This window comes from Uloborus diversus, chromosome 5, assembly GCF_026930045.1.
Source record: "Uloborus diversus isolate 005 chromosome 5, Udiv.v.3.1, whole genome shotgun sequence".
NCBI lineage: Eukaryota > Metazoa > Arthropoda > Arachnida > Araneae > Uloboridae > Uloborus > Uloborus diversus.
The window spans coordinates 83316400-83460578 of record NC_072735.1 but is presented as its reverse complement, the minus strand read 5'-3'; the positions used below and the strand labels follow the sequence as shown (position 1 = coordinate 83460578).

The 144179-nt window shown below is 33.8% G+C and overlaps 1 protein-coding gene across 1 annotated transcript; it reads left to right on the top strand.

Annotated features, from left to right (window-relative positions):
- Window positions 1-66305: 66305 nt before the first annotated feature.
- Window positions 66306-137032, top strand: LOC129223388 (LIM/homeobox protein Lhx9-like). Its single transcript, XM_054857979.1, has 4 exons — window positions 66306-66688; window positions 123274-123662; window positions 131252-131499; window positions 136622-137032. Exons 1-4 carry the CDS (start codon window positions 66441-66443, stop codon window positions 136958-136960), a joined length of 1224 nt encoding a protein of 407 aa, XP_054713954.1. The 5' UTR covers window positions 66306-66440; the 3' UTR covers window positions 136961-137032.
- Window positions 137033-144179: the final 7147 nt, after the last annotated feature.

The following is a 144179-nucleotide window of genomic DNA, read 5'->3' as shown; positions in this document are numbered from 1 at the left end:
GACCGAAATGTCCTACATGTCCTACTACATAGTTAAAATATCACCAGATAGGTTACGCTAAAAGTAGAGTAAATATTCCACCATTTCACTTTGCCCCACATTCTCCTGCCGTAATATCTCCTTTTTTCTATTCCTTTTTTCTTTTTTGTTTCTAGTGCTGGAAACTATTCATACAGTTCTCATTTTTATAAGAGAACTGATGTACTTTCATTCTATAATTGATCATCATTATTTTTTTTTAAATATTTTCATGGTTTATGACTCTTTATACAAAAGTATGAAATATAGCAAAGATATAAGCATGTTTTTGCCCCTTTTTGAAAACATTCTGATACCGGTATTCCGGTATCACATTTAAAACAATTCCGAATACCGGAAATAAATTTTTGATCCGGTATTACAATCACTACTTTTGACCGAACGCAAGCGAATGAAAACAAGCAAGCTCTATAGAATTTTCTATTTGCATAGAATTTCCCTTAGTACAAAAAAGAAATCGAAAGATATTCCAAGCTTTTACGCATTTCTCCGCACCACCCAAGTTGTTTCCCGCCGCAACTAAACGGGACTTTTGAAACTTCGCATTCTCAAGCCGCACCTCCCGCTCACTGCAATAAAGAACGTTTTGTTCTGCAGAGAACGAAAAATGGAATGCAGAAATAAGAGAAGACGAATCCTTCTTTCATTCTCTCTCTCTCTCTCCTTCCAAATGTTTTCATTCGCTCTTTATTTGATACTTCCTTTTTCGCGTTATTTTTCTGTATTATAATGGAAAACAGAGAAGTGAAGGACCGAAGTAAACATTCCATAAAAAGTCGTTGGAATCAAAAATTTTCAAAAGTAATAACTCTGTAGAATTTTAAGAAATGGTGTCCCAATATATGTTTTTAAGATTTTAATGCAACTATTTCTATTTTTGACTTCAACTAGTAAACTATTAAAAAAGATTTCGATTGCGAAACTTCGTTAATGTATAACATCTCTTTTTCAGAACTTGTATAAGCGCACAGAAATAAAGTTTGCACGAAGCGAATTCGTCTGCGTAGTCAAGATTTATAAAGGATTCAAGTTTCACATTATAGACTAAAGATAAGATTATTATTATTTTTTAATTTTACCGTTTAAAAGTATGAAAGTGAACAAAAAAATTTTCAAATCAGAAAACGAAGCATGGGTGTAAGGTGTCTTACTTGGCTACAATTGTTTGAAAATATAATCGAACTCGCTTATAGAGAGTCCTGATTTAACGAGAACTCGGATTTAGTGAGGAAATCAGAAATACTTGGTTGGTAAAATGTTTAGTCTGTGGGAGAGTAACTTGCTTTTTACGAGCAAACCCTGCCTAAACCGAGCAATGTTTTTGTGATTCGCAAAATTTCCATTGGTTGTGAGCTCAGCTTATCCTTTTTCAGCAAATTTTCTTTAACGGTCCAAAGTCAACAAAGTTAGCGATAAACAAGTTAGCGTAAAACAAGCGATGACTGTTCTTTTTTCAATTTGGTGGAGTAAAGATTTTTTAAAAAGATTTCTATATGTGTATACGTGTATTCCTAAAATTAAAAAAAAAAAAAAAGACACAAGAACGAGACATTCAGACAGTTCAAAGCAAAGTAACCTAGGGTAACGGACATGCTTAAGACATCGCTCTTAGGTTAATTCAATTTTCTGAGCCATTTAATGTATTTAAACTTTTCAAACTTTTTTTTCTCATGCAACTAAATCTCATCTAACGTTGGGCTGCTACTGGATCCTTCGAATTAGCTAATTCTATTTTTATTTGCTCAATTTACAAAAAAGGTTTAACCTCCAGTAACAGACATCGACAATTTCGGTGATACCCAGTAACAGGGAGGATGAGGAAAGGATGGGTAATAGACAGAATTTCCTCTTTTCTCTTCAAATTGTGCAAAAGTTCTTTATTTTTATATCTAAAGCCTTATTAAATTCAAATGACCATGAAACACCTGCAGACCTCGTGGCGGCTGTTCATAACCTTCCACCACTGCCTTGCAAATACTAACTGGCTCATAAACTCACTTTGATAAACACTAGATGGTTGCACGTATTCATGGACCACAGCAACATCAGTTTTACCCGCCTAAAATTCTTATTGTTTAAATCCAAACTTATGACTGTCAGTTACTGGACCCTTGTCTGTTACTGGTACCGTTACCCTAACTTATTTGGTATTTTAAAGTGAAAGAACTTGAAAAAAAACAACATAGTTTTTTTACATTATTTTTCACGAACTCGCTTTTTACGACCACTAAGTTATAACGAGCAAATATCGCGGTCCCTTTACGCTCGTTATAAGCAAGTTTGACTGTACTCTGGCCTGTGAGTTAAAACTTTTTTGAAGTGAAATATACGATTTTATATAATGTCGATGCGCTGAGTCTGAATGTTCAATCCGTTTACTTCTATCACGTAAGGTTCTGTGGCGAAATCATTTTACACTGCATTGTATAACTACGCGAATTTCTAAAATTAATTATGGGTACAGTAAAATTAATTCAATACAGTAAAATCAGAAGATTTTCAGTAATTTGTTGAGAAGGCACAGGTAAAATAAATATTTATTTCTATGATAACTTCATTAAAAATCAATATTTTAAGAATCTGAAATTTTCAGTTTTTTTTTTTTTTTTGAAGAAATGAGTCGTTAACTGCAACTCTAATCGACTATCTGGAGGACAAATAAAAGTTTCATTTCAAACCCCTCATAACTTATCACTGGATCATCGAAAAGCAAAAAACCAAATAGTTAATATGTTTCTGTAGGTAACAACGTCGATTATTAATATTTTTTAAATTTTAACGTAATATTAATACAGCAAAATTTTTATATACTTATTTTTTTACGAGAAGCTAGTATTTTGACTTCAAAGTGCGAATGAAAAATGTACACCAAATGCTGCAGTTCGCGATTTCTTTCTTTTTTTTTTCCTTTAAAACACCAGCAATGACACCGTTTTCATTTTGTTTTTGTTTCCCTATTCACAAAGGAGTACCGTTTCACCTGACCGTTTTTAGTTAAAAGATAGTTGCTTCGTTCTTATTTAAAACGATTTAGCAGTGATTAAGAATGACTTCTTAATTACTCCTGTTGGTTGTGAACGCAAAGCAAATATAGAGCTGCATTAAGTTTTCTATTAGTAAATTTCAAATTTAAAAATTTATGAGCAATAAATTGTTAATTTATAACACACCAAGCATATGAAAATGCATCACATGTGATAAACTATATAATTACTTCAGATAAATGAGGCGAAAACAAAATTTTTACTATTTGAGAAAATTTATTTTAAACGTAAGGAAAAAAAACGAAAATTTACTAAAACTTCTACGCATTTTTTATGGGAATTTAGTGCTTCCAATAGCATTCTTTCTACGCTACGCATTATCGAAAATAGAAAAATGTTTAAAAAAAAAATAATTTGGCTAAAAACACCAAAAAGCATCATTTGGTCGAAACTTCAACGCTTTTGAGGCAGATTAAGAAATTGTACAAAAAAGCTCAAATTTTTGTTCTGCACTTTAGCACCAATGGCACTTTTTCCGCACTACCCATCATCGAAATAAGAAAAAAAAATGTTTTTCGGCCCACACTAATATGTGTGTGCATAAAACAGTTTAGATTTATTTTTTATTTTTTAAAACTCATTTTTAATTTTTTAACCTTTTTTTTTTTTTTTCAATATTTTTACTCTGACTCCTCCGACTTGTTTTTTCTTCTTCTTTTTCTTTTCGAACCTTAACGGAAAAGTAGACTAAAACAAAAGAAGAAGAAACGTGGCTTCATTTAAATTTTAACATTAGAGTCGAACTTGAATGCCAGGCTCCAAAAAAAAAGATATTTTTCTGTTTTTAAGAAATCTGGGTTTACAAATTGTTATTCAAATTCAGTTTTTTCTTTGTTTTCTATTTAAAAAAATCTTGTTTAAGAAGTGAATTATTATTTCGTTTTTAAAATACTTTACGATACATTCACAAAAGTAATTTCAAACCCTAAAATTTACTTATTATTTCTTTGAATGGCAAACAAATGATGCAAGCTGATTTTTGTAATTTTTTATTTTTGGAATAAAGTACACTTAAATGGAAATTAGTTTAAAACTTCATTTTTTAGTGTCGTACTTTCAGCAAAATAACTTCTTGGGAAATTTGAGAAAAGCTATGTACTTAAATTCTTTTATTGTAGCCTCGCATTAGATAAATATTAGAAAAGAAAATATTTCAAAAGAGAACGTTTCTATAAATCCCATTAAATTGCAGCTAAATTGAATGAGCGAAATTGTATACTCTTTTTTCAAAAGTCATGCTTTTTTGGAGTCATCCATATTGGAGGAGATGTATATTTCATTCAACTAGCTTTCAAATTCGTCGTAATCACATTTTTTTTCTCGAAATAAGAAAATACACGGTAAAGATTTTAAAAAAAAATCTGAGATTATTTTTTGAAGCATTATGCAGCTAAATGCTTATTACATTTAAACGAAATATTTTAATAGCTAAAGCCCTTAGATTTATGACAAACATTTTTTAGCATTCATGCCTGAACTCGGCAATTAAAAAACAGGACTTTAGAATGACAGAAAAAAATTCGTTTTTCCAACTTGTTGGCAATGTTTTTAAATGCAATGCTATGTAAAAGCTATTTCGAAAATTAAGGAGGACGAACTTTTTCATATCTTTTAAAATTAATCTTTATAGAAATACATACGAAAAGAAATCTGAACTGCAAAAATTCACGTGAAAGTACAGTCTATCTAATTTCATTTCCCGAATTAAAAGAATAATCATCTTCAAAAAAACATCGTCTTTCCGGTGATAATTTAAATAAATGATGCATTATTTATTTCACTTCAGTTTGATGAATATGAATTGAAGCGTTTCTTTACTTTTGCTTCTCTTTTTGAAGTTTTACGTGCAATTACTTTAGAAGAAGTACGCTCCGTTCTTTGCACTTAAAAAGGACTAACGAAATGCAAGGAACAAGATTTTTTATGCTTGTTAAAATTCGATCGATGGAATGCTTAATAAGAAGACGGAGAAAAGAAAAATTGAAGAATAAGTTAAAAAAAAAATCTGCCGGGAAATAATGAGAAAAAAGTCGAGACGGAAAAGAATCTGATTTTTAATTTGGGTATTGATAAATGTAATCAAATTCTGCGAAGAATGAAATCAATTCAACGTTGATTTAAGTCAAAATCGATTGAATTATCAAAAAAAAAAAAAAAAGTGAAGGGAGGGAAATTCCAGAAAAATCCCGAAATGTAGGTAGCAAGAAAGAAGGAAATAAACGTATGAGCAGGATAGTACACGAATTTTACTTTTTTTTTAAAGTTAAATTCTACGGCTTAGAGATTTCTTCAAATTCAAATTGCAACTGCACATATTTGAACGTTGAACAGATGATCGATTTATATCATTCTTTATTTCCTTTACGCAGCGAATTATTATCAGAAAACTATGATTTTTCGAAATTGTCCCTTTGGGCTTAACAGAATGACTGATAGAAAAATCTTATCTGCTATTTTCTTAAGACTTAATATATCGCAGGGATGCCCACTTGGGGGGGGGGGGAGGGGGTTATGGCGCAAACTGCGCCACATAAATTTTTAGTGGGGGTTTGTTTTGGTGGGTATTTTTATCATTTTTTGGAGACTCTTGCTTTTGGGGGAGGGGGGGTGCGCCAATGCTCTTGAGGGGGGAGAGAACCCCTGGATATCGTATCTGACATTTTCCTCAACACTTTTGATACTTTATCTGCTAATTTCCCTTAAGACTTTGTCTTATCTGCACTTATTTTGTCTTAGTTTTCTTAGGACTTTTGATATCTCATCTGCTAGTTCCCTTAAAGCTTTTGGTATCCTGCCAGCTAGTTTTCTTAAGACTTTTAATGTATGATCTGCTAGTTTCTTTGAGACCTTTCAAATCGCTTTTTTTTAAAAAAAACTATTGATAAGTTTATGTTTAAATTTATAAATATTATAAATATCATTATATAATATATAACAGGCTTCAATTAGAGGGAAAAAAATCTGTAAAATTTCCCGTCAAAATAATCGTTCTCAAAGAAAGAAAACGTCAAATGAAAAATTCCCGAATAAATTAAACGCAACCCTATAAATACACGACTAAAATCCTTAAAAAAGAGAGAAAGAAAATAAATCGCCAAATAATAACCAAAATGGGAAATTTTTTACCTCGAAAACTAACAAAATTTTATTTAGTCATTGTCTAGAAAAAAAAGTGGCAACCTTCTGAATGGTTTTATTCACGCTAATTTAAAATGAGATCGCCCAAACGATAATTTTCCTATGTGAAAATGAAGTTCCATTAGGCTTAAAAGTGCTTTAAAAAAAATTTCCCCGGTGATTTTACAGACTTCTTGTTTTGAAATTCGAAGGAGGTGGATGATCCATGTGGGATTTTTTAGCTGGCTTTCGAATGGGACCTGAATCAGAGAAATCGGATAATTATTTCGGGTAGAAAGAGCCATTTTCTGGTCCTAAAATTAAAGTTCGAACCGTAGGGTTCTTTTTTGGCGTTCGAAAGCCACCTACGTTTCCTTCTCGGGTGCCCTTTTACCTCCCTGCCAAATTTGGTTCAGATCCGACGAAAACTGTGGATGTGTATAGGGAACATAATACAGTGGCTCCCAAAAATGTTCGTACACCTACGACTTTCAATGAAACAGGCCCCTATGCATTGGTTAGAATTCATATCTCGGAATAGGTATTTAATTATAAGATCTATGATCTATTTTTAACAAAACTACACGAAAACTTTTAATAAAACATTAAAAACTTATTTTTTTAGAAATCAAAAAGTGCCGGAAATTTTATCTCACAAAAGTCTTCGTACACTTTGAAAAATGTCTATATATGTACGTATTATTGAATAATCACACCTACGACTTTCAATGAAATAGGCCCCTATGCATTGGTTAGAATTAATATCTCGGAGTAGGTATTTAATTATAAGATCTGTGATCTATTTTTAAACAAAACTACACGAAAATTTTTATAAAACATTAAAACTTATTTTTTTTTTAGAAATCAAAAATCAAGAAGTGCTGGAAATTTTATCTCACAAAAGTCTTCGTACACTTTGAAAAATGTCTATATATTATTGAATAATCTAACTTTTTATTAAGTTATTATTTAGTAGAATGTCATGCAGTATCAACAACACCTTTTAAACGTCTGGGAATAAATTTCATTATTTTTCTCTTTTTTTTTTTTTTTTTGCGTCATTTCTGAGTAAGTGTTCAACCACACTTCGAGTCTTACTGTTTCTAGTTCGCTTTTCGTTTCAATGGTGTATTTTCGTAATCTAGCCACCAGATATCTCTAAATATGTTCCATTAAGTTTAAATATGGCGATTGAGGATATATTTCTAAGCTTAAGGACAATTTTTGAGGCACCAAACGCAAACGTGTACTTCTTCCGATCTTGATAAAAAAAGAAACACAGTTGTTTCCGATAGCCAAATTTTGGACTAATAGTTTAAAATTGTTTTTTGAAATATTTAAATGAACAGCATGATTCATTATTTCATCAAAAAATTCCAAATTTCCAAGTCTTGATGCCGTTTTGCACCCTCACACAAAAACACCTTCACCGTCCTGATTAACTGATCCAGCTAAGTTCTTAAGATTAAATTCCTCATTTCTTCTTCTATTGACAATTATACAACAATTTAACCCAAAATATTGAATTTATTTTCATCTATAAGTAAGACATTGTTCCAAAACGTTTTGAGCTTATTTATCATTGATTTTACGACGGAAAGCGTAAGCTTACTGTTTTTCGCATGAATAAGAACATTTCTGCGGGAAGAGGTCCCCTTTATTCCAGCTAATCAGAGAACTTGGCGAACTATTTTAGGCGAAAATTAAAAGTAAAATGTTTCATTCAATTCTACTGAAACTTTTTCTGAGCGCAAATGTGTATTTTTCATATATTTTTTAATGTAAACCTCCGATCACGCTTTGTTAACTTTGCCAGTTGACCTTTTCTTACCTTGTTTTCGAACCTTGTCTTTAAAGCATTTTATCAAAAACTTCACTATAAGAATGATATAAAGTAACTAATTTAGAGACATTTCAAACCAATTTATGGCTACTGTGAGGTAAAAATATCAAATTTCGAATCGTGTTTGTTTTCTACTCATACCTGCCATTTAAAAATAATAAGCAGAATATTAGGGAATAAATAAACAAAAAATTAAAGGCAAATGACTTTACAGTGTCATTACAATGCAAAAATAATAAAAAAAACCACATATGATAATTTTAATCATGAATTTATTCGAAAATACTTCAGTGTACGATGACTTTTGTGGCGTATTTTTTCTCTGTCTCATTGTTTATTGACAAATTTCAAAAATACAATCTGGCCAATATTTTGAAAAATAATACTGGGTTTTATTCAGAATGGCTTAGGAATGGTATTAAAAAAATTGGACTTCATATTCGAATTCAGTTTTGCGTTATTTTGGTTTTACTACAAAATTTCAAGGTGTACGAACACTTTTGGGAGCCACTGTACTTATAAATATATTCTTTGTTTTATTTATATGCATTAATTTTATGATTACTTTTATTTTTTATTGCTTTTGGAAATAATTAAAAAGCGAATTTCGAGTATTGTTCAACTTTCTCGTTGTTTATAATCTATTTTCTTCATCAAATTATACAATTTTGTTGTGAATATGCATAAGTCAGGTGCAGAAAGAAAAAAATCATGGCGGGAGAGAAAACGGGCGGGTAAAGTGATAGTTCAGGACGTGAAAAAAAAAAAAAAAAAGACAAAAGTTGCCCTTCTATCGTGTGTTTTTACGACACACGATGGTTTTTTTTTTTTTTACTGTTTCAATACGAATTTGTAATTGATAAATTCATTTTAATGACAACAAAATATTGAATTTTCATATTAATTTTCAATATTTAAAGTTACACGTAACAAATTTTCAATCGAAGTTTAATTAATATGCCTTATTTGACATTTTCCTTTAACCTATCATAGTATACCCATGCTGCCGAAAGGGGGAAAAAAAGTCTCAAATTTCGTCTCTTGTGTACGAATAATTTATTACGTTGGTTTGCCCAGATAAGGGCTATAATGATACACTCAGGGAAAAGAACACCCCTGATTCTATCCATATGGAGACCCCCCTCGGCTCAATCACACGGCACGGCAATTCATTAGGCGGGAAATACACCCTTTACAAAGAGGGGGCTTGATATCTGACCCATCCTCTTTTATCCCCGATTTGAATATTCCGGAAACCCGAACGGTTTAGCCGGATGACGGAAGAGGGAAGGATGTTCCGTCAAACGGTCCGGCTGCAGCCATATGTCCGGCGCGTGCAGGCCCCCGTGGGGCAGCATATGCCTATCCCTGATGCGGGATCTGGCGCATAAACCGCTTTTATAAAATGATAGTGTCTCGTCGATAATTACTTTTAAGGAAAAGGAATTAGGAGTCTTTTATTGGAATATCGTGTTAAATGCATTTGTTTTTTTATTTATATCGCATTCAAGCAATGTGTCCTTAGCTTATTGTTTTGCAGAAACCTGTTAGTCCTTTTAGGGCCATAAGTTTTGCCATAGAGTATGGGCATTTTTATCATGAAATTATTGGTGAAATGGGTTCAATAAATGTGGCGTGAATAGATGGGATATATATGGTCTATTAAAGATACAAAATGCAGTAATTTACTGAAATTTTATTAATTAGATTAAATTTGATTTAATTCAGAATTATTTAGATGATTGAGGGCACTAGTATTTACATTTAATCGTCAATAGAATTGTAATCTAAAAACAGTAGACAGTATGAATGCGATATTTGTAATTGACGTATTTCATGCGCATTTTTTTTTTCAAAATAATATTACAGTGACTTTTTGAATATGCTAATGTGAGGGTCCTGATGTCCCAATAACATGGAAAATATCTAATTTATAAATCACTTGTATTTGATAATTTTGAGCTTTGAAAACGCATGTGACACATGTGATTTAAAGGTTTAATGAGAAAGCTTTCCGGATTTTACAGTTTTGCTTCAACAAGAGCTTAAATTATGCGTCGTGGTTATTGAATTTCATATGTATATTTTATTTGCATATCCATTGCAACGCGCGTTAAGAATTTAAATACAGCGCTGCAGTTGTCACACATTTCTTCCCTTGAATTTCAAAGCTACACATTCCTTTATTTTTAGTTTTTTGCAATTAAATTGTAAAATTATCAATATGAGTAGTTAATCGCGCATATTTTCGAGTAACCCCCAAAAGATTTCCGCCTTTTGAAAAGTATTGGGTGGAGGCATCAGGTTTCAAAAATTTTATACCTTTATCCTAACTTGGAAACAATAAAATAGCGTTATGATGAAAAAAGTCCAATTGTGGAAATTGAAAGTGTATAGTAAAACATGCTACTGGGCGCATAAATTATTTGCCTTCGTGTCCCCGTTGTAGAAATATTAAATCTTAAAATCTGCCAAATTTCAAGAAAAGTTGGCAAATGTCGCGAGTTTCGATGAACAGTGGAAGATATCTTTCACCCGCTTTGCAGACGGGATGTCCTGAAACATGCAGACGGCAAAATCTGGCACCTTCAATTATTTACCAGGTTATTTAATTTGGTGCTACAGTGCCCGCCGCTTATTAAAATCACATTTGTTCTGAGGACATTTGATTTTATAAAGCGGCTGATTTTATTAACCAGTTTACCTCTACATTCAAAAAAATGGAAGGTTTTGAAGTTTAAATACTCTAAAAATGAGCTGAATTACTTCATTTATTTCTGTTTTAAATATTTCAAAATACAGTTATCATTTTAACTAAACATGAGGTATACTTTTTGTTATTATTTGCACAAGGATATGAAAATATAGGCGTATTGTTGTTTGTGCTTAACATAATTGGGAGAGCAAAGATTCAATATCGTTTGAGAGTTTACAAAGTGTTTTGTAACGTTCAACTTTATATTTTCCTCTTTGATCTAAAGTGCATCGTACATTATCAAGAGTTTTCTTACATCTATTGAAGAGGCAAATTTGACTCTGAGAATTCTTCATCTTCTGAGAACGATTCCTTAACTTCTTGGTGCTTCTTTAACATTTTTTTACATATGATGTCCAAAAGTTTGATTTTATAAAACGGCGATAGTGATTTTATTAAAAGGTGGTTTTAACATGTTTTGGTATTGCAATGATTCTGTTCTTCCAGACTTGATTTTTAAAAGCGGCTGGTTTTATAATCCAGTGATTTTATTAGTGGCGGGTACTGTATTCTTAAAATTTCAGCTGACTTTAGGACCTTATATCTCGAAAACAGGGCTTTGCGTCAAAAAATGTCCCAAAGTGCTCTTTTGATTACTACCAAGTTAAAGGTTTTGTTACTACATGATAATCTAATAAGCACTAACGCAGTCAGAAATTTTGCCACCCAAGAGTCTCAAAACATTCTCTTTGCTAATTCATAATCATGAGTTGATTTCGGTACTTAAAGTAATTTAATAACATTTGTATAAATATTTAATTCTATTCATCATATTTAAAATAAAAATTGCGAAGTTAAAAAAATGATAGCAAACAAACATATTTTGCACGCCAATCTGAAAAACACTACCGCAATCAGAAATTTTGCTACACAAGAGTTTCAAAGCATTTTCTTTGCAAATTCATATTTATGAGTTGATTTTGGTTCTTAAAGTAGTTTAATAACATTTATATGAATATTCAATTCTATTCATCATATTTAAAATGAAAATGCGAAATTAAAAATATTCCAGCAATCAAACATATTTTTTCATCTGTTAATTTATTTATTTCTGGTTCTACAGAAAAAAAATCCCATTTATGACGAAGCTAAGGAAAGATATAATACACAACACAATTTTCTAACAATATTACTTTCTTTGCCATTTTGTGGCGAAAACAAGTTCACTCATTATAGATAATATAAAACTAAATCTATCTTCTGCCGCAGTCAATAGAATTAAATTTATTAAATTCAAGAAAGTAAAATTATTATGATTCCAGCGTCATTTGAATGCTGATTAATGAAGAAGTTCTTCAAACTTTCCTTTGTTGTTTCGCTTCTGTTCTTTTCAATGTCAGTGTTTTCTTGCTCATAATTTGATTCCTTCTATTAGTTTCAAGAAAAGTTTCCTTAAAAATATATTTTGGGGCAGAAAATCAAATTTAAACTTGATTAAAGTATTTTTGTATTTCGTTTATTTTAATGTTACACCAAAGAGCAAATCATATTTACCTTAATTGTTGTGCAAAAAATATTAGCAAGTCTCAATTCTTCATGGAAAATCGTTTAATAAGGACTTTTGTATTTAAAAAAAAAAAGAAATAAAGATAATTTTTTTAAGGATAATAAACTCAAATAAAGTTTAAATAGTGTACTTTAGGCATAAATTACTATTTTAATGAAATGCTTCAACGTCCCAAACATAATTTAATAATACTTATTTACTTATTTATTTTTGCAGCTACTGATATTTTACCTTAGTAAATACTTAGCAATGAATGAGAGAGACGAAAAGAGATACACGAAAATCAGAAATACGAACGAAACAAAAGTCAAGCGTTTTTTCATGCTTTGTCTTTTAAATAAAATACCATGATGATTGGGAAAATGCGACAATTGAAATTTAAAAAATATTATATTTGAATGATTTGTTATTTCTTACAATGCAAAATGTCAAGCATTAAATCTTAAAAACCAAAATAGTCGGGAAGAGTGCTTGGGACAATTTAATTTCTAAGAATCTTAACCTTTTTTAGCAGCCATGTTCTTTGTAATCTCTAATAGTAACCTTCACCACTAAATGACGCCACAGTAATAATCAGCATCAAAAGATGCCAATTGATGCTTTTGTGAGAAAAAGAAAATTTCATCACTCCAAAGTAAATATTTCCTTCATTTTTATTTCGTTTTCTGTCTTTGTAAAACTAATCAACTGAATTTTATTTTGTCATTAAAGAGAAGTACATTAAATATTTTGGTTATGAGAAAATAATGATAGTGCATCTAGATTGACCACCATTTTGCTTTTTCTTAAACCCCGTGGTGATTGTACCTTGAGACAGCCAAACGTATTGTACCTTAGGACACGTCCCAAGGTACAACATATGCATGATTCTTGATAGTTAAGATATGTTTAGGAGCATGGAAAAATATTCTAATATGTGGTAGACTTTTAAACGCATTTAATGTTAGATAATAATTCATTAATTCATTATTTATGATTCATAATTCATAGTTTAATGTATTACAATGATTTTTTTTTTTTTTTTTTTTTTGGTGCAAAATTGGTTCAAGAATGTATCGGTTTCTTGAATCATGAAGGGTGTCCCATGGTAAAACAGGGTGTGTTCCAAGGCACAATAGGAAGTTGTACCTTGAGGCAGTTTGGAACTCTTACTTTAAGTGGCTGACAATATTTTATTTTCAAACCGTCTGAATTTAAAAAAAATACATGTATATTGCAGAGAAATATGTTGGGGTATCTTAATGTGACTTTTAGATTTTAAATATGATTTAAAAAATTGACAATGAAAATTAAAATATGAAAAGTGTCCCAAGGACAACACTCTCCCCTGCACATTTCTTTCCTAGTTATCTTCCATGTCATGCTTAAAAATTACTATTTTTCAAAATGGAATTTATAACTCTTGTGGAATGGGTCCATGGGAAAGGGGTCCAATATAGGAAGTCTCACACTGCAAGTATTATTAAATAAGCATTTCTTAGTCTTTTCTATTTTTGAGCAATAAGAACGTCTTGCATTAAAAACAAAGGCGTTCATACAACATTTTTGTCTGCCACCTTATAACTCCTGAACGATGTCTAATGGGGAATGGATCCATGGGAAAGAGGTCCAAAGTAGGAAGTCTCACACTGCAACAGAGCTGAATTTAGTTCCATGCCGCCTCTAGGCATATTTGAAATCTGCCCCCCCCCCCCCCCCGCCCCTTAAAAAAAGAAGCAAAATTTCCTTGACTCAAAAAAAAAAAAAAAAAAACACACACAAAAAAAAAGTGCCTCCGAAATTTAAACTGTCAAGCTTATGAAGAAATGGTAACGTTTCACATTCAGAGACGCCCCGTTGGGAGGTCACAGTAATCTCCCCAAAAATATCTTATTATGAAAATTTTGCTGACGATTCGGAAAATTTGGGATATTATATTGCAACATAAAGCTTCTTTTTTCTCTTTAAAAAAATTTTTTTAATGATGCCTAACGTTTCTTTTCATTAGATGTTATGTACGTATATACTATGACATGCGTGTAAGCTCGCGTTTTATCCATTCTGTAAAATTAGAATTTTCCAACTCCTAAAAAATTTTAGTTCGATGCGACTGTGTTAATTTAATGTAATTAAATTAACATTATTAAGAATGTAAAGAAGAAAATAAACGTCAATCACTCAAGAAACCAGCAGGTACTGAATAAACGTTAGTATAGCACTAAAAATCTTAGTCAAACTCCAATCTTGTTGCGACTTCTGGCTAAACGTCAACGACACTTTCGTCAATCGACACCCGCTTTTCATTTTCACGCTTACTGTTTCACGCTGATCCCTGCTTGAGAAATATTTGATTTTCATGATATGTGCGAAAGTAATCATTATTAAACTGCAAGTAATGGTTGTTTCTATGGAAAAGGCAGGAATCTTAATCTTTCACTTTCACGAATAAAAAATTAATTTAGAAAATGTGTGGTTAAAGCGAAATTTGCCGCCTCCAAAAAATGTGCCGCTCTAGACAGCTGCCTACTCTGCCTATTGGAAAATTGGGCCCTGCACTCAGTAGCGCAAATAGGGGTTGGCAGGAGTGGCTCTCGCCAGGGGCGCAGCAGCCAGGGGGGGGGGCATTTCAACTGATTAAAAAACAAATTTAAGAGTTTTTTTTTTTTTTTTTTTTGTTATAAAGTTTGAAAAATGCTTCAAAAAAATGAAAAAAAAAAAGAAGAACTCGCAAGAAAAAAAGCTAACACATACATAACATATACTGAGAAGGAACATCGGGCATCATTAAAAACAATTCTAAAAAAAGAAAATAAGAAAAAAAATTACAATGCTGCCTCCTATTTGTCGAATCAACTAATCAAAATGTTCCAAAAAAAAATTTTTTTTTGGAGGACACAATGACCTTTGATGACTTTCTTCCCATGTGAGCGACCCAGGGGGGTGGGGGAGTGCGCAATTTCTTTAGTTCGCCAGGGGTGCTAGACCCCATAGTTACGCTACTGCCTGCACTGCCACTATTATTAACTAAGCATTTTTTAGCCTTTTCTCTGTTCGGGCAATAAGAACGCCTTGCATTAAGAACAAAAGCGTCCATACAGCATTTTTGTCTGCCACATTGAAAATCCCGAAAGATGTTTCAACGACACTTGCCTTGCAAGAGAAAAAATCTGTTCTGTGTTCGAAATCCTACAGAAAAGATCATTGAAGTGGCACTAAAAAAAAGGTAATGGAATTCGAAAAAGTGGACTGGAGGACTTCTACATACAGTTGGTAAGGTTTTCCACGATAGTTTAATTATTCGTGCTTTCGTCAAGACATTTATTCCACGATATTTCTGTTTCACAACTAAATCTATTGAAAGGAACTATTTTAAATTCATTTTATATTCCCCCCACATATAGACACACTGCACACAGAAATAGTTTTAACGTACCTACAAGCGTATTTCGGACATTGAAAACCGGATATACGTACGAATAAAATTCAAAAATTTAGGCAAACTTATGTTTAAGCTTTGTATTTGAAACACAAATTTAACATCCTGGATCATAAAGGGGGGGAAAACAATTGGAATTTATCGAAATATTACATTCGAATGTTTAGTTATTTTTAACGCAAAATTTCAAACAATCTGAACGCTAAACTAAAAACTAATTTTAAACATATCTTCATTCCCTACTACCTTCCATAAAGTTCTTAGAAAGATTGTTCTTGTTCTTTTTTTTAATGAAATTGATCCCTAATTTTACTCATGCGAAGAATGTCAAGAAATATTCTCATGGCTTGAAAAATATAACAGATCCTAAATGTATCCCTGACTGTCCCTGACTACTGAAAGCTTGAGTACATTTCTTTAAAATATCAAACATGTAATCAAGTTTTAATGTAAAAATTTAAGCAGATTTAAGGACAAAACGCAGATTAATTAAACAGCTTCAAATATTAAAGAAAAATGACATGACTCATTGAACAAATGATGTATAATGCATTGTGCTCAGGTTAAAAATGCATCTTCATTATGCATGCCTTTTGTTCCATGTATCTTCAAGAAAATTCCCAGGTACCTGTCAAGATTAAATACTCCCATGTGGGGAGCTTATCAGAAAGGGGAGAACAGAGACCACCAGCAACCTATTGACTTCCAATAACCCAGTGGCTACAATTCATGGGGTTCCCCCATTATTCCAAATAACACGACTAATTAAATCCCCTGCATGCTCCCCTCGCAACAGAGGTGTCTGGTTTCCAGGTCTCATTACTGGAGCTCGCGCTCTTTTGTCCGGACCTCCCTGACGCGCGTGCCGAACCTCCTTCGTTATTCCGCCTCGCAAGTCCGGGGTGATTCGAGTTTCTTTATGCCAGACTATAAATTTTATAGGAGACTGGGAGAAGCTGCAGAGATGGACTGGATATTCATGATCTAGAGCAGGTAAAGCCCAACCTACTGCCTGCAAACCTAACCTGTAGGGTGGATCAAAAAAACTTTTTTCAGCTCGAGTCAGGACCCCCTCCCCTCCCCCTTTTTTAAGACTGACTAATAGAATTATGTTGCAAAAGTTTTAGCTTCTTACTCAAATTTTAAGAGGGTGCTCAATGAGCCCTTAATTTAACATTAGCCGTAGCATAAAAAATGCCACAAATTTAGAAACATTTAATTTTTGCAGCTGTTTTTTTTTTTTTTTTTTTTTTTTTTGTGTGTGTAAATAATTATTTTATTGCAATGCATATGCATATTACTAGTGTATATTATAATATGCAGCATTGTTTTTTCAGTTCAATGTATTTTTAATCGCCCTTCCCATACTTATGAAGTTTGGGGGAGGGGGTTGAGTACCCTCTTTCAGTAGAAATTTGAAGCTAAAATTCTTTCAGTGTATTACTATCCACAAGTCTAAAAATATTGAGGGGGTGTCCTGTTATCAAGGAGAAACTTTTTTTTTATCATGTATTTTTGAACCACCCTACTGACCTGTGTCTTCAATGTTACGAATCGAAAAAGTCGTTTGCATATTATTTTTCCGTTTTAGTTTCCTAAACGTAGGCAAACCTGATTTACAAAAAAAAATGATAGAGCTCGGACTTGGGGCCGCCAAGATTGCAAACCATATAGAAAAAAAAATAAATAAATAAATAAAATTAGTAAAGAGACACGACAGAAGTGAAACTTTTTACTTTTTTTCTTTTAACGTTGAAAAATTTCACTTCATCCGCACGATTTCTCTCACCCCAAGCTTTTGTCCTTTCTTCGCCTGGCTTAGGTATATTTACAGTGAAATGGTATATTTTAATAAAAAAAATAGTTAATAAACAACGAGAAAACTAATCAATACATAAAATTGTTGCCAAAGACAATGAAAAATAATAGTTATTATAAAGTTAATGTGTTAATGAAAGTTAACAAACTGATCTCAAGTTTGAACTTAAGCAATGTGAAGTACACTTTTAAACTGATCACTTGACTTGAGTCAAAGAAATCTTCGAAAACCTGCATTGTTTGTGAAGTTATGACCAGAATTCTAGCGCAGTATAGCCTGCTCAGGCTCTTGTGCTAAAAAATAAAATCAAACCAATCAACCAAAATCCACAAATGTCTGCTGTTTAAAATCAATCTTGAAATTAATTTGTTAAATTTATTAGCAAAACTGATCTTATAATTATTTTTTTATTGTTTTGGTAACGATTAAAAAGCAGAAGTAATTTAACTTTACAATTACAATTATTTTTCATTGCTTTTAGCGACAGTTAAATACAAGTACGTCACTTCCGTCACACAAAAAGCTTACGGACTGAAATTTCAAATCTAGTGCATAAAAAGTTTCACTTCAAAAAAAGAAGAAGAAGAAGAAGAAGAATAGTCCTCTGAAATCAAAAGTAACTGTAAAAGTAACAATAATTTACGATCTTATAAATGAATTATTCTGTAAAAATAATAGCAATCAAATGTAAATTTAATAGTAATTATTGATCTTTATTTAAAAGGTTTTTCCATCATTGTCGTTTTTTATAGCAGAAATTGCAGAATTGTTTTTACAGTTGAAAAACTCCATAAAAAGAAATTAACAAGTTTTGTATGTAGACTTTTTCCTGCTACATACGTTCAAAATCTTGATTGCTTTTCTTTTCTGTAGTTTTTGAGCTACGAAAACAATGATTTCGTTTATGAAAAGCGACAATGATAGAAACAAACGCTTTGCATAAAAAACATAGACTACTGTGTGCATGTTTAAATGTTATTAATTTTATTGTACAGTGCAATGCCATCTCTGTATTTTAAAGCACTCTGTTGTAAGAAGAAAAGGAGTGCTTTTTCATTTCTTCAAAAACTTTTGGCAGGATTGAAAATTGAATCAAACAAACGGAAAGAGGGAAATTTTTAAGGTAGCCTGAAGCTGACAATGAAAAAAGAGAAAGAAAAAAGCTGATGTGTGCATCACATGACTTCCTTTTACACCAATTTAAAGTTATTTTTCCATTATTGGCAATTTTAATATGATTCAATAGTTAACTCTCTAATTATCACCAACAATGGCCAAATTGAAACCAGATTTTAAAAAAAAAATCGCCAAATTTATCGCCAAGTTGGCGACAAAACTTGGCTACCTAAAACTTGGCAATATATTGCCAAGAGTTTGCATAAATTATAACACCATTTGGGTTTACATTAAAATTAAGGCCGAAATTTGAGTGAAATTTTTTTCGCGAATACAATACTTCCTTTATCTTTTATTTTATTTTTATTTATTTTTTTATTTTTAATAATTGCCGCTTTGGCATTAAATAAAAAGTTCTGGTCCATATAGGTTGTAAACATGAGAAAGTAGTATCATAAAAATGAAAATATTACATTGTTATTTCACTGCAAATGTTTTTAACACTCAGCATCATCATTTTGCTGCTAAGATTTGTAGCACATTAAGTGTGAAATATTACACACTGTAGAATATTTCCCACGTAATACTGTAGAATGTACCGTGTGAAATCAATTATATCATAAATGTTAAAGTATAACTTTATACATACAAATATATATAAAATATATATAAATATATAAAATATATATAAATGCGTTGATTTGTATTTTGACCTTAAAGTTGTTTTATTTGGGAAATACTTATGACCACATGTGAAACAGTAATACTGAAGAGATATGGGACTGTGAAGCTTTATCAATGTGATTATCTCAGAGCTAACTCTGTACAGTACACCATATGGGCAGTATTTCACATTATTGCAAAGGGCAAGTTTTATTTATCCACTAGTGGTACCCGCACGGCTTTGCCCGTAATAGAAAAATTAAAAGGTCTTTTGGTTTGCCTGTATATTTACAAATAGTGTATGGTGAATTTTCTCGCCAATTGGCTTGTACCCATGTTTCGGTTCCACGTTATGATAATTACGTATCTCACCAATTGGCTTGAGCACATGTTACGGTTCCACGTTATGATAATTTCGTAATTTACTCGTTCATCTTATGATATTTTTGTTGTTAAAATTAGAATAGAAAAAGAACCACATCGAATTTTCGAAAAATAGCTTCGAGGTGCACACCCCCATGCTACAAATTAACTTTGTGCCAAATTTCATAAAAATCGGCCGAACGGTCTAGGCGCTATGCGCGTCACAAAGATCCAGACATCCAGACATCCTCCGGACAGAGAGACTTTCAGCTTTATTATTAGTAAAGATTGCATTAATAATTGATCATGTTAACCTTTTAAAATTCACATAAAAAACAATAAATATGTGCTGGTTAAACATTCCAAGTTTACTGAAAATAAAAAAAATTTACTTATAAAAAAAAATCAGTCATTTTTATGAGTGTAAGCAATCAGGCCCTGCTAATAGAATCCAAACTAAAACGGGCATTTTCTTGTGTTTCAAGCGATGTTGGCTATGTCTGTGTTATGATGAGTTTCCAAACGCTGATAAAAGTGCTTTCTTTCTTGACACTAACTCGCTCTGGGCTTCAATAAGTTTCACTTAGTTGTTCTTAATTTTAAATATACATTTCTTATATTTACTAATATTTTATCTTAAGGGGTCTAAGGACCTTTAACCTTCACAATTTTTGACTTTATGGAAAAAATATATGTCAAGCATAATTTAATTCTAAACACTTTGATACCTTACTTATTACCATACGCAAAAACCTTTTCAAGTTTTCGTAAAAATGCGTAAACTTTCCCCATTTCTTTTTCTTTCTTTCTTTCTTTTTTTTTTTGCGTGCATGATATCCCAGAAAGTTTCTAATATATTTCCGTAAAACTTTTCATGCATGTTTGTCTAGTTTATTTTTATGATCTAAACCTAAATTCTAACTAAAAATGAAAATAGTTTTTTTTTTTAAATATTTTCGCCCAAAATTTTGGAATTTTGATATTAACTTATAAACTTCTTCAAACATAAACAAATAAATTTTAAAAAATAAATAAATTTAGGTTCAGATTATAAAAATAAACCAGACAAGGATGCATTAAAAGTTTTATGGCAATTTATAAGAAACTTTCTCAAATATCATGCACGCAAAACGCGAGAAACCAGAGAAACCGGCACCTGAGAAAAAGAAGCTTAAACAGCTGCTGTTAACATAAATCTCTATAGGGAGAGGTGGTTACGCATTTGTACGATAACTTGAAAAGTTTTTTGTGTATGGTAATAAATAAGGTATCAAATTGTTCAGAATTAAATTATGCGTAACATATATTTTTTTCAAGAATTCGAAAATTTTGAAGGGGTTAAAGGTCCTTAGACCCCCCCTAACGAAGTAAGTTTCTGTACCTCTTCGATCAGGCTTAAATTTGAATTATATATTTAAAAAAAACTAGTTGAGTTATTTTTGAACTATGTGGCACCCTTCAGGCGTTCAGACTTGGGACACAGTCCAACAGGTGTCTTTTTCCCCCCACTCCTTCTCTCCTGCGCACGCCCCTGATCTTATACTAGAAAATCGATCTTCATACACGGGAAAGAGGGCAGTGAAGTAGTTCTAGACGAAACTTCATGTTTATATTAGTTGTCATTCACATAAGTGTTCAATTTGAGATTTTTCAGTAAAAAAACTATTTCTTTCTTTGAATTTCCTTTTACAAAGCATTGTGAAATATCTCTTTTCTTTGTCCCGTGTCTAAGTTTAAATGTAACTAAATATGATTCGATGATTTGTTTTAAAAGATTTTTTTTAGAAGATATTCTTGAGATGAAGAAATCATTTTCAGTTTTGATATTTTCTCATAGCAGGGCCCGACTAACTGAAAGTGAGGCAAAGTGAGGTCCAAGGCCCACAATGCTTTGGAGAACCCCTCTGTATTCTATCACTTTAAGTCAATGCAAAATAATGTTAAAATAATGTTTAGCAATATTTAAAAAAGGTATGTATGTCTTCAATGAATAAATCATTAATTTTTTCCCCCACAAAAATACATGATTTTTTTAATGCTATGCATAATTTTTTGAAAATTTTGGGACCCCTTAGGAAGATGGGACCTCAGGCCGAGGCCTAGTAGGCCTATGCGGTAATCAGGCTTTGCTTCGTAGAAACGATCCAAAATCTCAGCTTCAGCTCGTTGCTGCTTTGCCTTGCATAGAAATTCCCACTCCTCCCAATGAAATACGGCTTATGTGGGACAAGTCCCACGCTTCGAAAACATAAAATAGCCATAAAACCCCATAAAGTTAGATCCCTCAAAAAGCACGTGGTTTGCCTGAGCTCTTCAAAAGCGAGTTGCTTTTCGAGTGCGTTCGCTCGACACTAAATAGTCACTCCACTGCGGCGAAGCTACAAAGACGCATTCACAGGAGAAAGAAAAAAAAACATGATGTATAAACTATTGTATCAGAAACTTTCATTCTCTTTCAACCGACCGAAAAATCCGCCCCCTCTAAAAATTTCTTTTTATTTTTTTTTTCTTTACCAACCCCTGGTGAGGGGGGAGGGAGTTGAATAAGTCACGTTCTCTTCATACAAATCTCACTCCATCAAAACCTTCCTCCGTGGGACTTGAAAGCATTTGTTGTGGCGGGCTTTGTGTTCATTATTTTCCGCTCGGGTTGGCAGTTCGCACCTACACTGCATGAAGAGTATTTTGTCACAAAAGGATCGAGGAATCGGATTTGCGTAAAAATATCTATTTGTTGTTATTCACTTTGAAGTGGAATCAAGCTAGTTGACTGCCATAAGAAATCCGTGACGCCCGCAATGGAGAAGCTTACGATACAAAACTTGGATAAATGTTTTATGCAGAACTTGAGTGGCAACACTCAGAACAAACAGAAGATGTGACTCGTCAATGGCAAGTTAGAACAATGAAAATTTTCAAAGAACATTTGCTACTCCCTACTCCATATGTTTTTGTTGATACATACGTTTCTTGTGTTGTGTTGCGTAGTTGTATTAGTACAATAAACAGTTTAAACTTGAAACATTTAGAAATTTTGTTCTTTTGATTTACGAAAATAATACGTTGACACTTGGGAATATTTTCTTATTTCACGAGTTTACTTGTGGAGCGCACTACAACATAAAATTGCAAATCACAAGATTCCTTCCTTTTTACGCATCATGGGAAGTAATTATGAAAAGAACATGTAATTATTTCGCAAGACTTTTTCAATTGAAAAGTTGAGTTGGGAAGTTCTATTGCATTAACAAATGAGGTCTGCCTAATGGATATTACTCCCGGAGAACGGGTGCCCGTCATAAGGACCAAATGACCCTTCCTGAGATTTTTTCAAAAAGCATAAATCTGGCAAATAGGTCTATCCAATTAGTTTATTACTCAGTAACAATTAATAATTTCATCGAACCAATTACAATTTTTTTTAATTTTTACTTTTTATTATTTCTCTCTCCTCCCCTAAAATTTTTGATATTTGCAGATTTCGTAATTCATATCACGTTACTATATTCTACGAGATTCAATTTTTATTTACCGAAAGTAAACTGCTCAAACTTTTGACCTAAATTAAATTGTCATTCGGAAAATTTGGTAAAAAGGTTTTTTTTTACTTTGCATCCTCATATATATATATATATATATATATATATATATATATATATATATATATATATATATATATATATATATATATATATATATATATATATATAACAGCCAATGATCGAGTAACCCGCGAATTTCAACAATGAAACTCCGCGCCATGTCATGATAATATGTTTTGGTAATGTTTAACATTTAGAGAAAGGCTGCATCGTGACAAGGCTGAACTCGATTCGGTAGCTTAACTGTTTTACTGGTAAGACTGTGTCATTTCAAGGGAATGAAGAAACGAAAAAATGGTCAACAATGAACTCTTCCTTCTGGAGTTTAGGGTTGAGCCACTGGAGTTAGGTTTACAATTTCAACTATTAAAATATCACCAAACTGGCAATGGCTCCATTCAAATGTAGCAGCAATTTTCACCCGTCATACTTTGACGGACAATTTTCTAGTAGTTAATAAAAGATAAATATAGTCGCTGCTGTAGTTAGAAAAATAGAGCATATTTTTATAATTAATTGAAGCATATTTATGATCTTGTGGTTTGAAACATTTATATCAAATTTGCATTATTTTTACATGGACGAAACATTATGGGTAACAGCGATTCCCCAAACCTCAACTACAGCATTTAGTAAAAACTTTCTGTGCTCTAATTTGCATCCGGAAGTCGTTCCTATCAACAGTACTCTCGTTACTCATTAAAATTCCTCATGCTAGTTCAACAAGGATTTGCACACTCAGAAATCTCACATCAGAGCTGCTTCTTGATATGGATGCTACGCTGGAAATGTTCAGCAACTTTCATCAAACCTATTTGATTTCGGTTCACCGCTCCGATTAGAGAAACATCTTCCAACCACCCCTTATCAGATGACAGGAGCGGTCCACTTCAAAAGCCCAACCATGTAAGAACATGTCAAGAGGGGTAAGGGCAGTGGCTGCCACGTTTTACTCATTAGGACAAGCAGCCGAGTGGAATGGAGGAAAGAAGATCGAGATTAAAACAAACGGAATGAATCGGTAAGAAGTGTTTGAATATTCCTCCTTAGAAAGATTTAAAAGATAGTAAGCAGGAATTAAATTTTCAGAAACCCTTTACTGCTCTCTCTTCCGAACAAAAAGTAAATTCGAGAGAAACAAGTAGAAGGAAATTAAAAAGTCATAGCTACTGAAAGCTCACCTGTACTTTGAAGGACTACAGAACTGTAATCTGAAGACATCAGTCAACTAAAAGCATAAGATATAACTTACTTCTTATTTTAAGTTCCTTCTTCCTTTTCTCTAATATATTCAATAAATTTCATATAATAAACATTTTTTTACTTCTCATTAAATGCCTATGACGATGAATAAGGTAAACAAATGCAGACATCTAGTTTGAAAAGGATACCTATTATCTAATAGCATTGCAGGAACTGACAATATGCAACATTGCTGCAGCGGTGAACTGACCATAGACAGAAATAAAGAGATGGTGGACTTCTTAAAGACGTTATTTTTGAAAAATTAGAGAGTGGTTTTTTTTTTTTTTTTTTTTTCATTTGAAAATAAATACTTTGTGCTTACTATGTGTAACTAGTGTGCTCTTTTTAAGTAAAAATGAAGGTAAAAATCATGCAGAGTTTAAAGATTCTTTTACAGCCACCCAATTCACTGCGTACAGGGTAACTGTACGTTCTTCCTTTTGAGTAATCAGTTTATTATTATTATTATTATTTTGTATTTTTAAGCATTAAAGACATAAGGGCGTGGACGGTAAATCTTGGTGATAAACTATGAAAGACAATTTTTATTTCTCCGCAGCGAAAATCCAACCTCTGAGTTTCATTTCTCGAGGGGAGGGGGGGACCCCCAAGCTCATCAGAGGACTAGATAGACTTCGCTCCTGGTAAAGCACCTCCATGACGTCATTTACGTCCATCACAGCTGACACCACGAATGAACCGTAAACGCAGCATCCGGGGTCCACTTTGTTGTCGACCGCGAGACGCAGCGTTCACACGGTGCCCAGCGGCGCCCGATTTCTAAAAATTTCGGCAAGGCGCCGTCCTATGCAAGGGGGGGGGGGAGACGTCTAATTTATGAGCTGTGGCCCCCATCCCAACCCGCATTAAGAGATCTAATATACGATCCTGCTCGTGACATACCCCGAACACATAACTTTTCCTTCCCTGCTTCGGTATCGTTTTTTTTCCTCTTCTCTCTCTCTTTTCTGGCCTACTTGTCTGTGCTGCGGTTGACCAAAGAACAGTTCTCGCTTGATATCAATATGCTCTCAGAACATCGTCCAAACGTGGAAAATTCCTTGTTGCCAGTCAGTAGGGGGTAGATCTTTGTTGTGCCGACACTGCAGTGAAGATGGAGGGAGCTCATGCTGTGATCCTCATCAAACAGCAAGAGTATTGCTTTTGTTTTGCTTAGGAAAAAAAAGAAGAAGAAGAAGAAAAAGATTACGCAGATTTACAAATTTTCATCCAACCTGAACAAAAAGGGAAATGCACGGGGCCTGATTACAGCACATACACGTAAGATCTGAACCTAGGGCCCCCTCTTTCCTAAGGAGCCTCAAACAACTTAAAGAATTATGCATTACGAAAAAGCACGCATTTTTAAAATAATAGTTTTTAAAAAATAATTTGTTAATTAGGAAAAAAACTTTCTTAAATGAAAATTTTTATTCATTCTGCCAGCAGCGAATTTAAAATGTCAGAATAATTAAGAGAAATCCTGAAGGTGATTAATAAATGCACATGATAAATAGTTTAGATAATTCTGTAACAAACAAAGGGGCCCCCAAAAATGCATTCCAACGGGTCCCTAAACCTGTAAATCAACCACAGTATTCGCTATATAGCCTTCAGGGGGCTTCAAGTTATTGGGAGCCTAAGACCTCACTTTTTCTTAGTCGGGTCCTGGAAATGCACTAAGCATCAAGCATTTGTCGATTATCAAATGTTTTTAAAACGTCATAAAAAAAAGGAAAGAAGGAAATCCTTCACCGTGGTTTTTATCGTATTGTTTGTTTGCTCATCTGCATATTGATAAAAAAAAATTAAAAACATACTAAATTCAAATAATAAGAATGTAAAATGCAGTAACAAAAAACCTATCGCTCTTTCTAGAAAATATTGTAATCTGATTTTTTGATAACAGGAAAAATAGTTTTTTTTTTCAAAATTTCATTTTTATGCTCTTAAATGTGATTTACATTTATGAGTGCTATTTCGACTACTGTTGAAATACATTTTCTGATATGAAGTCACATTCAAAGTAATTTAAATTGTAATTCACGTATCACACGTGTCACAACTAAACATTACAGGTTATCAGAGCAATATGCTGTATGTGATTCACAGTTCAATAAATCCTTGAAGAAACATTTCAAGCTATCAGAAATTACCAGAAGAGAGCAAGTTATAAAAACCAGATTAAAAGTGCTTGCCGCCTTGTCTCATATCTGATTCGTAGATAATGCATGTCATGTTCAGCAGATGACGTTACTTTTTACGAACATAAAAATGTTGCCAGCTTAACAACATTAATAAAAAAAAAAGCGAAAAGAAAAGAAAATAACCAGCTTTCATCGTATTTAATTCATAGATAATGCATGTCATGTTCAGTAGCTCATATTGAGTGCTTAAAAATTACACCGAAGCGAGTTTTGCACAAAATTCGGCAATAAAACATAAACATCTTTTAAGAGAACGGTGAGCTGCATCTCCCATACAAATTGGTTCTATTTATTTCGTTAACTTTTGACTTTAATTCTGTATCCTGCAAGGCCCTTTAACATGTCACTAATTACTAACATTTGTAACTTCCTTTTAATAAAATGAAAAATTAGGATAACTGAGAACTTCAAGCTTGAAGAAACTTGAAAGTCTAATCAATCATACACTGTTAAAAATTTTCCGGAAAATTTACGGTAATTGTTACTGGCATCCATGTTGACAGTAACTATTACCGTAAAATTCAAATGTTACTGTAAAATTATACGGTTTCCTCGGTAGGTCACAGCAACCAATTGGAGGTGGGATTTCTCCGGTATAAATTACCGTAAAAATCAGCGCTGCTGTAAGTCCGCCATTTTTACAGCAACAATTACCAGAAAATCTTTCTGAATTTTTAACTGTGTGTAATATTGATACTAAGCCAATCAAGCAATTTAATGGTAAAATGCATGCGTAATGCATATTTCCTATCGCCATAAAATCAGCCGCCGGTTGGTCCTTCGCTGATTTTACAGAGAAAATTGAGTCAAAGCTAAACCTATTTTATCTGACCTTATTTGTATTTATTTACTAGCGGCACCTGCACGGCTTTGCCCGAAGAAGAAAATAAAAGGTCATTTGGTTCGCTTGTGTATTTAGAAATAATGGATGATTAATTTCTCGCCAATTTGCTATTTTTATTTGCTCGCCCATGTTATGATAATTTGCTCGTCCACGTTATGAAAATTTGCTCGTCCACGTTCTGATAATTTCCTCGATAAAATGTTCTTAAAATTGGAATAAAAAAAGAAAAAAATCGCATTGAGGTGCTCACCTCTATGCTACGAACTAATTGAGTGCCAAATTTCATCAAAATCGGCCAAACGATCTAGGCGCAATGCACGTAACAAACATCCAGACGGAGAGACAGAGATCCAGACTTTCAGCTTTATTATTAGTAAAGATAAGATTAGCTTCAGTATACTTTGTCCAACTTTGATATAACTTGTTGATGGTACGAATGTTATTGTAATAAGGTACGTTTGGAAAAGCATAACTTTTAGAGCGATCAATAAATGAGTTTTCACAACAACCAGTTGATGTTAGTGCTCCAGTTATTGACACAAAGTGTCCACCATAGCTAATAGCTGATCGGATCCAATCCAATCGGTATCAGTCTTGGGGATTCAGCTTTTGGTTTTGGAGGGTTTCATGAATGAAACATGAGAACACCAACTGGATGAGGGTAGGAAGATATGCAGTAAGTTACCGAATCAGACTGCTTTCTTAGAATGACATTTGCCTCCAGCTCAGTTTTTGACTATTCCAGACTGATAAGTCCTGATGAATCCAACGAGAAAGAAACTGCAGTTTCTTTCTCGTGCAGTGGATGGGATAGCCAGGCTATCGGTATATTTGCTTGTAGGAGGGAAGGAGCTCATGAGTATAACATTCGTGCTGTTCTAGGCAATGTCTAGGCGGTCTGAGGCTCCCCCCTGAAAACTTATTGCAATCTTTGGTTGTTTTAGATCATGACACCTTTGACCAGCTTCTTGAATCTGCGCTTTTCCCTCACTTTAGCAAGTAATCCTTTGGTTGTAGTCAAATATTTTACCTGTGCAATACACATTTTGATAATTACAGTAAAAATCCTCTAATGTAAATACTAACGGGACAAAATTTTTTTGTTCGCAATAGAGGGGTGTCTGCAAGATAGGGGTTTAATAAGGTTATTTGCCTTGGAATCGGGGAATTAAAAATTGTCTGCATAAGAGGGGTGCCCGCATTTGAGGAGTGTCCGTTAGGAGGGGTTTTACTGAATAATAGGAACAAAAAATATAGGATATTGTAATGAACTTCGGATAATGTGCGAATTTTTGAAGTAATCTCGGAACTAAAGGGGTTAAAAGAACACTACCCACTCTTACGTACGCCCCTTGTAATATTTTTGTTTTTGACAACCCTAGTATATGGGCTACTCTATTGCTTGAACAAGACTACTTCCTCACAGGGCCGACGAGAGGTCATGTCACTATCGTCGGAAACTAGAGGCCCAGCCCTTGAGGACCTGTCTCCGAAACGGAGTAGTATAATTTTTTTAGTTTTTTTTTTTTTTTTTGGATAAGTGGACCAACGGTACCAACAGGTCCAGTAACCAATGGACAGGGGACCCGCCTTAGCTCTCGGTGGCCCTGATCCCTAAAGATGTATCGGACCAGACAGGCACACATTCAAAAGGCAATACGTCAAACTTTCAGTTTTAAAATATTCAAAACATTCGAGATGCCCGAATCTGAACATCATCAATTTCCCGATCAACGCACTGGACATGTTTTCACGTACTTATCAGTCATCTCCTGTGGCACACACGGAAGAAAACCATCCAAGTCATCTCCTCTCCCTACTACCCCCGCGGTATCGAGTTACGCTTCTAAGACAAGATTACAACTGATAATAGCGATGCCGGTGGAGAGACAAAATTTCCAAGTCCATAAGCAAGCGTAGAGTAAAATATACCGATCGGAGCATTAATCAAAATATTGAGCTCATTGAATTAATTTAAGTTTCGTAGAATAAATTTGTGGAGGAGATACCTCAACAAAAGAAATAAATAAATAAACAAATAAATAAAACTAACGCCAAAGCAGTGCGGCTCTGGTAAGATTTACATTTACCTTGACAACGTTTGCCTCTTTTTGGGGTAAATGGAAAGTCATTGGCTCTGAATTGAGTTGGGTTACTTTCGTAGTATTTTTGCAAAAGTATTCCATTTCGAATCCTCGGAAATAACACGTTCACTTCTAAACTGAACTTTCCAGCAAGAGGTAAACATTGTCAAGGTCACAGTTCAACTAACCAGAGCCCCACTATACCATTCATCAATATTACATAATGATTCGTATATCAATACAGAATTACACACACTGAAATATTCATTTACAACATTATTTGCGAATATTTGTTATGTATTCCTTGTCATGATGACGTCTATTCAGTTCTTGCACGTTATACTGAAAATGTAATCCAGCATTTCATAAAAATATTACGCATCGACAAATTATTCTCAAGTTTCTTGTTTACATGTTTTAGTACAGGGGTTCTCAACCTAGGGGGTAATTAGGGACTGCAGAAGAATTTGAAGGGAAGAGTGAATGTGAAAAAAAAACTAAAATGTAAAAGTAAAACTATTTGCTCAATTTTTTGTGGTCACGTGTAAGTATTTTCGACATTATCACTTTTTTTTCTTATTTTCTTTTCTTTTTCTATTTTTGTTTTGTTTTGAGGTTTTTAGAGCTGTTTCCAATGACATATCTCTGTAAACTTAAATTTTCAGCATTAGCATACATGAAGTTAAAATTCCAAGCAAATCTAGACACTGAAAATGACCTGAGGTGTGGTTTGTCACATTTACAAGCTAATATCAAAAAAAAAAAAAAAAAAAGCAGTGGTAACCTTCCCATTGTAATTGTGAAAATGACTCTCATTACATGCCAACTTTGCCTGGGATACTAGACTACCTTAACTTAATTTGTGTTAAGTTCTTTGATCTCAGCCGCTCTAACAATAATATTTTCAAAATTAAGCTATGGGTAGAAAATTTAAACATTGTACACTGTTAAAACCAGAAGTGCCACGGGGGTAAAGAATTTCACCCTAGGGTGAAAAAACGGTGACTCAGGGTGCAACAGAGGCTAGGAAGTGTCGTTAAGGTGCTTTTGGTTCCTCAGTGGGTGAACAACGTTAACTCAAGTGCTAAAAGACCATTCAATAGGAGAGCGACTCGTTGCGCATGCGCCCTGACAACAACTCCAACGACAACTTCAGTTTGAATGGCGAACGAAGGAAGTTGCAACGAAATTTACTTTCACATTGAATGAAGCACAAAACTGAAAATTTCGTGGATTAATCTTCGAAACCTCGCGTAAGTAAAGGCATTTGATCATATTGTAGCTCTTAGAGCTTTCGAACATATTTAAAGTGTTTAAAGTATGTTGACAACTGCTTATTGTTCCGTTTACCTTATTAAATATTTAATATCTTGCTATTTATATCCTGCAAAACTGTTACCTAAATCTATCTATCAGTACTATCTTGAACAACAACAACATTAAAAATAAAAAGTTTAAATCAGCTGATAATTGAATTGCTAATTCCGGAATAAAAATGCATCGACGTGAGCAGCCAATATACCAATATCTATTTCTTCTCAATGAAATAACTACGTAGTAAAAACGAACAGAGCAGCAAAGGTGGAGGGGAAAAAAAAAACTGCGTAAAAAGAAATCTCTCTCACTCAGTGTGACTCATGAAATCACATCGTGTTTTGGTTAACATATCTTTCTTAGGCATTATTGCATGAAGCGAATGTAGTTATCTACTCGTTTTTATTTTTAATCTGACGAAAACTTGACATTGGAAAGAAGGGTTTTTAAATTAGTATTTATCTTGTACGCATAAGGATACTCAAATATTGAATCTTATAATAAATATTGATATGTTACGCTCGATTAAAATTTTAAGCGTTAATGAAACTCTTTTATTTTCCCATGATTCTAATCTAATGTTACCTAATATTTCTGGTTGTTCCGGCAAATGATTGATAAATACCTTCCCTGTTCATTTTCAGTACAGGATCATGCAATAAAAGTTGTCAACAACATATTAATTACTGAGCAGTCCAAGTGTGAATGCAAGAAAGTTAGTGCACGAACAGACAAATTAAAGTCATGAACACTTCTAAACTATGTTCGAAAGTTGAAATGTGATCAAATGCCTTCGTATATATAAATCAAAATAAATAAAACACAATTGTATTCAAAAACTCACACAACAGTGTGGGGGGGGGGATCTCTATAGGAAGCAATAAAGGTGCCATTTTTCTCACCTAGGGTACCATCTTTCACCTATGGTGCACGTTAGGTGAAGGGAGCCAGTTTTTCACCCTTGCTAAAGGTGCAATTTCGGCTCTCTTTCGGGTGCCGCTGGTGAACAAGCGTTTCACCCCTGAAAGATACCAAACGCAACCTGTAGTTTTAACAGTGTAAACAAACTTATGAACATATTTCCATTCAATAATCAATATCTGTTTCAAATTCCGATTTTCCTATTGTTCTATTTGCCCATATAGAGTAAAGGGGAGGGGGTTGATCTGACGGTAGTGTTCAAAGGGAGGAGCAGAGTCTAAAAGATTGAGAACTACTTTTTAGTATGTCACTAGTATGTTTAGTATGTGTAATGCTTAGTTTCAAACGAAATCGTGGAAGGCGTAAAACTGCAGTCAGCTGGGAAGTCTATAACATCAGTTTCTATTTTTTACCTTCACTAAATAAATTGACAAAACTGTAACTGCTAAAACTAATAACCCTGTAGTGACTGCTTGGAAGCCACTATTGAATTTCAAGGGGAATTCAATAGTATGTCGAATATAATAATAATGTCGAAATCTCTCGCACTCTAAAGTGTAATATTCTATCTAATATCATAAATTATAAAAACATTGTGATGCTGTGAAATAAAATTAAAAGTTTTTCAGCATTTAAAATTTTTATTTTTCTAGTTCAAAGTTGCTTCTTAAAAAATATTTTATTTTACATCTCCCTTTTCACGTGGTTCAAAATTGCCTTAAATGGCAGGATAACTTTGAAGCAGGTTGACAATTGATTTTCAAGCGTTTTTATAAATATTATTTTTAATTTGGAAAGCCACATAATACTTTTAAAAAATTCTTTAGTTTTATGCCAGTAGTTGCATAACCTCAGTTAAAATTTCAGTAGTTAATTTAAAAATGGAGAAATCAAGGATCAAAGTTAACCGATTGCACTTGCAAAAAGGACCAAGAGCTCATTCCGAGCTTTTGATTACATTAGACTGAAAAATCCAGAAAATAGAACTAGTGGTGCACATACAAATATAAAATGACGAGCAGCGACAACTTCTGGAAGCAATAAGGCTGGTAAAGTCAATTTATCATTCCTCAATGTAGATCAAGAGCCCTCTAAAAACTATTTACTCCATTGCAAGTTACGGTTACTTTCGGTAAACTACTCAAAATGCCTACGACTATGTTGAAGTAGTAATTTTTCCTAATTTCAAGATTAGCTTGAGGTTTGAAAAGCTTGGTTTTGCCATCTGTGCGGAGATTTAGTCCATGAATATCTTCCATTTTAATAATTTTAATTAACTGGATCATATCCCTCTTGCTTCAGACTATACATATTAAGCATTCTAAGCATGGAATCATGATCTATAAAGCCAATTTACTATCCTCTTAGCCCTCCTTGAACCCTATATAATAAATTAATGTTTTTCTTTAGATAAAGAGGCCAAAACTGAACAGAATGCTACAAATGAGGTCTTACGAAGTACCTCTATAAAGGTAAAACTTCCTGGAAATTTCGTGAAATAGACCTATCAGCAACTCTCCTATATTTATTGGTTCACTGATTACAAATGCAAACATAATTTTCTGCTGTTCCGAAGTAGAATGGGAGAGAAAAAAATCCTTCAGGATGTTGGCAACACAAAAGCATTTATGTTTAAGTTGTCACATTCTCTATAGAGAGTAGCGTCCTTTCCCACAAAACGTGCAACAGGAAGAGTCACAAAACTTGTCAACGTTTTGATGGATGGTGTGACTCAATATCGTAACGCCGTCACTTTCTTTAACTTCCCACTCTCGCATTTTACTTTGCCTCTTTCAGTCACACATGATCACATGATCTATATGCGCTGAGCACGGAAGAACTCGAGTATTTTCCAAAAGCTTGCATTATCGCATTTAATTTTTTTTTTTTTTTTTTATAAAAAGAAGCTTTTTCACGTTTCCCCTGATATTGTGCTCAAAAAGAGAAAAATAAAAGTGAAAAAAGGTGATAGTATATATAAAATTGGGAGGTAAGGTGGCGTAGCTTTAGGAATAGTACAAAGTCAAAAATTTGAATTCCAAAGAACTAAACTACCCAAGTGTATCCAAACATATTTTCCCCCTTCATTTTAAAAAATCTGGCCCAAAAATAGGAAAGGTAAAGTATGTAAATATAGCAGCTCATGAAATTTAGGAGTAGGTGTATGTGATGTGGTTTTAGTTATTGTACAGGGCTGTTTCCCATGAAGTTTTGCTCAAAAAGCGGAAAATAAAAGTGAAAAAAAAAGAGGTAGTATATGAAATTGGGGAAAGGAGGTTGGGTAGCTTTCGTTGTAGCACGAAGTCAAAAATTCGAATTCCAAAGAATTAAACTACCCAAGAATTCAAATATATCTTCACCTTCATTTTTTTAATCTGGCCCCAAAAAGAAAAAGAAGTACATAAATATGGTAGTTAGTGAAATTTAGAGGTAAAGGTTACTAATGTTAAGGTTAGTTATTGTACAGTACCAACATTTTGAACTCCAACTAACTGAACTGCATAATTATCCCGAACATACTTTCTCTATTTTTTTTTCCAGCAAAATCTAAAACATTCCTCTGAATAAAATCTTGGAAAAGGGCATGAAATCCCGGCCAAAACAACAGAATTCTTACAGCCAAACTTCCACCCTGGATGAAGTGTGAAAGAAAATTACGCTCACACAGTATTTTTAAAACTTACCTATTCATTGCTAAATTTGACTGAAAAATAAATTTTTCGCGTCAAATATTTGTTTCAGCAGTGGTCATACAGCCAAAAGCATATCTGTAGCTGCATATCTGATTATCCGAACTTTTACTGATTCGAACTAAGGCAGGTCCCGACAGGTTTGGATATTCTGTGCACTACTACTGCAATTTATCACTTCACGTCATAGCCAAAACGGTGGAAATTCAAATATGTTTGCTAGAGCTAGTGGTGTATTATAAAACTTCCGGAAATTTTGAACTGGTGCAAAAAAAAAAAAAAACGGTGTATTATTTATAAAAAATGTTTAATACAACTTCTGCTAAAGTTTGATAATTAGCTCATTTCGTAGTGAATTTTTAAAGGTATACAAAGCTGGTATACTCGCTGAAGAAAAACGAGCTGATCACACATGACTGACATCACATGACTTCCTTTTACTCCAATTTAATGTCATTTCGCCATTACTGGCAATATTAATGTGATTCAATTGTTTACTCTCTAAATATCACCAACAGTGGCAAATTGAAACAGATTTAAAAACAAAATCGCCAAATTTGTCGCCAAGTTGACGAAAAAAACTTGGCGACCAAAAGACTGGCGATATACTGCCACAAGAATCCACCCGAATGCAACCAAAAAGGGAGGTGCACAACTAGAGCCCACTAGTAGTCTACGTACCAAATTTCAACATTCTAGGACTTACCGTTCTTGAGTTTGTGCGAAATACATACGCACATAAGCACGTACGCATATACGCACACACATACTTACACTGTAAAAAATCTCGGAAAACTCTCTGAATATATAAAAAAGTTTTCCGTAATACACAGATTCGTACGCCCTCCGCAGTTTTCTGCTATAATCAAAAACGTTTCCCGTATAGCAAGAAAGTAAGAGTCGACGCATGCGCAGCTCACAATTTTATAGTCCAGCAGCAAATCTAAACTGAAACTTTCGAAAGCACGCAATGAAAACAAGTGCTGACTCATGTATGCGAAGTAACACTCATCAAGGGGATTAGTAGAAGTTTTGTTCCTCGCATGAATTCACTGAAGATAATGTTAAAGTCTTATATTTTCTTGCTTATGTATCGTCATGAGATTGAATTTGAAGCTATGTCACTTATTTTTAAGTACGAAGTGCAAATTCTCGACGCATGCTCGCGGAAGGAATACAAACTGAAATTAAAAACCAAATAATTGCCGAGAGGACGCCATGTAACTTCATTGCGTCGCATAACTTGTGTAGGTAATTTTTCTTGGATACTTTTCTTCTTTCTACCAAATGGGTAATTTTTGTTGGCAGAATTTTATTCTGTCATAAAAATCACCTTTTTGGTGACCAAAGCCTGCAAAAGACCACCACCGACGAATAGGTAAGTCGCTTTGCAACTCTATTACTTTAAAGAGATTTAGTTCATATAAATCTCGTTAAAAAAAACTATTTTCTTCAGTATTATTTTTTCGTTGTGAACTATTGCAATTTGAAAATATTTTACATTACATAGAACACATATTTAAAGTGCAAGTGTGTCTAGTTTTATTCTGTAAAATTTATGAATTGAAGATTATAAAAAAATTTAAATATGTGTTATTGTATACTTTGTTTTTATGTGTCAATCTCAGTTAATATTTGGCTATGTATCAAGCATTATGAATTAAATGTTATAATATGCAAATTGTCAGGTTTGATAGTTCGTCTTTAAGGTTACATGTTTTCATTCTCTTGTAAACAGTGTAGCTAGATTGTATGAAGTAAAAAAAAAAAAACTATCTCTTGTAATTAGGAACATAGTGCTTCAGTATTATCTAAATGACGATATCTCTTTAAATATTTGCATAAGCGAAACGCTTTAAATTAGTTAAATGTGTATTAATTTATTTAACAAATAGATACATATATGTATTTAAAAGTGTCTTCATTTTTTTCGTTTTACGAGCCTCAATTTTACCAAAAGCAAAAAAAGAAAAAAGAAAAAAAAAAGACTTAATAAAATAATTTTGTATTTTTACACCATATTAAAGTATTTGACTTATAATTTATATGATACTTTGATTTATAATGTATGTGATACTTTGATTTATAATGTATATGATGTTGCTTTTTCAAGGGGGGGGGCGCTTCATAGCATTTTATGGGTGCACCATCACTTTTATGGTGGGGGAGGGGTTATTCTCGTACATATGAAATGGAATAATCATGTAATAGAGTTCAATGTTTTAATAAATAAAATATATAATGCATTTTGCGCACACTGTAAAAATAAAATCAGTAACCTATTTTGAATAAGTATTTATATTTGTGGTGAGCTGGAAAAGGGCAAGAACAGAAGAATCAACCCGAATGGTTCCAGCAGGGGGACTTGGTGTCATATTTAAATTCATCAATTTCTCTGTTGGTACTTTTCGGTACACTTTGTTCGTCAGAGAAATTGACTTGAGGTGAACGAATTCCGGAACGCGAAGGGTAGGTAAGTCTTGTCAAATTTTATCCGAAGATAAAAGCTATCAAGTTTGATACAAGATATGTTTTTAAGTTCTGCATTAAAAATACAATATGTTGATAGTTTTGTCTTGAAAATATTGAGAGAAAAACTGAAGTTTAAGATTGTTTAACAAACAATCCCCACTTTTCAGAAGGTACCCCCACTCCAATTCCCCGACGATTTTGTGATTAGGAATGAAACTACTAGATTATTTCATAATTTTTCAAAAATTTATAACTGTGCATATGTTATGCTGTTAACCATGCTATTTGTCATTAGAAATTCCAAAAAAAAAAAAAAAAAATCCACGAATAATTCTAAAATTGCTTGTATTATTGCTCTTAGATATGAAAGAATTGAAACTGATATGGTATGCAATACTATAATAAAGAATTATGTTTTAGAAAAAATCACGGAAAAAGGATTCCGAAATTCTCGGAAACGTTTTTGAAAATTGTTTGGAGAATTCCGAAATACTCGGAAACGTTTTCGAAACTTTCATGAACCACAGCTGCACAGAATACTCAGAAACGTTTCTGAAAATTACAGAAAGAGGATTCCGAAATACTCAGACACGTTTCTGGACATTACAGAAAGAGGATTCCGAAATACTCAGACACGTTTCTGGACATTACAGAAAGAGGATTCCGAAATACTCAGAAACGTTTTTGAAACTTTCATGAACCACAGCTGCACGATATACTCAGAAACGTTTCCGGATTTTTTTTACAGTGTACGTACATACAGACGTCACGAGAAAATTCGTTGTAATTAACTCAGGAATCGTCATTATGGATATTTTGCGTGTCTATACGTTCTTAGGCACTTATCCACGTGTGGTCGAGTCGAAAAAAAAAACTCAGTCTTCATTCGGGGGTGAGTAAAATGGAAATTCAGGTCGATTTTTAAGTGAAATTTTTTTCTCGAATACAATACTTTCTATTTTGTAAAAGGAAGTAAAAAAAAAAAAAAAAACTGTATACATTCTAAGAGAACATGTGCAGTTGCGTAAGGCTGAATTTTTAATAGAGAGCGTTACCATATATTTTAACACCCACCTACAGAGGGATAGAAAAATAAATAGATAGCTTTAAATACATAGATATCAATAAATAGATACATAGACAGATATCGACAGATAAATGCATATATCGATATAAATAGGCAGAAATAAGTAGATTGGTGAAAATCGATACATACAGATATACAGATATCAATATACAGAAATGAATAGATGGAAATGAATAAGTATAAATATACAGATATAAATAGATAGATTTAAATCGATATACAGGATGTTCCCTTTTTCCCTGCAAGACCTTTATTTTCGCAACCGTTAGTCCTAGATGTATAATTCCAATTGCAAAAATGTTCAAAATCAGATGCAGAGTTAAGATATTGAAATTTTGAAGTAAAAAAAAAAAATAAGTCAAAAAATACAAAATTTAACTTTTTATACGGGCCCCATGTCCCCTAACTTATATTTAGGGAAATAATCTCCATTGAAAAACGATTTCAACACAAAACGTTTAAAATTAGTACGACCAATATTCACCGAGATATAAAACGCAGTGTTTTGTGACTTACACCACTTTTCACTCGCTGTCAATAACGCCTTTTGGGGGAAAATATAGCAGTTAACATGTGTTTGAAATTATAGGTGTGCGTAGAGTGTGGTTTTCAAATTGTTCAAATTCGTCGTGTGTTTTTGCGTATCACAAAATAACATTTGCATTTATTTTTGAACTGCAATGAAAAATATATATGCCTTGTTTTTCTTACTTTGACGAGCTGTCATTCTTCTGAAAGGGCGGTAAGTTCCAATCTGATCTTTTGTATGGTCCCTTAAAACGTTAAACTGGAATATCTCCCTGAGTTTTAGTGGCACAAATGTCAGGTTTTTGTGTTAGTAATATCTTTCAATGGAGATTCTTTCCCTAAATATAAGTGAAAGGACCTGGGGTCCGTGTAAAAAGTTAAATTTTGTCTTTTATGACTCATTTTTATTTTTGCTTCAAATTTTCAATATCTTAAATCTGTATCTGATTTTGAACATTTTTGCAATTGGAAGTGTACACCTAGGACTAACGGTTGCAAAAATAAAGGTCTTGCAGGTTAAAACGGAACACCCTGTATATATACACATACAGACACATATACATCGACAAAAAATATATACCTATAGAAATAGATAAATCTAAATAGATGTATAGATATAGTTGATTAAATGATTGATAAATACAGATTCATAGTGGTAGATACAGATTGAAATAGAATTTTTATTCTGTGTGTTATAAATTTTGTTCCTTCATGGAAGGGTAACAGCCCCCGCACCCCCCCTCCCCCCCCGCTTCCTTACACCACTTAGCATGTGAGGCATGCACATTGCTAAAGTGTCACTGTTTTTTCATAACAGTATCAAGTTTGATTCCTGATAGAATTTGCGCAGCTGTTAAAAATGATAGCTACCAGCTCTGAATGAAGATGACCCCTCTTGTAGCACCAAACTAACAAATTTGACAGTGAGGAGAAAAACCAAAGTCCCCTTAATCCAAATGTCGCTTCTGCCCTGATCCGGGCATATGTCCTGTCAGGGAGGCTAGGGGGTGACGCAGACGGATTGCGCGGGTGACAGCTCCCGGGCGCAATCCATCAGGATTTGCATCTCTTTAATAAAGGACACGGCGATGTTTGTTCGGTGTTTAGCTCCTGGGATCCGGTGCCAAATAGTTTGCGAACGCCCAAACTGAGGAAACACGATTTAAAGACAGTTCATATAGATAGCTGGTAATTAGTCATTGAGGGTAAATTTTGTCCACAATTTCTCAACTTTTAAAGGCCCCGCTTAAATTTGTATTGTGTTATTGCATCCACATTGGTATAAAACGGCAGAGAAACTCCTGAAGAGTTGTAATGGTAATGCAAATTTAAGGAATCTTCAGATATACATATATAATATCCAATGATCGAGTAACGCTGACGACATTCAAAGAAACTCGCGCCCACGGCATGATAATTTGACACAATTTTTTGGAAATATTTAACATGCATGGAAAGGCTTTGTTTTGACAGGGCTCAGCTGGATGTGACAACTTGTTGTTACTTACAACTTGTTGTTACTTGTTGTTACTTATCTCGAATTTGTCTAGCAGGGCTAGACAATCTCCATAAATTTAAATATCTCTAATAAGTCTATGAAAAATTGTGGGTTGCAAAGGACCTCCTCCTTTGCAAATGATATCATGAAGAAACTTACCGTAAAATGGTGCAACTTTGTGCCAAGGGGGCAACAATGGGCCACTGTTGCCATGGTGATGATACTGATCTCTAGTGACCTATTTTTCGAACTTACGAGCACCAAAAAAAAAAAAAAAACACCAGGTAGTGTAACCATTTAGATAGTTAAAGTCACTTTATCAGAGATTGCCATTGTTTTTATATACCTTACATAAAATAGTCTTTCGTAGCGCGTGATTCGACTCACTCGTGGAAGAGCTATAAGTCTCCTTTGGGCAGACCGCTTATACTGTTTTCTAAGATCTGATAAGTTCAGATTTGCTTTACTATTTTGTCAGTTATGAATTAAGCCGTTTGTTCACTTAAAATGTTTCATAGTTTTCACAAGCTGTCAACATTTATCGAAAATGGGAAGTTTGGGGTGCAACAATGGGCCACCTATTTTTCACGGTTTTTAGTGACTTGGAGCTTCATTTTATTCTCTGTAGGGACGCTTTCGTCATATTTTCTGTCATTTATTGCAAATAATGGCAAGAAAAGACAAAAGAAAGCTTGGGGGTCTCCCTATCGCCCGTTATCATAGGAGTTTTTGAAGAAGGTGCTGACTAAAATCCGGGCCAAATACAAATTGAGATAGTTTTTAAAAATTATTTGTTTTGCTGAGATTTGGAATAAAAAATGTGATTTCGCATTTCAGTTTTCAATTTTTTTTTTTTTTGATCTCGTTTAAAATGTGTCAGACCTACGTATTTTCTGAGACCAAAGTATAGATACCTAGACTTTAGTTGGTGAGATTTTTCTAGTTTTGTTTTTTTCAAATATTTCTGTGTCAAAACTTAGTCAGATAACAAAGAACGTTACCTACATTTACCATGTTGAACTTTTTTAATCGCTCGAGACGACAAGTGATGATTAAGTTTTAAAAAATTGGAAAAAAAAAAAGGTAAATGATGGATTATTTTTTTTTTTTTTTAATACTGTTTCAAGCAGAGGACAACTTGTAGTCTCACACAACAATAGGTCAGATCAAGTTTTGAATGAGTTTTCTAGGTTACAATGAGGTGGCTCATAGTTGTACTCCGCAGGGGTACAACTATGGACCACGAGGGAAAAAAATTACCCTTCCTCTTCTTTACAACTTAGATTTTTTTAAAAAAACATTTCATTAGAAAGATAAGATGTATAGCTAAAATTGCAAAAGTTTTCAAATTTCTAAATCAAAGGTGTACACGGAATTTTCATTGAAAACATCGAAAAGTGGCCCATAGTTGTACCCTTTTACGGTAATGAATGAAGAAACTTTAAAATGGTCAACAATGAAAGCTAACTACTGGAGTTTAGTGTTCATCAACTGGAGTTAGGGTTAAAATTTCAACTATCAAAATATCACTAAACAGGCAATGGCTGCGTTCAAATGTAGAAGCAATTTTACCCGTCATATCTTGACGGGTGATTTTATAGTAATAAATATTAAAACCATTTAGGGCTGTCCGAAAAGGTGGTCGCCCTGGACTCTCAGACATGAGAGGGCGTCTCGTGTTGAATTTTAACTACCTAACTTTTTCTTTCCATGTTATTCCTTTTCAAAAAGTTTTTTTTAAAAAAATGGTAAACGCATTAAAAATATTAATAATAGATTCATTTTTTGTTTTTATATGTTCAGAGCTGAACTTCCGAATGGTCCCATAGACTGACCTGAAATGTTCTTTACCTTTCTTTTACTAAAAAAATGAAGCTAACCTACCTCGAAAATCAAGCTAAATCCTCCAAATGGAGTACTTGGAACCTACATGTGTTAAGACGGCCCTCAAACCATTTACGATGAGTTATTAACCTGGTTCAAGTGGTCCTGCTACTGATGAAGTCTTCGAACCATCCGAGAAATATGGTTTAAAATAAATCCTCATTTATATAATAGCCAATTTACTGATCGAGTAACGATCATAAGTAACAAGTGTCATTTCAAGGGAATGAAGAAACGAAAAAGTGGTCAACAATGAACGCTATCTGCTAGAGTTTAGGGTTAATCCACTGGAGTTAGGGTTAAAATTTCAACTATCAAGATATTACCAAACAGGCAATTGCTTCCTCCAAATGAAGAAGCAATTTTCACCCGTCATACCTTGACGGGAGATCTTCTATCTATTTTAATAAAACCAGTGACACTTTGAAATATAAAAATAAAATTTGTATGTATTTAAAAAAAATTTCATTTTTATTTCATAACTTCACATGATTTCTATATTTTAGTGTATTACATTCATAAAATATTACAACGCAGAATGAGATTTATAATCAGTACCGTTTAAAGGACTAGAAAGCTCGTTCCTGTAAAAGGATAATCTTGCGCAGCCTTCAGTATACAATCAAGCCTTAAACCTCATGGCAGCTTACAGGAACCCAGTTCCTGCATTACTTTACATTTTTATGTAGTGTTTTTACGTATTAAACTTAGTTTAAAAAAACGCACACACACACAAACACAGCTGTCTTTAGAGCCCAATAAAACCGGTTCAACTACAAATAGTGGTAGACACGGAGGACCCTGCAGTGGTATATGATTTGATATCAACTTTCAACCTCAATTGAAACTTTTTGCATGTGGAAATAAATTCTCAAGAATATATAGGAATTTGTTGTTTGAAACTAATTTAGTGATGTTGTAACACATTGTGTTAAAAGCGGTGTCAATATTCACGAGTTCGAGTATTTTTTTTTTTTCTCTTCCTCTCTCTCTTTCTCTATCCATGGCTAACTGCGATCTTCGGGTAGCCATCATGCTCTGTCACTCTTTATGTTTATGATACAGATTTTCGAAACAATAGAAGGAACTTTGAAGACAAAATTCTAGAAATACAAGGCAAACGAAGATTAGTCTGAAACCCAACCCCTTTTATAAATGAAAGATTAAATTTGATTTTTTTAAAAATGATATTCAAGCTTAAATATACACTTGATCAAAAAAATTTCTTTTAGCATCCAGCAAACGTTGACTTTATAGCCAAATGATATGGAACTTTTAAAAAGCATGTTAAAACTAGAAAGCATTAAACGGCAAGACGATGTGACTGACATCAGAAGTTAGAACTTATTGAACATTTTCTGCAGAATATGTTTTACAAGTTAGATACCATAAAAAAACGTAAATGTCGAACTCATATTCCTAATTTTCAAAACATTAAAACTCTTATTACATAAAGTACAAAGTGAATAAAAATCAATGTTCTTAAAAAAAAAAAAAAAAAAAAACACTATGTATAGAAAGTTTAGTAACACTAAATTAACATCCCAAAATCCGAACGCCAAGAAAAAACGTAAAGCGTTTAACTTAGTTGCATAAAAGTAATTAAAGGAGCAGAGATTAACAGAGATTTTTACATAGCGGTCTTTGGGGAAAATGAATTTTAAATTAAACACTTCACGAATCAGCAGAGCATGTGAGGTTTTCTCTCGCGACTTGTTTCTTTATTTAGTCTGGCTGAAGAGAGATAATTAAAATATATTTAAAAAAAAAGTTACAGCATTATTCTTTTTGATAGTCTATGTGACAAAAAAAAAGAGGATTATTTTTTTCTTCTGCCCATAAAGCATTGCACTTTTTTTTTTTTTTTTTTTTGAGGGAGTTTGTCACGCGGTGTGATTTTTTTTATTTTTATTTTCATAAAAATGCTTTGCTGAAAATTACTTCGGTTTCTTTCAGAAAATAATCTTTTTAATTAAAATTTGGGTTTAATGAAATTTTATAAGGAAAAAAAATGGGTAAGTAATGTACATTTTCTTAGCCTTTTTTTAAGAAAGATTGAAATGTTTTATTTCTATACGTTCAAAACATCTTTTTATTTGATTGTATTGTACTTTCTCTGCCTTTGATGGATGGGACAAGTTTTTTAATCATTGCCAAAAACAAAAAGGAATAAAGCAATTATAGAGTTAATCTTTACTAATAATAAAGCTGAAAGTCTGTCTCTGGATGTCTGGATTTCTGGATGTCTGTGTCTCTGGATGTCTGTATGTCTGTTACGCGCATAGCGCCGAAGTTGCGCCTAGTTCGGTCGATTTTCATGAAATTTGACACAGAATTAGTTCGTAGCATAGGGTTGAGCACCTCTAATCGATTTTTCGAAAATTCGATTTTGTTCTTTTTCTATTCCAATTTTAAGAATATTTTACCGAGCAAATTATCATATCGTGGACGAGTAAATTACCAAATTGTCATAACGTGAAACCGTAACATGGGCGAACAAATGAACACTGCAAATTGACGAGAAATTCATCATCCATCATTTGTAAATGTAAAGGGAACCAAATGACTTTTTCATTTTTCTACTACAGGCAAAGCCGTGCGGGTACCACTAGTTTTGTTAATAGAGTTAAAAAATGAATTTCAAGGCTGAACTTAAGCTAACATAGATTTGTGGGTTTGGACTTATAAAACTTTTAATTTGATACAGGTTCGTTAAAAGAGCGCGCGTCTCATCTTTTGCTTGCGTCAGACAAAAGTTTTTTCCCTCTCCTTTGAAGTTGCGATTATGTGACTTACGTTGTTTGCTCTGAGGTACAGAAATCTGCCCAACTTGCCTAAAGAAGTTTTCGCTTCAAAAAACTTTTCATTTTGATCCTTATCACAAGACGTTTATTTCATAACATGGATACACTTTTGCGTGGGCACCTTTCGTTGTTCTGAGAAAAATTAGATGATTTTCAACTTTGTGCCAGAATCAAACGCCGCTAGAGTTTATTTTTCTGTGGTGGTTGGTGAGGGATTGGTCATAACAGGCCTTATGTGGACATAAACTCTCATATTGGAATTGATGATGCGTATGAAGTCAAAGGTTGGTTGGTTGGGGTTCCCCTCAAAACCTCCCTCTTTGCACCTCTAGGAGTAAAAAATAAGGATCAAAATAGAAATAAATAATTATGTAAATAAATCCAAAAAAGTTTTTACTAAAATTAATTTTCCTTGTCCAGTGCAAGAATTTTTAAACACCCTGAAAACCAGTGAGTTAACAGGCAATTAAATTGAGAATGTTTTTGATTTAATGAGTAAGAATTCCAAATAGCTTACGATGTTAATATTTTTTTCTTAAATTAATTTTCTTTGTTAGTGCAAGACTTTTTAAACACCCTGAGTTAACAGGTAATTAAATCGAGAAAGTTTCTGATTTAATAAATAAGGAAGCCAGAATGCCAAATATCTTACAATGGCATATTAAATAGTTTTTTCTTAAATTACTTTTCTTTGTCAATGCAAGATTTTTTAAACACCCTGTATGATCAATGAGTTAAACAGGTAATTAAATTGAGAAAGTTTTTGATTTAATAAATACGAAGGTCGAATAGCTTTCAATTGCATGTTTCAATTAACTTTTAGACATTCAATCCTATAATTTATCACAATAAACAGTTTTCAGAATTCTAAATGCATCAAAAATTTCATTTCGTTGGATTTCAACGTCATCACTTCTAATTTTATCGCCTCATATGATCAACAAATATTTCATTTTTCAAGACGGACCGCGAACATTCCAGCGAATGTTTTTGTTCTTCCGGAATAAAAGAACAAAAACATTCTCCTCAATTCGAAGTCGACCAGAAAAGAATTCCGACATTTTCTGTTCATAAAAGTCGAGAAAAAGCTACACTGCCGCAGAACACGTGTGGCTGGGAAGCCCAAATGCGCACAAGGAAATCTAAACAATGAAATCAAAAGTAAAAGAGAAAATGCCTCGACTTTTGTTCTGCCGGGAGAAACACCCCCCGCAGAACTAAATGAATTTCTCAGCACCACGGGCCGATTTCCTGCCGCCTGTTGAATTCAATCGCCTCTCCCCCAACTTGCGGCAGGAGGTTTGTGGAATTGCCGTCCGAAGAATAGAACATTCCGTTTAATATTCTGCCTCAAAACGGACCACTTTCTGCAAAAGTGCGCCATTTACATGAAAATCTGAAGTTGTGAACTGGCCAGTTTTTCACACCGCTGGGCGACTTTTAGAGCTGTATGCTTATCAGACTGCGTACTGTTATTGCATTCATGAATATGTAAATCTGAAAGTCAATCTTCCATGCGTAAATAGTGTTTTGGTGGGATTTTATTTTGCACAACTTAAGTATTTCGGTAACGGCTACTGTTGTTGCCACATTTGAAATCATCTGTAAGACCCAAGTTCCGACTACCGCACGGGCCTGAGGGGAATATGCACTAGTCACTAAATCCGAAGGGGCCCAAAAAACAATACCAATAAAATTGCTAAAACATGTTTTAGCTGTTTAATGTGTATGTGTGTGTGTGTGTTTCTTTCTCTTTCTTTAAGCATAATCTTGAAAACAGTTAAGACGTTCATCCAAATATACTTCTTACTTTCAAATTTTAATTAATAACCGAAAATAAAAACATAAATAAAAAATCTAATGAAGCAATAAAAAAAGGGGAGGGGTGATAAATAAATATAGTTCATTTTGGTGGCCATAAATTATGGTGCACGTTACTCACAGGATCGCGTATTAATAAGATCCTACTTAGAATTACGGTCATTCAGGGCAACTTTAATCCACAATTTCCATAGTTTTCACTACCCCATATACCCTATTGCATCATTCAGTACAAAACTGAAGAAAAACTTCTAAAGAATTGTTTATCCAAAATTTAATAAATAATAATTACAACAGTTATTTAAAAGCAAAGAGCAACCTGGTTGAAACTGGTACTGCTAACTTAAGATCACTTTGAGCAGAGGGATGAATGGGATGAAAATTAAATTATTTTTATATAAGTAGTGCCACTTTGAACCAGAAATATAAAATTCATGGACATTTAAAGATGCTTCATTTTTAGTTCATAGTATCACAAGCTTTTTATCATTTATTATAGTTCACATAATATTAGAATGTAGTGGACGAAATAGTTAAACAATTTCACATCGGCCTACGAGAGTATAACTTTCTAACCGTCACTTCATGATGATTGGATGATACAATGAGCCGTGTAATGGTGTTGCCAACTTATTCTGTAAAATAAAAGCGGAAAACTGATATAACCTTGCCTGCATTGGATACTCTACAGTTTTTCTTTCTTTCTTTCTTTCTTTTCTTTTCTTTTTCTTTTTTTTTTTTTTTTTTGAGTTTTTTAAGGTCAAATATACTATTGTATATGACAGAAAGGCTCCCATGCGGTAGGAGTCATGGCGCAGAATGTGTCATTGCAATTTTGGGGTATGAGTAGTTTTATAGGGGATTTGATCGCATTTGGGAGGGAGAGGGGTTGTCGATCTTGGGAGATGCTCCACAGCGTTGAGGGAGGGGGAGGCACCCCTTCCTTAATGTGATGCAAAACGAAGCCAAATGGTACAATGTTACCCTAAGTGGTGGTCCGCATTCTCATTACCTAAAAGAGGTTTTCAGCAAAATATTGAAACGAGATCTGTTATCGGAATAATTGTTCTGGTTGTCGATAATTCTTATTATTGTCCACCTGTGCAATTATTCTTTGAATTGTTATGTAATCATTAAAAATTCAAAAACTACGATTGCACCCTTGTTTTGTCGGATCCTTCGTTGGAAATCACGGAAAACGCGCGAACGAGGGGGTGTCAGTTGCGGCTGACTGCCCTTGCAGCTGCCGCGCGCCATCCTTTATTGAATATGACAGATGCGAACTGATACCCGGGCAGGTGGTTACACCCAAACCAAGGAACTACACCCCCTTCCGCGCGGGAAATTAAAGACTATTGTTTAGGAGCCCCATTTTGAATAGCAATGATACGCGGAAGAAAGGGGAAAAAAATATATTGAATGAGAGAGGTATCGTTTAGATATCCCTTGCGAGTATCATCTGATCCAAAGTGTCCAAACTGATGTCGCATCGAACAGAATGGGGAATGTTCGAAAGAACGGGGCAGTGAATTTGACACCATGCCACAAATATTTGGTTTAGATTGCTATTGTCATGAGATTACAACAAGAAAAACCAGATGCTTGATTCTCAAAGAATTACATATAAAAACCGCAATAACGTTTAAAAAAAAAAACTTTTAAGGAAAAAAAATTAATATGACCACAAATCTAGAAATATAAAGGAGTCGGAAGAAAAAGTAAAAGGCCTTTTCCGCTTTTTTCTTCTAAAAACATAATCATAACCTTTTTTTAAAGTTGGTCAATTCTCAGTTTTTTTTGTCAATCCGATGTGCTTCTGTATTCTGTCCTAGATTTGAGGATCGGTAAACTCAGAAATTTTCTTTTTTTGACCTAAAGTAAGGACTAAAAGTAACCCCTCCCCCCTCCCCCCCCCCCGAAATTTAACCATGTCGCCCTTTGGAATTTTTTTTTTCTCGTTACGCCTTAAACTCGGTCACTGCCGAAGCAGTGGCGGATATACCATGGAAAATTGGGAGTCAAAATTTCAAGTGGCTTTAAGTCACTTTAAGTATCCGATAGTGGTGACATTTAACCGAATGGAAGTGAGTGGAAGAAACGAATAAGACAGTACGCATCGGGGGGGGGGGGGGGAGTGGGAGATTTGGGTATATATGCTCCACTGAAACTCAGAAACGTTCCTCATTTGACCTCATTGAAAAGGAATAAAAAGGATCATATTCCTCTTCACTTTTTTGAAATGCAGTCGCAGTTGAAACATAGATCCTAGCAAATCCTAATCAAATTCAACAAATATTAGTATAACAGAAAATTTTTCAATTGTAATTTATTAATCTTCAAAGATTTTTAATGAATTTTTCCTGAAGAAAAAAAATCTATTCCGTCATTACAAAAAAATGTCCCGTCCCCGCATTAGTTTAATGAAAAGCAAAGGAAACTATAAGCACATGGTCTCAAAAGAAAAAAAATATTTTCTATATTGTCCATATGCCTCATTTACGGTTCCACCCCCCCCCCCCCCCATTTTTCTCATATTTTAGCACCAAGCATTTTTGATCAGTTCTCATTCATTCTGAGATGCTGAGATGTAGATTTAAATTTCAAAAAAAGGTGTGCAAATAGTGTGGACTTCGTAATATCCTAAGTTGACGGAGAAATAAAACGATCCAGAAACTGAAATTTGAATGCATATGTTTTGTCGAACTGCTGCATATTGCATGTATCTCAACCTTAACATACACTGTAAAAAAAATGGTGCAATTTTAGCAGCAACTTTTGCTGCTGTGTTTTCCAATTACAGTCGCATCCCGACTTACGCGAGGGATGCGTTCCAAGACCCCTCGCGCAAGTCGAAATTTCGCGTTGTGGAACAATGCATGTTTAGAAATATTTTACAAGCATACCCAATTATTTCAGACCTGTGTTAACACACCTGCAATTGTTTCAAACTATTTCTTCACTATATATTACGATTTCTTTTGTAAAGAACTGACTTTTTACTGTATTTTAGAAAAAGAGTAATGAAGCACAAAATCAATTATCAATGAGAGACATGAATTAAACAGTATGGTACTTACATTAAGTACATTACATTTCTGCATTTATACCATTGAACATAAGACATCGTAAACTTAATTACATTTTTTTAGATGATGAAGATGATGATTTATGCATAGTTTGGGGACACCCCTCTTTCTGGCCTCTTTTATCTACAATGCATGAGCAGCTTCTATTTTCATGATGTTTGTAGTTTGCTTAGACACTACTGTGCGAGCTTCAGTTTTAAAACTAAGTTCTGAACGATGACGGATTTGCTTTTCTTGAATTTTAATTGTACGTCTCGAAGATTCACTCATACCTAACTGTCGTGCTACCTTCGAAGAGCTTTTTAACTGTTCAAGCATATCGAGAATCTTGTCCTTTTTTTTAATGCCAGAAACTTTCTCTGTTTCTTATACCATTTGCGCTAACTTTAGATAAAAAAGCGCGTTTGGGAGCCATTCTATTTTATCAACGTTCATGTGTAAAAATGAAAAACAAACGTTAAGAATCTGAGTGTTTATTTGTATAAACTAAAGCAAAGCGTTGTTTAGACTAATACAGTGTGTTTATTTTCGCTTTTAGTGATGCTAAAGTTATGAAAGTCCATTCACAAAACCAATATTTAATGTCAACGAAGCTCATTCTAACACTCCGCCGCTCCTTTCCAAAAAAAATTCATGTTGCAGACGAGCAATTTGTATCCGCAATAAAAAAAAAAACATTACTTATGGAAAAACTCTCGTTATAGCCATTTCGCGTAAGTCGGATCGCGTTGTAGCGGGATCCGACTGTACAACAGCTGAAATCTTATCTGAAAGCACTTTGTGCCAGTGAAATCAGAACTTTTTTATCATGTGTGAGTCAAGTAACCCAGAGGTTCCCAAACTTCAGACCTCCACGGACCCCCTCCGGAAAAATGACGAACTTCGCGACCTCCCCCCCCCCCCCCGCGCGAGCAAAAAAAAAAAAAAAAAAGGATTTTACACAATTAATCTAATTTTCTTCTAATATATTTTTACGCTTTTTTTCTTTTAAATTTATTTCTTTTATTGTTCTATATATTTTCCAGAGCTCTGACCGGTTTTCATTTCTTTCATAACCATTTTGAGTTATGGAATGTTATCACCAAATTTCTACAAGTTTAGTAATAAAAATGAACTTGAAGTTAGTGAACAAAACACTGTGAGCCTAGTTTAAGTGTGTTAAGTCATGCACACAGAATTAATTAATGTGTGGTGTGTTGAGTTTTGAGGAGGGGGGGGGGGGCTGCTGCGTCCTGCATGGACCGTAAGCAAGAATTGTTTTATTCCTCATAAATGTGCTTTCCTTTTGAATTAAAATACCGTTACTCATCCTTCAATCTCAATTTTATTTAACGTTTTAGCTGGATAGCACCGCGGATCCCCTGGCATGGACTCACGGATCCCCGGGGGTCCACGGACCACAGTTTGGGAAACTCTGAAGTAACCAATAAGGGACGTTCTAACATATTTTTTCGGAGCGGAACAACTTAATACATAAGTAAATGCTGATGGCATCACCTGAGGTTATAGAATCCTCCCTGGCCGAGTGGTCTGGACGATGGCTTGGTGCACTTGAGGTGATGGGTTCGACTCTTTCCTTCGCTCTGGATGAAGCTCCCCTTTCTTAGGATATCGGATTTTTCGTGTTAATCTACATCAATAAAATCAATGTTACCGTATTTAATGGAGGCGAAACGTTAGTATTTTTTTTTTCTTATATTTTTCATTTTTTAAAAAGGAGCATTAACATTTTTTCAGTTTTCGAAAGGTCTGCATTAGAACTGGGAACACCAATTCATTTTTTTCTTTATAATATTTTAGTGGCTCCCCGTGTATGCTGTTGAGCACAGGAGTGGTGCTCCTGAGGCAGGAAAAATCGTGAAAATTAAAAAAAAAAAAACTAGAAGAAATTAGGAGTTACCCCTTTTTGCAGCAAACCTTTCAATTGCTTATTGCTTTCGCTTGACAGTAGTTGATTGTCTATTGATTTTATATTTCTATGCTCATAATGCAAACTCTTCAGGTCCACGGGCCTCCCAGAGCATGTCACTCCTCCTGGTTGGTGGCGCCCATGTCCCTAGGATTTAACTTTATTTATCCTTATTCCCCCCCCCCCGCATTCTTCTTTGCACAAAAACAACGTCCAACATCCAGCCACTTGCATTCGTTTGAATTTTGACTTCTTGAATTCAAATTATGCTTTTCGTAATTATGATTGCCATAGAAACCATTAGTAGAAAGAAGAAACCGAACCAGTAGGGTCCTATGGCAATTCGTGATTGCGAATAACATAATTTGAATTCAAGACGTCAAAATTCAAATGACTACCTGTTGCTGGATGCTTGATGCTTTTTGTTTCTTTTTTTTCCATTCACAGCAGCGTGCTGTAACATTAATAGGACAGAACCTCATGAAATTTTCTCCACTGTGCTGCAATATTCACTGCACAGATACCTTGTGAAGCACAGACACCGGTGTTAGCACCTTGTGAAATTTATTGCAAAAGTTGCTGGCAGCCACACAGTGCCAGCATTTTTTGCTGTAAAATGAATGATTATTTTTTTTAAACAATGTTCTGAAAACCTTTTGAGAATCTTTCGGATTGTGAGCAAAATTCTCATGGGGCAATTCATACTTACCTTTAGGAAGAGGTATGCCAGGCACGTAATGGGACTTCCGATCTTCCCACACACACCGGACGAAGATAGCACCGTTTCTCGGTTCCCTGCACCCCCCCCCCTGCTGCCGTTCGAAAACGGCTCTTCATGTTCCACGCCGGGGGTGTAGCGAACGCGCGACCGGTGCACGCGCTTTCTCCCTCATTTCCGTTTGAAGTGGGGGTGGTTACGCGAAGATAAACGTTCCGACTTTGAGGAAATTGATTGAAAAGTCATTTTCCTTTTCCCGCTTTCTCCCCCGTGGACATGAGTTAGTGAAATCTCACGAGAAACAAGTTTGCAGGTAGCTGAAAAAGAACAAAAAAAGGAAAAAAAGGCTAAAAAAGTCAATTCTTTTAACTACAGATTTATTTAGATTCCACGGAGATGCGATTAGAATGTTAGTACCTATTTAAAAATGGTATACGCCCAAAATGTCGCGGCCAAAATGTCGCGGCCAAAATGTCGCCGGTCCAAAATGTCGCCGGCCCAAGATGTCGCCGGCCCAAAATGTCGCCGGCCCAAAATGTCGCCGGCCCAAAATGTCGCCAGCCCGAAATGTCGCCAGTCCGAAATGTCGCCGGTCCAAAATGTCGCTGGGCCAAAATGTCGCCAGGTTAAAATGTCGCCGGGCTAAAATTTCGCCAGTCCAAAATGTCGCTGGTCCTAAAGGTCGCTGGCCCAAAATGTCGCCTGTTCAAAATGTCGCCTGTTCAAAATGTCGCCTGTCCAAAATGTCGCATGTCCAAAATGTCGCTTGTTCAAAATGTCGCCATTCCAAAATGTCGCCGGCCCAAAATATCGCCTGTTCAAAATGTCGCCTGTTCAAAATGTCGTCTGTCCAAAATGTGCCATTCCAAAATGTCGCCGGGTCAAAATGTCACCGGTCCAAAATGTCGCCGGGCCAAAATGTCACCGGTCCAAAATGTCGCCTGGCGAAATTCCCTCGTTCAAGTGATACGAAAAATTTAAATGTACGTCGATTATTTTCAGCATAAAAGTTGCGAAAGAATGCTAACTGCCTTTCAAAGTAAGTTATTTGAAAATTTTCAAAAATTGTCTTCTGTCTTAATTCGTAAACGTCAGACATATTATAGAAAATCAATATTATGCAGGAAAACATACGTTTTTCTGCATATTTGTGCACACGTAAACGTACGTGAGGATGGTGCAACGGAATTCTCTTTCTTATTTAAAACTAACTTACTACCCGGCGTTGCCCGGGTGCTTTTTAATGCAACATATCTTTTGGACAATCAATTGAATAAATTATTTCCAAATGAGCGTTAAAAATACATTCACAATGCTTTCTAGGCTCAAATCTTCAAAATACATAAAATAACACAGAAAATCAAGCATTTGCCGAAAAGGTAGCATCAACTTAAAGCAAAAAAGTATGGGGAATATTGTTTGGGCTCTGTAGTGTCCACTGTACGTGTCTGAGGTTGAAGCAGACGGCCGGTACGTAAATTGTCTTCATAGCAAAGACAAATGATTGTTTTTTGCACATCTTGTGGGACAACCTTTTACGTGATGCTTCGAAAGAAAAGCGTTGTGCCGCCTTTGTAGGTTTTGTTTTCTCCAATACATCAAAAAATGCAACAGTATTTTTCACATACATTTTATTCAGAAATAAATCATTGAATGTTTCCTTAGAAAGAGTCGTGAGCTTACCAAAAAATAAAAGTCATCAATATTATCAGGCACAAATATATACAAAATAGTCTTCTTGGACACGGTTACAATATTTTCAGGTTAATTTAAAATCATCCTCAATGTCCAAAAGCTAAACAAATAGTCCACCGTACAGAAAATAAATTCAGTCAGTGTTATTAACAGACGATAACACTCCGTTTTACGGATTTTTTGCGGTGTTTTTGAGAATGAAGGTATCAAGTGATAGGTTATTTTGTATGTTTTCAGGCAAGCACATTTCGCAGAAAAAGTTTGCTTAGTATAAAAAAACTTTACCAAATGTGTCTGCTCGCTCTTGCCATGGTGATTCAGTGCCATGCCAAAGAGTAAAATTGGATAAGTGTAACTTGCCTAAAAAGACGCACGTCGGCTACATTTTATTTTCTTATATTGACGTCAAATTTCTATTTTCGTAGGTAAAAATGACAGTTAGACAGTAATATTAATGTGTTGTAAAAGATTTAAAATTTGTCAAGATTTAAGTTCTAGTTCAAATTTTTAAGATCTAATCTTTGCCGTAAATGTTATACATGATATCACACTGATGCAGGTAGAGAGAACATGTATTTAAGTTTGTTGCTTTAGACAGAGTATTCCTTAGAGAGCATCAAAATTTTAATTTAGAGGGATACAATCGTAGTGAGAGGTGGGAATGGATCCACTGGCTACATTACAGTCATTATTTTAAGGTATGTAAAACATTAAAAATGGAAGTAGTTGGACGTGAAGTTATTGAACGAACTATTTAAAAACCGTCTATTAAACTGCGTTATAGAGAAAAAAGTAGGCGTGTGCATTTTTGTTACAATCCGTGTTAGATTTTGTTTTTTAATTATTTGCAGAAAGTAAAATTTTTTGAAAAATAAATGTCTTGTTTGTACTTACAACTGTATAATAGACAAATCTTTTGTTTTCATTTTACAGCATCTTGTTGCATATTTTGTTCTTCTTATCCACAGCTTAAAAGCAATCGAAATGTATTTCACGTTTCGAAACGTAGTTTAAAAATTAAAAACTTAAATGATTCAAATTTTTCTAATCCATAAATTTAATTCAAAACTTTCTCCTAAATATTGTTCTTAATCTCCTTCATAGCAGCAAAAAGAATTACATTTGTAAGTGAAACCAACCTTGAGCAAGTAACATAAAGCCATCTATATCGAAAATAGTTATATTTCACATACATTTACAGCAATTAATCGTCCAATGTAGTTACACGTGAGATACAAAGTGTTTCACCTTACCCCTATACTGTTTAAGAGAGAGTTTAAGCTATTATAGTGATAATTTTCCATTCATATCTCACAGCACTTCTTCAATGACGGTTGATATGCTTAATGGTAGCTACAAACTTCCAATATTTTTCGATTGTTTACAATAGCAATTATCGACCTTAGCTTTTTAATTGGGAATGCAGCTTTTTTTCAACTTATTTCACGATGAAGAAAAAACTTCATATTGTGGAGTAATATTTCATCATGCCTTTAAATAGTAATTTATGTGTGTCAAAAGTTGCATCATACCTGCTAACAGATGTAAAACTATTGCTAGTCTGCGAAGATGCTTCATCAGATGTACTATTACTCGAGCGTTAAGGTAATATAAAATTTCAAATGAGGATATTTGTTTATATAAAAAACGTAGCATTTTTTTTTTTTTTTTTTTGCAGTTTAAAGCAGTTTACATTTAAATTAATATTTATTTGCATTTTTTCCAAACTTAAAACTCTTACCCTCCCAAACAGTATGAATTCCACCGAATTATATTTCCGTGTGGCTTTGCGAAGGAAAAAGGTGCACAACCTTTAATTTTAGCACATATTGGCAATCCTAGTATGGTATCTTATTTGCATGTAAGAAAGTCATGACCATCCCCCTCCCCCTTGAAAATCAAATTCTAGATACGCTACTAAGCACAAATATGATTATTTTGCAATTTATTTACGAAATTAGTATTTTTTACTCTTGTTCTTTGTTAGAATTCAGCGATTAAACTTAGTTGAACCGAATTATGTAAAGATCCGACGTAAATCATGGAATAGTATAAAGAACATATGCAAATTGGTTTTAAGCACCATCCAACATTAAATTGTTGAAGCTTGTACATGGATAATGAACGAATTATTGATACCGAGCTGGTTTTGATATTTTCTGGGCTGTTCATGTGGGAAATACTGATCTATAATCTGCAACGGAAATACCAAAAGAAAGCATACAAAGTAAGTAGAACCGTCGAAGACCGCAATGCATTCTTGCTTTGCATCAGGATGCTATTTAACAATCGCTTAACAGCAGCATTTTGATTTACGTTCGGTTTTCTTGCCAAACATGCTTTACTGTAGTCGCGAATCGGCATTAACGGCCAACCGTTGAGAATACCTTTAGTTTTGATTGCATTTAAAATATTTCCTGGTGGTTATAAGTTGCAAATCATTTTTATTAGCTTGGAATCAAAGTTCCTAAATTTAACGATAGTAGTTAATCTTTGAAGAAACTTCATCTAGGGCAGTTATTACGGGCTTTTCATTAAGACTAAATTAATAACTATACACAAATTCGTTCGTGTAGAAAAGATCAATTTTATGACTCAAAATATGAATTTAGACCATTTTGGGTCTTTTTAAAATTTTAAAAACCCGCCTATATGAACTCCTGAGCAACAATTTATCTTTGTGCTAAATTTGGAAGAAATCCGACGAAAACTGGATTTGTAGAAGGAACATACAACTCCCACACACCCACAAACATACATATTCTTTGATAGCCTGGAGCGACTTCTATTTAACCGAATTAGGGGTTTGGTTATAGTTGAACTGAATTACTTAAAGATTCGACGTAAATCAAGAATAGTATACAGAAAATTTACACATTGCAAATTGATTTGGTAAGGATCATATGAATGAAATAGATGTGGTTTTAATAAAATTATTCTAATGCTGAAAAAGTCGAAGATAGTACGTCAATCTTGAATGTAATATTAATACCTTACTAAATATTTGTATTTTCTCTGCTATTAACCTGGAAAACACTAATAAAAATTACACGCAACCCTTACTGTTGTGGATTTTTTAACAAAACGATATTAAAAATTACAATTTACTGTTAGCATCTATGGATACCTGGGGCTACGAAACGATGTACAGCATTTTTTCGCATATCTAGGGCTCTCTTACCAAACATGCGTTTCGCTTGTCGCTAAAAGACATTAACAGCCGTTGTTTATGATACTTTTTGTGTTGATTGTGTTTAAAATATTTACTGGTGGTTATAAGTTGCAAATCATTTTTATTAGCTTGGAATCAAAGTTCTTAAATTTAACGATAGTAGTTCATCTTTGAAAAAACTTCATCTAGAGCAGTTTTTTAAGGGCTTTTCATTTAGACTAAATTCATAACTATACACAAATTTGTTTGTGTCGAAAAAAGCAATTTATGATTAAAAATATAAATTTGAACCTCTTCGGATCTATTTTAAATTCCAAAAACCCGCCTGTATGAATTCCTGAGTAACAATTTACCTCTGTGCCAAATTTGGAAGAAATCCGACGGAAACTGTGGATTTGTATAAGGAACATACACATATACCCACAAACATACATAAATTTTTATATATATAGATGACTGCTATATTTCAAGACGTAATGCAAGGATTCAGACAAAAAAATTGCTATGGAAGTAAAACTAAACGGAAACAGGAACTATTATTTCTGTTTTAAAATGATTTTTTTAATTAATTGCGCGAGTCATAACGTACTTAAGTAAACATTAAATTTAAATATTTCCTTTAGATCGTCTCCAGATCAGGCAAGAGAGAAAGAGGGCGATTGAGCAAGATATCAAAAAATTAATAAATAAATTAGTCAAATTTTCCTCTTTTTCTGTAGAATTTTGATTACCGGAGATATTAAAAACTGAATTAGCATTCTTTCACAATTTTTGCAGTAAAAATTAGCTACTCGAAAGATCGATTCCTTTCAAGAACAATTTATTCATTTAATTATTACTAGAAAGTCGCCCGTCAAGGTAGGACGGGTGAAATTACATTTGAACGAAGCCATTGCCTGTTTGGTGATATTTTGATAGTTGAAATGGTTAACTTAACTCCAGTAGATTAACCCTAAACTCCAGTAGGTAGCGTTCATTGTTGACCATTTTTTCGTTTCTTCATTCCCCTGAAATGAAACAGTCTTATCACTAAAACTGTTACGTTGCCGGATCGAGTTCAGCCTTTCCCTGAATGTTAAACATTACGGACACATGATATCAAATTATCATGCCGTGGTGCGAGTTTCACTGTTGAAACACGCGGGTTACTCGATCATTGGCTATTATTTATATGAGGATTGTCATCATTAATATATTGTTCTTTTTGAAATACCAAACCATATATAGAGCTGGAATAATAACCTTTTTTAAGTCAATTTTAATATGAAGTCTAATTCTTTTTCACGTTTGTTGCGATTTCATTGTTGGCTGGTGATCGAAAAAATCACAACAAATTCAAATTTGCATCTCTTGCCATTTTCGAGTCGTATTTTTAACAAATCAAGTATTTGTAATTGATTTCAGCATGTATGCAAAGCTTTTAAAGGAATTTTCAATTGTGGGGCAGAAGCATCGAATGTTGGGTACCCTTTGTTTCTGTCATTTACGACAAACGTGATAAAGAAAAAACAATAATAATGTACGTGAAATGAAAATATAGGAACCTGATATTAGGATCATTTAAGTTTGAAACCTTAAACAAAGTTTTAGCAGTAAGTATTTTTTTTCAAAATTCAGACAACAACTCTTTAAAACCCCTGGTAAAACAAGAACAATTTTATAGAAAAAGGCTGCGCGCTCGAAGTCAGAATCGAACTAAGTTTGAAGTAAAAGCATCGGAATCGGAGTCTGGAGTCAAAGGTTTGAAATTCCAAGAGTCAGAGTTGGTCATTTTCCTTCAAAGGGCGCAGGTGTGCCAGTGCTAGCGCAGCTCACTGTAAAAAAAATTCCGAAACGTTACTGATTATTTCCGTGGAATATTTTGGGATTTCACAGGTTTTTATCCACTTCCTGAGAAAATCAAGTATATTTGTCAAAAGGTTTCCTGAATTGTTACAAGTTGCACAAGTGCAGACTACTCACTGTTGTGAAAAATACTTAAAGTTACCAGTTTAAAGGTTAACTAAGCGTATTTAATAATTTTATTGGGATTAGTTCAATTACGCCCCGTCCAGATTGACAAAGCTCAGAATAAGAGTGAATAAGTATCTGGATTCAGTAGCTTTGCAAGAACTGCTTTCGAGTTAGATTCGTGGTACTTGCCTGCGATTCTGTCTTAACTTTGGACATGTTTTCAATAATGCTTTAGGCAATCTTTTGGAAAAGCAGGAAGGTGTCAAACTATTATATTAAACTTACTAAAGTTTTCTCTAATGGTTCCAAAGACACGAATGGCTTTGATCGGGGAAATTACTGAACTCTTCAGAAAGATGCCAGAATATTTTCAGGAAGGTTACTGAGATTTAGCGAAAAACATGCCTGTTATTTTCAAAATATGTTACTTGCAGATGTTGGACACATTAGTAGCTCATTATTTTCCAGCAGCGCGTCTGAATTTTTTTTACAGTGTTAGAAAAGATGTCAATCTGATTTTGGGGTGAAAGAGTTGAATCGAAGGCTGTAGACCCTGTAGCACTGATATATAAAATAGTCCTCTCTCTCTTTCAACCCCCCTCTCTTTCTCTCTCTCTCTCTTGAGTGATATATTTAAATTTAGTTCATTTTTCATCGTTTATTTAACTACACTTACTCACGCAAACGATAACGAAAATTAACTTAGAACGGAAACAATGCCTGTTTTTGTTTAGTTTCACTTGCATACCACCTTTTTTTTTTATGAATCCTTGCATTACTTCTTGAGATATAGCAGTCACATAAAACGTGGAAAATTATTCTGTGCGCCATCCTTTTGGGATGATTGAAGCCAAAAATAAATAAGCAACTCGCCATTTAAGATATACCTGTAGACCGAATTTTGTCTGAATCCTTGTATCACTTCTTGAGATATATCAGTCACAAATAATAAAAAAGAAAGGGAAAAAACATTACATTGCACCACCCTCTGGTGTTATTGGCTCCGACATCTGTCCACCTGCTGCATCCTAACATTTTATTTGATTCCGGGCACCATTCTTGAGAAATGTCAGTCACGCATATTGATTATTGATGAAAACGTTCAGTTGCTCCACTATCTTGAACCAATTGGCGCAAAAAACCACTCAGCCCTAAATCATGGGTACTCGCGGGCATCGTTCGAATTCTTAATATAGGTTTTTAGGTAGAATGGCAGCAAAAAATCGGAAACATACACACGTACTATTCTTAAAGAAAAGTTCAAAACAATGCAGCGAACGTCTGAACTGATCACGGTCAGAACTTTTTACAGTTGGTAGATAGCGAGTCACAAGAAATAAGATAACATAAAAAATGAAAAGTGCGTTTGCTTGTAGTCTGTATTTATTTGCTGAAAAACAGCCAATGGTTACGAAACAAAACGGCAGAAAGTTTTTAGAATTTATCAAGAAACTTATTTCTCTCAGTTCCATTTTTAATGGAGACATTCATTTAAGGCAGTTACCATTTATTCGCAAATTTGATGTTTAACACCATTGATATACATTTACATTTTTCTTACCGACTGAATGAGCGAATTTTGAATCGGCGACCTCCTAGACTGGCGACATTTTGAACCAGTGACATTTTGGAATGGCGATATTTCGGCCCGGCGACATTTTGACCCGACGACATTTTGGACTGGCGACATTTTGGCCTGGCAACATTTTGAACCGGCGATATTTTAGACCGGCGACATTTTGGGCAGCCGACATTTTAAGCCGGCGACATTTTGACCTGGCGACATTTTGGACCGGCGACATTTTAGACCGGCGACATTTTGGGCAAGCGACATTTTGGACCGGCGACATTTTGGACTAGCGGCATTTTAGGCCGGCGACATTTTGGCCTGGCGACATTTTGGACCGGCGACATTTTGGGCAAGCGACATTTTGGACCGGCGACATTTTGGACTGGCGACATTTTAGGCCGGCGACTTTTTGGACCGGCGACATTTTGGCCTAGCGACATTTTGGGCAAGCGACATTTTAGACCGGCGACATTTTGGACTGGCGACATTTTAGGCCGGCGACATTTTGGACTGGTGACATTTTAGGTCGGCGACATTTTGGCAGCGACATTTTGTCTCGCGACATTTCGGTGGCGACATTTTGACCCTAAACCTCTAAAAATACATTTTCTTAAAGCCATTTCAGAAAAACAAAGATACACAAAAATGAAATAATTTCGAGATATTATCATTCGCGGGAAAAAAAAAAGAAATGCTGAATTTCAGTAAGTTTAAGCGCTGTTGGGGCCAAGCGCTGTGTGAGTTATTTTATTTTATTTATTTTTTTCGGTCTCTATGTAATCAGTTCGTTACAGATCAGTTAAATCAAGTATTAATTTCATTTAATGTCTTTAGAAAGTTTAATATAGGTGCTCATATCTCTCGCACAAAACAATCGTTTTTTTTTATTTATTTATTTTTTTAAAGAAGTATTTGAGAAAAACAAGGATTTAATTAAGACTTATTTTAATTGGCCATACTCAAATACTACAATATAAGGATCGTGAGCCAAATGACCCATGTAGTAGACCAATATTCCTCGCCCCCCCCCCCCCCGCTTTTCTTTGCAGGATTGTGAAAATGCACTAGATCGGGATTTTATCGTCATCAGAAAGTCTAATTTATGATAAAGCGTTATCAACAAGATATTTGTTATCAACAGACAAAAGTGTAGCAACTATTATTGCAAAAGAATCTTGGCAAAATTGCCTGATCTGAACAATAAATTTTGTTTCGTCATGACTCACTGTAGTTTGTTAGTATTAAACGAGCTGATGTGTGGCATCGCATACCTTCCTTTTACGCTAATTTAATGATAATAGTGCCTTGGACTTGGAGTAAGCAAAGAAACACTCTGAATATTTTCACTCCAAGTTTATTGCGAACCGAAGCAAAAAAAAAAAAAATCTTTTATACAGATTAATTTTTTCAATGTTGGAAATTTTAATGTGATTCAAAGGTTAACTCTCTAAGTATCGCCAGTAATGGCCCAATTAAAACCAGATTAAAAAAAGAAAAAAAAAAAACGCCAAGTTTGCGACAAAACTTGGCGACCAAAAAAACTGGCGATATATCGCCAAGTGTCAGCCAAAAAATAACACCACTTGAGTTTACAACGAAATAACCACTGATTTCCCCCAAAAAAGGGCAAAAGACCCCTTTAGAAACACTCGAATGCAACCAAAAAGGGAGGTGCACAACTTGACCCCCACTAGGAGTCTACGTACCAAATTTCAACTTTCTAGGACGTACCGTTTTTGAGTTATGCGACATACATACGCACATTGGACGCCACGAGAAAACTCGTTGTAATTAACTCGGTGATGGTCAAAATGGATACTTCGGGTGTCTATAAGTTCTCGGGTACTGCACTTGTGGTCTGGTTCAAAAAAAAAAAGAAAAAAAAAACTCAATATTCATTCGGGGTGAGCAAAAAAGAAATTAAGGCCGATTTCTCAGGGAAATTTTTTTCGCGAGTACAATACTACTTCCTTTACTATGTAAAAGGAAGTAAAAAGCTGTTAATTGTTCAAGAAAGCATATTTTATGCAGTTGGCGAATGAAAAAGAAAAAGGTCGATGTGTCATGCCATTTTTTTATTGTGGTTTGATAACCCTAAGCAAATAGAAATCACTGTAAACAAAATTCCAAAACGTCCCTGATTGTTTCCGTGGAACGTTTCAGGATTTTACAGCTTTTTACCAATTTACTGAGAAAATTAAGCATTTTTCCCAAAAATTTTCCCGAATTACTACAAACTGCACGAATGCAGACTTCTCATTCATGTGATAAATATGTTTAGCTACCAGTGTAAAGATTGACTAAGCGTATTTATTAAGTTTATCGGCTTCGGCTGGATTACGGCCCGTCCGAGAGCGAATAAGTCTCTGGATTCCGAATCTTTGTAAGAGTTGCAGCCAAGTGAGATGCTTGGTACTTAATTCCAATTCTGTTTTAGCTTTGCCCATGGTCACATCAATGCTTTTGGAGCTTTCTTGATGAATCAGGAAGGTGCCAAGCTATTACTTAAAACCTACTTAAGCTTTTGGTGAAGGTTCCAGAAACATGACTGTTTTTAACCGGGGAGATTTGTGTATTATTTAGAAATATTCAAGGATAATTTCTGCAATGTTACTGACTTTTAGCAAAAAACGTTTTTTTTTTTTTTTTTTTTTTTTGCAAGATATGTCACTGGCAAAAATCGGGCACATTAGTTGTGCCGTTATTTTCTCAGGAACGTTTCTGAATCGTTTTTAAAGTGTGTAGCCCATTAAAGCTAAGAGTGACATTATTAGGATTTTGGTGTCTTTATTAAGACACTGAAGGGTCGGGCGGAGGATGTGATCCAGTGCTGCACATGCTTCACTTCCCAAGAAAAAATAAAAAACAATAGTGACTTATCAGTGCCCCAAATGAGATGTTCGATTTTCTCTTTTCCATTGAAAGAATTTCCTTTTATTTTTTTCAGTTATATAGTCCTTTTTGCGTTTTTTTTCCTTTTCAGAGTTGACCTTTGGACCCCTGTTCCAAAAAAAAAAAAAAAAAAAAAAGCCAACTTTTAATTTTTACTTGTTAAACTGCTTACAAACCTATAAACTTAGATTTTCACATGAAATAATTTTTTTTTCTTATTTTTTCTGAGTCATTTGATGATTTTTCAAGGATTGAAACCCATTATCAATTGAATCATAAATGAGTTAGATATTAGGCCTTGAAATTTAGGTTTGTCTTATTTGGAACACTTACCTTGTTCTAAAAGTCACAATTATGTTATGATCCTATAGGCTGCTTTTTGTAGACGAAATTAATGGTATACGATGAATGTTAAATACATTTCCCCCCGAAATTTCAGTTTTTGTTTTTCTCTCTTGGATAATCTATTTATATTTATTTATAAAGTCTTTATTGCCTTTTTTTTGTAATGAATTTATAATTGTGTCTGAATAACAAAAAGTAAAATTTTCGAAGTTGAAGCCAAAAGAGTCATTTTTATGAAAATGAGCTTCGAACAAAACTTTGCCCAAATCAAAAGTGGCAGCTCAAAATGCTAACCCTATTTCTTATGATACTTTGAAAACTTTGTTTTTATATTGGTTGCTGGGGAATATGCCAGAATAGCAATTATTGCAGAAATACTTTATAAATAATGTTTGGTTTTAAGTATTCATGAATTAAATTTGCTGGAAAACTTGAAAAAACTCTTCGGAGAGCTTTAAAAGTAAAAATCCCATTCTTTGATAAGACACGAGTCTATAACACATACCTTGTGATATTATATTATTTATTCTAACGAATTGAATAATTTATTTATGACTTTTTATTAGAAGCTTTTGGAACTTTTTGTAAAATTTTTTTAAATATTTAAATCGCACTCCAATGTTTGCAATTCGCAATACCAAGTGTAAACACTCAGATAGAGTTTTTTTTTTTTTTTTTTTCATTCAATGTACTTTTGGTGATGCAGCCTTAGGGATCTTTCAAAACAAATTTTCTCTCTTCCACGACTGAATGGTTCAATTAGAAATATTCCTTGTCTACGAGCCTTTGTCCTTAAAAAAAAAAAAAATAAATAAATAAATAAAATAAATAATAAATAAAAAGGTAAATAAATAATAAATTTAAAAACATATATATGAACTAATTACCTGTCTTTTCGGAATATTATAATGTGGAAACTGATAGTTTTGAAGATACAAACTGTTATCAAACAAAAAACTTCAAACAAACTAAATATTTCTATATAGAAACATTCATCCGATCATTTCCTACCAAGTTATTTGTTATCTGAAGAAATACTTCCAAGCGCTAGCAGACACATTGTGTGCAGAAAGACTATATATAATAGAGTAGAAAGACTATTATAGTCTTTCTGCAACAATTCAACGATGGTAGTTAAACCACAGGGACAGTCAATTTCGAGTCACCTTCGCAGATTTAATCTCAACTATCCAACAAATCCTACTAATCATTTATAGATTTCTTAAATTACGCTCTTTTTACGTAGTTTCAGTTTCACTGCAGTTGGTTTATTTTATATTTTGGAGCATTCAGCAACGACAATAGCAAGTTTACTCCTATCATAAATAACACAGATTTTTTGAAGACAATTCTTACCACTTTTCTAAAAGCATGCTTTAAAAAGATGGAGAGAAAAAGGAATGGCACGCTACGCAAGAAACAAAACACAACTCGCCGCTATTTCGCCTGGAGGTTTCGTCACGATAGCCACGCCTTCTCCAGTCCGCCTTTTGTTCGCTCATTGGCCGAGCCCAAAAAGGGGCGGTTCCAAAGCATCTTGCCCAACGGCAGATCTGTTGTTTCATCCAGAGGTCCAACTCAGACCGAGCGGTGAGCTTTTCGCTGTCGTCGTCCGTTCCTACAACCGTTTGCGGAAATCCCCGCCGCGTTGCGAAACACCTCGTTTCGTAAACAATCCTCATCGTTTGATGTCATAAGGAACCAGTTCCTGCTTTTTTCACGCCGCTGTGACTTTGAAATACCAAGAAGGTTACCGGAGAATATTGCTGCAGGTTGTGTATTTGGTAATAATTGCATTCGACATTTCAAGCGTCATTGCGCGAAAGACATGCTGAAAAAAGAAAGCGTTTTGAAGAGTCACTTTTGTAGATGGATATGCTTGTAATATTCAATTTATGAAAGACAAATTTAGAAAGTTCTTGTCAGATATTAAAGATTTGCTTGGAAGTCGAACGCAGTTTTGGTTTCATATTGATGAAAAATAAGAATTCAAGAAAAAAATATTTTTCTTTCATTTTCACGAATGTTTTGCATTTTGGAAATCATTTTGACAAATGTGATTGATGAAAAACTCGAAAATTTCCATGTCTCTATCAGTGACTTCACTTTTTCATAAATAGATAACAAAGACTCCTTGCATAATATTGCTGTAAGTGTATACCGATGATTTTTGTTTTCTGCATTTTTGATTTATATTAGCGTGAACATTATTCAACAATACCAATTACTCCTCAGGCAAAGCAAAACTTTATCACATTTTCAACAATAAGGACAGGAGAAGCATTTAGTGTCCAAACCATGAATCCGAAATCTACTGAATCATAGAGGTTCAAGCCAAGTGTCGTCTCGATTGTCAAGTGTACCACTCCACGCTTCATCCTGGTACCGTACCAGCGCTACCATGGTGCACTGGCACGCATGGTGAGCGGCATCACCATGCCGGCGATCTCTGTCCCCCTGCCGGGGGAGATGGACGCCCCTCCTCCCCCTCCCAGCCTCTGCGCCGGCTGCGGCTCGCAGATCTCGGACCGCTACTACCTGCAGGCCGTAGATCGGCAGTGGCACGCACAATGCCTCACGTGCCATCGGTGCCAGATGCGCCTGGACACTGAACTTACCTGTTTCTGGAGGGACGGCCACATCTATTGCAAGGAGGATTATTATAGGTAAGTGCCACTACTTGCTTTTCCTGCTTGTTGAAATTACCTTTTAGATAGAAATATGTTTTTTTTTCCGTTAAAACAAACCCCTTTCCTCTTCTGCCATAAGTCAGGGGTGCCCCCTTAATAAAGAGAACCCCCCAAGAGCAAGAGTCTCCCCAAAAGAGAAAAATACCGTTCAAAACACCCCCCTAAAATGTCATGAGTCCCCCTCTAATGGAACACTTTTGCATAAGTACATGGGCGCCCATATGTAAAATTGTAAGGGGGGGGGGTCAGATATTTTAACCACGGTTTAGTAGGATATTTTACCCATGGAAGCAGATTTCAGGACAGATTAGAGTCATTTAAATTTGACACTTTTAATAACTTATTCATTAATAGCTGACGAAGAAATATTTTTACAGTTTTGCAAAGAAAAAGTATTAAAAGCACGGATGTTCTAATTTCTAAGGGAGGGGGGCTCGAGCCCTTCCCCTTGCCCCCCTATATGGGCGCCCTTGCATAAGTAGTCCTTGATTTACCATTAGGTCAATGATCAAGCTTGAAAGAAGGGAGCAATCGGCTCCTCACCTCCTACCCTTGCTTTGAGAAAATAATGTATTTACTTGTATGCGCACTTGATTTTTTGTTGTTTTCGATATTATATGCATTGAATACTTTCTATTCCCCCACTCACTGGATGTTTTTGAAACGACGGTCCTGCCCATGATGCCTAGTCAAAGGGTTTTCCAGCACGCGGGCACCGAAAATTGAATTAATATTTTCAAGGACTGGGAAATGGTTGTTTAATGAATTCAGTGACCTTTTCACAAAAAATAAATAACTTACATCACACATTTATTTTCTTTAACGCTTAGGTTGTTCTCTGGTGTGAAACAATAGCCATGAATATCTTTGTTTACATTCTCAGGGTACTGTGCTGCTTATAGACATCAAAAGGCATTAAAAAAGAGATCTGCGATTACAAACTATACAGCACTTTCCCCAATAGTCCAATTTCTAGGGCCCTTAAAAATGTGTCGGGACTACTGCCTTAGCATTTTTAAATTGCGCCCTGACCATAGGTGGCAGCAATCACAGTAAGTGCTACTCACTTTAAATATTCAAAATTGTAGCAGAAAGATGGCAATAGTGTGAAACATGAGAAATTAACAGCTTTTTAAAATAAATTGAGGTCGTGTATTTAGTAATTATTAAACCTCCTGCTGAATTTCGATAAAAAGATTTACCAAATAAATATAATTTTATAAAAATCTTATCTTCACCGTTAGGCAGGGTTTAGTTTGGAATTGGGCTCACGATAGTTCAGCTCCCGTATTTCTTTTTACTCTGCCATGAAAGGCAGTGGAATTTATCGATACAGTAAAACCTGTATACAACGATACTTGCTGGGACCCAAAAAAAGTATCGTAATAGACAGGTTACCGTTATAGACAGTTTGATTATTCATGCTGACATTTTGCTAGGGTAAAAACGATATTGTTGTTATCGTTATAGTTAGTATCGTTATACACAGGTTTCACTGTATTGAGCTCCGGAGTCCATCAGCGTATCAACACAAAACTGATAAATAGCCAATTGGTGATTTCTTTTCCTAAGAAGAGTGTTGACACGACGCCAGTTGGGGGGGGGGGGATATATCTTCTTACGAGTCTCATAAATATTAATTTTTTGACTATAGAAATGAACCAAAATGTGACTGGTTTACACATCCTTGATGTAACTTGACACATAACTCGAAGATGTTCCAAGATCCTTAGTAACTTTTAACGCTTTGTTGATGCAAATATTGTCGGTAAACGAAATTTCAATACGCTGGGTATTTTATTCATTGTGCAGAAAAGAATAATTGTATTGTGAATTTTAATTAGACACTGCAATTTATGGGAAAAATTGAGGGTAAAGAGGCTATTTTAAAATGATTTGAAGAGATTAAAATTAGTTACGTGCAAAATATATTGACAGCAGAATGAAATCTTATTTATATCTTTTATAAAGTTTTTTATTCTTTTCAAATTCGCTCGATTATGGTAAAAAATTATTCAAAATTAATATAAGAATAAAGTAATCATAACAGTGCTGCCTGCTAAAATTACTTTTATTGTCACCATTTTTTAGTCAAAAGTATTTGTCTTCTTTCATTTTTGTTTTCTGTTATCATAAGTACTTGAAAGATGCTATTAATGATCCTCTTTAGCTATATAGATTGATTCATACAGCTGAAATATTTATGTTCACATTAATTATACTGCAGTTTATGGCTTAATTTAAAAAAGAAACAAACACCGTTAAAATATTGTCGAAGCAGCACGACATAATATATTCTAACAAGTTAGTGCACATGAGCTATTATTTTTAGTCGGTGGTAGTGGCTGGTTTAACACCTCGCAATTTCAAGGGACACCGACGACATTGAGGCCCCAATAAGCACATAAAACCATTTTGCGCAATTTTGTTCAAATTCTGAGGTGCCCCCAAACCTGTAAATCCACTGTTCTTACATAATACCTCTTTCAAAACTATTTTTAATACTTCTCAATTTTAAACGATTGCAAGAGCAACTGATAAGAGAGCCTTTTATAAAATAAATATTTAAAACAGATTGATTTTAAATTTTGAGAAGGACCTTCAAATTTATGAGCAACTACATATAAATTTTACCTTTTCTTGAGGAGAGGGAGTCAAACCATACATGGCCAAGTTGTTGATGCCAGATATTTTAAAGGTATAATTTTAAGAAGTAAATGCAGTTATAGTTTAAACAACAGGATTTGTTGAAAATGTATGAATGAAGTCATAAGAAATGTAATATAGAATACTAACTAAATCGAGAATTACAGAAGAAGATGAACGAGCTGATTAATTACATCTCTTTTTTGAAAAGTATCTACTGTTACTTTTCTTTAACAATCATTAGTTACTAATACAAATATTTAAAAAAAAAAAAAAAGAAAGAAAGAAAGAAAACTGATGGGGGCCTGATAAAGTGGAATTAACCTGGACGCTACCAGAAAAAGGCTTGTCTGGGCCTTTAGAATTTGTACCCAGTCGACACTGGACACTTATACAGTCGGAGCCCGATTTAACGAATTCGTCGGGACCGAAACTTTTATACGTTAAATCGGGGTTATTCGTAAAATCGGGATGTGAAAAAAAAATTAAGAAAAACTGCACTTACCTTATCTAAAACCCCTAATAAGCAACTGCGCAAAAATATCCATAATTAGAAAATGTACACTTTTTATTCAGCATTTCACGACTTATTACCAGGGCTGTGGAGTCGGAGTCAAAGAGTCGGAGTCGGACTGATTTTGAGGTAAAAGAGTCGGAGTCGTTAGAAAACAGGCCGACTCCGACTCCGAGCTTCTTTTTTACTTTCATTTTCACTGACTCTCCTTGCATTTTTTAAAACTGACTACCAATTGGTTCGATTTTATGTATAAAAAGCTACTAATGAGAAAATAACTGCGATTGTGGCAATCAGCTAGCTTGAGTGCTTACCAAACTTCTGTAGCCGTCCCCTAGTTTGTTTGCTTTTTAATTTAACAAATAGTAATTGTCAGCAAGCGGTTTTGTTGCCTAACATTTTCAAGTAATCACTTTCAAATAAAAGTAGAAATATAGTGTTTTGTTCAATCTCAGTTATAAAATAGTTAAAGGAAAGTAACAATTTAGTAAGTCGAGGCCCGTAGCTTGGGTGGAAAACTTTTGAGAGTTTTCGGCAAATTCAAATAATTTTTTTCGTGAAAGCACGAATCTAAAAGATCCGATGAAATAATCTAGTGTTTTTTTTTAAATTTATTAAGACCATTTCTATACGCTTAATTCTCCCTAAAAGGTATGGAACAAAATAAGTGTAAGTGATTTCTTGGTTACAACACTCAATAGTTGCAGTTAATCTTAAAATCTTCATATTAAGGTTAATTCTAAAGCAGACTATAAAATTTAAATTAAAAATTTAGCAAAGAAGAGATATAGGTATCGTAAAAGCTATTCGTACAAATTTGTATACCGCCGCATTTTGTGTAAAATTTGCTCCTGACGTATATGTGCCTTACTTTCGTTGAAATTTTATTAGTGAAATATAATTTAAAATATGTTCGGAAAAATTTTTAGAATTAAAATGTTTATATTTTTTACAAACTCTGAAATTAACTTTGGGTGTCACCTACCAGATGGGTGTCACCCGGGGCAAACCACCCCCTCTCAAGAACTTAGACTTAGAAAAAAAGCTTTTTTTCTTTCAAGTTGCAACTTTTAAAAATTTAAAGCACACGATTTTATCAATATGTATTTGTTAAACGTTAAAAGGGGGCAAATTACAAGTAATCCTTTTAAATTATTGAAAAAAAAAGGTACTTTTAAAAAATCTCACTTTTAAACTCGTAACTATTGGAAAATTTGATTTTTAAATTGAATTTCTAACGTTGTATGCATCTTGGGTTTACAATAAAATACAAAATGCGAAATTTTCATGAAAAGGAATTAATATTTCAATCTCTGTTTGTAGTTTTCCCCCCTTCCTGAAGGGGGAGAGGGAATTGAAAAAATACAATAAAATAAATAAATAATAAAAAAAAATCTGGAGTCGGAGTCGGGCGTTTCAAAATCCAGGGGTCGGAGTCGGCCATTTTCCTTCCGACTCCGCAGCCCTACTTATTACACACTAATTAATTTGAAATTTTAAACTACTGAGTAATTGATGTCTGACAATTTCCTTGATACTTGACTCGAAATAGTTCTCTTTCGACTTTATGGAGAGAAGAAAATACTGTGTCATTTGCAGCCTGCTGTATGAGATATGTTTTTAGTTTCCAGGCCATGTAAAGAAAGCATTTGAATAAGTAAGTTTTAATGGGAGTTTCATTATCGCTTTCTGCATCAAAATCAATATTCGTTGGTTGCCCTCTCGCCCAACAAAAATTTCTGATTTCAAGAAAAATCTTTTTCTATTTCGGACAATATGGGTGTAACATTTGGACGTTAATTAGGGTTTAATTTTTCGGTAAATAGGGGGTTTTGTCTTCATTTTAGTCATAGAGAATTACTCGTTAAATCGAGAAATTCGTTAAATAGAGGTTCGTTAAATTGGGGTCTGACTGTATTAAAGTAGCTAGAATTTATCTTTGCTGGCGGGGGGGGGGGGGGAGAGGCTTGGGTTCATAAGAATTTTTACATTTAAAAAAAAATAAAATCCATCGTATTAGAACTGACAATCTGTGTTAAAACTTCTCAGGGATTGACCTCACCCCACCCCCTTCCCCTTCGGCATCAGAATTGCTTTGTTTCAGATGTAAAGAAATATGTTGTAAGGAAGTTTTAGCCCATTTTTCATTAAAAGAATGCACATTATTTGAGAGCAGTCAGGAAGGGGCAATTTCTTTCTGGTTTTGAGAAATGTAATCTATTTTTTTAAATGTGGACATAGTACTCTATTTAATGTGGACGTTCTTCGTGGTTTTTCGATGTAATATTAATTAATTATATGTACCGTTATGAGGAAGAAGAAAAATGTGTGTTGATTTTTCTGTCTTAGAAGTAATTATCAGATTTGAACAAACTTTTTTGTTCGAAATATCTCAGCTGCAACACGAGCGATCTTATTTCCATATACTTCATATTTTGGTTTGAACAATTTTTCGTCTAATAAAACAGTTCAAAAGGCTTAACAGTAGCGACTATGCGGAATCCCGATCTAAACGGAGGGTTTACTACAAACAGAAACTCTATTGATAAGGAACTTGATCAAAAGAAAAAAGAAAAATCTCGAAAACTTAGTTACTAATTTAAAAGTATTTTTAACGCCGAAAAATTTTGAAAATCGTAGAGACTTTGAATGCACGTTTTTAGTTTTCTGTTTCAAGACACAAAAAAGTAAAATTGTTAATAAAAATCGAAATGTAGTTTCTCGTTGACTTAACATCGGCGGATATTGGATATCGATTGATTAAATCAAAGTAAACTGAGCTCAAAGCACGAGAGGACTGTGAACTTTTTATTTTCGATAGAAATGGTTGAAAGGTTTTTGATTCATAAATAAGTGACCATGACAATAAACTTTATAACTTTTTTCTCTGGCAACGACTACAAACTAAAAACAAAAATTCTATTAACATTTTACTTCTTTCAAGTTTCTTTCTTAAATATTCCAAATGTTGTGCTCTGTCCGCTGCTCCGTCTAACATGCCCCCCCCCCCCCCCCCGTAAAGCAGTAAAGTCAGAGTTTCGAACTTCTGAGATCTTAGTATATTACAATCAGCAGCAGAATCAAGTCCGATCATTCAAGCTCGAACGGATCCTGTCGAGACGGGGTTGAGAATTATAGAAAGATTATGACTTTCCTTCAACTTTGAGTTTTACTTAAAGAATGATACAGTTAAAAAAGAAAGCAAAAGAAAAATGCATGAAAAACAAGGTCGCCATTTCAACTTTTAAAGGAACGCGATTAAAAATAATATTCAATGAGAGTATGCTGTATCGTGCATGGTATCAGCGCTTTACTGATGTTATAACCGATATGTTATTAAATTATCCCTTGTAAATTCCGTCAGATTTCATGAATTTCCACCGAGGTGTGATAACTATTGTTAAAAAAAAGTACAGTACTACTAGAAAATCTCTAAACAAAGGTGATGTTTTAGTCGTACTGCAGTTTCTTTCTGTCTTGCTTCTTTTTTTTTTTATAGTGTTGAAGTAAGGAAGAGTTTAATAATTTCAGGGCTGTTGATAAGTTCCGAGCATTTCAAGCTATTATTTTTTGCAGAAGAGTATTGTATTACGTAGAAAAGAGAAAGAAATGAATCCATGATTTAAATAGAAACTTTTTGAATAATTTTATTATTAGTGCTCGCCAGAGTCTCTTCAAATATAAAGTTACTAATACATCTTCCTTCGTAAAACTACACAGCACTTACCTAATAAATTTTTCGTTATGTTTCGTTACACACAAGCAATTATTTATTTGTTCCCCTTTGCAACTGCTACCAAGCATAGACAAAATGAACAAAGCGTTGAAAAATTTGAAGCTCTTCATGAAATAATATTATTTCTTTGACAAGAACTTGAATTTAATTAAAGCAAGGTATCACTGGAAATTAAATCAATTTAACGCTAATTGACGTAATTTACTTGTTTTTCCGTTTGAACTAATTATGACTTACTTGAGCATAAACATAAGCAAAAATATTGCACTATAACAATTTTAAAAAATGCAACAACTTAACGCAGTTTCTTTTGATTTTTTTCCCTTACAAATCGATGTCTTTGCGTAAACCTTCTCCAGAAGAGGCAATTGCAAACACTTTAAGCTTAAGGTTTTCAAAAATTTTGATAGCCATGTTTTAATGACGTGAATTAAAATTATGGCTGTCGATTGTTTTTAAATAAATTAACTGGTTACTGTCGTTGTAGTACTTCTCGTAGCTATTATATTTTAGCTCTGTTTAGTTTCTTAAAATTTCACGAGGAGTTGAACCTCAGAAAACGCCACGTTATATCTGTTGTCTATTAATGACTACACATTAAAAAAAAAAAAAGAAAAAAAAAGGCAACTGTTGCTTCTAAAACATTTCTGGAGAGCTGGTATTCCATAAAAGTTTCTAATCACTGATACACCTTCTTAAGCAACATTACTGAATCACTCAAGAAAAGCACGGTATCGGTTATCAGAAAATGTTATGGAATCTAAGTTTCCTAGAGATTTTCTAATAGTACTGTAGTTTTTGTTATTATTTAAAAAAAAAAAACATTTTTAAGTATCATTTAATGTGAATTACATAATGCAGGGGCTTAATTATTTTGAAGTTGATGATTTCTTAAGCGTATGAAGTGGGAGTAAAAGCTGCTATATGCAGTTAAAATTTTCTCTATGAAGTAAAACCAATTAAATCCACAAAGCATGTGGGTGGTTCTAGAAAGTGGGAAAGTTTGTGCTTTGCACTGATATTTCTATTCTGTTCAATTTCATAAAAGAACTTTCTTCAGGATAATTTTATACTTTTTTAACCTTGAAGTTCCAATATTTAACATCGCAAACGTAAGATTTTTTTTTTTCCAATTAAAAATATTTTTTTTCTGTAAAATGTCAGTGTTATGCTCTATCTCATGGCTGTAATTCTAATGTTTTAAAAAAGCTGGACAGAAACTGATTAGAGATTTCAGCTCAATTTTTTTACAATCAAATACATATTTCTTTAAACATACCTTACAAAAAAAAAAAAAAAAAAAGATATCTAGACAATATGAAAACATTATCTCAAAAGACGAGTGTCAACAGTGTCCCAGGGAATGCCCGTCATCCAAATGGCTGGAATTTCAACATTCTTTGAGAAGTTTATATAGATATATATTATAAGAGTTGTTTAAAAAACGTGGTGACAAATTTTTGATTAAATTTTAATGAAATTTAAATTATTCTGGTCTTTTTATTGCAGGGGTGCCCACCTAAAGGGGCATGGCACAGACTGCGCCCTTGAAATTTTTAGGGGGGGGGGGGGTGTTTTGAGGGATATTTTTCACTTTTTGGGGGGCTCTTGCTTTTTTAGGATGGGGTAGGTGCGCCCTTGATCTTAGGGGGTGGGCACCCCTGTTTATTGGTAGATATATATAAGACAGTTTCAGAATTTTAATCATAATATTAATAGTTTATGATTTTTTAACAATTATGCAGAGCTGCATTAACTCAAAATGCTCTTCTTACGCTGCATAAACTCAAATAACCTCCAAAGAAAGTAAGCCTCTTTTTAAGGAATAAGATGTCCAGCTCAGTGGCGGAGCCAAAGGGATGGTTCACGCTCCTGGAACCCTCCTCAAAAGAAGTAATAAAATTCAAAAGGGAAAATATCAATTTTTCACACATAATTTTCTTGCTCTTATGATACAAGAATACTCGAATTTGAGTACATTCAGTTGTATATATTTCCTTCTCCTTGTATAATGTTTGGAAAATCGAATTTCGGAACATATTGTTTTTCCTTTTTTCGTTAAAAAAAATCGTAATCATATTACTAAAATTTCATGCTGTGACAAAATCAATTTTCAATAATACCTAGTAAGAAACAACTTCAAAACAAAAGACTGGTCTACAACTCCTTTGATTTAGAGGGTTTGGGTAGGATTGTTCTAAAAAGCAGATTTATTAGTTTTTTTAAAACAAAATCAGATTCAAGGACATTGGTTTCTGGGCTAGATTTTCCCTTTTTTAAAAGTCTCTAGGCATAATTGGACACTCTCTGAAATGAAATTCTGGCTACGCTACTAGTCCAGTCCACTTAGTGTCCCTTATTGAAAGATTCTACTGTACCATACTTAGGTAATAACCAAGAATTCTGGGGGTTAACCATCAACCCCCTTTTGCTGCCCCTGTCGAGTTTTATTGGACTAAACATTTATGAAAACAGAAGGAATGATCCGCTATAATATTTTTCGCAAAACTGAACAAAGCAAAAGCATAAAAAAAAACCAAACAAAATAAATTTATGATCCAGTTTTTCTGAGCAAATAATAGCAACCGAAAGTGTTGTGTCCTTGATAGACCTTGCAAATGAATTCGTCCTTCGATTGTGATATTCTCCTTACAGAACCCGTGTCCAGGCAATAGTTTGACGGAACGTACCAAGAATTCTCAGAACCTCCACACTTTCTTAATAGTGTCTAAGTACTTTCGGTCATACAGAAACGGAGCATTCAACGGCACGAGAAACATTTTTCCTTGTTTAAACGCCTTGGCGAGTCATAATTTCGAAATATTTATGGCACCCCGTTCGTTTTTACGACGAAGGGAAAAAAACAAATCGCGTATTGTGTTACCGATCGTCAATGGAACAAGGAAAAGGCTCGATTGCAAATACGAGCCGGTCACAAATCACACTCGCGTTTTAAATGCTTCAGAAGAATATCTTTTGTCTATTTTTTAATAACCGACCCATGTTTCGGTGGACACACCTTGTCTTATTGAGTAGCACGCCCCCCCCCCCTCCTTCTCGTTGTTAACTGAATCTCTCCACCCGCGCTAAGTAACAAAGCTTTCTTTTAAATTTTGAATTTTTGAAGTGCACTGCCATGGGAAGGTAAAGAGCAGTAACTGAAATTTTTTCATTTTTCTTCTTTTTTGCATTTTAGTCATCGATTGTACTTAAGCTTTATTGTAGAAGACTGATTATTTAGTTTACGCTGAGTATAAAGTACAAAAAAAAGTGCAGTTAAAGCATTTCACTAATTCCCCCCCCCCCCTCCTTATTCAAATCATCGTCAATTTTAAGCGAGAAGCAATCTGAATATGCACAGCATAACGCTGCAAGATTATAGAAAACATGTGTTTTTCAGTACGCAATCTCTTTTGAATACTGGGGGGGGGGGCAGGAACAACCACGAAGCCTTCCTTATGTGCTTAGGAACATTAATTTTATAAATTTTTGCTTACAGCAAAAAACTTAACTTTTTCATCACTATATTAGAATTATTCGTTAGAAATTCTTGTTATTCAATTACAAAATGATTTGATGTAATTTTGGTGAACTGATAATAAAATAAAACTACTTATGAGCAGGGGCGTGCACAGAATTTTTGGGGGCCGTCACAAATGACATTTTTGGGTCCCCCATATTGTTTATCCTGTATTGCACCCCACATTTGAAAAATATTGAGCTACCAAACAGGTGTGCCTTCTCTCAACCCCCCCCCTTCCCCTATTCACGCACCTTCTTATGAGGCAGTGAGAAGCAATGGGATGTAAGTACCAAATTTAAAAATTTAGAGATAGTCAGTACAAATGGTAGGAGAACCTCTCCTCTGTTTTAGGGCAAGAGATAGTAGCTTTGGTAGGTGCTGTTATGCTGCATGGTTTAGAAAAAAAAAAAAAAAAAAATCAATGAAAGTCTACGTATATCTGAACTCAAAACACATTTTGCTGGGAACTTAAAGCGCAATATTTCTACTTGTTTACAAATGATTTTAAATTAAGATATTTTAATAGTACCAGAACCAAGGTACCAAAAGTACCAAATCCTAAATCTAAAGCCACTTCTATGAAAAGAACTAGATGAACTCTTGAACTATGAAAAGAAACCTCAGACTTGCTGTAAGGAAAAGTTTGAATCAGATTTGAGTGTATAAGTCGACGCGACCCGCAGTATTTTTTTTTTTTATAATTATTATTACCACCTGCTGCAACATCTCTTTTATCTAGTACTAAAACTAATTTCTTCAGTTGAGAACGATTTCCAGTTTTATTAATGAAATCTATCATTGAGTGTTCAGACGTGTGTAATAACGGTTTCCACTTGCTAATTTAATTTTAACAGCTGCAAAGAACACATTTTGCAACTCTCAAATCTTAAAATTATACAAAACTGATGCAATAAGTTTCTGTTGTCTCATATATTGGAGAGATATTGGAAGATTTAAATACAGATATATATAGTGAAGGTCAGATCCTCATTTCTGGATGAGGAGTCATGCGTTTTCTTTGTGGACATAAAAAGCGGACCGAATTTTTCGAAATGTAAGTCCTCCACAATGCAACTTTATGTCACTTGAGGGGGAGGCGCTCATGTCCCTCATAATCCCAGCCTTCTGGAGGCACGCCTGGATGCAATTCCAGGAACTCTTTCGTTGAAGACTTTTTGAGTAACGATGAGCTAAAGAAGCGTTTGTAAGACAGGTAGCTCTCGTAAAGCTGTTTGATAGACTTCTTGACTCCGACAATCTAAATTAAAGCCATCTTATGGCTCCATCCGTGGTCCCATCAGAAATTGACTCCTTTAGTATACCGTACTAGGATTTTCAATATGGTTTGAAACCAAGTGTTGAGAAGTGACAGCGAAGCAGAATCACCATTCTGGAACAATTTATGCTCACATACAGTTCGATTTTGTAGGAAAAGAAACGGAGAAAATATTTTTTTTTTTTTTTTTCATTTATTAAATCTGAAGATATTGTAGCCTTTGCTTGGAATTATTTTGCGTACTACATACGTAAGGATAAGATTATAGTCAATTAAAAAAACTCAAGAGCCATGGGAGGGGTCCAGACACCTTGGACCCTCCCCTTGTGTGCGCTACTGCCTAAAGGCAAAAATGGCACTATGTTCATTTTCTTTCTCCTTTTCAAAATCTTAATTTAAGCACCATCTCACTCTACTGAGCACACAGATTTAGATATAATTTATTTTATACTTTATAAGCCCAGAAATGACAATCCGGTAATAATGAGGAAGTGAGAAGCAAAGGGATGTAAGAGGCAAAATTAAAAATTTGGAGCTAATCAGTATAAATGGTAGGTGAACCTCTCCTCTGTCTTGGGGCATGAGATAGTACTAATAGCCCTAATAAGTGCTGCTGTGCAGCATGATTTAGAAAAATATCTCAATGAAAGCCTACCTAGCACAGCAACTTTAAACGCGTTTTACTCAAAACTTGAAAATGTCCATTTACATCCCTTTGCTTCTCACTGCCTCAAATGATCACAAAGGAAAAACAATAAACTCTTCTCCTGGCTAGTTTGGACATTGTGACTTAGTGCATTTTTCCTTTCAGTCACGGAAATATATACACTCAAACCTGTTTTTTTTTGTGGTAGATAGGGTCACATAAAAAAAATCGATCAAAATTACTATTAAGCACTCGTTTCAAGGATATGTTAGACAATTGAGTCCCAATTTGTGTGAAATTTTCATAAACCGCACCAAAAAAAAAAAAAAAAATCGCACAAGAAAAAAAAAAAAAAAAAAAAAATCGCACAAGAAAAAAAAAATAAAACGCACAAAAACAGGTTTGTGTGTATACTGTACATCTGTTACCGTTAAAGTATATAATGCAGTTATTTTGTAGATTACCTAGTTATTCTATGAAATAACTGATCGTGTCCGTTAAAGTGTGTAATATGTTATTAATTTGACACTTTAACTAGTTATTCTATGAAATAACTAGGCATTCTATAATGAGAGACAGTTAAAGTGTAAAATAAACAATTTATCTAAAATGAAATAACTAGGTATTCTATAAATAATTTTTTAAATCCCTGACCAGTACCTCAACTTTGTGCTGTCGTGCAAGATATATGATATTTTGCACTTTAACGGGCTGCAGATCGTTATTCTATGAAATAGTTAAACCATGAAATACAAGAGAGGTTTACACTTTAACGGACACGATCAGTTATTCAATGAAATAACTAGGTATTCTATAAAATAACTGATTTCATACTTTAACGGTAACGTATCCACATTTTAGCAAAGTTTCAGCTTAATCATTGTACATATGCCACAAGTTTCACGCAGATTGATCATCGTTAAATACCCTTTTACGTAAATACTTTCGAGGAAAAAATCGAGAAAACTTCCAAAACAAGAAGCGGGAAAAGTGAAAACACAAAGGAAAGAAAGAAATACAAAAGATTTCCCAAACAGTGCGAAAAGAAAACCATAATCTTCTGAGCACGAACCCATGTGCGTGCCGGGATCTCGTTTGCACGGCGGCGGGCAGAGAGAAGAGAAACTTTTGATATAAAAAGAACAAGAAAGATTAAGAATTCGCATGGCTACCAGAATAAATCAGCGAGGGGAAGAAGCAAGGAACAACCTGGGCACTGGGTCCCCCTTTTCTCTTTTTTTTTTTTCCATAAATTTTCGTCCGACTTTTACGACCGGTGTAATCTGGAGCGAAACCCGGTTTTCTCGAAGAACAAGAAAATGGGAATGATTTCCAACTAGATTAGGGTCCGATTCGGAAAGCGAAAGGCGACGTGGAAGCGATATTTACAGCATTATGTTGTTTCTTTCTGTATTAAATCGCTATAAACGGAACGGCCGGCTGTTTTAATCCTATTTTCCGAGAATGAAAAGTGGTGGTTGGAGAGGAAAGGCCAAAATTGTTACATCGGAGTTTATGAAATATATCAATCTGAAACGGATTCTGTGTCAAATCGCCTTCCCTGACGCGGACATATTTCTCGTAAATTTTATGGTCGCTTTTTGACCGAACGCTGTTATGTTTATTTTGGAGAAAATCATATAGCTTATCGGCGACAATGGTAGAACGTCTCGAAACATTCAGTAAAGGAGAAAATCAAAGTTATATGAGGCAGTAACAAGCAAAGGAATGTAAGTGGACATTTTCAAGTTTCGAGTAAAACGCGTTTAAAGATAACACCCTTCGTAGGTTTCATTGATTTTTTTTTCTTTCTAAATCATGCTGTACACCTACTAGGGCTACTTGTACTATCTCTTGCCCCAAGACACAGGAGAGGTTCCCCTACTATTTGTGCTGATTATCTCCAAATTTTTAATTTTGCCACTTATATCCCTTTGCTGCTCATTGCCTCATATGTAATACACAAATACACTGTTAAAAGTAAAGTTCAATGTTTCACCAAGAAATTGGTTCAATCTAGCAAAATTTAGCCGCAACAATCTCATTCGCGATAAGTTTCACTGTTGCTTCAGCTAAATTTTGATAAATTTAACCAATTTCTAAGTGAAACATTGAACTTTAATTTTAAACAGTGTGCTACTAGTAACTGTTTTTATTCTCTGCAGCATTAGTAGCAAAACATTTATGACGTTGTTCTTACTGGTTGTTTTTTAGTCTATTTTAATAGTAGGCGAATGCGGCGCAAAGTGAAATAATAAAAATAACTCACCTTTTTCAAAATAAGCAAACTGGAAATTTGTTTTGAAAAGAACATGACATAGAGAAAGAATAATGTATTTTATGATACAACTTGCCTTGAAACATTATTTTCCATTTCTGGGTGTAAATTTGTACCTAAAAAAAAAGTAGTATTTTTATTTTATTTATTTATTTATTTTTTGCAGGCAAAGAGAAAAATTAAAATATTTTTCGAATAAAATAGTTTTTATTAGATAGTTAAAAATTAGTTTGATCAAATAAATGATTAAATAAAGAGTGAATGAAGAAATAAATAAATAATGAAGCAATAAAAGGGGTTCCTTGAAACTCCGAAACACGTATGTTCTGTAATCTGTTCATTTGTGCTAAACAACGTTGGATATTTCCTGTTATAACTAATCAATGTTTGAGGAAAATAAATGCGTGAGTAAAATTGTGAACGAATAAGAAAATGAGTGAATGAATGAATAAATAAGTAAATTATTAAATTAAAAAATGTAAAAAAAAATTAATAATGAATGGATACGCAAGTGATTTAATTGAATAAGTAAACGAAATGAACAATATTTCGCTTTGTCCCACATGCACTTGATCAATTGTACAAGCCATTTAAAATAAAAATAAGCTTAATGTTAAATCATCGGTTCCCAAACTTTTCCCCCCTTGCGAACCCCTTCCTAAATCCAAAAGAAGTTGGCGAAGCCCTTTGGTACTAGGTAATAAGTAACAAAAAAAAAAAAAAAAAAAGAGCGCGCGCGCGTACACACACTGTTTTGTACAAAAAACTCGAAGTAAATTGTAATGTGAAAATTATAGCAACAAACAGAATGATCTCATTTCTATGCATTTTTCACTCAACACATGAGAAGAAAGAGCGATCGTTCTTTGTCGAACTCAAATGGCAAAGAAACTAAACGTCAAAATATTTTAGACGCTCGCATATGCTCCATGTAATGTTTTCATCAAGTTTAATCAATCTTTCCGATCGAAAGCTTCTGAGGAAACGAACACTTTCAAATTCTTTCATCGGAGGATTGCAATCATAAGTAGAGCTTTTTCTGCATGTCTTCAGGGCTATTATTCTCAATGGAAGTGATAAAATTGGCGCTTTGCAATGACAGACTAAATTATCAAAATGTAAAATATGTCAGGAAGTATGCAAATATTTTCATGCTAAGAGTTTCAAATGTGCGAGAGACAAATGAATGAAAATTTGCTTGAAACCGCTTGAACGGGAGACTTCATCAGAAACAGGCATGTTAAAACTCCGCCATTACAACATTTTTTTCGCGAACTTCCTGAAAACCTTCGTTTCGACCTACGTTTTCATAATAACACAATTTTTGTACAAAATTATGAAATGTGGCAACGAAACAATATGTTTTCAAACAATTTTTGAGAAATTTCAAATACCGGTATTAATACCGGTATTCCGGTATCACGTTTTAAAAATACCGAATACCGGTAATGAATTTTTGGTCCGGTACTGCAATCCCTACATTCAATAAAGGAACTTTAACTGATCTTCTGTTCCTTCGATTTCCGTGGGATACGACTACCCTCGCCCCCTTTTTTTTCCTCCGTCATACCAAGATGAGTACTTGTTTACGTAAAATAAAAATAAAATTCTTTTGTATTGCATGAGATGCACTCTTCATTTCCTATCTAATACTAAAAAAATGGAGCGTTTAATGTTCATGTGTATTTTCGGTGAAGATTCAATGGTGAAGTGGTATCGGTAGATAGCAGTACGTATCATTTGCAGTGATAGCAGTGGCATGACCCGGTGGTCATCATCAAGCGTTGTGGAGGATTACATTCGTAATTAAGGTATTTGGTGCACATTGGAGCAATGAAGGGAAACGAGTTTTTCGAAATTAAAATAGGAGGTTTCATTAATAATAAGGAGAATTAGTTTAAAAGATGCTTGTTAAAACCAGGGCTTCGGAGTCGGATCGAAAATGGCCGACTTCGACACCTTTACCAAAAATTTGTCCTACTTCGACTCCGAATCTGACTCTTGGAAATTTAAGCCTTCAACTCCCGACTCCGCACCCCCCAGTTAAAACCAGATTATTTTAAAATAAATAAATGTAATAAATAAATAAATAAGTAAATAAAACTTTAAAAAATATATTTCAAAAAAGGAGATTGATTTTATTTCAGTTAAACGTTAGTTCGAATTTCAGCATATAATTAAAAGGAAGAAAGAAGAAAGACAAGAGCTCAAATCTTCAAATGTAGCTACAGTCTGAAAAATTTTAAGAAACATAGTTTTAGCGCTTATGAGTTAACTCAAGAGTTATCAGTACTTAGATTTGGCAATTTATTTCATCTTTCAAAAAAGCGATTGAAGTCTTTGTTTTTCATAATGTAAACATATATTTCTTAATATACAATCCACATTAAAAAGTTTTAAATTTTATATTTATTTCCCAAAACTGAGTCTTAAGTATGCTGTGTTTAAATGTGATTACAAAACGGATCACAGAAATGTTTCTTGAAAATGGATATCGGAATAAATATCCTACGCGAGAGGTTTGAGAATTCGTCTTCGTTCGCAGTATTTTTCAACTGTATTAAACCGAAATGTTTCCTTATTCTTCTTTTAAAATCCTTTTGTTTTTGTTTAAAAATCCATATTTCCTACCTCTTACGCTTCTTTCATCCTTAAGGGTGCTCTTCACTGAGAGTCTGAAAGATTCGGATCTAATGTTAACCTACGGAGAAAGTTGGAGCTTGTTTTACAAATTCCTGTGAAGTTTTCGGATCCGGTTTTTTTTCTGAGTATTTTTCAAGACCATGTCTGTTTCTTTTAGTTTTTACTTTTTTGATGTGTCCATTCTCCGATTTTTTAAAATTCGAGAAAAAATGAATTTCTTCGAAAACGAGGTACTGTTGGACATTTCGCTCTGTAAAACATCTGCAACTCGTGCTATCGAAATTTTAAGAACGCCCTGACACGCAAAATATTTCCAGCTCTCTTTTGAGATCTTGTTTGAAATAATGCGACCATTTTTTAAACAAATATCATGTTCTAACTATTGAAAAAAATTTCAAAATACGTTCACTTTTTGCATTCGCCCCGCCCTTTATTAGAAACCTCCCCTTTTTGAGGGGTAAGCACAGACTTAAGGGGTAAGTGCTAATGGGGTGTAAGATTTATTACCCTCTCATTAGTTCCCCTCAATGACCTCCGCTGGACGTCCTTTCTTCTTTCCTCTTTTCCTAAGGCTTTCGTGAAAAATCAAGTGCTTTTGAAAGTGAATCCATGTAGATGCGTGCTATTAGCTGTTAAATTCGCAACATCTGCTTTTTTTCAAATTTGTGGTTTGAAAAGAAATAGATTTGAAAGGAATATTTCTGAGTCAAATTGTTTATTTACAATATAATGAACATTGTTACAATGCTGTCGAATGCGAAAAGTTGACATTTTTCCCTTCCAGTAGAAAAATATTTTTATATATAGATTAAATCGTATTCCAGATACTGGGTATTTTGCATCATTTTACATGTGTTTTATGTTACTACAAATGGTACACACATAAAGTGCTTTCCACAGCTCAACAAACATTTTTGAAAATTATTTGTGTCTTTAAGAGCCAGACTCGTCAAATTTCTTTAGAAGGTTTGGGAGGTGGAAAATTCAATTGCGGAAAACATTCCGTACACCAACATACTCATTAAACACATAGAAAATCATGAAAAATATATTAGCAATTTAATATAATTCAGTTAATGTAAAAAACACACCGTGGTAGAATTACTAAGCATTGTATGTATTAGTTTTAATGACGTTTTCAGCCTTATGTTGCCTACAAAGCTAACTAAAATGTGAACAATATAGAATGGGGGTTACAAGTTTTCACTGTTTTCTATTTTCATTCTCAGAAGCTAGATCAGCATTTTAATACAATGTAGAAAAAATTAATTACAGGCATAAAGGTTTTCAGGTCACATAAGCACCCCCCCCCCCTCCCTTAAAAAACATCATTAAAGATCGTCTTAAATTTCGTTTTTATGGCTTTAATTTCAAAAAATTTCGGGAAGGGAGTTTGTGAAAAGTCCTTCTTTGACCATAAAAAAAAAGTCGTCTAAAATTGCATTTTTGGATTTCAAAAACCTGCATGTCCCCAACGTTATTAAAGATGGCCTACAATCATGTTTATAACACTTTAAAAATTTTGCCTCCCCCCCCAACATCACACTAAGACTGCGTTTTTAGACTATTTCGAAAAATTCCGGGGAAAGCTTCCGAACTCCCCGTTTCCTAACAGAATTGAAGAACCTGAAATTGTGTTTTTGGCGTTTCAAGTTCAAAAATTTGCTGGTGGAAGATCACAGGACCTCTTACTTACTTCCAAATACTACCAGAGATCGTCTAAAAGTGCATTTTGAAAATTTTTATTTTCGAGAAAATTAAAAGGCATAGCCCTCAAACAGAGTGCTTGGGAAAATAGGGAGTATTTCTGAGTAAATAGTATGCTTACGATAAAGATCATGTTAATTAAATATAGAAATGGTTCCCTCTCCTAAACAAGAAGCTAAATCCTTTCTCTCGCTGTATTTACATATTACTAGGAGTCAATAGAATGGAAAATGTGGGATCTCAAAAAAGATTTTTGTTCTATACGAATGAAAATTACTTGATAATCATTGGATTAGAACATTCATTTTATTCTGTGACTGAAGACAGGATACGATAATTTTTCGGCACAGAAGTGCGTAACACAGAACTTAAAAGAAAAAGTTTGTCTTGTTTTTTTTTTTTTTAATTGTGAACCCTTACTTGTACCTATAATTGCTTTCCTAAATGTAAGCTGTTCATTTTCATTTTTGTTTCAACTTTATGTATTTCCTGCAAATCTGTTTCTTGCCCTTTTTTTATTTTTTATTATTGATTCATTAAATGCAAGATGCATGAAAACGAGGCAGAGCGATAAAAACTTTAAAATCTGGCAGAGCGAGGCGTTGAGATTTTTTTTCATCTAAGTATTTCGAGATTTTTTTTTTTTTTTTTTTTCAGGCAGATATACATGTAGGTAATATTTTCGTGCCTCCTGAGAAAAAGTACAACCCTTAATATTTATTATGACAACTAACGAGGATCAGACACTCACAAGACTTATTAGAAAATTTTAATAAAAACTCAATGTGTTGAAGTAGAAGCACTATATACACTATATGACCAAAAGCATTGGGACACTTTCAAAAATTCACATGTTTAGGGATTTCTCGAGAAATAATAGTCCAATTGCTCTATAATTTGTTTCGCATAAAATGTATACTCTAGTTGTCATTTTCCAATAAAAATTAAGTCTGCTATTCATTTAGGGGACCGACAACAAATTGAGTAAAAAAGTTTTTTGATAATTTTTCATTGCAAATTGCTGGGAATAAGCTATAATTTTCAGAAATGAGTTAAAAATCTATCAAAAACTTATTTTTATATTTTTGTGAAAGTATCTCTTATACCCATGGAAATATAAGCATTTCTTTCAAAAATGCAAAATTTTTTTGAAGGTTTTCGCCTTATATTACGCAGAGTATTTCGTCAAACGTTACTAAACTTTTAAAATATTTGACAGCATTTTAGAGAAACATAATAATAAAATTTGAAGTTAAAATATTGAAAATTTGTTGAAATATGAACAGTTAAAGCTATTAATTTTTCACTGCGCAGACACGAAAGATAGCAATTTATAACGTTCATAATTCAAAGCTTAGATACATCCTACAATCCATGAAAAAAATTCCACCGCAATTTCTTTAAATTTTAAAAAGTTATCAGCAATCTAATGAGCCGAATTTCTATAATTCTAGGATAGGCGACGAATGGTAAGGAATTGTTAGCAAACTGGCAACACTTTCCTGCCATCGCTATAAAGTGATTCATGATAAGAACAGATTATTTGTTGCTGGTCCCCTAAATGAATAGCAGACTTAATTGTTATTGGATTTGACGTCTGGAGTATACTTTTCATGAGAAAAAAATTACAGAGCAGAGAGCAATTGGTCTTTTATTTTTTGAGAAATCCGTAAAATTGTGAATTTTTGAAAGTGTCCCAATACTTTTGGTCATATAGTGCATGTAATACCTCATGTATTTTGCCGAATTTAGTAACTGGGAATCTGAGACTCTAAAAGTGCTAGGTTTAGTTTTATTGCAAAATTTCAACGCAAGATAGTTTACAAACATTGAGAGTGGGGGAAGGAGTGATTTTTGCCTTTGAGCTTGGAGCAGGGTGAGCACCCTTGCATACAAAGATCAGAGAAAAATCTTTAATTTTTCAAATTCAGGAAATCCTTATCCGTAGCCGTCCGCGACTTTGCCGTTGTTATGCTCAATTTGAAAGAACTTTCACCATAACAACCCCTTGAGAAATGCTATCGTAGCCTTCTCATCTGCATATAGTACTTAGATAAATAAATAAATATTTTTTCAAAAAGAAAAGGATTCAAAGATAAAGATTAGGGGAATTTTCTGGTCACCAGTGGTGAGAAAAGGTATTTTTTTTTTCTAGTCGCCACTACATTTGTAAAACAGGTAACTAACCAACAAAGTAGTATTTAATTTAGCACTAGAATATAAATATTATCAGTTCAAATAAAGGTTAATGAAACTAATTAGTGGCATTAATGTTTATTGTACAATCAAGTATTAACTATGCAAAGAGGATCTAGTTTCATTTTTAAGAATGTTTTCTGCTAACTCGGATGGGGTTGGGGAGAGTGGCAAACAGGCAGAGGAAGTGAAAGAATTTCGCCAACCGATAACTAGTTAGTCCCCACTTTTATTCGGCACTCGATTTTTCAAATTTATTAAGTAGGATCATCCATTTTTAAAGAATATTTTTTGGTTAGAATTTGTAGTTCATTTCGTTAAAATTCAGTGTGGTCATGCAGGCTATCTTTTTTTTCCTTCCTTTTTTGATATTATCAATTTTCAATAACGAACATTTTTCTAAAAATAAAACGAATTTATAAATTTATTGCAAATATTCATTCATTCGTTAATTTTTCCTAGATGAGATCAGGAACCGTATTAATGGGGGAAAAAAATCTTCGTTTCAAAAATTAATTTTAGTGCGAATGCAAATAAATTAATATCACAAGCGGGATTGCAAAATGCCGCGCCTTTTACACTGAGTTATTTTTCTTTTACCTATGTAGTCAAGACTCAAGAGGGAAAGAACTAGAATTTCCTTGGAAGGGTCTGTAAAAAGCTGCGGTTTCATTTCGCCGTCAGCTATTACCTCCTTCGACTACTCTGCACAGCAGGGGAGCGTCCGGTCTGTCCCCTTGCAAAATGTGACAGGTCACATGATCCACACTTTCATCGGCCACCGCTCGTTCTATTGGTTGTTGAAGTGTCAATCACTTCACTGATGAACATTGCTTTCGTTTAAAGAAAAAGCCCATTTTCAAGCGAGATGGTTTTTCTTTCCCACTGAAGAGCAGCCTTAAATTGGATTCATTGCATCTTCTACCACGGAAAAGATTTCGTTCCGACTTGAAAAAGAACATTTCCATTCTGTTCGAAACGTGAGAAAGTGTTCTCGAGTTTCAAACAGCAGCGTTTTTGTCTCCAATAAACTCCGTCTCTTCCCCGAGGCCTTTCCTTGTCAATATCTTCTTACGAGAACACCATACTGAAGAATATTTACGAGCCGGGTCCCCGAGAGATGGAACATCCACATTTTATGCCTCACCCCTCCTCTTGTTCTTTTGCAGCCGATAGCTGTAAGGCACTTTTAATGAACAGCACCATGGACTTCATCGCTGGAAGGCGAGGGTGCTTCGAACAAGGAACGGAGGGGGGGGGGGGGCATGAATCAGGATCAGTGCTCCACAGTCGCTGTCATCGCATGACATTGTGATCAATGAATTTATGACTGGTGTCTTAGCTTCCAAAATGCAGTTCTCACCTTTATGGTTTTTTTTTTCTTCTGCTGGCTGAATCCACTTCTGGATCTTTTTCTTGTTGGTGGACTTTTTTTTTTTTATTATGATCTCAAGCAGGTCAAAGATGCGTTGGGTATTCTCGGAAAAATATAATATATTGCTATGCATCTTGTGTATTCTTGTAAGTTTCGATGGATAATTTTATACTTATCTCCTACTGGATTTAATTTGTTTTTTCAATATAAAATGTTTCTTGTGAACTTCAGAATATTATCTTTGCCTCTGCTGTTCTGTCATGGGATTTTTCGGATTTCTAACACTTTAATTAAAATAAGACTAGTTAAAGAAGACTACCAATGGGGATTTTGGCTAAAAGTTGTCGCTGATATTAATAGCACATTAAATTTTGTCATTTGTAACAAAATTAAGTTGCTGACAAATTGCTGTATTTTTCAATGTCAGGAAGCTGAAACTTGTAAGTACAGTAGAGTGTATATTATCTGGATTAGGAATTGCAATACCGGACCAAAAAGTCAATACCGGTATTTTGTATTTTTAAAACGTGATACCGGAATACCGGTATTAATACCGATATTTGAAATTTCTCAATGATTGCTTGAAAACATATTGTTTCTTTGCCACATTTCATAATTTTGTACAAAAATTGTACTATTATGAAAACGTACTGTGAAAAAATATAAAATGAAGGAATAAATGTCCTAATATAAAATCAATAATAGGCAAAAACAATGCGTCTATTGCAAAAACAATGCGTCTGTAAACCTGGAACTCATTTTAGTGCTCAACTTTCCTACAGTTGAAACTACTCTTTCTGAATTTATGCAGATCCGTGGTACTGTTAACAATGCGTGATGCACCTCCTCTAATTTAATTGCCTAAAAGTATTTTATATTCAAAAAAATTCGGTCTGTTGCATGTCATTTTTGGATAAACCCTTGTGTGTGTGTTTCTTTCATATTGTGTGTATTTCTATTATTTTTTTAATTTAAAGCTAGCTGAAATTTCTTTCCTGAGAAACGATACTTTTCCTATATCAATATCATTTTCTCTTGAACAGGAGGAATTTGGGTTTACTTTTTATTAGCCCTTTGATTTGAAATTTGCGATAAACTTGACAAAATTTGATCTTGTTGGTTTCTCTTATTCGTTTTAGCTTTCTTTTCAAAATTCTTTGCAATTATAAGTATGTAAATATCTGAAAATAGCTTTGAATTCGTGGAACATATTTATGCTTTTCCTCTATGCAATTGTTCAAGGCAATATATAGTTAATTTCTAAATATTATCTTGCCAAGTGTGAAACCAAATAGCGAGATGGCACAACAAACCAGTACTGGTGCCAACAAATTGCCATTTGTAATGCTAACAAGAAACAGTTTTTGTCAAAATTTAGTACAGTTGAGACAAATATTTAAGGAAAAAATCATAAAGCATTCCTGAAATTGATGGTTTGAATAAATTGTCCATCGGACTAGGGGGGGGGGGGCATTCAAAATTACACTCAAAATTAACTTTCCCAAAAGGGAAAATGAGCCATCAGTGAAATATGAAAAATAAATACCCAGTGCACAAATTTCTTTTGTTTAATAATATTTTATTAGTTCATGCTTTTGAAGCTAAGTTTTTACATCAATAGATTGATTTCGGACCTGTATCATGGGAAAATAAATATGCATTTAAAATGTAAGTAGATATGTAATACATTATATTGAGAATTTTTGAATTAAAAACTATATATTATTTTCAGCTAATACCGAAAATACCGGTATTTTCCTTAGCAAATACCGGTATTACGAAATTGCAAAATTTCTCGAAATACCGGTATTCGGTATACCGGTATTGCAATCCCTAATCTGGACTGGTCGGAACCGAAGCAAATGCGTGAATTTTCCGGATAAAGGATTGTATAACTTTACTTAAAAAGTTTGAGGCAATGTTTTTTTTCATTGTTATTTTTAATTTTTTTTAGCTACTTCATTACTTAATTTTTCCCGATATAGGACTTGTCATTAATTGCAGTGCATATTACAAATGACAGATTTAGAATTTTTTTTCATTCCTAAAAATACTTTTTTCTTATTTTTAGCCAAAGTATACACAGATAAATCATTACATGTGTATTGTACGGTTCATATCTGACGAACTATTGTTTGGATTGCAAGAAGAATAACGCTCCTTGGTTGATAAGTTTTATTGGACAACCGGTTAATAAGTATCAGGACTGGATAATCGACACTCTACATTATTTTGAATAAGAAAAACTTCTGGAATAAGATTTACAGTAGCTCTGCAATGTATCATTTATGTTTTATAATGCTGTAAATACCACAAATGATATCTAGGAATCATATTTTGATTTTCTATCGAGTTAATTGATTTTTTTTTAATCTGAACTTTTGAAAAAGTACAACTTGATTTTAGCCGAATATTTCATAACACGTTGCCTTGTCTAACAATGGAGATGGTGAAATCATTTTTCAGAGTTTGCGTAAAGTGTTTCAAAGTTTTAAATTTGAGCATTTGTAACGTAATCGGTTTTGAAAAAAGTTTTTTTTTTTTTAATGCACTCGAATCTAATTTACAAAGAAATGAAACTTTCAAAGAAATACCAGTAAATAGTGAACAAAGTTCAAGTTTCCATTTTGAGTTCTCAGTGGATTTCGTAATCTGTTCTTAATTCCCAATCCTCTCAGAAAATCTGCACTTTTTTTTCAAAATTTTAAGCTTCATTTTTATTGGCTGTAGTTTTGCTTGAATTTCTTCCGATTTGCGCATTTTTAAAAACCAAAATGTATGCATTCTACTAAAGTTATTTTGTCCCACGTGCTGCTCAAGCCTTCGTTCCAGTTTACGAGCTCTCTGAGTGCAAAGATGTCTCTCAGCTAGTTTTTTTAGTGGATAAAAACTGCTAATTGTTCTATGTATACAACTTGCGTAATCTAGCTGTTAAGAAACTCCAAGATCAACTTTTAGCATAACCAAATAATAATATTGCAAAGTTGTAAACTTTTTTTTCCTGTGTGATTAAACATACCAAATAAAAATAAGTAACTACTTATTAAAAAAAAAAAAAAAAAAAGACACACACACACACACGCAAAAAAAAAAAAAAAAAAAAAGAAAGAAAGAAAAAAAAAGAACGTAAATAAAAGGTTGAAGAATTTTCGAGAATTTTCTCTCTTCTGTGATGCCTCTACGAAATTTAAGAATTGTATCTTAATCAGTGGTGCATAAAAGGAGGGGGATATATAAAAGGGGGGCTTGATGAACTACAACTTGAACAGCGCAAGATCAATCCGAAAAAAAAAAATTTGTGTGTCTACAGCTCTACCTATACATTCAACTATCTATCTATCTATCTATCTGTCTATATATATATATATATATATATATATATATATATATATATATATATATATATATATATATATATGTTCCTGTGCCTGTCTCTATATCTGTCAAGCTATCTATCCATCTATCTATCTATTTATCTATCAATATATCTATCTACAATATACATCTTTGAATTTCTATCTTTCAATATCTATTTAGATCTATCTACATCTGTTTATATCTCTAGCTGTATAAAGATGAGTGTGTGAAAATACATGAGAAACCCCTCCAGGAAAAAGTTCTCGCTGCGTCACTGACCTCTATGACCAATACTTAAGAAACGATATGCAACTCTTTAGCCGAATGTAACGCAATTTCCACCGCATTCCATCGTGTGTACATCGTGTCATAACAGCAATTAGAATAATAATCAGAAAGAAATGATAAAACACATGGAGGAGGGGATATCAAGAAGCTTCCATCCCCTCAGTGTCGTTACGATTATAACAGAAAGAGGGGTGATGCTACATCGTCGGCGCCCTTTCATGTCGATTTAATTCGTCACGGATGGCAACACGCACAAAGCGGGGCCGGCGATTTGCATTTTCATGGACCCCTGGCTGGGTGGGGGGCGATCTGGCGTTTAAAGCCTCTTAAATTTTCGCTAGCTCACCTCGGGATCCTCTCCCTGCCCATCTCCAATCGTAAAAGTTGGCAATGAATAACTAATCGCCTACAGCATCTCAGAAGTGTTTTGTTCGTTTTTTTTAAATCTATGTCCAATGACAATGAGTTTTTTTCCCTCAGAAGAAAAACAATTCATTTAAAACATTAGCCAATTTCCTAAGTTTGGGAACGTTGTACTAACTTGGAGCTAATAGCAATCGTTATATCTTTCGATCGAACTAGTAACTCTAATTTTCAAAAACTTCGTCTAGTTAATAATTAAGTGCAATCATTTTAATCAGAGGGTAAGACTGAACAGTGAATGAACATTTGAGTCAGGGGCGGCCAGATGGGAGGTCACTGAGACCTCTGAAAGGATTTACTTATTCGGCCAATTTTGTCTGACGATTCGGAAAATTCGGAGATATGCGAGTAATTGCAAGATTACAATTTTTAAACGCCCGAATATCCCTTTTCATAAGATTACCTATAAGTGCATACCCGTATTTTATTAGTTGACACAATTTTGAGTTCCATTCGGCAAATTCAGAATTTCTGACCTCACAAATATTTAAACTCGCGCGACCCTGATTTGAGTGCAATTTCTCTTTCAAAAATTTTTAACATCCCTAAAAAATTTAGCATTTATTGCATGACGCTATACCATTTTTATTGATGCTCAGTACAACTTCAAAAATTCGAACTTCAAAAATTAAAACACATCTTTCAAAGTTCTCGCAGCTGAAAATCAGTGTTTTTTTTTTTTTTTTTTTTTTCAAAATGAGTTTAAAGTCAGTTTTTCTCTCAGAAATTAGTTCAACTTTTTTTGGGTGAAGTCGGTGTATTTTCCAGAAGTTCCTTTAATTTTCTTTGTTTTTATTACTATATAATGACTTCTTTTGGGGTATATAAAGTAGTGTAATTCTTTCCATTTTTTCTTATGTTCCGTAAACAACGGGAGCTAAATTTTGTTAAACAATGTACTGTAGCGTTATGTAATCCATGTGTTGTATGTTATGCTCATACATATTGCATAACCACATCGTTTGATTAAATGGCATATTATTTTTCTTAGTGGAATTTTTCTGGTTATTTTCAAAAATACAAACAATGAAAATATAAACTACCTATGGGGCCAACTAGTTTGGATTTTCGACGTTCCACTGTAGATCGATATTTTAAAAAATTTTTTAGAATTTTCACATTTCTGCCTTCGGTGTTTTTAAGGAGGTTGAACCGAAAAAAAAAAAAAAAAAACCACCAACCAAGTGGATGAATCCCATCAACCAGTGGGCAGACAGTATTTTCTGATCGTTTTCTTTTGGAAATGAATAGAAGGAAGCTGCTATTGCCAGTTTATCGAACCAGGGAACTACACGAATAGTATATAGTGAAAAAGTTGAAATGAGTAGCCATCGAAAGAGCATATTGAGAGATTTTTTGAAGCAAAATTATTTGCCCTCGTGCCTCCGTCATCGAGATATAAGGTCTTAAAGTCTTCCGAAACTATAAAACAAGAACCAGATTGTCTGAGTCTTAGCGAGAAATTGAAGGAACTAAGCGATTTAACAGGGAAAGGAAATTCTGGAAGGATTTCAAAAATCACTGAAGCCTGGTTTTTGAATTCCTTTTGTCGAGGGCAAATCGCACGGGTCTTGTATGTCGCCATAGAATTCAAATCATTTAGTTTCAAGTCCAAAAGTGAACTCATTTAAAAATGAAGTGACTGACAACACTAATGATTGCTACTGAAAATGTAAAGAAAACTGGATATTTTCTTAAATCTTATCCGTTTTTCATTTTATCGTAGTTGTCGAACCTTAAACTATCTATATTTCTGACTGAGTAAAATAACGTCATAACGTCAAAGCATCAAACATGTAGGCTTCAGTGGCCCTGTGGCAGAAGTTTCGTCTTCTATGCTGCAGATCGCGGTTCCGATTCCCGCCGTTGCCCTGGGTGTTATTTCCTTCTTTTGTGTTGTAAATTTTTCTTGTGTGTGTCGGGAGGCAAGGCGCTTTGTACACAGTTCTCTATGCATGTGAAGCTCTTTATTTTCTGTATAAGTTAATAAATTAAGATGTATATCAGCGTTGAGTAGTTTAAACTCAATAGAACAAAACTTGGAAACACTTCAGCGTTGATGATACGTCGTTCCGTATCAAGTGTCGATAGAAAAAGTATACAGGCCTGCGAAAACTTGAAATGTTTTCAGTCCATAAGACTTAGTCATGCGAACACGTGATGCGAGTAAATTAAAGCTATTCTTCCATTCTATTCTGAGCATTTAAAAAACAGATGCACATCGTTGATCATTTGATTGCATCGGTTCATCTGCACTTCATCGTTTTAGTTTATGGGAGACATGTTTAGTAGTTCTTCAGAAGATATGGTAGTATCTTAGCGATTAATTATCTCTGCACATACTAAAAGGCTAAACATAGAAACGTGTTATGTTATTTAGAGACTTTGAAAGCCTGCGAATTCAAGTGTATGCTCAAAAAGAATATGAAACAATTGTGCAATCCTTGATCGGGAGAACTAATTAGTTAGAAATAAATTCATTATTTTCATACGTATATTATGGAGCTTTTGACTCTAGCCATCACCTCCTATATGAATGTCTTCTCAGTGGTTTCGTCACGTGACAGCAACAAGAGGATTACGAAGAGGAAATCGCGATGAAAATCGCTTTAATTTATATCTTTTAAAAGACTAACAGTAGTTCATCAAACATATTAACACATATCAAGGGAGAAATCGAAAGTTTATTTTCTAAGTTAGCGCTCTCTCTCTCCCCTCCTCTGGAAAGAAACACACTTTTCTGCGAACAATTATGGTGCCAAGTACTGTAAACTGATTCAAGAAAGAAAAATAAGATGTGTAAATAGTTACAAAGTTTACATTATTTTTTCTACTTTTCTAAAGAACACAGACACTACTAGGAAAATAATTTTTCGTTTCTCAAATAATATATTGTAGATTACATTCGTCAACATTTTTACTCCACTTAATCTATGATTATTAGAACTTATTTTTAGATGAATAATTAACATAACTTAGGTGAATCAATAAAAGAAAATAATTCGAAATTTTAAAATATCGCTTCCCTCTCTCCTCCGCAGTCTCTCTCTCTTTTTTTTAAAAAATTTTCTAAATGGTTTTATTTATTTATTTCTCGTTTACCGTCTTAAGGAGGAAGAAAAATGTTGTTTTTCATTTCAAACCCACAAAAAATGAGTGCGGACTTCCCAACTTCAAATAAAAAAACAACGTCCAATCAGACACCAGAGTCCAACCATCAACTATTCGTTCGGCGATTTATTAACTCCCGACAAGCCTCATCGATGATCATCGGTCAATTTCAATCGGAAGAGAAAGCGGTAGACTCATCTAACAGGGGACAACCACGCACGCGGATACGCTCTATAGTTCCGGATGTCCGGAACAGCCGCTTCCTCCGGAACGGGAAGTCATGCCAGGCGTACTCAACACTGTGAGTCCGACAACAGCTATTGTTTTAATTTGGAGGGGAACCGATTGAACATTGAAATCAATCCAATTGCGGAAAATTTCGAACTCTTTGTCGAAAATTTTTGCTATTTGGTCGGGCCTGATTAAGTCATGGGCCGACTGGATCTAGAGTCCAGACCCAGAGGCTCCCAAGGTTTAACTCCCCCATTACGTTTCAAAGATACATTATATGCAATAAAATATGCATTTTTTAGGTTTTATATGTAAAATTTCTAAAAAGAAAATTTTTGTTAAAATGTTTTCTTTCTTTTTTTTTCTATGATTTGTGCATTGGATTCGACATTCAGTATAGTTGCAAAACAAGATTCATTTTGTGTAGCATTAAAATTACATTGAAATTTTGTAGAAATACAGTAAATACAGGGTCCGGCATATTAGTTTCCCGTGTTTACGGGTATCTATGCGTACGCTGGCGGAAGTGATATCGAATCAATAGATATCACTAACACAACTATGAAAACAATGAAGTTTTTCATTCCTCCAAATTTTTTGGAAGATTGAATTTCGATGTAAATTATACGTTTTTGTGTGTATTTTACACAAATTCAGAACATAATTAATTTTTTTGTAGGATAGTTTTTTTTAATGAGATCAGATTACATTTGGACAATTTAGAGGGTCGTATGCGACCTACGGGCCACAGGCTGTGAATAGAACTTCTTGAGCATCGAGCATCTAAACTGATTGTGGTCATTGCGATTATCTACCTACATCAACCTAACGGGAAAATAAATGGGTTGTTTCCATCCACCAATCAAATGGGTTGTACGCCCTAGTCAATGGGGTAACAGGAGACACGATTTCATTCGCTAACAAGCAGTAATAAAATAAAATTGTTCACACTCAGTTACTTTCAGAGAGTGTAGTCGTGGACACAATGCACAAAATTTTATCGCTTAATTCATCAAAAGAAAAGGAATCTCAAGTTGAAATAATGAATTTGTGTTTTTTTTCTTTCTTTTTACACCCAATTGATTGTACTTCAATTACAACGATAATTAAGTTCGTTGAATTATAAACCTAGAATGGGAACTTCAATATTCTAAAGAATAAGTGGTGGACTTCATTCCTCTAAGATTTGATTCTTATTACTGCGGTATCTCGTTCTAATCAAACTTTCATGGAAACGAATCAGGAAGTCGAAAGTTAGGCAGCTACTGCTCAAGGATAGGGAGGAAGAGCAGATAAAATCCTGAAACGGATCGTGAGAAAAAAAAATCTACTCGAATCCGTTGAAAAGCCATCCCTTTACATTACAGGGTAGTTTCAGTTTCTTCGAACTTTCATCTCAATTGACAATTTATCTGTTGTGACCCAGACAGATAAAAGCAAACTGCAATGGTTTTATGGCTTTACTGCCCTAGGGAAGGTCTTATGTCCTCCACGTTCCGGAAGCGAAGGAGGTCCTTTGCAGGACACAAAAGGAAGATGAAGTGCCCATTTTGTTAGGGTCAAACATCCGTGGGTGAAAGTTCCTTGGATGAAAAAAAAGATGAAGGGTCTGCTAATGGACCAATAACTAGGAGATAAATAGGCTACTTTTCAGCATGGACCCCCCTTCGCGTAATCTGCTACCGTTCTGATGAAATCTTTGCGTTCAACTAATATTATCTCTATAGGTAACTTGTTTGTTCCTATGAAAGAAGGTTCTTAACTAATATATTATGTCTTTACTATCTTCTTCCCTACTGCTTTGCTTTCTCAAGTGCTTTATGGTTCTCCTTTTTCACAAAGAGTTTCCAAGAACTGCTGCAGTCAAAAGTGATACAATTGACTGTAGATAAACCATGACGCTCAACAACTTAATACTTTCAGTACGAATTAGAAAATAAAAATTATCTCCCCACGTCTTGACAATAACCACTTTTGCAAACTGATTAAATGAAACAGGAAATGATGATGATTTTCATGTTATCTTAACAATCAATAAGATTCAGGTATTCATTCACATTTCATATGTTATGCAAAAGACTAATCAAAATATTTTAAAACCCCTTCATAAATTACTTATGTACAAGCTAATAATACTTGATTATAAATAAATAAACGGATAATCAATAGAAAAATATGATGAATTAGTTGTAGTTATTGAAATTGATGTTTTGAAAAATTCAAGTGTCGGAGTTGATGTGAACTGCTTTCCCGAGAATGGCATAGATGGTTAGTATATGCTGTTTTTGTGATATTAGTAGTTTATTTATATGTATGACAAAGCACATAAGTATTGGAAAATAAATTGCAGTTTTATGATAGATAAACCACACCGTTGAAGACACAGAAACTTGTAAGAAGTTTACTTTTACTCAAATTTTATGAATATACAAGTTCCGTTGATGCCACGTGTCTAAAAAAATCTTTACAAATCATCCCTATCTAAGCATGAAACTTGGGCGTATGGTGGTTTTTTTCACACTTCATTTTATATTTTTGTTTCTCCCATGAAATATGACTTCAGTTTGAGAAACATCAGCATCGCGTGCGTAAATAAGTGAATACATAAATAGACGCTTAAGACAGAAACAAGCTAGAGTTTAAATTTATGAATTTTCAGGGAGAAATTTACACCTTCCGCCTACTTTTCAAACAATCCTCTACTGGAGCCCTGAAGAGTTAGGAATGAGATGCGGCCTAACATTTTCGTTTCTTAGCTTAAAAAAAAACACAAAATGCAATTGGTTCATGTGTTCTTTACAAGTTGAAAAATTCAAGATCACTCAACAAATCATGTGCAAATCCACCTTAGTAATCTTTGGTTACTGGGCTTGATTCTAATTTTAAAAAATCAATCTTAGTGGTTTTGTGAAGTGGGTGGGTGAATTGATTTCATACATTTATATGGATAAGTTACTTCAATCAATTTTATTTTTATATTTAACCCAGAATTACTTGATAGATCTTCAGACATTTTTTGAACGCTTACACTTGTCCTCATTTTTAGAACACTTTGAAGAAGTTTTCAGAACACTTATTTGGTTCAGGACACTTCTTTAAGACTGTTAGGAACGAATTAAGAGTGAAAAAAAAAATAAATAAATAAATAAATAAATAAAAATAAACCCTCACGCGTCTCCCTTTTTAGAACACTTTGCAGTACACATTTTGGAACATTTTTAGATTATTCATCTTTTTTTTCAAATGTGTTACTAGTTTTACGTATACTAGTTATTTATTTACGTTACTAGTTATACAATTTTTGCTAGTTTTTACTCCGTTTTGTACAGCAGATTTCAGCCATCAGACAGTCCTCTTCTCAGTCTTACCAGGATGACCGTATTTTCTTTCTTTATTAATAATAAAGCTGAAAGTCTCTCTGTCTGGATGTCCGGATCTCTGTGAAACGCATAGCGCCTAGACCGTTCGCCGATTTTCATGAAATCTGGCACAAAATTAGTTTGCAAAGTGGGTGTCTAAGCGATTTTTCGAAAATTCGATTTTGTTCATTTTCTGTTCCAATTTTAAGAACATTTTACCGAGCAAATTATCATAACATGGAACCGTAACGAGGGTTACCGAACGAACATAGCAAATTGGCGAGAAATTTCCCATCCATTATTTGTAAATATACAGGCGAACCAATGACCTTTTAATTTTCTACTACGGGCAAAGCCGTGCGGGTACCACTAGTATATTATCAAGGCGACGCCGATCAGTAACGGCTCATAGTAACAAAATATTACGTTGACGCATTCTATCAGTTGGAAGTTTAAGAAAGTTGTTAAAATTATGTTGGTACAAAAGGAGGCGATGATTTGACGAGGTTGCATTAATGTGTCTCCAATCTGTGTCAAATGTATCTCCAATCTCTTCCCAAATCTTCCTTCAATCTGTTCTCAAATGTGTTCTCTATTTTAAATTTAACATATATTTTGAGATGGACACATTTAGAACAGATTCGGAGCATTCAGTACTTTCTTCTAGGAATTTTGTTTTCTGAATTAAAGTGTTAAACACGTGTTACCAATGTGTACTGGGAATTTACGCTGTATTATTTAACTGAAAAGGTTATTATTATCATTATTTTATTATTTATTTATTTGTTATTTCCTAATTTTCAATTTTATAATAGTTTCTCCCATAAAAAATAAATTTAAAAAATTTACCATCTGATGCAACGTGAAATTTGCTCCTAGGGAAATGTTATATAACTGCTGTGATGCCTGGAGCGGATCCAGCATCTGGTTTTGGAGAGAGTCAATTTCGGAAAGGAAGTGGAGTTAAAATGCAATTATTGGTTGAAAATAGAGGGTGTGGGCTTTTTTTTTTCGAAAAGTGAAGTTTTTATTTATGTTTGGTCGCATTAAGGATGACTCCCCTCCTTTAATGTTATTGAAGCGGGGTGATACTTAAAGGGGGGGGGGGGTAATACTTAAGGATAATTTTGTTTTCTTTATCAATTGATACCAATGCAGTTTAGCTATTTCCCGATTGTCTTGAATTTTCTTAGCATTGTGCTTTCATCTTTTGCTTTCTCCTTTTTCGGACGTGGTTTTTAAAAATGGAAAAAGGTGTGATAAATAAACTAATTCTTGTTTTTTGAAAAGTCATTAAATTATCGTTATAGAAGGGGGTGTCAGAAACGTGATTATCGCTATACGCGGGTTTAATTACTTTCTGTAAATGAGAATTTTGTCGAAACAAAAAAAAAAGCCGTGTAATAATGATGTTATACACAGGTTTCACCGTGTGTTGCTCGTCATGGTATGACGGATGAAAATTTGCTTCTACATTTGAGCGCAGCAATTGCCTGTTCGTTGATATTTTGGTAGTTTAAATTGTAACCCTAACTCCAGTGGATTCACCCACTGGACTAACTCCAGTAGATAGCGGTCACTGTTGACCATCTTTACGTTTCTTCATTCTCCTAAAATGACAGTCTTACCAGTAAAACAGTTAAGTTACCGGATCGAGTTCAGCCTTGTCACGATGAAGCTTTTCCCTGCATGTTAAACTCTACCAAATCATATTATTAAACTATCATGCCGTAGCGCAAGCTTCATTGTTGAAACACGCGGGTTACTCGATCATCGGCTATTATTTATATGAGGATGTGTGTTCGTAGGTGTGTATGTATTCATTAAAAATTTAAATTTAATAAGAACATACTTTTACTTGTAGCGTTGAGCTCAAACATATAGCTTTTTTCTTCATTATTTAATTCCTGGGTCTATTAAAAAAATGATAATTAAATTTAACAGACACGCAAAAATTTTATTGTCTACGTTCAAGATATCCAATTCCACCCAACGCGACATTAAACTAAGAGATAAAAGCAAAACAGACGGCACAATGCTCTTCCAAAAGTGAAATGTGACAAACTATCAATGATACTGCCAAAACAGAAGTCTATCATACCACGGAACTGGTTGCTCTCTCTTCTGAGACACCAAGGAAAAAGAACATCAACTGCTGTCATTGTCATCTTTATTCCTTTTGACACATGGCAAGTACCACCTTAGCCAGGGAGGGCATTGTGTTCGTGTAACAACTACGTGTCGAATGTCATAGCTGCTGGCTATTATCTTTGCGGGACGTACATATTCCGTAAATCGAGGACATAAAAAAGTTTTCCGAGTTACTTGCTCTGCGGGAGGTATTGGGATAGAAGTTGCAAATAGTGGTGTCTTGGATTTTTTAGATGTGCTTTTGTATGACTGAAGAGTTGGATTTAGGATTTCCACAAGGAAATGTCGAATAGCGGGATCCACACTTTGATAATCTTTATCTTCTTTACTAATAATAAAGCTGAAATCTCTCTGTCTGGATGTCCGGAGGATGTCTGGATGTCTGAATCTCTGTGACGCGCTACACGCATAGCGCCTAGACCGTTCGGCCGATTTTCGTGAAATTTGGCACAAAGTTAGTTTGTTGCATGGGGGTGCGCGCCTCGAAGCGATTTTTCGAAAATTCAATGTGGTTCTTTCTCTATTCCAATTTTAAGAACAAAACTATCATAAGATGGACGAGTAAATTACGAAATTATCATAACGTGAAACCGTAACATGGGCACAAGCCAATTGGCGAGATACGAAATTATCATAACGTGGAACCGTAACATGGGTACAAGCCAATTGGCGAGAAAATTCACCAAATATTATCTGTTAATATACAGGCGAACCAAAAGGCCTTTTAATTTTTCTATTACGGGCAAAGCCGTGCGGGTACCACTAGTTACTAATTATAAAGTTTGGATTTTTGTCTGGATGTCTGGATTTCTATGACGTGCATAGCGCTTAGACCGTTCGACCGATTTTCATGTAATTTTTCACAAAATTAGTTTGTAGTATAGGGTTGTGCGAAGCGATTTTTTTAAAAATTCGATTTTGTTCTTTTTACTTTCTTCTATAGCTAATATATCGAAGAAAGTATTGGATTCGTGCAAATTTTCGAATTTCGAATTTTGACGGATTCGAACGTTTTGAGGTGTGCTGAGTCCATTTCGACCATTTTTGGAAAATGTCTGTCTGTCTGTGTGTGTGTGTGTATGTGTGTGTATGTGTGTGTGTGTGTGTGTATTTGTGTCACGTCTGTGTGTGACCAGTTTTTTGTGGCCGCTCTACAACAAAAACTACCGCATGAAATCGAACGAAATTTAGTACACATATGTGCCCCTATGTGAACTTGTGCCCATTAGTTTTTGGCGCGAATTCCTCCAAGGGGGGTGGAGCAGTGGGACGTTTTTCGAGTTACGCGTGCTTGCTATTCCTCAGGAAGTAACTGGCGGAATCAAACAAAATTTGGTCCATATGTTGGTATTAACAGGAACAGGTGCTGATTCAGTTTTGGTGTCAATAACTCAAACGGGGGTTGAGCTATAGAACGTTTTTTGTCGTCAATTGTGACTGCTGTATCTCAAGAAATAATGAACAGAATGAAAGAAAAATTTATCGGCAAGTAGCCCTTAGTGGGTATAAGAACTGATTTTATTTTTGTTTCAACAGCTAAAAAGGGGGTAGCGCAATCACCCGTTCTTTTTTTCCATTTTGAGTACCCTATCTCAAGAAGTAATGCTACGTTCTGGTTGAAATTTGGAATATATGTGAATCCATATGTAAACAGGCTTTGGTTCAATTTTGACGCCGATCGCTCCAAGAGGTGTTGATTTTTTTTTTTTTTTTTGCAAATAAAAATATTTTTATTAATGCAACAATAAGAAAGATAAATCGTAATAGATTGTCGTCTGCGTATTTCTCGTGATTTTAATTGTATGGAAATGATAGGAAATATTATCTCAATGATTTAAAATTTTTAACTGTTGCCATCTTATGTTTGTTAAAAAATTAAATATTTGTAATTAATTCAAGCAAGGCTTTTAAAATAACTTTCAATTTTCGCTCTTTGCTTTGCTTTTGCAATAATTCAGACATTGGGATAGTCGTCAAGTTTTTGCATGTGTAATTTTGTTTTTGTTGGGAATATTGCTTCCTCGTCAAGCATGGGGAGGGATCAGAAAAAAAAAAAAAAAAAAAAAAAAAAATATATATATATATATATATATATATATATATATATATATATAGAAGAAAGTTTCGTAATGGCCACAACATACTAGTTTCATTAAAATTTTAAACTTTTTTTAAACATTTAATTTGGTTTTGGGGGGAGAAATATTTCATGAACATTTTTAAGCTTTGAGTCATTAAAAAAGCTTAGAATTTTTTGCATACGATGAAGTTTGTTCGAAGTTTCTACGAGAGTTTAAAGAGCTGTAAGAATTGTTTTAAGAAAATCGGAATCCAAGGTTTACCTTAAGCAAGCCAAACGATTCTAAATGATTAAGCTCTAGAACAAATCAAAAAGTAAAGATAAATAGAATTTGTAACGGAAATTGAACTTTTGAATATTACTATGGCTACGTCTTTTAGTTCCTTTTATTGTTTCATTACTTTTTTTTTTCGTTTTAAACATTTTTTAAAACGTACTTATTTTTGCAATCCGAACCCTTTTCTTTTATTGAAAAGGATTTTTATTCGCAACTCCAGAGCTCGAATACGCTACCTTGTGGTGATTAACAATACTACCGAAAAAGGTAAAACATTCCATTCCACGTGTTTTCTTTGGGGTAAATTACAGGCTTCAGACAGTTTATGGTGTAATGTAATTTCAGAAGAATAGAAAAGAAAGCTACCCACAAACACGATGAAAAATTACTGTCATTCACGAAGCGTCAAAGCAAGTTATAAGTTACCGCGTTTGTTTTACCTTTTTCATCCGCCATTAGACAGTGGTTGCAGCACACCCTATAGTTTATTGGAGTTGCGAATTGAAATAATTTAACTGTTAAGAAAAAGTCGTCTGATTTTATTTTCTTTGTTTTTATGAAATTATGTTCAGCAAATTATTAAAATATTGCTACTACAACGTTTTATCTATAGTGTTTAACTTTGGGAAAATGTCTGCTTTTGCGTTTGGAAGGCGAAAATGATGCGCCAAATTCAGTGACTAGCTTACAACGTATATCAGCATGTGCAACCATGTTTTCGATTTCTTTGACATTTCTTTCTAAAAAAATACAGTTGTTGTCATAATAGTAACTAATCAACTGGTAGTCGTATTGCTAAGTTTTCAAATCTGCCAAACATATGAAGAGATCTAGAAAAAATAAATAAATAAACTTAGCGCATATTAAACGTTAACTGTAAATATACAGGCGAACCCAAATTTCCTTTTAATTTTCTACTACAGTCAAAGCCGTGCGGGTACCACTAGTTAAAATATAAAATGTATCAAATTGAAACTATGAAAATGTGTGGGTATTGCGGTTATTGCACGTGTTGTGGTATAATAGTGTACGCACTGCGGTACTCTACGTTTTGCGGGCATGACCGAATAGTCACACCAACACGTACAAATCACTATTTTTTAAACGCAAGAAAACTTTTTAGAAATATGATACTACTTCATTATATGACACATCATAGTTCCTTTTATTCAAATATATCACAATTAAAAGCCAAAGTTTCAAATTCTGTTAATAAAGCTCAAATACATGCATCAAGTGTCCCACTCGTGCAAATAAATTGCGCAATCATTACTACCAATATTGCGCAGATTACTATTCAAAAATACTGACAAAACCTATTTTGATTTCTTCAACTTATGACCATTTGAAATATTTATAACATTTACATTTTTATCGTTTTACGAACAATAATGAAACTCAACTAAGTACAGTGGGGATCTGGCTAGTTGAGCTATGACCTTGATAATGTTTACCTCATTTTGTGGAGTTCAGTTGGAAGGGAACGCTTTATTGGCGCGGAGTAGAGCACTTTTGCAAAACTACTATACGAAAACATCCCAACTTAACTCAGAGACAGTTAAAATCCTTACTACCGAAAAAGGGAGAAACATTCTCAAGGTCATAGTTCAATTTATCAGTCACACTATATAGTGTCAAAATTCGTTTAAATAATTTTCCGGTGACTTTAAAGTTAGTTACGTATCCTTAAAAAGGTTGATTACCCGAGGCACTAATCAGCAAAAAATAAATATTAAGTAAACAGAAGTCAGTTTTATGGGACTAAAACTGAAACACAAGAACATTTTCATGCATGAATGAGCATTTTCCAGACTCTCGAGCGTATTTCATTAATTTATGTGATATTTTATTTCTTTCATTTGCGCTTTTTATTGACGTCGCGTGTAATCTAACGTAGGTTATCACATTCTTTTCCTTTTCCAATAATTCCTTTTATTTTATTCGTATTTAGAGAGTCTGAAACGGTGGAATGGCATTATATATATAACCAGGGCTGGTATGATGTTCATATGAAACTTCCTGGGAATTACCCTTAAAAAAAGAGCTCATGTATTTGCACGTTTAAAGAAATAACAAAGCAGTAATTAATGTTATTTGTGAGTAAAATAAAATGTAAAAAACTACCCGATAAAGATAAATGAGAGTATAATGATGTTTAGAAACAATCTTTTAGAGATTGTTTCTAAGTACTCGTATTATTGTCCTTTCAAGCATCTGAGAAAATGTTCTGCATTAGCTTTTTTTTTCTTTAACTGTAAACCGTGACTTGCATTTATAAATTAACTCATGAACTTATAAATTTAACCTGAAAAGTAATAATTAAAGTAATTTAATTTGGGCTTAAAGTAAAATGTAAATAAATGCCTGGCAAAGTTAAAGAATAGTTAATTAATAATTAGAAACAATCTTCAAGAATATTAGAATTGTATTGTCTAATTAAATACAATTTAATCCTTCTGAAATCGAAATAACATCTCCTGTCAAAATTCAAATTTTTACACCTTGAAAAACTTTGTTCTACATTGTTACTGGAGTAAAGTTAAAATAACTGGATTTTCACTCAGAAATATCTTCAATTTCAAATTTTTCTTTCTTTTTTTCACTTAAAATGTCCGAACTTTTCTTCAAATCTGAATGGTATTTTTACAAGTAAAATGTTATTAAGAAGAAAAAGCAAGAATAATAACTTAAAATACAAAAGCTCCTTTTTTTTTTTTATTTTAGAAAAAAAAACTAACTAAAAAAATCTTAAATAATACTACACATAAATTCAAAAATGTCAAACAAGGAAAGCATATTTTATTAACATTTTAGCCTTGGAATTACATTTTTAAAAACTGGACTTAAAACTTATAAGGTTAATTCCATATGTGACAGACATTACATCAGACAACTATTTTTCTTAGTTTCAGGTACCAAATATTAAAATATGTTTATAAATTTTGGTGTACTAAGACATTTTTATGCCCTTATTGCATACAAATAAAAAAAAATATTTTGTTGAATTAAATGTTTGAGTTATAAAGTAATAAAACACCGTGACAGACATTACAAAAAATGGACATGGAAATGAGCCGATGCCTCGTTGTTAACCAATTGCTCTGAATTGATTTATGTTATGGGTTCAAAAAAAAAGTTGTTAGTAAACAAAGAATGCTTTCTACAATATTTAAGTGAAAAAAGTAAAAATTTCAAAAAAGTTTTTTTTTTTTAAATATTTCAACTGTGTGACAGACATTACAAGATTTTGTGACAGACATTACACGTGCAAAATTTTTATTTAAATTTCTATCAGTAAATGAAAAATATTTATTTCTTATGACATTAAATGTTACAAATTGAATACTTAAATGATTTGGAAGATGAAAAATTGTTAAACTACGTTATTAAAGTTTGTAAAACCCACGAGAGTTGACCAAAGTTGGAGCAACTGTGGTCGCTACTATTTGTGTTTTATTATACCAAACAGCATGGTCTTCTGACTCAAATTTAATTAGTCCTTTTATTTTGGCTGGCACAAGACACTTTATTTGGTACTGTTCTCCCTCTGTTTTAATTATTATACCATTAAACTTTTCATTGTCATATGTTGCAGTGACCCACTGACCGCATTGAAATTCTTCAGGAAATTCTTTAATAACATTACTTGGAGGTAATGGTATTAAAGAGCTTTCCACGCATTCTCCAGTATTAAAATTAAAAATTATTCCCTTTTTGCTGTCTGATATTGAACTATAAAATATTTTCCTTTCAGAGCGAGAACGGCAACAGTGCTTTCCTGGTATTTGGAATTCCCTTGATTTCTTCATCATCTATTCTCCACAAATTATCCCAATCTGCTTTCATTGCTTGAATGTTTTTCTGACCTGAACAATACATTCCAGGACAAACCCTTTTTGCTGCCAAAATCAACTTAGAAATTGTTACAATTTGATGCTTGCATATTTAAATAAACTATTGTGACAGACATTACACATGTGACAGACATTACATTTGTGACAGACATTACAAATTTAAAAACTCTCTATATAATTCAATCTTTTAGGTTTTTTAAAATTAACTACATGGACATGTTTCTTATAACACAGAATAAGAGGAAATATAAATAAAAGTATAAGATATAAACATATAATTGTTAAAACTTAAAAAAATTATGTTTTTTGTGACAGACATTACAGGTTTCAGAGAGATTATTCTAAAACCTTTAAAAAATTCAAAAACATTTTTTATCAATAACTTTGATGTTTTTCAAGTGCTCATGAATCATTTTTCTTGACTAATAAAACTTTTGAAAGGGATCCATTTCAAATTTTTAATTTAAAGGAAAATCAAAGTTGTGAAAATAAAGCTTGTAGTTTCGGTCAGAGAATTCACTCTAAAAAATACTTCATAAAAAATATTAAGATATAATAATAGCAGTGAATTTTATTAATTTCAAGAAATTTGTTTTATTTCCTACACATTATGATCCAAAACTAAAAGTTTTGATGAAATTTAAAAATTAGCAACTATGTCCACATATTCATGGAATTAGTTATAAAGAAAGGAGACATCCACTGAAAATTAGTGCGAAAATTACATACTGATGTAAAATTTTGAAACATGATTCTCGATTAGATCTAAAGCCAGAAACAAGACAGAAAGTCATCCATTTTTTCATGTGATCATCTTTGAAAGCAATATTTCAAAATCTTGCAGCAATCATTGATTGCGAAAACTTTAACTTTTTAATAACAAATTATTATTATTTGCTAAATTACATTTTCTTCCAAGGAGAGATGTGGTATATATGTATGCATAGGAAAAAGGAGCAGGCAGATGGAAAAAATAGCAAGGAAAACATCAAGAAAGTTATTTATTTTTCGTACATTGGCAGTATTCCAGCATATGCTAAGTAAGCAAAGAATCTTTTAAAAAAATGTTTATTAATGGAGTTGCCGAAAACGATTTTAATGATTTAATTTCCAGTAATAGTAATTTATAAGCAAGATAGTAACAGTTGATTCCGCTTGGATGAAGTTGTATTTGACACTGTTTGTATCATCATCTCATCATTATTATTACCATTATTATTTAATTGTACATCATCGAAAGGGTCAGAAAGCTGAATCACTTTTTTAAAATTTACGATGAAAACGGAAACAAACGAAAATCCGAAAAATTATGAGGAACCAGATCTCCACAGTGATGCATAGAGAATATCTTCAAAATATCTTCTCTATACTTTCATTGTTTGATGAAGAGCACCTGCCTCCTTCAAAAATTAGGAAGATCGAGGAATTGAACATGGGCGCGAAAGATAGAAAAGCAGATAACGTCGATTGATTTGGAACACGTTTTCTTAAATTTCGTGGAAAAAAAGATATATATATATATATATATATATATATATATATATATATATATATATATATATATATATATATATATATATATATATATATATATATATATATATACACACACATATATATACAATAAAAATATTCAGAAACATTTTTTTAAAACGGGATTATCGGTCTCCATTCGCGACGTGGTGTTTAAACAAAACAGTCTATAAAAAAAGTGGCGATTAGGAAAAAAGAGTAGCGACTTATAAATTTGCTTCTAATTGCCTAGGGAGGTCATAAATTTTTTCCAAACTTGGTGGTTCGGGAAGCGTATTAAGTTCTTCTGAGGAAAACTAATAACTGTTACGGACACATTTTTATTTATTCATCTTTTTTAAAGTCTCAAAATGAATTAAAAACTTATCGAGTAAGGTTCTGTTTATAAACGATGTCACACTTTTTTTCTTCAACTTTTTGACCTCCTCTCCCCTTTGTCACATGTTATGTCATTTTTCATAAATTTACCAACCTGTATTCTAATTTAAAAAAAAAACGTGTAACGTCCCTTTTTGTTGTCTCCTCCCTTCCCTTTTCAAACTGACTCAAATTTACAAATCCCCTCCCCTTTCAAAGCGTGACATCGTTTGTGGAAAGTCCCTAACACTGATATGGTCCGAGACAGTTCACCCTTTAGACACTTGTTTGAATCAATAGCCATATTGCGTGTGTCACTCATGTGCGGCAGCAGAATCAAATGCAGGGGCGTGTTCCCGAAAATAAATCAGTAAAAACGTTTTCTATTTAACTTTTTAAAATTTATTTTTTCATTTTTTTCTTTTTCCTACATTTATTTATTTATTTACTCGTATTTTTTATTTATTTATTTCTTTATTTATTTACCTTTGAATTTATTCATTTCTTTATTTTTAAATTATTTATTTATTTGTTTGTGTTTTGTTGCGAATTCTGAGGTGTTACGATCATTTAATTTACAAGTTTTATTTCTCTTATCGCAATATTTTTGTAGTTTCTTAATTCGTCCTTTGCCGAAAGTTAATTTAACTTAATTTATTTAACGGGTATTCTAGTCTAGAGGCTTGATTGTAAGGTGATTTTACGGGCGTAATTGGGAAAAAAAAACATTAGCTATTTTCATTATCCATTTTTATCAGTGTTTTATTGATACTTTAAAGGTATAAAAATGCATAATAGTTGAAAAAGAAATCAAAACTGAAGTTGGTGGAGGCTGGCAAAGTGGAGGACTCTAAAAAAAGGGGGGGGTCTTCTGGTTGATATGATTCCAATCCTCCAGCTGGTCTGAAACATGTAGTTAAGGTTACTTCTTATTAAACAAGGATGTAGAACTGCCTGGACGTAGGCGATTTGAATTTTTTTTTTTCATAAAATGACGTCGTTTTGAAAAAAAAAAAAAAAAGTTCTATTTTTGGCTCCTTTTTTGAATTTTGGTATTTTTAAAAAAATAATAAAAATAAAAATATATAAAAACCGCTACGTTGAAACAATTTTGATAGTACTAAGAAAGCCCGTACCAAATTTCAAGTAAATCGGTGCATTAGAAACTTGAGATATCTTGTCAACCGTATCGAAAAAACTAGTTTCGAGAAAAACGCGTTTAAAGCTTGCAGTCTCATTTCAGCAACAGAGTTTATTTTAACAAAATTAACTGTAATTCCAAAATAATTTAAGTTTCCATAAATCCTCTTAGAAACTTATTCTTAAAGGTCTAAACTTTGATAATATGAAAGGAAAAAAAAATGATCTTTTTGAATTTCTAGACTAGAATACCCACTTGATATAAAACTCATTTAAATCTTATAGTATTAAAAAAAAATCAAATTTATGTTTTTTTTTAATGTTTTTTTTTTTTTTTTTTTTTGCAATCAGGGGGGTACAAGTGCACCCCTTTCCGGCTCCCATGGTGTCACTTGAGAGTTAATAAATGCGGCGCCGAAGTGCGGCTGACTAGACTACGCCGTTAAATGATGGCTCTTGGGTCTAGATTTCCGTGCATTTAAAGGATCGGGTGTATTTATAGGGTTGGCTCACCATCGCTGTCTGTGATGTCGGGTCTTTTGACACTGTTTCTCCTTTCACCTGTTCGTCGCCCCATAATGGGCCATTAATTTCCCAGTGTGATTTATAAAGATGCTTTTCACGATCGTATAAATGTTCTTTCTATAACTTAAAAGTTTAAACCCTTTTATAATAACTTGACCATACATTGTTTCACGAACTTAGCAATCCCATTTGTTAGTGTCATAATTTTAAATTTTCTTAGCTGTTTTTAATTTACGTTTAATTATATTATCTGAGAAAGTAAAGGTCTTTTTCGGTGTACTCGAAGCCACTCTATAAACTCTTCACACACTACATTACTCATTGCTCCGTGTTATTAAGTTAGTCTTGTGTTTCCAAGTGTAATGATGTACATGTGGCTGTACGCACTTTGTAAAATTTTTGGGACTAGTGGAGAAGCAGTCTTCTCCACTACGAGAGAAAAGAAGTCTTCTTTATCCTTACTAATAGTAAAGCTGAAAGTCTGTGTCCCTGGATCTCTGTCTGTCTATCTGGATGTCTGTCACGCGCATAGCGCCTAGAGACCGTTCTTCCGATTTTCATTCAATTTGGCACAAAATTAGTTCGCAGCATAGGAGTGAGCACCTTGAAGCGATTTTTCGAAAATTTGATTTTGTTCTTTTTCTATTCCAATTTTAAGAACATTTTACCTAGGAAATTACCATAACGTGGACGAGGAAATTACCATAACGTGGACGAGGAAGCTACCATAACATGGGTGAGCAAATAAACATAGCAAATTGGCGAGAAATTCATCATCCATTATTTGTAAATATACAGACGAATCATATGAACTTTTAATTTTCTACTACGGCCAAAGCCGTGCGGGTATCACCAGTAAAGTACTAAAACAAATGAGACAGTGAGAAGCAAGGTGATATAAATCGACATTTTCAAGTTTTGAGGAAAACGCATTTAAAGATAACGTCCTAGGCAGACTTTACTGATTTTTTTTCTCTAAATCATGCTATACATCAGCACCTACCAGGGCTGCTAGTACTATTTCTTTCCCCAAGACAGAAGAGAGGTTCGATAACTATTTGAACTGGTTATCTCCAAATTTTTAATTTTACCATTTACATCTTTGCTCCTCACGATCTAACGTGCCTCTAACAATCTTCTCAAATCATGCAGCACAAGCAAGTAGTATGGGAAACTGCAGACAAATCTCATTGTAGCTGCCATTAACTCTGAAGTCCTACAAATAAACTTTTCCCTGTCTCGGATTTTTCTGGTTTATGCAAAAAAAAAAAAAAAAAAATCCATCTACAAGCTCAACAGGAACTTCGAAAGAATAGTCGAAACAAATACGCACAGAATAATAACGTATAGGTAAATAAATAAATAAAAATAACAAAACACATTTTAATGAAAGCTAATATTAAGATTTTATGAATTAATGTTTACTTAGATATTAATTTCTTTCTACTGAGCATCTTTATAATTGTTTCTTCTGTGCCTGGGAGACATTACAAGAGTTTCTGTGAAGTTATTGTTCCTATCACAATTAAACTCTCAGATTTAAACACGAGCTGAAGGGGAGTCAGTACCCTAAATACTTTCCAAAATTTGATTTCTTGATTTTTATATGTTTTGAAACTCTATTTCAATACCTTTTTAATGACACAAATTTCTTGATCGTGCTCATATTAGAAGTAAGTTAAAATAAGCTTTAAAAAAATTTAAACACATGTTGATAAGATATGATTTTTCCCTTTAAATTGCAATATCTCGAAATGGTATTTTTGAAACTAAATGTTCCTTTCTCTCAGAAACTAAATTGTCTTAGGCTTTGAAATTTTTACCACCTATTCCATGCATCTAATTGCATATACTGAAGTAAAATCTTTCTCATATTCCAAAAATATTTTTTTATAGAGCTGATTTCGTGTTACAAAATGTCATTTTTTGAAAAAAATACAGTGACTTACGCATTAGAATTTTTTTTAAAAAAACTAAGCTTCCTTTCTGTAAAATGTTACTTCAGTATAGAGAAAACAGTCTACTTAAAGTACAGAAAAAATTTCATAAATGTATCTTAAACAGTTTTTCAGAAAAAGGTACATGAACCTGTGCAAATTAACATTGACGGTATACGGGGTACTGACTCCAATTAAAAGTCATACATGTAAGGTAATTTTGTTTTTTAATGAATGAATACATGAAATGAAAAAAGATGAAAAATAAAACTTTGGCGGTTATCTGAGACGCGTATTCATTGTTTACTGATTTATTTGAGATAATCTTACTGATTTACTTTTTTGAACTTACAATTGAGACAGTCAGAAGCTAAGAGATGTAAGTGTCTTAAACTAAAAATTTGGAAATAACTAGTACAAACGGTAAATGAAGCTCTCCTCTCTTTTAGTGCAAGAGATAGTACTAGTTGTCTAGTTCTGGTAGGTGCTACTATACAGCACGATTTAGAAAAACTTTTCAATAAAAGCCTACTGTAAGTTTAAACGTGTTTTGCACTAAACTTGAAAATGTCCACATAAATCCGTTTCCTTCTCACTGCCTGAGATTTGCTATGAAAAACTTGCATCTCTCCAAGTATCAAAATTCAGGACAGTTAGATTCAAAGCATCCACGTGTTCTTGCATACACCAGCAGTTTTTTTTTTTTTTTTTTTTGTTCAAAAGAGTAGTGGTATGCATAAGCTTCCAAAACTGCAATCTTACAAAATATGGGCCACGTTCGAAAAATATTTTGTTTCTCATTATACCGACTGCATCTGTACCAACAAATGACTAAGAAGACTAATTCCGGGTTTGAAAACACAAACCCACACTCGGCATCGACCACTTCTCTCTGCTCACCCTCGTTCGATAAGTCCAGCAGACGATGAAAAAGGAAACACGCACGCAGAGGAGGGAGAGGCGCGGGATGGCCTCGCAGCCTGTAAGCACACCTGCCGAACGTGACTTCGACGGATGCGTCTTCGGATGCTACAGTGACAGCGTCGTTTGGACACCTTGCGACGCCTGTCACATCCATTCGACAGCCTCCTCCCACCCCCCTTCGAACGTGGACAGCTGTGTCATCGGGAGGCGCAGTGCGCGGCTTCGAATCCTCTGCGCCTTGTTCGTAAAAGGGAACCGTGCCCCGCACTTTTACGAGTTTGGACAAGGAGTCTATTTTGGAAGAAACAACGTTGTTTTGTTGACAGCCCGACGCCGCTGATATGGCTCTTGGGAGGTCGTAAAAAAAAAAGGGGGACTGCTTTATGTGTGAACAATTGCGCACTATTATTTTCTAATAAATAGCGAAACTTAAAAAAAAACTGTTACTTGCCTTCTTCAAACCTTTCATTCGACTTTAAAAAGGCGTAAGCGCGAGTAGTCTGCATTTTACTGCAAAATCATTTATTTTCGCGAGGCTTTAATTTCCGCGGTTTTCGAGAGCCCATCCTATAGCGAAAATTTAAGCCACACGAAAGATTTCAACTTTATATATATATAAGTAAGCTTGCCAGATTTCTGAAATGTTCAACCAGGACACCGGATTTTTAGCTCCCCCCCCCTTTCACGGCTATTTAAAAGGATACATTCCCTTGGCTAGTTTTTAGTGGCGCGCCTTTAGAGGACAGTTCATTCGCGATGCTATGAATGAAAGGGTACTATAATTATGAATCAAAACCAGGGGTAGGTTGTATACATGACACAAGTAAATAAATTTAAACATTTTATTTTTTATTCGTTAATATTTCTGAGTTACTTAAGTAAGAAGAAACACTTTGAATGGGAAATAATAATTTGAACAATATTTACATGCACTTTTCATTGGCTGGAACACTTTTGGCTTTAATGTTGTTGTAAAAACCTTCAGAAGCTACCCCAATACTAATTTTACATGTTTATATTACAAAGATTTTTTTTTATTTTGGCCATCTACAGTCAAATATTTCATTTTCCAGGACGTGAAGTAAACCGCTCGGGACACCGGTATTTTGTCTGAAAACTGGGACTGTCCCGGCCAAACTGGGACGTCTGGCAAGACTATGTACAAAAAACTTTCTGTTCCATTCATATTTGATTCGCAAAATTTTCAGCTCGTGAAGTTACCGATATTTTCATTTACGCTAAAATTACCGCTCACGAAAATAACTGCTTTTACAGTATTTAGTACGCTCGACGTTAGGAATGGTAGGGAGGGCATAACACTTGAACTGGGATACTTTTTGTTATTTCTATCTTATTAAAACTCAATGTTTTGCACAAGTGCCAAATGGGGAAACATAATATTTTAGAAAGTTTCATTAATTATTTGTGGGATCAAAAACAGCCCATAGCGGACATTTTTTTAGAATATTTAAATCCACAAGATTCCCATGTCAATTTCGTAAAGAACGTTTCTCTTGTAATTTCTTCTAAACAGTGCCCTTGATTCTAGACCCTCATGTCCGCACAAGGGCTAGCTCAGCACAAACTCTTAGCTAGCACAAGGGCTAAACTAGCTCAGTAACGATTAACGTAAAATCGACGTTCATAAAACCACATCGTGGTTGTTAGCAATTGTAGTTATTATAATATTCAAAAATAGCTAAACTTGTTTATTGTCAAAAATATTCTTTCAAAACATTGGATTATTTAATAAATTCAACATTATGTTGACCTATTTAGCTTCTTAAATCGAATGAATACACATGAAAGTCCATTTAGCTTATCCTCATATAAATAATAGCCGATGATCGAGTAACCCGCGTGTTTCAACAATGAAACTTGTGCCACGGCGTGATAATTTGAAAATGTGTTTTGGTAATGTTTAACATGCACGTAAAGGCTTTATTGTGACAAGGCTTAACTCGATCCGTAACTTAACTGTTTTACTGGTAAGACTGTCATTTCAGGGGAATGAAAAAACGAAAGAGCGGTCGACTATGAACGCTACCTACTGGAGTTCATGGTTTATCCACTAGAGTTTGGGTTACAATTTCAATTATCAAAGCATCACCAAACAAGCAATTGCTTCATTAAAATATAGAAGAAGAGAAGCAATTTTCACCCGTCATACCTCGACGGCCGACTTTCTACCTATTAATAAATGATAATGAATGTTCAAAAAATAGCTTTATTTGTTTAAATTAAAGTGAAACTTTTCATGTAAGGGCTTTGAAATTCGATCAGAGAATTTTTATGTGACGGAAGTGACGTAGTTGTTTTTTATGTGACGAAAAGACGCACATGCGCTCCTCTCACTTTCTATCTTGATATCCGTGGTTGAGTGTACTACGCTGAGTACAGCTGTTGGTTATCAACAAAGCATCCGTTGAAACACGTGTGTACAACCAACGCATTTCGAGTGCTGTTTAGTGTTACCGTTGTTTATACAGTGGAACCCGTTTAATGAAATAACCAATTTGCCGCAAAAAAATATTCTATTAGGCGGACTATTCCATTATCTGGGATCAAAATAACAAATTACATTGCTTTGGTACACTGAAAATGTATTTTATCAAGCGCGATATTCTTCCGATATTCAAGAAGTGGGCTCGACTACAATCTATATTGTTCATTAAAATACACAATTTTGTTGTGAACATGCCCGAAACGTCTTGGCGGGACTCGATCTGGGGTCTGATGGGTTCGAAGCTTAGTGCTCTGCCGATTGAGCCAATCAGATTGCCCTGCGTGGTAATGACAGTATTTCTACAAAAGTGATAATTTCTCGTATTATGAACGAAGAAGATGATGCACAGTGACTCATATGTATATAATTTTGTGCAAATAAATGAATGATAAACACAATCTATGCCATCCAAAAGTGATTGAGGAATAATTAAAATCTTTCCCTTTAATACAAAAGTTCACTTCTATCGTGTGCAATGGCAGATGCAAGTTGAGGGTCATGGGGGTAATACCCCCCTCCCCCAAACCGTTGACAATATTACCCATCTATATGGTGTTCAAATATTTTATGAATAAAATGTAAACTATTGCAGTAATATTTTCAATTCATTATTTATTTTTAAAAGTACAGTCGAACTCGGTTATAACGTGTGCGAATGGACCGCGATATTTGTTCATTATAACCGAGTGCTCGTAAAAAACGAGTTCGCACAAAGTTCCCAAAAATTAGTAAATACTTGCTTTGTTTTTCTTTTTTCAATACCGTACCAAAAAAGTTGGTTATTTTGCTTTGAACTGTCTTATTGTGTCTTTCTGGCGTTATTATGTTCAAAGAGAGCTCATCGCTCGAAAACTATGGTCATTTGCACACCTGGTTTTGAAAATGATTTCTACAGATCAAAAGCTATAGTGTATTTGTCGTTATCTTCGCCGCTTTCTATCCTTTTTTCTTCGTCAGAATTAGCTTGAATTTGAGCTACAATATCCTCGGAAGCTCTATTAAAATCCTTTATTGTATTTATTTAACACGAAACAATTCTTCAAAAAAAAAAAAAAAGGTTATTCATTGATAAAAATATTAATAAATAAACAATTCCATTTTAATTTTAATCCCTGTACATATGTTTTCTGTATTATATGCTATGCTTTTCCACAGAAACAACATTCAGGAATGATACTGTACGCAAAGATCATCGACTGATACAGCACACAAATCAGAAATCACTATCCTTGAGTTACAATATCCTTGTTCTCAGGGTTTATGACTTATCACTAACTTTCAGTTGATTTCAGAATGCTAAAGGATTTTTTTCAAAGAGGGATAAGCTGAGCTGAAAGTCAATAGAAATTTAATGAATAAAAAAATATTGCTCGCTTTAAGCAGTGTTTGCTCTTTAAAAGCGAGTTATGCTCCTATCGACTTAACATTGTACCAAACCTTTCTGATTTCCTCGCTAAATTCGGGTTCTCGTTAAATCAGGGCTCGTTATAAGTGGGTTCGACTGTATAAGTAAATATTTGAAATACTATTTAATTTCATTGCTTATGAAATTGATTTGTAATGTTTATGCCCTATCAGTTTCATTATTCCAGGTGGATTTGGGACTTTTTATTGACACTCAAGCAGTCTCAGGAAATTTCCAAACCCAAAACAAAAGGTTCGTTCGTAGCGGAGGGGGAGGGGGGTCTTCTTCAGCATGATCCTCCCTAAAATGTTTGTCTGTATCCGTCCCTGATCGTAACACACCCTGTTTTTTTAAAAAAGAACCTTGCCGAACATTGAAATTAACCATACAAAGTTCAATATCATGGCGAACTATTTAGCTTCTTAAAATGAAAGAGTACAACAATTTCCGTGGGAAAAGTTTCGACTCTTCTTGAGAGAACACGGATTAGGAGGAATAACTGCTTTAATGGGATCTTCGAGGCCACCATCATTCCTCAAAGGCTTCTCTTTCTTCGTAGGGAACCAATGTGTTCCAGAAATTCCATGATCGGTCCCTATTATCTTTCAAAATCCAAGGAGTCGTCATTGCGAGTTACGAGCTTCAGATATTCCCTCCTTCCTTTCTTAATTAATTTACGCTCCACTTCGACAAGACAGAACGTGGGATTCGAATTTTTCCCCACCGCCATCTTGTCGAGGGAAGTTTTGTTTGTGACTTTTGCAGTGCAGGTGATTTTTAAGGGATGTTCTCGCTGTTACCAGCTCATTAAAGGGACTTTAGTGGTGATTAACTGGAGACGAGAGACTCGTTTTCTCCGATTTGATGTATAATTGCCGTCGTCGGAGGTATCAAACGCTTTCGATCGGGGTTTTAATCTTACGAAATTAGTGGCGGAGCTGATTTGATATTTTTGGACTTCACAGAAAATCTACCAGTTTAATGTGCCTTTTGGAAATTATTTTTTGTTTCGTCTTTTACCCTTCACTTAGTACAGACTTTTCTTTCTACATCAAAGACAGTTCTTTTGCACTTCACCATTAGAATAGGGGACTGAAATTTGTTACAGGTCTACACGTTGCTTTTTAAGTTCTGCTCTCAGCTGTTTTTTATTAGTAATATTATTACTACAGATATTTTACCATGCTCTGTAACTAGTACTAAAAGGACAATACAAGTCAGAATGAAATTTATATCACAAAGAAGAAGAAAAAAAAAACACCCAGAAAAACACCCCAGGAAATTGAACCCTCAACCTCCTTGACTGCGCACAGGCAGCTGTCGGAAATAGTACTTTAGACCTCTCGGCCATTATACAAATTCTCTCGGCAATGGAGACCTTTTTTGTTTCTCCACTTAAAACGTGAAACCTTTGAGACCCCACATTTTAAGTCCGGAAACAAAACGGTCTATATGTCTGTGGTAAAAACTTTGCCTTCTAAGACGGAGGTCGTGAGTTCGATTCTCGTTGGTGGCCTGGGTGTTATTTTCTTCTCTTGTGCTGTAAATGTTTCATTTGGGTGTCCCGAGGCAAGGCGCTTTGAACGTAGTCCTTTATGCACGTGAAGCTGTTTAGCTTATGTATAAATAAATTAAATAAACACTTAAGATTAAAACATCACCTTAGCACAAGCTATAATAGTTTGGGAAGAACACCACCACATGTTCATAATTGCCTTACTATTTTAAAACTTCTTCGACGTTTTTTTCCAACACAACACCTCATGCATTTTAAATAGCTACATCCATCCACTAGCGCAGCCAGAAATACTTTCTGGAGGGAGTGTTTTGATCAGAAGGGGTGTTTTGATCAAAAATACCTTCTGATGGGCTTTTTTTGATCGAAACAGTCCTTTCATATGCATAAACTAATATATTAGAATTGGCATTTATGTTAGAATCTATGCCACTGGAGGTGCCCCCCCCCCCACCTCACCTTCGCTGCGCCGCTGCATCCACCAATTAAAAGTTTAATGTATTTTTATGTAAATGATTTGAGAAATTATCGTTTATTATGTCATCGTCGTGTCGGTCTCTGTAACTGGTATTATGATTGCGCAGCAATACGAGTATGCTGCAAAGACGAGATTACAAGATATCGATATGAGTAGCGAAAATCGCTTCTTATGGTCGAGTAATGATTTTTCTTGCATAAAAGTATGATTTTATACAAGTTTTTTTTAAAGAGAATGCCATGAAAATTTTGATAAGTGATATATAGAGAAGAAAAATAAGATGAATGCTTAATAAAAAAAATCAAAGTTGATATAACATTTAAAATAAATATATTTTATGAAAAGGAAATTTTTTCCCAGAAAATCAGTAATGAAACGGCGTGTGAAAATGAAATTCCGAATCCAGTGTCAGTTTGGTGGTATTGGCGAAATTCCTATGAAATCCTATGTTTAGGTAACATTTCCCACTGACACACTGTATGCTAATAATTTTTTTGTCACGAAGTGTGAATTCAATTAGCTCTAGAGACACGCGAAATGTGTTAGTTTATTAAAAATAATGAACAGTATAGAATGCCACCCGTAACTAACATTTTGTTACGTGGTTGCCTTTTTAAAAAGAACATCAACTCTAAAATTTCAACTTACCCATTTTTTCTAACACATATCTGTTTTTTTTTTTATTTTTTTAAAACTTATCTCGAAATTGTCTAGCTGGGCTAGACAATCCCTATGAATCCAAATATCTCTAAAAATAATAGTGGGTTGCAAAGGTGGCTTGCAAAATGTCCTTTGCAAATCCCAAGCAAGCTAAGATGTGAGCAGGTGATGCTTCGCCAGCAGAACACGTATCTGTAATCAGCATTAAAATGTACACTTTGTACAACAATTTTCGTGTTTATCGCTTCAGCCCTTCTTTGCAAGAGAAATTAAAAAACTGCCCTTAAAACGCTTTTTGAAATTTTTACCGATGATTTCTTAAGCATTATGGTTAGGACAAAATTCGTTTTTTTTTTAAATATAAAATTCTAAAACAACTCTTTTTTTTTAATATTAATTTCACTTTTGTAATAAATTAAGAACGTATAATTTGAAAAAAATATATCACCTGAAGTTATCTTTCATAATAAATTATCGTGGAGGAGCTTTTATTTATAATTATCCAGAATTTCAGCTAAAAATATTCAAAAGTTTTTTTTTTTTTTTTTGCTGTGCTTAAAAATACGTTTTACTGCAGTCTTGGGACCGTATGCCATTGCTTGATGACTGAAATTCGATATCTTTGCTAAGAGTGAAATATCTTAATAAAAAGACAGTATTTCGTGAGGAATTACTTAAAATTTACGTACATAACTAACAAATATCTTTTCCTATTCAAAGCACCTAAATGTATGTTCTCATTGCTTCATGAGCCTCGATCTGAAAACTTGTTGGCTAAAGCCAAATTCTTTTTACTTTTAAACCATCAGCTCTCCAACAATTTTTAACTTATCATTAAAGACATTGTCCATTGTCGTCGCCCTTGTCGAAGTGATGAGCGTTAAAAACTTCTCCAGGTTTTCAATTAAAATGCACAAAGGAGAATCTTTTAAATAAAAACGATGCAAATAAGCATTTATAATAAGTTTCCCCAATGAAATAGTGCTTTAGATGGCCACCAGTTTGAAAAAAGCACCATTGCATTTGTGAAAATCATGTTGCAGCTATGTTTTGAAAGTTTTAACCAGTTTCTTAGTGAAACATTGAATTTTGTTTTCAACAGTTGTATTAACTCGAAGATGATGATTCTTAAACTAATGTTGCTGTTATGATTTCAACGTTAACTGCAATTATCCCTGTATTATTACCGTGAAATGATGAATTTTTAGTTAACATTACAGGGATAATTGCGATAATGGCTGCAACTACAGCCTTCGTAATACCGACTCAAAAATTATGTTGTTGTCGTGTCTTCAAAAGAAATCCTAATTTGTAGTGCATTTGAATGGTCTTGGCAATGTCTATGGCAAGATCTGAGTACAAATTTTACTCTGTTGGGTAGTCCAGGAGGTGAAGGCCTGCAGCGACAGAAAGTTATATACGTGAAGGTTTTCTGTTTTAAAATTCAGGTGGACTTTTAACCATTTTATAATATGTATTTTTGTTTTCTTCAAAAGCAAGGTAGAAATTTGTCATCGAAAATATATTGTTATTATTCTAAAAGCAATAAAGTCATTGCCGATGAAAATTGTAAAAAGAATAAAAATGCTTTTAACTGCAGTCATACATTAGTGCCTACGTTGAAATGTTTGGATAATATTCATGCTTAAACATTATTTAAAATAATAATAATAATAAAATCGACAGCACACCAATGTCTAGAGAAGAGCTTGCTCCTTAACTCTTATGGCTTTCATGTTATGTGTCACGAGTTCTGTTCACGTGAATTAAATTTGTTTTTTGAAATTAACAGCATAGCAAGACCAGAATTTCAGTGAAAAATAAAATGGTGCTTTTGTGATAAGTGTATTTCTTAAATAAAAAAAAAAAAATCTTATAACAATGATTTATTCTCTTTCTCCATCTACAGGCTGTTCGCTGTGCGACGCTGTTCCCGCTGCCAGCGCGGCATCTTTGCGCGGGAGTTGGTGATGCGGGCTCGAGAGCACGTCTTCCACCTCCACTGCTTCACGTGCGCTTGGTGCGAGTCCCCTCTTGCGCAGGGAGATCACTTCGGGCTGCGGGACGGGCTCGTGTACTGCCGGGCGCACTACGAGGCGGTGTCCGGGCGGGAGCAGCCGCACCCCTACGTCGACGAGCCCGGACTCCCGCACTCCGAGGATCCGCTGTCCGGCGGCTATCCGGGAGTCTTCGCGGGAGGAGGATGCGGAGCCGGAGGAACCGGAAGGAAGGGCCGGCCCCGGAAGAAGAAAAGCGGAGATGCGGTGGCAATGGATGCCCTCAGCAGGCACGGAGCGGGTAAGTGGAATTTATTAACTCGAAAATGGTGCTTTTTGAGTCAGTAGTACTTGGATAATTGCAGTGATGATAAACCCAGGTAGCACACCTCGTTTAATGAACGTTTTAAAATGGTTGTAAGCGCTGTGACAACCATTTAAAAACGTTTATGAAACGTTTAAGCGCTATACGTGCTACCTGAGTCATCTATGTAGTATTAATTTGCTGATAATGATCTTTGAGCTAATCCTACGGGAATACTTGAAATAATGAGTGCAAGTACCCATGTATCAATTCAAAAATCATGTTACAATTGAGGCAGTGAGAAGCAAAGGGATGTAAGTGACAACATTAAAAATTCGGAGATAACCAGCGCAAATGGTAGGTGAACCATTCCTGTCTTGTGGAAAGAGATAGTACTAGTAGTCCTGGTAGGTGATGCTGTATAACATGATTTAGAAAAAAGGATCTGAACTTTGAACGCGTCTTACACAAAACTTGAACTTCACTGCCTCAATTTACGTTTGAGCGGTTTACTCTATCAACTTGAATTTCGTTCGAACTAACTTCAACTACTGAGTACTCGAATTTCATTTAAGACAGTGAGAAGCAAAGGGATACAAGCAGACTTTTTAAAGTTTTGAATGAAACACGTGTAAAGTTCAGGTCTAAGGTAGGCTTTCATTCAGATTTTTTTTGAACCATGCTGTATAGCAGCACCTGCCCTACACTGTTAAAAATTTTCCGGAAAATTTACGGCAATTGTTACTGACATCCATGTTGCCAGCAACTATTACCGTAAAAATCAAATGTTACTGTAAAATTTTACGTTTTCCTCGGTATTCCACAGCAACCAATTGGAGCTGGGATCGCTTATTTTTCCGGTATAAATTACCGTAAAAATCAGCGATGCTGTAAGTCCGCCATTTTACAGTAACAATTACCAGAAAATCTTCCTGAATTTTTAACGTGTAGCTACTATTACCATCTCTTGACACAAAACAGATGAGAGTATCTCCCTCCATCCTACTAGTTACGTCCTAAAATTTTGTTTTTGTCAATTACATCTCTTTGCTTCTATGTGCTTCATTTGTAGAGTTTAGATTCATTTCAAAATAGACGAAAGGTGTTTCATTTATCGTGTTTCCGTTCGTTTCAAAACAGAAAAAATGACAGAAACTTTCAATTCTTAGACAACAAATAACATTAAATACCATGTCACATACAAATTAGATCGATAGAATAGATTTAAAAGTAAAGTTTATTTGAAACGAAACGTCTCGCTAGAGGGAGAGAGTAATAACTATCACGCATGGTTTAATGTGTCATTCGAAAACTTCTTGTCCATTTATCGAACTAATATATATATATATATATATATATATATATATATATATATATATATATATATATATATATATATATATATATATATATATATTTTTTTTTTTTTTTTTTTTTTTTTTTTTTTTTTTTTTGCTTTGAAAATTTCGATGTTAACATGCATTTAAAAACGGTGCAAAAATGATGCACAGAAAAATAAAAAAAACTAGAAGAGAAACAGGTGCATGCAAACTGACGAGGAAAAATGTGGAACATTAAAATAAAACTGCAAAATACAAAGGCCGCCGCTTATACGAATCACGTTTGTTCTAAGCAGTTTTGATTCCACAAACGGCTCATTCAATGAAGCGGCTAATTCAATAATGCTGGATTTTATTCTGTTTATGATATTTTATTCATTAACGCGGTTCATTCAACTGACCATTGATTCAATTAACCGGCATCAACTGTATTTCTTTCTTTGTTTAATTATATTCTGTCATGATTATCTTTGACGTTTTTCGTTTTTCTCATTTTGTTTCCTTAATTCAAAATAATGCTTTGTTTAAAGCCCTCCCCCCTTTTTTCTGCACAGTTGTTTTTTTTTTTTTAATTTTTTTTTAAATTTATTTGTTCGTTTATTTATTTTTAAATTTAATATTTTATGGGGATTACTTTATTTGCTATAATTTCAGTATAACCTGCTAATAACTTCAGTGTTATAAATATCTGCTATTATTTTCTGTGTCAGTCTTTATCCCTAACAAAGCTTTACATAAATCAAACAACAGCTCTACGAAAATGTTTGATTATATTTGGTTAAACGCGATGTTAAACTCCACACAGTACAAAATATTGGCTAAATGCCCGAATCATCCGATTTAGAGATTAAAGAACAGTAAAAATTAATGATATCATTTAACACACAAACAAAATAGAAGGTATAAAACACAAACTCATTTCTAATTAGTTTAGGTTTAGATCATCAAGTAAATGTAAAAACCGTATCTTCATTGCTTGGTAACGAAATTGGTTGCAATTTTTGAAGAGAAAATACAAGTGAATAAATTAAATGAGGGCTGCAAATTTGGTTAAAAACCGGTTATACTTTTTTTGTACTTACTTTACATTGGGAGGAAATAGTCGGAAACGTTATAATGTTATTTTTATAATTTATTGCAGTTTCATTCAAAAAAAAAAAAAAAGGTAATGATTCATTCATTTAAAAAACATTCCGCAGTTTTCTTGTCCTTTAAAGTACATTTAAATAGCAAGGTAAAAACGAGGTCCAAAATATTGCTTTGATGGCAAAGTATCAATACGTTAAATTATTCCACACATTTTTATTTCAATACATTGTAAAGCTATGTTATTTTTGCAAAAAAGTTACTTTGAAAAACTTTAAAAAAACATTTGATTAAAGTTACATATAGCCTGGATTGCCTTCGTGAGACATAATGTATCAAAACAAGTTATAAACCCCAGTTTGAATAAAAAGAAGAGTTAAATACCCTTGAGGATTAATGCACGTATTTATTTTAAAGTAAATTCAAGTTATTTTTTGCCTTATCATACATTAATAGGTTTAAGCTAAGATTACTTCATTTGTAAAAACTCAATTTAGATGAAAAGTTTACTTACTATGCGAATGTAAAACCTTTTTTTCATTTTGAGTTGTGTTATGCTAGAAAGTAACTTTACAATTTGGTTTTAAATTATTTAATTAATGCAGAAGAAAAGTGACGTGTAGAACCCTCAGAAATGGGGATTTTCGCCAAATGTAGCAAGATGACAATAAATTAAGCAAGTAAAAACGTAAAAATAGTAACTACTTACAAAATCTGTAACAATGTTGTTTAAAAAATTATAGTACTCTTTTTTATAATTATCTCCCTTTTTTGAATTTCAAGCATTAAGTCGACTGCAAGAGAGATAAAAAGAGCACACTTTTCAGTATTATAATGATCGAAAAAAAGAATCTTTCGTAAAAATTATTTATTCGTTAAGTTATTATGAATTATATTACTGTTTGCAACGATGTAATATTTGAGATGAATGGCGTGAATCATTAAGTTGAAATTCAATTGAAAATTAAAAGATCAGAAACATTTCAAATCGAAGTTTTCTTTTAAATCCAATCAAAAACTTTTTCGCCTCTGTTAATGCAGCATTAAAAAGTTAAAATAGAGCTTAACATCATAGAAAATTAACTAGAAGAGAAAAACAACTTACAATTTTCGAGGCAAAAGTATCTAACTTGCTAATTTACCTCTTTCTTGAACACTGAAATTAGAAAGCCTTGGCGGTTTTGACAACTAATTTTTTGACAAGAATTTCATTTGTTGAATGTATATTAGTTAAGACTAGTGGTGACCAACCTACGACCTGCGGGCTAAATGTGGCCCGCGTAACCGATTCATGAGGCCTGTTATTATGTTCAATGTTTCAAATCAAAAAATATATTCTGGAACTTTCCACGTTATTCGTATAATAGTATTTATTCGTATTACAGAATAAATACTATTACTGTTCTACAACAGTAAATAGTATTTATTCTGTAGTACGAATGATTGTTGCAAATTTTAAGCCAAATACAAAATCTGTTTCTAAAAAACAGATGGAAACTTCGCATCAATAAAATAAGCATGTAGAAATGGTAATAACAATTCTTGGTTTGGAATTTTCTTTCCTTTTCTGGGTTTTTCCATGAAAAAAGATTTAAATACTTTTTAATTTTTGTTCGTGTTCTAGCCCACTAGATTCTAGCCCTCGGATAAAAAAAAAGGTTGGCACCACTGATTATGGCTATACAAATCTTAAAATATTTTCATTCATATATTCGTGGAGCATAATTTATTTTATATGAGTATCTTTTCTTTCATTTTTACTTTTTTTTTTTTTTTTTTGCCTGAACAAAATGTTCAATAAGAAACAAATTATTCGCATGTGCCGTGCTATTCCATCTAGGAAGGGAGAGTCGAAGGTTTTTTACTCCCATTTTATTTTGCTTATGCGATTGCGCCAAGTGTAATGTAATCTTCTGTCTGAATCATAGCTAATTCAATTATTTTTTAACTTTGAAAATAAATTTTCAAAAACATTATTATAAAGTTTCATCAAACCACAAAAGTTCAAAAAACAGCCCGAATTCTGCTTTCAAACACATAAAAGTTTCGTGAATGTTTCAATGAGAGTCAATAGAATTTTAGTGAAGTTAAACAAATGATCAACTCCGAAAATTCGAATGTCGCTTGGAATAACTTTTTCCACAACTTCATAGTAAACTCCTTTCTAAAATTATCCAAACATTCAGATTTTAAATAAAAGAAAGTAGTCAATCTTTCTCCATTTAATTAAAATGAAAGCAAGATTATATGAGTTTCTATGGTATTAGAGCTTAAAGTGCTTCTTTTTTATTTAAAAAATATGCGGTTTCATGAAAGTTTTAATTAAAAAATTCTATCCTGAAGTCACTTGCGGAAATGACGGATTAGGATCTCAATTCAATTAGCACTTTTCGCCTAAAGTTTACAGAGCTTTCCCTTTTTCTACCTTGTCTTTACTTTTGACACCTTTAATTAAATACTATGAGAAAAATATCTAACAAGGTGCATTGATATCATCTTACATTTCGTTGACAGTTAATTTTATGAGACAGTCACAAAAGTTTTGTCGCTTTACAAAAGAGATTCTTATTTTTTCCTTCGGTGCCTTCAAAGTTTTTAATTAGATTTCGGTAATGTGCCCTTGGGTAATATCTCCATCAACAATGGAAGGTTTTTTTTCCTAATTAAAATGATATTAATCTCTTTCGCTATTGTATTGATAAAAATATTTTATGATTATGTTTCACTGAAGGCTGATGCAGTTTAGACGACGAAGACTTTGAAATGTCGTGATTTTTGTGAAATATTGTGTTCCACGGCTTTTTTGAATGTTTGGAATCAAAACGCATTTTTCAAATCGGATGTCACCAATTAAAATAGTGATTTAAGATGTCTTCTGCATATTTCGGGAAAAATGAATTTGAATTGTGGCTTTTCTTTTTCTTATTTGCGAGAATAATTTCTGCAAGAGCATAAGATAGTGATTAGTTGCTTTTTATGGGGCCGCAGATCTTAAAACTTTTAACCAAAGTTTATGTTTATTGTAATCTAATAATGCATTTATAAAGAAACTGAACTAAAATGCTGACGTATATAATCACTGAAAATATTTCAAAGAAAACAAGTGTCCATTAAAATGACAGTTGCACACTTAGTCATGAGCAGGGGCGTGCACAGAAATTATGGGGCCCGTCACAAATCACAAATGACTTTTCCGCACCCCTCCCCCCCTTTTAGTTTACCCCTATATTTCATGCCTAGTTTTAAAAATATTGGGGCCCTTCAGTTTCTGGCCCGGACCAACATGTGTCCCTTCTCCCCCCCCCCCTTACACGCCCCTGGTCATGAGCAGAGCTGTGGAGTCATGGAGTAGAAGTCAGACTGATTTTGGGATGAAGGAACTGTAATCGGAGTCGGGAATCGAAGGTTTCAAATTCTAAGAGTCGGAATCGGTCACAGGAGTGCCCACAGGGTGGGGGGGGGGGAGAAATTACGGCACAAGTTGCGCCATCATGTTTGGAGGGGATTTTACGTTTTTATTTATTTATTGAAATTTTTTATTGATTTTTCTATAATTTAAGTTATTTATCTTATTTTATTTTAGTCTGTTTACTTTTTATTTGTGTAGTTTGTAGGTGTATGTCATTAACGTAGCACAGAACTTTTGTGATAAAATAATAATAATAAATAAAAATAAATAAATAAATAATATTAAAACAAATATTTAACAAACAGATAAAATAAAAAAGAGAGCTAAAAATATTTTTTTTGGCGGGGGGGGGACTTGCACCATTGAACTTGGAGGGAGGGATGAGAACTCTTGGTCGGTCATTTTCCCTAACTGTCTACAACTGCGCTAAGGTTTGCGGAACCGGAGTCGGAGTCGGACTGATTTTGAAGTAAAAGAGTCAGAGTCGAAGTCAACTTCTCTAAAACTCACGGAGTCGATAATTTTCCCTCCGACTCCGAAGACATGGTCATGAGAAGTAAAGACAACTTGGAATCAATTAACTGAAATAACTGATTTTCCAAAGTAGGGATTGCGTTATCAATGTCGATGTCTTCTAAACTTTTTTGTTAAATCATCGATTTAACCCAATTCAGTGTTACATCATCGATTCGTTCCCATTAGGGTAGAAGCTTTTCTAACATCAATATTCAATGTTTTACAATATTCAATGTTCAATGTTTTACAATAATCAAAAATGTCATTTGAAAAACCTGGCATGATTATTGTTATAAAAATTAGTGTTATTGAAAAGGGGTTTATTAGTTGTGTAAAGAGGTAAACTTTGATTGGAGCAAAGTTAACAATTATTTTTCTGCCTCACTGTGCATACTAGAAAATTAACTGTTGATACAGTTTTTCGCTACTTACTGGTTTAGTTTTCCCCCTATCAGTAGTTGATTTAAATAATTAAACTATGATTTTGTTTTAAATAGTTACCATTCGGTTCCCAGGAGAAGAAACATAGTGATGCTGCGTCGCACATTCTTCAGAGTTTGCAGACTATTTCTTAGCTGAGGGAGGGAAAAAAAGAAGGTTTATAAGGGAAAAAAAATCTTAAAAAGTTCAGTTATATTGAGGATTTGTGCTTTATTTTTTTGGCGTATAACACACTGGTAGCATATACTTGCATTAAAAAATTATTTTCATTTCTTGCTGCCGATTTAGGTTATACAATTAATGTAATGTATGCAGACTATTGTTTTTAAATTTTTATCTGCGTCACAGACTGCTGAAAAAAATGTGCCACTGGTGATAGCCTTGTTTTGATAATTCAATAATCATATCTACAAGTTAATATATACAGGTTGCGAATTCACTTCTCCCATAGAAGTTTTTTTAGAGCTTACTACGTATGTATTTAAAAAATACGATGCTTCTAAACAACGATGATTCAAAAGATCGATGTTTTTAGTGGGTATATCGATATAATCGATGTTTTAATTTTGGACATAGATGCTTTGTTATTAATGCTGCATTATCGAAGACAAAACATCGACGTCACATCAGTATTCAAAACAGAAAATAAAAAGTGTTCCTCCTTCTGAAGTTTTTGGAGGCGGGAATTTCGATTATTCATCAGTTTGATTGAAGACTGACAAAATGAATACACTCATTAAAAATGCACCTGGTGTACTGCATTGGCATAATAAGTGTGACCTTGTTTGTTCCAGGCTTGTCTCCGATCGATCCGTCCACCTGTAATCTTCACCTCTCTCATCTGGACGGAGGTACGAATTCGGCGTCCCAGTCCTCTCCACCCCTGTCCGGAAGTGGACAGAGGACGAAGCGCATGCGCACATCTTTCAAGCACCACCAGCTAAGGACCATGAAATCCTACTTTGCCATCAACCAGAATCCAGACGCCAAAGATCTCAAGCAGCTGGCACAGAAAACAGGACTCTCTAAAAGGGTTTTGCAGGTAAATTCATTTCGCAATAAGGACATTCCTCAAACATGATGGCGAGACATTTAGAGATCGTGCTCCAATTCTGAAATGAAGATACATATTTGTGAGAGTAGACCATCATTTTACGCGGGGTTTATGTTCTATGGAAATGCTGCGTAAAAGGGTTAGGTTCCATAAATGAAAAAAAAAAAAAAAAGCTTCATTGTAGTGATAGATAAATATTTATAATAAGTATAATGTGTTCTGATACATATACGCAACGTACATACAGAAAATGTGAATTAACTTAGTGTTTAAAAAAAAAGAGCTGGTAATGATATTCTTTTGTGTGGTAGCCATTAATTACAGGACGGTTATAAAATAACGTGAACTGTTCAGAGCTCTCTAGCAAGTAAAGTATTGAACGAAACATTGCCGAATTTCATTGGCGTACACAGTAGAACACGGGATTTCGATTTCTGATATAAAAAAAAATAGTACAAAAAATAATCACTAGGGGAAATTTCGGCATTGAAGAGGTGTATTACTGTAAATATTGAAGGATAAAATGCTAACTGCCAAAATATGCATCAATTTTATTCCCAAAATATGATTGTTACTAACAAATGAGGTTCAATATGACCAACATCGAGGTATTTTCCATGTACTGCATACAATGCACAATATTTTCCACACATCCGGGGGGGGGGGATTAATTTCCCCTATCTGCAATGTTATTCGAGTTTTCAAAGTTGAGACATCGGGAACATGTCGTAGAAACACAACACCATTAAGAAATCCCCATGGCGGAACGTCACAAGGTGAAAGATATAGGGCGACCACGGTGGCCATGACTAATAAATCTGCTATCAAAGAAATGTTGCCGCCATACACTCAGTACCTAAAGCTCAACGTGGGGTGGTGCACCTCCTTATATGAATATTATTCAAGAAGAAATCTTTGCTTCCGGCGCCAAAATTTCTTCGTGACGACTTTTAGTATTCTTCTTCTCTTGTTACGAATTGAAATTTCTTGTTGGTTTTATTGAACCTTATTTGAAAGCAACAAACTTTTGTAGTTAAAAACTTGATGTGTGCTGAATTTTTTAGCATTTAATTCTTCAGTATTCACAAGTAATACACTTTTGCAGCTCCAAAATCCCCCTGGTGGTGAATTTTGGTACTATTTTTTTATTGCAGAAATCGAAATCCCATGATCTGCTTTGTGAGCCCATGAAATTTCGCGATGTTTCGTTCAATACTTCACTTGCTAGAGGGCTCTGAACATCTCACGTTATTTTATAACCACCTTGTATTTGTCTATGTAGTTCTTTGTGGGGCATTAATGCATCCATGATCATTCCTTTCATACGGGATCTTCCTTCACGAACAAATCAGAAAAATCATTTGTCATTGTCAAGGAATGGCTCAAGACATTTCAGTGACAAAGCTTTTGGTTGTGTGTCATCAATGTAGGTTTTCTCGTTGGTTTCGTTCTCTTTTGTCACTTCTAAAAGCTCTTCTTCCAGTAAGCTCTGCATTGTGTGAGCTTGATAACTATACTTTTGGAAAGAGTTCTGGAATCAATCGCAAAAAATTTCTCCGGTCGCCCGAGCTTGCTTATTAATATCTCCCAAATACAATTTATTGCGTATTATCACAGACATACATCAATGATGCAATCTCAGGAATTTGTATTTTGAAAGAGGTGAAAATTTAATTTGTTTGCAATGCCGCATCCGCGTAAAATCAAAACTCATCCGCGAAAATAAAATAAGGGTGTCAAATCTTAAACCGCGTTTAATTAAATCCGCATAAAATAAACCCGATTAAAACGACGGCCTACTGTATTTGACTGCAATCAATGGTCAGTTGCTTGATTTGCGAAGAAACTAAAAAGAATATTGAAGTCCCCCTTCCTTTACTTTTTTTTTTTCTTTTCATTTTTTTTTTCGACAGGTAGCTTTTAAACAGTATTCGCTGCATTATGGAAACTGAAAAATCACTCTCTATTTTTCTTTCATGTACATTTCTCATCTCCCCGAGAGATTTATCTCGCCTTCTTAGACAATACCGCGCTGAAAAACGACTAGCTCACAAATATTACTCGCAACAAGAAGTGAGGCGCAGTTTTGGACGATCTCCAAATGGCTACAAGTTAGAAAGTTATGAGGGACCATATCTGTCTCTTCCCAGAGAACGGTTCTGCTCGTATATCAGCGCTCCAACAGTTGTAGCCTCGAGTTATATCCATGCGTATTCTATGATGAAGATTATACGCACCGAAAGAGTTTTGCATAAAAAGGAATGGGTGGATAATTTTTTTTTCATGAATGAAGTTCCACACTTGATGACGAATAGTTCCTAATTGGTTGGAAGCTTATGTCCCTTGTTATATCTATCGGTCGGGAAATTCAGCAACAAAAACACGATACGGACGTGTGTAGGGAAATTGTTAAGTGCAAGATGATAAAGAAATTTCATTAAAAAAGAAATTTCAGAAATAAACATAATTATTTTTATATTCCATCTTTATCTCAAAAAGTGCTGTTCACAAAGTTAATAGACTTCTACGCGGGTCTTTTCGTAATTTTGGGAAAATTTAGACGTTTTTTAACTTTGCGTCAGGTACTAGCACAACCAGCATTTACCACCTAGAAGGTGAAGATTTCGCCATACCAGTCATAGTGTGGATCTTAACTGTCCTATTAGGATTAGCAATATAAGTTAAAACCAAAGGTTCTTGGTCTGATCCTCTCAAAACCCCTTAGTGATGCCCCTGGGAGCTTTTTATTTCATAGACGCAATTTCAGTTTTCGATGTTAATTCCGCATATATACCTTCGGCTAGTGCTGTACCAATGGGGAGGGGGGGGGGGACTAGATGGGATAAAAATCGAAATAACAAAATAATTATGTACAAATCTTTTTTTCATTTCACACATTTTCTTTTCGGTGCAAGATTTTAGAAACATCCTGTTTTTATATGTACCTGTATACAGTGGTGTTCAGTTAGGGTATACTTCATATACGCCGTATACTCTCAAACATTTTTTAGACGTATAGTGTATACCCTCAAGCTTCATAAATTTTCATATTATGACATACTATGTATATGATCACATACACAAATTGTGCGTAATGGATTACTGGGAGTATACCGTCAGGAACAGATATAGGGTTTGTATTTTACTTAAATGCTTTTAGTAAGGGAATATTTTTCTAAACACCCGCGTCTATATTTTTCTAAAAACCGAGTTTTGTTCAGTTTTTACACTTATTCTTCGCATAATGCTTCATACAAAAAGAGTTTGTTTAGACCTAGTGTGACAAATTCAAATTTAAGAGCCAAAATTTAAAAGAGTTTATCATTTCTTGAATGAATGAGTTACGTTCTTTGATTCAAAATGAGTTTATCAATGTCATCTCAAATAACGATTTTTTACAATGTACCTTTTTCGTGTTTGGACGTTTTAAACTTTGCGCCCTTTCTCTGTTAAGTCAAGGGTTCTCAAAGTGGGTGCCGTGCCCCCCTGGAGTGCCACAGAGAGAGGCAAGGGGTAAATCAAAATGTCCACAGTATCAACACATACAATGTAACAGAGATAGACTAGGGTGCCGTGAGACAATGGGGTTGTTTAATTCAGTCAAAAGTAGTACTTTTAGTCACTGAAATTGATAGAATAAGCAAAAAAAAAAAAAAAAAAACATTTTCCCAGAGAATTCTTTCATTTTCCCAACAGTTATTTCTTAATTTTTTAAACTGTCCGATTTTTTAAACAAGGCGTGGTCTTGATGACGTCACAAGTGATGCTCTTTGGCGCATCTTTGTACCGCGTTTCCACGTTACGATAATCAAGAAGCGAATTAAAATTGCGCTCTACACTTGCTATCAACCAAATCGTTGCCAATACACGTGAGTAAAGATGCGAATTAAATATTTTGCTCTATGAATGGCAACACAGAATGGCGTTTCATCATTTGTGATGTCATCGGCAAGAAATGTAAACAATGAAAGCGCACCGATTTAAGTTATTTTTTTAAAATATTAAACTTAAATTATTTAAAAAATAGTTAGATCCTATGTTTTTAAGCCTATGTTTAAAGCGTTAGATCCTATGTTTTAAAATTTTGGAAACGACCCCATTCCAATTCTTTAAAGGGTGCCGCGAATCGAAAAAGTTTGTAAACCCGTGTGTTAAGTCATTCTCTTGTTGGACCATCTGCATCTAAAAAAAAAGCTAAAAACTCGGCCGAAGGAATGGTAGAAGTTCCACTCACTCAAATAGTTTTTGTGTAGTTTATGCTAAATGTTAAATCTTTAAGAATTTCAGGTAATAGTTTTGGAAAAAAATACGGTTTGCATGTTTGATTGTATGAATGAAAAGAAAATTAAATAAACAATTTGCCAAGAGTGTGATGACCTGTGCTTCAAACTTTCTCAGGAAGGTCAGACGGAAGTTGTAGAAAGAGGAGAGGGAGAGGAAATATATGTTCATGTATACATGTGTGAAAAAGCACTGAAACTGGAAGCTTTCCAAAAGAAATGTGGGGACCTAGTAAGTTATGCGACGCGATGAGGATATTTTTTACAGGTTTATAACGTTCGTGAAGATTACCATTCTATGGAGTAAGTCAAAAAGAAAAAAAGAAAAGAAAAGAAGAAAGTAAAAAACAAACCGATTTAAGCATTGCGCCTTGAACTTTCTATTTTCTTTTGTTATGGGATTGTGTGATACATTATCAAAGTGAAACAAGACAGCAAAAATTTCCCGCAGTGCTGGATATGAAACAAAATATTAATATTTTGTTGCTTGTGTTGTTTAACAGAATAGTCATGGTTGATCTGGAGTTCCACTTATCATTCGTGAAAAGAATAATAAAATCTCAGCGTTTATATTTTGATACAAAATGACAGCATAAAAGCATACTTCATTAACAATAGGTATGGTGAAAAAATGTATGTAGTATTTTAGGATGTAGATATTATGTGCGCGTTTGAGATGCATTTTCTAATGAAGAAAGCTCCAGTTTGTTTCAGTGAAATATTATTATTGCCATCATTATCATTATACTATTGTTTTTCACAATTCGTGAAAGCTAAAAATTCTTTTGGTACTAGTTTAGATGTAAGTAATGAAACGAAGTTTTTTTTAGGTATGGTTCCAAAACGCCCGTGCCAAATGGAGGCGGAACAACATGAAACAGCAAGACGGCATGCCGGGAATGTTGTCCAACGATCAACCCTCAACTCCACAGCTTCATTCTGTAGGAGGGGGCTTATGCAGCCCTGGTGCCAGCTCATACTCTGAGCCAAGCCCAGTCCATTCTTGTGGCGGTGTTCCCTCAGACGGCTCCATATCCACGCAAGTTGGACCCTCCATGGACTTTGATAGCAGCAATCCAATGACACCTTTGGTTAGCCATCCAGGATTAACCCCGGTCCATAATGGAGAAGGTGTCATGCATATCACTTCCTTCCATGAACTCTTCTGAGACATCTCAATCATCATTTAAAAGTTTTCAGAGACGTCATATCTTCATTTGAAATTTGTTGAATCAATCCAATGACACATTTGGTCTACCATCCAGGTCTATAATGGAGAAGGCTTCATGCATATCTTCACCTCCATTGAACTATTTTAAGACAACCCAATGCCAATCTTTATTTTAAAATTTTAAAATTTTCAGACATCTTGTGTTCATTTGAACTTTGTTGAAACAATCCAGACCACTGATAGTTGATTGACCCTGGATTGTCAATCAACCATCCAGGATTAATCCCGGTCCATAGTGGAGAAGGTGTCATGCATATCACCTCCTTCCGTAAACTGTTTTGAGACATCACAATTGTCATTTTTAACTCTTCAAAGACATCCTTCATTGAACTCTGCGAAAGAATCCCTCTTTGTTTCAAATCGTTATGAACGTGCGATGGGACGTGAAAAATTCAACCGCAGCGGAGAATTGTTCTTTCGATTCGAAGCAATGCAGTCGTGAGCTTAAACCGAAGAAACAAAGTTATCTCCAAAACAAAGTACCAGTTGATAAGCAAACAGTCCTGTGAATTTTATCTTAAAGTAGTAAATGCTTAACTATTCCTTGTGGATTGTTATCAACAAAAAGCAAAATAATACTCCGTTTAGAATATCAAAATAAAATCATACACTGAATACCATTTTTACAATCATTTTCATCGTCTTGATAACTGCATTTAACTCCTTATTTCTGAGAACATTTTCTATTGTTCCATAAAGGATCCGCAATGAGTGTTATTTATTTTGGAAAGCAAATTTAGGCAGGACAATAGTTTTAACAGAAATTGTTAAAGTGTGTGCTAGAGAATATTAATTTTTTTTTCGGCATATTTATTGAAAACTAAGCCAAATGAACAAAAAGTAAAATTTTTGGTTTCTCCGCAATTATTCTAAAAATATTTTCAAAATATTGTGACATTTCTACTTGTTCCAGTCAAAATAATGTTATAAAGTTGAAAAGAGGAAGTTCATTTTGCTGTTGTATGTTTAAAGGCTATGAAAAAAAAAAAATGATTCTTTTCCTAAAACTCACTCAATAAATGAAACGGAAGTCTCGCTCATTTTATTATTGGTTATAAAAAAAATAGTAGTGCAAATAAAATAATTTGGTCATCACTTATTAGAAGCCAGACAATAAATTGATGAAAGTTTGAAAATGCCAGCAGTAAGACCAAAATGTATTCATTTTTCAAAACTGCTTCTTTCATTTTTTTTTATAAATTTTTAATCAATTTATTGTGTTTCAACAATAAATGATAAGATAAATAAGTAAATAGTTCTGTAATATCTACGAGCTCCGTTCAGAAGTAATGATTGAAACACAATAAAAACATATCAGAACTTTAAATTGTAATAAATATCAATCTTCCTAAGTTTTAAAGCATAAAATTGAAAGTGTTCTTAGAAAAGGGAGGAAAATGTTCTGAATTATATTAGAAATAAATGTAAGACCTGTTTTATGTCTATGTGTCCTTCCAAAAGTGAATAGTAATTTGCTTTTACAGATTAATAAAGCAGTTTACATTAGTTCATGCAATTTAAAAAAGTTTTCGGCTTATTACAAGCTGTTTTTCGATCAATATGTCCTGAACTACGAAAACGGAAACGCAGTACTCTTAAGAATTCAAACTCAAAAGGGAATGGAAAAATTAATCGATTCATCCTAAATTTGTATTAGTGAAAAATGCACTGTTGCACAATCGAAAAAGTGGAATACAATAAAACTGAATACCATCCAACCAAAGAAATGAAAATAAATACAAATTTACGTTAACATTTGCTTTCTAACTATTAGCACAAGGTATGTTTTGAAGACAATAACAAGAGAAAGGGAGAAAAAAAAACTATGTGCATCTATTTGGTACATCATCACAGCAACTGTGTTAGCTTAAATAAGCTAGATGCTCTTTTGTCTTAAATTGATTGAAGTCGACATCATTACTAGGTGTAGAACTTCCAACAACTGGCATCTGCATGAAAAAGACTCAGTATCACTCCAGTTGTACGCATGTTCTTTGTAATTTCATTGTAAATAGTTTGTGTTACGAATGACATCCATGTAGAAGGTGTGTGTTGCAATGTCAGGTCAATGCCCCAGCGCATTGACACATCCTAAGAAACTTTGATTTTGCTACTGATCTGTCCAATCAAATCTGTCTGTCCATTGTTGTACAGTTTTAAGGATTACTACCACTTCATTGAATAAAATTCGATGATATTTTCTTGAAATTGTGTCAAATATTTGTCTACAGTTTTATTTTAATTGAAGATCAATTTGAAAGTTATTATTCACTCGCGAATAAAGCTCATTAATTTTCTCTTAAACAAATTTTTTTTCGCAACATGGAGATATTATACAAGTGGAAAATCTGATTAAAAAGATTATTTCAGGTTTAACACTATTTTTTAAGTCATGCTTTTAATTTTCAACAAAGAGCAACAACTACAAGTTATAAATAATAGTAATAGTAGTACAATACATTCAATGTTCAATTATCGTTTTTAAAAGCTGCGTTGTTTAGTTAGGCAATTTAGGCTGGTTGATTCTGAGAATTCTGAATTTTAAAACACAGAAAATGAGGTTCTAGCATTTAATATTCCGGTCAAGTTGGAAAAGATCACGAGAGTGTATTGTTTATATTATGGCATTATTTGTGTGCTTGATATCAACTTAAAGCAATCCTCTAGTTTACCAAGAGTACTCTAGAGGGGGGGGGGGATTTCCAATTTTGACTTATTTGTGCAATAAATTTATGAGCTTTTACCATCTGTAAGATTTTTGTCAAATGGGGGTCAATTAATTTACTGGGAAAGTGTCTGTAGAAGAGCAGAAAAAAATGAATATACTTAGTTCTTTTTTTTTTTTTAATGCCAACAAAAAAAAAAAAAAAAAAAAAAAATAATAATAATAAACACTCGCATCCATTTTTGTCCACAGTCTGTTTCGCTTTAAAATGTTACCGAATATGTTGTAGTAAGAACCTACGTGTACCGTAATATTCAGTGAAAACCAGAAATTAAAGACTACAGATTGATTCCTCTGCTGGTGTAAAAAAATAAATAAATGAGCAATACTTACTGGTAATGAAAAACAAGAAAATGTTTTTAACAATTTGGCACGGTTTTCTCTGATTTCAAACACTTTTTTTTCTTTCAGCATTACTTTTAGTTGTTTTGTCAAATTTCACCGCTTGTGTGAAAAACATGTGTAATGAATTATTTCTTTGTTGATGGCAATAACCTTAGGAGAGGAAAAAAAGGAAGTTAATGAAAAGTATCCATTTTCTGCTCATCAGATTGACTGAAAGATGGCATGGTTCCCTCCCCCTGTCATCCGCCCCCTGTCTGTACATCAGCGCTCGGGAATTCCCAGTTGTCTCATTTCAGTTGAGTTTTTCTTGGCAATGTCTACCTCTAGAGACATCACGTTTCCTACACAGTTATTTTCCATAACTGCCGTTATATAACGTATTGGAGAAAGTGGGACATATGTGAACAATTTTTTCCTTTTTTTTTTCAAAACATATTACCAATTTCTCAACGCAAAAATGTCTTCATGATTGAATAGTCTTTTTTTTTTTTTTTTTTTGTATCATAGACTTTTTGAGACAAATAAATAAATAAATAAAATTTAAAAAAAACATTGAATAAAAAGAAATCTTTAATTCATGAAATTTTTAAGAAATGTCTTCAATTGCTCACATGAACCCGAAACGAGGGGCATATGTGAGACTACCAGGGGCACATGTGAACACGATTAAATGCAGGACAAGCATCATATTTTAAAGGAAAACTCTTTAAAACGAAACATATACGTGTATAACATTTACATTGGAAGGTTTGCAACCTGTATTATTTTTACCCAAATGTATAAAGGTTCATTGTCAAATTTTAAAGTCTCTTATCCAGTTCTGATCTTCGAATAATCACAAAAGATTTATACGACTACATACTACGAATATATATTTTTTTTACTATGTGAAGATTATTCTAATTATATATTGCTTTCGAGCTTTATATAGATTATTATAATGCATTTCAAAATTATTTTAAACTAAACGAAAACATTTTGTATCTTTTTGTTTCTTGTAAGTATTATGTAACATTCAATTGTAGACCGACTATTTAGCAACAAAAAACTTTAAAATATTTCTAGTATAAATAAATAAATGAATACATAATAATAATAATAATTAATAAGTAACAATAAGTTTACAATCTGACGAGAGCAAAATAATAATTATAATTATTTAACCATTTTTTAAACTCCTATAATATGCAACACTAATATTAATATTACGGTGGGGATATGGGAACTGTTCACATGTGCGCCTAGATGTTGTGTTCACAAGTACCCCATCATGTACCTTTGAACTAATTTGCAAAAAAAATATAATAATAATAATAATAAGTAAATAAACAGTCATAAATTTACTTGAATGTTAATTTTATGGTTTGCAATAATTTAGTTTAGCTAAATAGTTGCTGCACAGAAACATAAAATGGCTCATTGTTCTAAATGTTTGGCGAAGAGTATTTTGGCATTGCCATTACTTTTCCAAGTTCCTAATTTTTCCAAGATCTTTTGCTTGAAGTTATTCTAGCAAAACATACCGTGTTCACATTCCCCATTTCCCTACATGTCTGACTTTATAGATTCAAGAGAAAAACAAAATATTCGACAAAAAAATAAAAAAAAAGAACTGGAATCTTCTTAAAATTTCGAATTTCAAAATAAAATTTCTTGGTTTTAATTGCGTTAAATTTCAGCACCAAAATGTAAAATTGAAAGCCATTGAAATACTTTACATTGTGGAAAATATCTATTTTGCATATAGCCAGAGATATTTCTCCCATTGAAATTGGAAATACGTCGCAAAAGTATATTCAAAAGAATTTTCCCTTCGTCTTTTAATAAAGAAATTATCATCAAGGAAAAAGAGGGACAAAAGAAATAAATTCGATGCTTTAAATGTTTGAACATTTTGTTATTTTTTCAAATACGTATCAAATATTACGAATTATTAACGCAAAAATAGCACTTAGCTTTCCCCACCATTTTTCATTTCATCCTTAGAAAGTTAGATTTTCCATGAAATCATTCATTATTATTATGGTCTTCACTGTTTTCGTATTTTCACTCCTCCAAGATGAGTTTCACTCTTCTAAAAAATGACACGGTGTATTTTCACTCCTTTGGGGGAAAACAATGATATCTCTGTATGTAATATTGTCAGGGGTCGAAGTAGTCCTATATATCCTATATTTCCTATATTTTCAAAAAAAGCATCAAAATCGTCCTATGTTTCCTATATTTTTCAAAAATGTCGTATATTTCCTATATTCCCGTTTTATACCATATATATCTTTTAAAAAGAACGGTAAATAAACTTTCTGACATCGGATTTTTCGCTGAAAGTACGTGCCCAAACGAATTTCAAATTAAAAAACTCAAACTAAATTCTGCAACAGGCATCTTCTCTCATTAGCTACAGCAATGTGACGTCACTCTGTAGTGGTTGGAGTTTCGAGAACTAATGCTGAAGTTGGTTTTAGAATTTTGCATTGGGGGCGGGGGGGGGGGGGCAACAGCCGTTTGTTTTGTTTTCCATCATGGTTTTCGTTGGTATATTTTTGCGTTCAGTGCATTTTCTGATCGGTATGTTCTAATTTTCCTTTTGCAATCTTTTCTTTTTGTGGAATTTTGGGATCGTGGAATAATTAGTTCCTTATGATGTTAAAACGTAGTTTGTTGTAATAAGTGGAATTATAATGGCGAAATCGCATCGCTTAACAACATTTCGTGTGGAGTTGTTGAACCAGGAGGACATTAATTCTACAAATTTTGGTGCATGGTGCACTAAAGGAAAAGATGATTATATCGCTTTTTGTCATTTTTGCAACTGTTCAGTGCCCATAAGCAATAGTGGATTTTCGCAATTGAGGCAGCATGCTAAAACATTCAAGCATAAAGAAAACTCCGAAAAACGTCAGAAGGATCCTTCTCAAGCTCTGTTTGTTCTTAATACAAGTGGTAAAGGGTTCAGTTTAGATATAAAATCTAAGAGCAGTGGAATTAGTACTTGGGTCATGAGTGAGGAAAAAAAAAATAAAAATTTTCTTTCTTCAAATTTTGTTTAGTTATTTAGTCTATAAAGTACACTTTTTTCAAAAATTATTCTTTCAACTACAGGGAAGTCATTATAGATGTAAAATATTTTGTTTGAGGTTTTTTTTCAACAAAATCATTGATAAGAATAACTGAATAATATATGATATGCATTAGTTCTTTTTTCAAAGCAAAATTATTCATATAATGTGTCCTATATTTTTTGTGGAAAATGTCCTATATGTGACAAGTCGGTCACTTCTACCCCTGTATTGTAGGTCAAGTTAGATATTGAAACTAGAAAATTTAGAACATTATTTTCATTAAGAGTGAAGACAATATTGAAGAAACATGGATGAATATCGAACTGCTTTCAAATCCAAAATTCTAATTTATCTATATCTAACAGTCAATGGCTTAAAATTGATATCAGAAAAGATAGCAAATGATTATAATACGAGCAGTGATGTTCACATCAATTTTTCTGAGGGTATACTCCCAGTAATTCATTATGCACAATATGCGTATGCGATCATAAGGCGTTGATTTATTAAGTGTTAAAAAAATGCAGGTGGGGTCCTTCGTATAACACGGTTAATTCGTTCCGTGTAGTATCGAAACCATGCTATACGAGACTTTTTTAAAAATAACATTTTTATTTATTTTTAATACTAACTATGTATGTGCATGAGAAAAATCAGGTTAAGATGTATCGTGTTACATCGAAACCGTGATATACGAGACTTCGAAATAATGTAAATCAAGGGATGTTGTATTGAATGTTGTATTGAAACCAAATTTCATAAAACAAAGTAAAGTATTAGAATTATTAGCGAAAATTAACAGAATGTATTAAACAAAAATGAAATTCCATCTTTTATAAATATAGTAGAACCTCTCAATAAGGGACACTAATGGGATCCGACATTATGTCCCTTAAATAGAGGTGTCCCTTCTTCGGAGGTATTTCAGTTTCAGTGTGTTAATTCCAGGGCCGATCCTAGGGTGTCGGCCGCCCGTGTGCAAAGACCTAATGTGCCGCACCTCAAGAGTAATTTGCATGTTTTGA

Coding starts and splice junctions, on each gene's coding strand:
- LOC129223388 (XM_054857979.1), top strand. CDS start 66,441: ATGGTGAGCGGCATCACCATGCCGGCGATCTCTGTCCCCCTGCCGGGG. Junction 66,689..123,273: donor TGCAAGGAGGATTATTATAG/GTAAGTGCCACT, acceptor CTCCATCTACAG/GCTGTTCGCTGTGCGACGCT. Junction 131,500..136,621: donor TCTCTAAAAGGGTTTTGCAG/GTAAATTCATTT, acceptor AGTTTTTTTTAG/GTATGGTTCCAAAACGCCCG.